The sequence below is a fragment of the Microcebus murinus genome, chromosome 5 (genome assembly GCF_040939455.1).
Source record: "Microcebus murinus isolate Inina chromosome 5, M.murinus_Inina_mat1.0, whole genome shotgun sequence".
In the NCBI taxonomy this organism is placed as follows: Eukaryota; Metazoa; Chordata; class Mammalia; order Primates; family Cheirogaleidae; genus Microcebus; species Microcebus murinus.
In genome coordinates, this window is record NC_134108.1 from 60,033,970 (window position 1) to 60,178,148 (window position 144,179).

The 144,179-nt window shown below is 35.5% G+C and overlaps 2 protein-coding genes across 4 annotated transcripts; both read right to left on the reverse strand.

Annotated features, from left to right (window-relative positions):
* Positions 1-16,663: 16,663 nt before the first annotated feature.
* FHL5 (four and a half LIM domains 5) lies at positions 16,664-49,103 on the reverse strand. Of its 2 annotated transcripts, XM_012769440.3 has the most exons (7): positions 48,956-49,103; positions 48,348-48,437; positions 28,207-28,377; positions 27,263-27,437; positions 26,098-26,267; positions 22,176-22,362; positions 16,664-16,897 (listed from the first exon to the last, which is right to left on the reverse strand). In XM_012769440.3, exons 3-7 carry the CDS (start codon positions 28,363-28,365, stop codon positions 16,734-16,736), a joined length of 855 nt encoding a protein of 284 aa, XP_012624894.1. In that variant the 5' UTR covers positions 28,366-28,377; positions 48,348-48,437; positions 48,956-49,103; the 3' UTR covers positions 16,664-16,733. The 2 variants fall into 2 exon arrangements, with proteins under 2 accessions (XP_012624894.1, XP_012624895.1); XM_012769441.3 differs by lacking the exon at positions 48,348-48,437.
* A 10,069-nt stretch (positions 49,104-59,172) lies between these two features.
* UFL1 (UFM1 specific ligase 1) lies at positions 59,173-90,761 on the reverse strand. Of its 2 annotated transcripts, none has more exons than XM_012769444.3 (19): positions 90,611-90,761; positions 89,291-89,436; positions 86,301-86,329; positions 85,507-85,604; positions 84,825-84,939; positions 82,694-82,824; positions 78,144-78,202; positions 75,734-75,880; positions 74,200-74,375; positions 72,609-72,788; positions 70,741-70,861; positions 68,424-68,546; positions 65,198-65,315; positions 63,741-63,904; positions 63,526-63,656; positions 61,779-61,859; positions 61,282-61,367; positions 60,516-60,696; positions 59,173-59,850 (listed from the first exon to the last, which is right to left on the reverse strand). In XM_012769444.3, the coding sequence occupies exons 1-19, from the start codon at positions 90,685-90,687 to the stop codon at positions 59,632-59,634; spliced, it is 2,382 nt and encodes a 793-aa protein (XP_012624898.1). In that variant the 5' UTR covers positions 90,688-90,761; the 3' UTR covers positions 59,173-59,631. The 2 variants fall into 2 exon arrangements, with proteins under 2 accessions (XP_012624898.1, XP_075859222.1); XM_076003107.1 differs by lacking the exon at positions 90,611-90,761 and adding an exon at positions 90,198-90,564.
* Positions 90,762-144,179: the final 53,418 nt, after the last annotated feature.

The window sequence follows — 144,179 nt, forward strand, 5'->3', positions numbered from 1 at the left end:
CTAAAAAAATTTAATTACTATATTCTCCCCTATTTTATACTTGTTACTTTTGTATTATATCAAACTTACAAGGAAGAGGCAAGAATAGTATACAGAACTTCTGTTCTATGTACTCTTACCCACATATACCAATTGCTCACATTTTGCTCCATTTACTCTATCTTTTGCTCCTATTTTTTCTAAATACATATTTGTATTTTTTTTCTGAAAAACTTAAGAGTAAATTTCAGACATAATGCCTATTTTTCCTAAAGACATCAGTGTCTATTTCCCAGTAAATAATATTTCTGTTTTCTCTGTTCAGACACCCTCTTGACCCAAAGGAAGAACCTGAGGGGTCAGGAGTGGATTAAAATATATGTTAATAATAAGTTGTTTCTAATTAGTAATTACTGATTCATTTTTTTCTATGTAGTTTAACTCAGCAGATATTATTCATCTGGGTTCTTCATAAGTGTTTTGTTTAGGATATCTTTTGGTATGGTCTGTCTCTCTTTGAAAACCTTATATTGTAGTATTTTTTAAATTGGATCTCATTTGCATACTGATAAACTTATGCCTCAAAGTGGAACTATGGCCATAAACTTAAGTGTGAACCAATTGATTACTATTGCTTCTCATATTGCCCTTAAACAAGGATGGCTTGGAAAGGTTTCATTGATATTATAGCCAGACAACTGTGTGTACCATTGTTTAGAGGCTGAATAAAAAGGATTTTAATAATTGTGGAACTTTCTAGGGAAAATTACCTGATCTAGAGAAAAATTAGAGTTTAGAGGACTTCAAATTTAGTTCATAAATATATAAAATATATATGAAGTACCTTTTTCACTAGGCCTCTTCTTGGACTTAAGAAAATAGGTTATTTGGATTCAAAAGAGTCTACTGGCATGAGGGTCATTGAAATAGGACTAAGTTATCCATTTATTGTGTTATTCAGGGCTTATGTTAGTTTTGTGGCTAGTCCAAGCAAAGTATTTTGTTGCTTGGGGAAGTATTTTCTCTAAAATACTCTAAGTTCTTATTTCTTTCTATGATATTTTTAGAAAACAGCCTTGATTATCAGAAGGAGGTTGAGTATACAAGTTGTTATTTTAAATGGTGAAAGCCATACTGATGTAGAACTTCATTATAAATGTGGTCTGAAGTAGCACCTAGTCTTACTAATATTTAGATATTTGTAATGGAAAGGAGTTTTTGTTTGCTTTAATTTTAGAGGAATGTTATTCACTTAGCAATAACTTCATTCAACTTATCTGAAATGTTATTGGTGCTGGAAACTTGACATTCTATAGTAAATTCACATTTGTTTGCCAGAATGGCTGATATGAAAGGTTAAATATCTCCACACTACCTATGATGTGGTAAGTAGAAAACAAATTCAGATGACCTCCATCTATCTCCAGATTCTATGGCTTTCATTCTTCCCACACTGATAAAAACAACCTGAAAAATAAATCAAATTGCAGCATTTGAAAGCTGCCACTCTGGTCTGTGGGTGCATAATGGCTTTCCAGTTCAGCCCTGCAAAGCTGGCTGGGGCTCAGCGATTACACATCAGCTCTGCAGCGGAGTTTTTCAATATAAAGATGCATTGCTCACTGTCATTTTGTTGATAAGGCCTATGTACTATTGCTGTCATCCTTTTTTTTTCTTTAGAAGAATACAAGTATTTAATCACAATTGTTTAGTGAGGAATAAAGCATCAGTCAGGAGGGACTGTTTTTATATTATAAACTATGAGTCAATTATTTCTTCATTTTTATGACCAATGAATAACTAGTTTCAAGTTGGAAGAAAATGTTGATTCACAATAATGCTTATTAGACCCTTGAAAATGCTAAATGCAGTATAAAACATATTAAAGCCATGCTTCCTGTCCTCTAACAACTCATAACCTAAGATGATAAGATAGTCATATATTCATTCGCTGCCTTACTTGCAAATTGGATCCAAAGGAGAGGAGCAATTAGGCTGTGAATGAAAGAGTGTCTTGCCTAGTCATTCTTAATTAAGTCAGCTTTTTGTTAAATAGACGATATTTGAGAATATTTTGGGGAGGGGAAATTTATTAGAAATAGGCCCAAGGGATATTTTTGGGTGATAGAAATGTCTATCATTTTTGGGGAGGGGAAATTTATTAGAAATAGGCCCAAGGGATATTTTTGGGTGATAGAAATGTCCTGTATGTTGATTGTGCTGGTGGCCACATGAGTAAACACATTTGTCAAAACACATGAAACTACATATTTTAAGTGAATGGATTTTAAATATATTTAAATTATACCTTATGTTTAATTTATAAAACAAGCCTAGAAATGAATGTAAAGCCAACTAACTGATAAAACTATTGTTTAAAGAATATGAGTGATCAATTCACAGAAAATACAAATGGCCATGAATAATATATTCTGATGCTAGATTTCTCTCAAAATAAAGAAAACACAAATTAAAGTAACATGAGATACTTTTTTCATCTACAAATTTGGGGAAAATAATTGATAACAAACACATTGTACAGGAAAACAGGCACTCTTCATACTTAACTTGTTGAACTATAAATTGTTATCATTCCTGTGGAGGGTAGTTTGGCACCAGTAACAAAATTGCAGATGCATACACCTTTTGGTCAAGTAATCCCACTTTTGGGGAACTTGTCCAGTGGATAGTCTGCATGTAGGCAAACTGACACATGCATAATGTTACCTGTAGAATTGTTAATAATTAAATATAATTGTTTAAATGTCAAAAAATAGGAGTCTGGCTAAGTGAATTATGGTACAACCATGTGATCGAATACTGTGCAGTTGTAAAAATGAGGCAGTCTCTATACACTGGCATAGATAGCTTTTAATATTTAAGTGAAAAGGACAGGGTATACTTTCTAGGAAGGTAAAGTAGATGTAATTTTCCCTATACCTCTCCCTAAGTACAAATAAAAATCCTGAATGCTATATATGTAAAAGACAAAAACAAACCAAAACAAAAAAAAGTAAGAAGACTTTGAAAAGTGGAGAGAAGGCGGTAGACCAGCGAGGAACATCAAGACCCAAGAAACACATGGTAGTGAGTGCCTTGGGTTTTCTTTCTGCCTTATATATCCCAGATTTGTTACTAAAAATGCTGGCAACTTGGAAATACCAATGAAAGCAGACAAAAATCACTCAGCAAAACCTGGCTCTCTTTGGCTAAAGGACCAAGAATTGGGCAGGTTAAGAAGAAAGAAAGCTTTTAGACAAAATACTCTAGCCAAACACCATAAAAAAAAACTATGGCCCTACTCCCAACCATATGAGCAAAGGCTGAGTAGGGAACTGGACTTCCAGGTCCCCACCCCCACCTCCCCCACACCTAGTGCCAGAGTGGTGTTAGAGAACTTACACTAGGTAAGAAGTCTGGACTTTGAGCCACATTGGGGGATAAATGGAACTTAGTCAAAATTTTAAAATTTACTTTTTGAAAGACCTTGTTAGAGGATGAAAAGAGAAGCTACAGACTGAAATAAAATGTTTGCAAACCATATATCCAACAAAAGACTAGTATCTGAAATACATAAAGAACTCTTAAAATTCAACTGTAAAATAAAACAAACAATCCAAGTGGAAAATGGGAAAAAGACATAGAGAAACATTTTATTATTGAGAATATACAGATGGATAATAAACACATGAAAATTTACTCAACATCATTAGCCATTAGAGAATTGCAAATAAAAGTCATAATAAGATGTCATTGCACACATGTCGAAATAAGAGGCCAAACTATCACTCTTTGCTGACAATATGATCTTATGTCAAGAAAACCCCAAAGATTCTGCCATGAGACTACTGGAATTGATAAACAAATTCAGCAAAGTCTCAGGTTACAAAATCAATGAATTTCTGCTGTTGAAAGTACACTCTAGGGACCAGAGCTATAACTAAGTTTCTAGTCCCACCCTAATTCTAAAATTAACCATTATGGCTTTTGGGGAATCTCAAAGATAGAACGTCTTCAATTTTAAATTGTCTCCTTTCCTTCCTGCACCCTTGCACTTGGTGAGGCCAAAATTTCTGCCTGGCTTTCCCAGATAGTTGCTGGGTGGCTGCTAGCCCTAGCTGGGACAATGGTTTAGAAAAAAACCCCTCTCTCATTGATTTCAGGCAGTCTGCATATACTGTAGAAGAAATACCCCTTGTTGCGGCTCATACCTCTGGGACTTCATGGACCAAGGGGCTGCACATAAAAAAATTCTGTCTAGAGGGACAGCCTCCGTGTTAAATCCAGTTATCTTCAAGAGGGAAAGTCTTCCCTTCCTCCAAAGTCAGTCTCCCTCCAGTGCATCGTCTAGTTGCAATGGAAGTTCCTACACAGGTTAAAAGTCACCACCCCATCTGTAGCCTACAGTTTACATACAGTAAACTTCTGCAGCTTGTTAAATCACCATATTCCAGTATTTCATACAGTATACAGTATATTCTACTGATATTTAATCAGAAGAAATAATTGCATTCTGAAAGTAAATTGTAACTAAGGAGATTACAACTATTTGACAAGAATAAAACATAGTTTAAAGTTTGGAAAAAGTGCTAGGAGAAAATAGGGTAAACTTTGGTGCAGTACTGAGACCCTTTGTACTCTATAGTCTTCTTGATTGACATTTGCCTGATAAGTTACTTTCTGGAAATAAAATTTAATTCCTCAATGCTAACCCATACTCCCCAGGGTCAGGGCATTCAATAATGAATGGGATCTGAGTAAAATGGGTTCTAAAAATGTACTTATTACTTTAAATATCATATAATGGTTATGTCTTCTTTAAAAGAGCCCTTTACTTTGCCAAAATATTTTTAGATGGAAATAATGTGATGCATAGGATTTGCTTAAAAATAATCCACATGTGTGTAGGAGGGAATAGATGAAGTTATAACTAAGAGATTGGCTGGGAGTTAATAATTATTGAATTTGAATGATGAGTACTTGAGTATTTATTATACCACTCACTCCACTTTTGAATATGTTTAAAATTTACCATCATAAAAAGTTTTAAAATAATATCACATGAGGGTCACCCTTAGAGCCAGTCAGTTCTTGTGACCATTATTACTCTCCTCAAAGACAGATCATACAAAACATTATACTTACTACTTACTTCTGCCCCCTAGGTCTTCCTTTAGTAAGCTATGTTGGCAAAAAGTATTAATGACTTTTCAAGGAGAAGCCACAGTGAATTCAGCTTGATAAGCTGAGTGTAGAAGTATCCCTACTACAGCCATTCTTGTTTCTGCAGAAACCCTTCCCATTGGATCAAAGATCTACATGTTCAGATGGCAGAAAAAAAAGTGAGGCTCTAAAAACAGGGGAGAGATTATGGACAGAATTCAGTTTTATTAGTCTCTATGAGTCTTGGAGTCAAATCTAGGTGAAAACATGTTCTTGAAAATTCTAGCAAGTACATTTCTAATGCTCTTCTGTTTTGCAAAATACCAGAGTTCGCTGAGTTCAAATAAAATTTCACCCAGAAAAACAATAGCATCCCAAATGAACTGACTTTTTAAAGAGTTGGTCTTTGCCACATCTCTGTTTCCAAATATGTTAAAGGCCAATTTTCCAAGCAGGTCAGCAGCTACACCTTAAATAAGAAGGTAGAGATCTTATGGTCATTGCCAATACAATTATAGATGTTGATAGAGAGATGGATATAGTTTATTAATCAGCTATTTATGAGGTAATTTGGGCATAGTGTTATATACTCAGGCTCTGCTGGGTAAAATTTCAATTTTCCCTCTTACTGGGTAGCCTTGGGTAAGTATGAAACCTTTCTGTGCCTCATTTTCCTCCTAGGTTTTTCATCATGTTGTGGATTAACTAAATTAATATTCATGAAGGATCTAGAACAGAAATAGCTCTTGCACTCATGAAGCTTATAGTAATAGATTTGCTGTTAGACATCAATCCTGAATGTTAGAACTAGAAAAAGACTAGAATTTATTTAGTTAGTCTAATTCTCTTATTTTATTGTAGAGGAAGCTTTAAAAAAATACCAATGTCCAGGTTGCATAGTCAGAAAATTGGGCCTGAGGTAGGGCCCCCAGGCAAGTCTGATTGCTAACAGGGATGAAAACTGTGACTTAAAAATTATAGAAAACTTGCTGGAGTTGTCTCAGCTTAACTCTAATATCTGGCATGTGGATAGATCATTCTCTGTGTGCTCTCCCAGCCCTTCTCCAACATGGCTGTGCATCTGTTCCTCTATGCTAAAGCAGCGCAACACATACATATAATTAGCAAGCTCATACCCAATATTTATAACTGTGAAAACCTCTGATTTTTCTTTCCCAGCTTAAAAAGTGGTTTGTTTTAAAATGCCACTTGTGAAAAGGCCAGCATTGCCTGGGGGAGAGGTGAAAGCAATTTGCATAACTTCTGAAGTTTAGAAAGGAGCCTGGACAAATCCAGTAATAGTGCTTTGGACAGTAACAATTTTCTGCCATCTAGTGGATAATTTAAAGAATAAACTATGCCTTTATTTTTTTAAAAATCTGTATTATCACAAAGCTATGACTTCTGAGCATCTTGCCACTGGAAGGAAATGTTTTTGTGTGAGTAAAACAACTATTTTTCCACAAACTGTGCCTCAAATTTATTCTTCCAATGATTTTATTGATTTATTCCTTTCATGTAAAAATATGTTATGTTCCCTTCTCTTAATGTTGCTAAAAATTGTGAAGACACAAAATAAAAACCCAATATCGCCAATTTCTAAATGTTTGCATACTAAGCAGCCTGTGATGTAGATAAATGTGTTTATATTTGGCTCTTTAAGGAGAAAAAAATTTCTTCTTTCCAATTTTGGAAATATTAATATCCAAGTTAAAGAATATGAGCCCTAAGCCCACCCTCCTTCTTAAAACTCTGGCTTTTTATTATATCAATTATGGGATCTTGGAGAAATTAACCTCTTTGTGATTCAATTTCCCTATCTGATAATGATAGTGCCAACCTCATAGGACTGGTAGAAGGATAAAATCCATGCAATGCAGTTAGTGTTCAGTTATTAATATTATTACCATGGTTGTTGTTGTTTACATGTGTATAACTATTTACAATTAGGAAGAAGAAATTCAGAAGTGCTTTGTATTACATTTAATTTTAAAAATCAACAAGCATTGGATGAATCGATATTGTTAAAATGTCTCTACTACCTAAAGCAATATATAGATTCAGTGCAATCCTCATCAAAATACCAATGACATTCTTGACAAGAATAGAAAAAACTAGTCTTATAATTTATATAGAATCACAAAAGACCCAGAATAGCCAAAGTTATCCTGAGCAAAAAGGACAAAACTGAAGGAATCACATTACCTGACTGCAAATTACACTGCAGAGCTGCAGTAACCAAAACAGCATGGTACTAGCATAAAAACAGATACATAGATCAATGGAACAGAACAGAGAACTCAGAAATAAACACACACATCTATGGTGAATTTCTCTTTGACAAAGATGTGAAGAACATACAGTGGAAGAAAAGATAGTCTGTTTAATAAGTGGTGCTGAGAAAACTGGATATCCACATGCAGAAGACTGAAAGTAGACCCTTATCTCTTACCATAAAATAATCAAACAAAAATGTATTAAAGACTTAAATCTAAGACCTGAAACTATGAAACTACTAAAATAAAACATTGGGGAAACATTTCAGGACTGGTCTGGGCAAGGATTTCTTGCACAAGCAACCAAAGCAAAATTGGACAAATGGGATCACATCAAGCTAAAAAGCTTCTGCACAGCAAAGGAAACAATCAGCAAAGTGAAGAGATAACCCACAGAATGGGTGAAAATATTTGCAAACTACCCATCTGACAAAAGATTAATTAATAACTGGAATATATAAGGAACTCTAACAACCTGATAGGAAAAAATCAAATGATCCAATTAAAAAATGGGCAAAGGATCTAAATAAACATTTCTGAAAAGAAGACATACAAATGGCCAACAGGTATATGAAAAAATGCTCAACATCACTAATCATCAGAGAAATGCAAATCAAAATCACAATGAGATATCCTCTCACCCCAGTTAAAATGACTTTTATCAAAAAGTTAATAATGAATGCTGGTAGGGATATGGAGAAAGGGAAACCATCATACGTTGTTAGTGAGAATGTAAATTAGTCCAACCCCTATGGAGAACAGTATGGAGGTTCCTCAAAAAGCAGAAAATAAAGCTATCAAATGACCCAGCAATCCCATTGTTGGGTTTATATCCAAAGGAAGGAAATTCAGTATATTGAAAAGATATCTGCACTCCCATATTTATTGGAGTACTATTCACAATAGCCAAGATATGAAATCAACCTAAGTGTCCATCAATGGATGAATGGATAAAGAAATTGTAGTACATATACACAATGGAATATTATTATGTTATTAAATATGAAATGTCCAATTTCAAATCAAAAGTGTAGATTATTATATCACAAACAAGAAGGAGTACAATTAAGCAGTGCCTAAACTATTGATACAGTTTTGCCATTTTGATAGTAGCTTGTTTACACTAGCAGCAAAGAAGCCTGAGAGTCCGTGGCGATGAAATTGCAAAAGGCATTTCCACACCTTGTTGAGAAAGCCTGGAACAAGTGGTAGTCAGTTGGTTCAAGATCTGGTGAACACGGTGGATGATAGACTTTCCAAGTCCAACCTCTGTAGTTTGAGCAGCCTTGTTTGTGCAGCAGGTGGTCAAGTGTTGTTTTGAAAGAGGTTTGGCCTGTCTCTATTCACCAGTCTTGGCTGCTTAATCACAAGCATTCTCATCATTTCATTCAATTGATTGCAGTAGACATCTGCTGTAATCAACTGACAGGGTTTCACGAAGCTGTAGCCCTCGACCACCAAACAGACACCATTAGCTTTTTTGATGAATATTTGGTTTTGGACTGTGTTCCAGCACTTCATCTTTACCCAACCATTGTGCCGAATGCTTGTGATTGTCAAAAAGAATCCATTTTTCATCGCATGTAACAATACAATGTAGAAATAGGTTGTCTTTATCTTGTGACAGCAAAGAAAGGCAAGCTTCGAGAAGAGTTCTCTTGTGATGCTTGTTTAATTCCTGCGGTACACATCTATCCAGTTTCTTTACCTTGCCAACTTGTTTCAAATGGTCCAATATTTTTGGAATAGTAACGTAAACCTTGCTGCTAATTCAATTCCACTACAGCTTTCATTTCATCATTATCTATGTTGGTCTCAGGTCGCCCATGTGGCTCATTTTCAAGATTAAAATCACCACAGTAGAACTCAAACCATCAACATAGTGTGCATTCATTAGCCATATCCTTCCCAGACACTTGGTTGGTATTTTGAGCTGTCTGTGCAGCATTGGTTCCATGACAAAACTCATATTCGAAAATAACATGAATGTTTGACTTATCCATGGTTTCACAAAAATTGTTCTAAAAAAACTTCGAAAGATAATCACAGGCCAAACCATGCGTTTGAAAGAATGTTCTTGTCCCTTCACAATAAAAATAAAAGTGTCAAAGTGAAATGTCAGAGATATCAACTGTCAAACTTAGCACTTAAGAAAATCAGACATTTCATACTTAAGAGCCTAATTATAGCCACAAAAGGGAATGAAATCTTGCCATTTTCAACAACCTGGATGGAGCTGGAGAACATTATGTTAAGTGAAATATGCCAAGCACAGAAAGACAAATCTTGCATGTTCTCACTTATATGTGGGAGTTAAATATTAAAAACAATTGATCTCATGGAGACAGAATAGAATTATAGTTATCAAAGGCTCATTTCAAGTATACAATTCAACAATTTTTAGTAATTTTACCAAGTGGTACAACCATCACCATAAATCAGTATCTGCCCCCTCAAAGATTCTTCATGTCCATTAACTGTTAATTGCCATTCGCACCTCCAGCCCCAGAAAACCACTATTTTCTCTGTAAATTTGCCGTTTCTGGGCATGTGTCATATACATGGAACCATACAATATGTGACATTTTTTGTCTGGTTTCCTTTACTTAGATAATATTTTCAAGGTTCATTTGTTTTATAGCATGTATTGATAGCATGTATTTCATTCCCTTTTATGACTGAATAATATTCCATGATATGGCTATACCATACTTTATTTATTAATAACAATTGAATACTTGGGTTGTTCTAGTTTCTGGCTATTATGAATAATACTATAAATATTTGTGTGGACGTACATTTTCATTTCTCTTGGGTAGATATCTGGAAGTGGAATTTCTGTGTTTATGGTAGTTTTATATTTAGCTTTTTGACAAATTGCCAAGCTAAATAGCTGGCAAAGTTGCCAAAGTTGCTGTACCATTTTGCATTTCTGTTTGCAATATATGAAGGTCCTATTTCTTTAAATTCTTAACAGTATTTGTTATTGTCTGCCTTACTTATTATAGCCATTCTAGCCTGTGTGAAATAGTATCTCATTCTGGTTTTAATTTACATTCCCCTAATGACTAATTTTCATGAGCCAAAGACTTGAATTCTAAGAGTTCTATTTGGACAATGTGTTAACTAATATGAGGAATATAGGAAGATAAGTGGATTTGTAGGAAAGATAATAAAATTATTGTTGGTTGTCTGCATAACACTGAGTTTGAGATGTTCAAAAGGCAGTTAAGAAACTTGGGTCTGGAACTCAGAAGAGCATTCAAGGCAGGAGATATATATTTGGGACTCAGCTACATAAAGCAGGCAGCTAAAATCAAGATTAGATGAGTCCACCAACAGAAAAAATAGAGCAAGAAGCTCAAGAATATTTAGGAATATTTATTTTTAAGAAATTGATAGAGAGTGGTGTACCAGTGAGGGAGGCAGAGATTTATGACACATAGGAGAAATTAGTGTCATGGATGTCATTGGAAGAAAGATTTTGAAGGAACAAGGGGAGGTCAACATTAGCAAATACCTCACAGCAGCATAGAAAGTGAAAAAATAAGAAGAGATCATTGCCTTTTGTGGCTACGTACCAGTTGTTGATGACTGATGGAGTAATGTCCATGGAGGGGTGGAGATACTAAATTGAATTTCTCAAGTCCAAAATTTTATCAAACTTTTTATTTGTTCATATATTTTGCTTCCTGTGAATACCGTGTAGTTTTGGAAATTTTTTATTATATATGGAAAGCAAAAATGTTTTAAATTCAATTTAAGTTTCTATTTGTTTTTTGGACATGGCATTTTTTTTTTTTTTAAATCACCAGTCTCTTTTTTCTCCATTTCTCCTCTATCCATACTTTATTCATTTTCTGTTTGAGAGTTTGAGTTGGAGATCTTAGATAAAGAGCCTTGTCAATAATGCTACAGAGACAAATAAGGGACAGGCTGTCATGTGTTTAAAGAAAGAGTAAGCCCTGGGGATACATCGTGTGGGCTTCCATAAATGTCAAATTTGATTTTTGTTTTTGTGTGTAGTGGGAATAGCATTTAATGTCACTATTTGAGTCATTGAATGATGTCTGTTGAGCTCATTAATGTTCCTCATTTAGAGAACCCTTTATGGACATCCACTCCATAAGTTTGTTACCATTCGTGGGAAAATATTTGACTCAAATACTCTTTGCTCCTCTGTGACATGGACCATAATTCTGTCACAGCGAGCTGTTTCCTTTCTCAACCACAGGGATATCCAATCATTCCAAATATATATAAACCCTGTTATTTCTTTTATAGACTTCAACTTGGAGCCTGAATCTCTTTTATGTCTTTTCCCTCTTTTTTGACTTCCAATTTTAGAAATAACTTCCTTTCCTCTATATTCAACAGAGCTTCTAGTCCTAAAGCTGACTAGCCAGAAAAATTCAGAATGATTATAATTCTGATAAAGAACTCCTTTCTCTCTGGATGATGCATTTTTGGGACCACTTAAGAACCCACATGGATGACTTGAGTGGGTGGACTCATTTCTGAATTTTCTTGACTTGGATGGTTCAAATGAAAACTCTTGATGTCCTCTTTTCCTTGGTATCCTTTTGTTATGTTAACATGATCTAGATTCAGTAATTTCTGAGAAGCGGTAAGGCCAAATCTATCCTGGTGTCATGTTTCTCTAAGTCCCCTCTACCTCTCCCTGAAAAGAGAAGCTTCAAAGTTCCTGTATACTTTTTTATGGTGACACCATCTAACTCTTGGAATGTGTCTGATAGGATAGTGAAGCTGTAAAGATTTTATGCTCCTGGGAGAAGAGGTTTAGGATAAAGGTAATATCATAGCAACTATAATTTCTAGTGACATTCTGACTCTTTCATTGAAGAAACATTACTCCAAGACATAAAGTTTATTTTTTGAGTGTCCACAAGAATTTCATTACCTTTCAAAATCATGTGATTTTAAAAAATGAACCAAAATGTTTGGTGAGAGATGTTCTTCCAAATATTTCTTTTTTTTATTTTTGATAAAAATAATTTTATCACTACGATTTATTTCTTTTTTTATTTCAGAATATTATGGGGGTATAAATGTTTAGGTTAAGTATATTGCCGTGGCCCCACCTGAGTCAGAGCTACAAGAATGTCCATCCCCCAGGTGCTTCTTTGTGGAACATGTTCTGACATTAAAGGAATTCAGTGCCTAAGGTAATTCTGGGGAGAAACAGACTGATGCTTACAGTGTGAATTAGCCAAAATTTCATGAAGGTTTGCATTATAGACACAAATTTTGGTTTAGATAGAGTAAACAATTTTAACAATTTTAACAATTCCTAGAGTACAGAAATAAGAAATTAGCAAAATACTATTTGAATCAAAGCAGAAACATCCAATTAAAGTGGGCTATTTCCCATAAATTATTTTCAGAATCACAGAAATAATTAGAAATAAAATAATTCTTTTTACAACATTTTAAAATTTAATAACTGTAATAAAGAGTACAGATATGGTTCTTCTAGTTTAACAGGAGAGGGATTCTCTTTGGGTCAGACAGAATTCAATTATTTTTTTTTCTATTAATGTTCCAAAATGATATCTGAATATACAGTTAATTTGGGTAGTATCAAAATAGATGGAACAAGAAGGTAAAAGTTATCGTGTTCCTTTATGTAATAGAAATAGAAACAGTACAAAATTTATTCCATACCTATTCTGTTTACTGTACACTTAATGTAAAAAATAAATCTCTAAAACAATTTGAGAACTATTAATATATACTATGTAAAATGCAAATTTGTCCACTATAAGAGACTTCTCAAAACCACACTTTGTAAAACAAGCAAAAAGCTGTATTATTGCAATAATAGACACTTATCTATAAGTATATTGGAGAACAATTCATGTGTTCAGATATATATAAAACATATTTTGACAATCATTGTCTTATTATAAAAGAACTATTATTAATATGCCAAGTAGATTAAAAGGTATTTTTTTCTCTTAAGATCAAAAATCATGTTACTAGCATCACACATGTTTTTGGACTAATATTTTGTTCATGGTATTAAATTTGCAGTGATTTTGAACCATCTGTGATTGGTATTATGCATATTTCACAAAGGTTGGTCAATATTTCACTACAATGTACAACATAATGTTTCTTTTATTAAAGTTATAGTAATTATGTAAGTTTTGAACCCATGATTGAAGAATGATCACATTTCACTTAACTGATGCAGCTAGTTTTGTCCTAATATAATATTTTTATGATTTTATTAAGTAAAAATTAAACCCTTGGGAATCATACCCATTATCATTGGAGCAGAAATCCTTTTTAAATTTTTTTTGCATGTTGTCAACACAACATAAAATATTTGTTAATGTGTATACTTACCTATATCAGCAAATATAATTTTTGGCCCGCATTGTCTTTTGCTGCTTCTTTCTTTCACTTCTGTAGCCGTTAACCAAACATATCTTTATTACTGTAGTAAGAAACCTAACCCTGCGAACCTTGCTTTCTTTGGTTCTATTCCACACAGAATCATTGGCATAATTTTCCTCAAGCACTGTCATAATTCTTTTTCTCCTTTATTTAAGAACAGTTGGTAACATTCTATGGCATGTTGTGTATATACCTTTATCTTAATAGTTAATATTCTTCCTTCCTCTGATCCTTTCCCTGTTAGCAGGCTTATTTCCTCCTGCTCATTGGCACAGTCTCTCAGCTACTTCCAAGCCATCTGGTTGTTACTCGCACATGCTATTTGCTTTTAACTACTTTCCTGCCTGTGCAGATGTCACCCTTGAATTACTGGGAGCCCACTGCTTCCTAAGGCAGCCTGTTCCATCTTTGGATAGGTTAGTTAAGAGAGCTTTTCTCTGTTATATAAATCAACTACATGATTTTTACATTTGTCTTTGTTTGTATGTCAGTCTAAGGAGGTCTTCTTTCTCAGCTGTTTTGCATATGTGTGGTTATGTCTACAGTGGTGTTTTAAGTTGTAGGGAAGGATCTCTGCACCTGGCACTTCTACATTTTCATGCCTGATACCCTCCCACCGCCCACTACAATGGTGTGAGCTGTAACTTTGGGCATAGCACATGCTTAATACATGTTTGATGTCTACACTGCCTTCTAAATACAGAACTATTTAGATGTGAAAGTATATATACTTAATTATATCTATCAAAAATAGTAAAATCTCTATCTAGGAAATAATGCTGTGAATTTTAATTGTAAAGATTGAATACAAGCCTGATCATGGGCACACTCACCCCCCAACAGCAAAATTCCAAAACATTACCAATTGTTTAACTAAGAAAACAAAACATGTTATAAGTATTTTTATCTATAATTGGTTAACAAAGAAAACTTTACATGTTATATATCTATCCAGACTTCAAATGGCTAAGCTTGATATATGTGTAATGCACTATTATTTTCTAGATCATAAAAAAATTGGTATATTTAGTTTTACTTGTGCAATTTTATATAATGCATGGAAAATATTGATAGCTTTGCTTGTATTTCACAATGTGAATATGAGAAAATATCTTGACATTGTTAATCCAAAAAATACAATTATAGTTTTCAAAAAGTCTATGTAGCCTGAACTTTCATTAGCATCTCTAAATTGTTAACATCCCTGAATACCTTTGCTTTAAAACTACTTCAAAAATTGTTTCCATAACAATTTTAATTGAATCTCCTCTGATGCTACTTTAGTTATTGCAATCAACCATAGCCTATAATTCAATTTAAATGGAAACCTTTAACACTTTGCAGTAATCTGAGAGCAGACATTTATAAATACGTTATATCTATGTGGGTTTCTTCTCCTGACCTTTCTCTACTCCACCCAAGAGACGCTATAACCAAGTGTGATAACTGACCATGGAGACCAGAGGTTGCTTTCCATTTGTTCCAAATTATGTGGAAGATATTGTCCAGCAGCATCTAGGCAGGGTCATCTCCAGTTGAAGTCTGGTCTAAATTAGATAAAGATAGGGTGATAGACTTTTCACTAAGGTTGTTATTTCCTTTGTGACCAATAAGCACTGACTGAGGGGTTGAATGGCTGTTGCAGCAAGTTGCAGCTGGGGGCATGGTTGGCCTGGGGTAAGGTGGGTGGCCCAGGTGTGGGGAGCAGTGGGGGAGGGCTCCTCTACAGCCCACATTACTCTGTTGTGCTGCTTTGCAGGTCCTGAATTATCAGCAGTGAATTATTCTTTTTCAGCTCTTATTATTACTGGATTTCTTTAAAGCCCACTTTTATGTCTGCCCATTAATCATCTATGTAATTTTACAAGGCAAAATGCATGAGGCACAGAGCTAATTATGCATTCTATTATGTCTTTGGATATCTGGATGAAAGTCATGTTCCAACACTCAATCCCTTCCCTAAAACTCATTTCCACAAGTGATGATTTAATGATCTATTTACTTTAAAGGTTTGCCTTTGGGGACAAGGATTATCCTGGTTAGCTCCACTTGAAAGAATAGACTTTCATTTCATGGAATCTGTAAGCATTTAGAAAAATCATTGTGGGCTTTGAAAATACATTTAATACAAAATGTGTTGAAACTCATGCTTTGGCTATCCATAGGTAGAAATGATCCCCTTATACTTATGCAGAGTATGAGAGCCATAGGGTCCACAATTTTTGAATTCCATTGATTAAACACAGGAATCAACCAGCTGTGGAAACAACTTGAATGTGGGCAAATTGCCGCTTTCTTTTTCAATTCTAAAGTCAGTATGTGTGAGCAACAAAAGAATGATTAAAAGGTGACACAATTCTTAAATGTGATGATTACTAATCACTCTTCTCTAATCAATTTACTTGTTCTACCATTTAGCCAATCTATTGCATTATATATAACTAGCTAGCTAAGAATGCAAACATTAGTCTCATGTATAACTCTCAATTTGATCTCCTAGTTTTTCTTTTACTTTGCAGGTTTGAAAAACATCATTTTCAGTAATTACATCCACGACTCCTAGGTATAAGTCATATGCTTGATTATGAAGAGATAATTTCCTATGTTTCTAACAGCAGTTAGAAACAGTGTGGTGTTTTGCAAGGAGAGGTGCGGTGTGGTGTTTTGCAAGGAGAGGTGCCCTTGTGATGTAGCATATGTTAATTTCTGTTGGACTGTGCTTTTTTGTGCCCTTAGCATACAGTTCTATGAGAATGTGTGCAAAACTCTTCCACTATAAACTTTGCATTAATGTTTTCTAAAATTTACGTCAAAAATACGACTTCAACCGGGTTCTAGATTTAGTGACAACAAAGGCCAAGTGGATTACAGGTGGAGAAACACCATCTCCTTCTAGACGTCAGTGTCCACCCCGGAGCCACATTTGCGGCAGAAGATTTCCTTGTTCTGGGTCAGGAAGCCTTCACCAACCAAAGAGACTGAGCACTTCCCACAGTTAAAGCATTCGCTGTGCCACTGGCGGTCCTGAAAGCAAATAAACTTGGCACCTCTCAGACCTGTAAAGAAATTGGAGAAAAAAAGTAATCTATCCTTTCAAAGAATAGATTGAACATTCTATCAGGTAATTCTCTAGAAACGGGAGATACAGCCACGAGCTAGACCACCTAGAGGCAAATAACCCCGCAAAGAATGCTGCCCCCATCACTGTGTCCAACTGGGAATGTCAGTCCTAGGCAAGTTCCACCTATGCCACCCAAGCAGATTCCCAGGCAAATGCTGCCATAATCTACAGAAGTAGTAGAATCTGGATATAAAAACCACATATTTTTTGGAAACAGATAAGGATTATCTAAGATGGATAAGGAAATAGAGTGTAGTGCAGTGGGAAGAGGTCACAGATTTTGAAGTCAGAGATATCTCAGTATGAATATTGTTACTTTTTCTCTCTGTGTGACCTTAAGTTTTCTTAGCTGAAAAATAAAGATAAGATGAAATAAATGTACACTTCCTAACCTGTTGTCTGATGTTTTAATGACTTTTAGTTCTCTTGTGTTCCTTCATTTTTCCATGCTTAATTTTACATAGAATAAGTCCTCTGGTCACATGAGTTGGAACATGATTGCCAGAAATCTCAAATAGAGGATTTCATCCAGACTATCATACAACCATCTTAATACAATGACATTGTTACCCTGCCCAGAGACAATTTCAGCTTAGGGTTGCAACGAAGATGTGTGAATCCAATCACTCTAGCCACTGAGGCCATGCTATCCTGTGATTAATTTCTAAGTACTTCATCTAAGTACCTTACTATTTTAACTTGGGCCTCACCTGAACTATACTGTTTCTGTAAAAAGTAGTAGAATTTGAATCTTCAGTGAGGCTCTGATCTCTGTCTCTCTGACTCCAGGGTGCAGTTCAAGAAACTGATTTTGAGAAGTTACAGAAATAGAGAAAAGGTATAGGATTTGGGAAGAGGTTGAAATGCCCTAGGCTTGGGTCTTTATTATTTGACATATTCTCCAAGTGATCTTAGTGCTATGGACTTCCTCTGATTTGCTTATAGTCCACAGAGTGAGGCTAAAATATTTCATGTGCTGATTAGCATATAATTTTCAAATATTCCATTTGAAACGGTGAAGCAAAAGGGTGAATAAGCATTCTATTTCAGATAAACCTTTCTTAAATATGATAATAACCTCTTATCCATCCTGAAAACCTTATTTGATATCTTTATATATAATTTAGTGGTTCATGGAGAAATTTGCATCAAATTCCTCTACTTTCCTTGATTAAATTTATAGCTTGCTTATCTATGATGCTATCATCATTACTTTCTAATAAGTGTAAATCAATTGTGTACCAATTAATTCCTTTAATGTTATTCAAAACATAAGCTGACTGCAAGAGTAATGTTCTCTCTATATATAAATCATGTCTGTTCATGAAACTAATTATTACACATCTAGCATTTTGATGCTCATGTTTTTTATTTTATTAGTAAGTCTTGTACAAGTGGCAAATGTAATTCTTCTAGAATTTTGCAAAGAAGAAAAAAAATAGAAGCATCTGGCAGCAAGACTTTAAGAAAGGACTGACCAAACACGTAAGATGTTTGTAAATTGTTCCAATTTTGGATATGTTTACTCTCTCAGGTCATGAGAGTTGTTTGCAGTAAGAAAGCTATACAGGAGACAGGTCCCTGATGTCTATTTTATCTGGTTTCATAGGTTTCTGATAAGTTAGTAGAGTAAGAGCTAGCATTTGTTGAGTTCTTGAATATGTGCCAGTCACTAGTCCAAACCCTGTGTATGTATTGCCTCATATTGCCCTCACCTTACCTTCATGGAGTAGATATTATCATCATCTCCCACTGTGCAGACAAAAACTGAGAAACAAAGAAGTTTAACCACTTGCCCAGTGTTACCCAGCTACTAAGTGGGAGATCTGGGATCCAAGCCCAGGCTGTCTGCCCTTTAGAGCCTCTGCTTTTAACCTCATAGAATTATGTTTGACTTTATGTTTTGTACAAAATATAATCAGGAACATTAGTATCTCTCTCTGAAGAAAGCATAACAATTGAAACTCCTTTTCCTCAAAATAAACAGAGATGGAAGAAATCTAATGTGTGATCCTGTTCAACTCCTCTTTTTGCAAATGAGGCAAATGAGGACCTCCAGAGGTGAGCTATGTACCCAGGGTCACATGGAAGTCAGGGGCAGAGGAAGACCCCAGTCTTTCACTCCTCCAGTCCAGAACACTTTTCACTAATCAACCTGCTTCATTAATGCCCAATAGTTTAAGAGCTTAATCCTATCTTAAAGGAGGAGAAAAAAATTGTAGTTATACCTGGAGGTTGTTCAAATAAAGCAAGTTCATTGTGATGGGTTTAAAGAAATTACGCTTGATGATTTATAGATAAATTTAGTTAATACAAAATAGTATTTTGAAAACGTTCTAACACAGATAGCTTCTTTTTAAAGTTCATTTTTAATTGGAAAATATATATATATAAGGTATACCTATAGCATAATGTTTTGATATATGTATAAATTGTGGAATGGCTACATCAAGCCAATTAATGTATTCATTACCTCACATGCTTATCATTTTTTTGTGGTGAGAACATTCAAAATCTACTCTCTTAGCAGTTTTCAAGTATTTATAATACATAGTAACTATTTAATAATTATAGTCATTATGTTGCAGGATAGATCTCTTGAACTTATTCCTCCTAACTGAAATTTTGTATCTAAGAATACAAAGCTTCAGCCGGGCGCTGTGGCTCACGCCTGTAATCCTAGCTCTTGGGAGGCCGAGGCGGGCGGATTGCTCAAGGTCAGGAGTTCAAAACCAGCCTGAGCAAGAGCGAGACCCCGTCTCTACTATAAATAGAAAGAAATTAATTGGCCAACTGATATATATATAAAAAAAAAAAATTAGCCGGGCATGGTGGCGCATGCCTATAGTCCCAGCTACTCGGGAGGCTGAGGCAAGAGGATCGCTTGAGCCCAGGAGTTTGAGGTTGCTGTGAGCTAGGCTGACGCCACGGCACTCACTCTAGCCTGGACAACAAAGTGAGACTCTGTCTCAAAAAAAAAAAAAAAAAAAAAAGAATACAAAGCTTCTTAAGGTGATGTAATGTTTGCATGAATGTTCATATACGGCAGTATCAGAGTTTCCTATGGTACATTAGCTCAAATAGCTCAATTTTAAAGAAGCACTACTGCATGGCCTATAGATATCTAACAATCAAATCAAGATATTTTAAAGTGAGTTGGAAGGTTTAGCAAGCATCATTTCAGTCTCTGGGGTTTCAATCACAAAGCCAAAAGAGGATTAAGAGAATTATGAGACATTCCCTTTAGACTGACTATTCTAAGTTAAAATGTAATACTGCAGTTAGGTTACTTTTGGGTCAGATCTTTTGTTCTTGATCATCCTCCTGTTTTTGGGCAGAACAAAGTTGTTTTTCTGTTTGAACTTTAAAAAGCTGAGCTCAGTGATTGAATCTGGAACAATCTATCAGACTATTAACTTAGACACATGAATCTGTGATGGATCAGAATTGAAACTCAAGTTCAGAGCTTGTGTAGGCTTTTTGAAGATTGCTATTAGTTACTTGGGTGCCCAGAGAACTTTGAAATCCATTTGAGTTGAGTTGTTTAATTTTCTCATTTTCTCATTGAAGCCCCCTTTTGTTCTGATCCAATTCAAGAAAAGTGTTGTCAAATAAATTGACTGTGATTGCAGATTTTACTAAGGTGATTCTGGAGCTCCAGGAATTGTTGCATATCTGGAAGTCACATTTTCTACCTAAATTCAGTGGAGATAGTGGCTTGTTCTCTTGGCTGTGGGAGTTGCCTAAGGCGTAGAAGGCAGGAGGCTGAGTGGTTTAGAGTATTGGTTCTAGAGCCCAGTGGGCTAGAAATCCTAATGCCAGTCCTTGCAAGACCTACCCCCACCAGGAGGTGACATTGCTGAGCAAAAGAGACAGGGTGTGAGGAACAGAGAGGACATACCCCATGCAATGGGGCAGCCACCCTGCACCAGATGACGGCAGTCCTGCTGGAGAATGTGGAAGCAGCCTGCTCACCCATGGCAGACTCTTCATTTACTTTTGGCTACAGAGATGGATTTTATAGTGTTTGTTTCCAAACTTGTGCAAGCCAAACATAACCCACCTGCTGGCCAGATGTAGCCATGGGCCAGTGTGAGATTCTGATAAACAATGGTGCTCCTGGATAGATAAACAGGACCATGCTATTTGTCCAGGTGACTCCCTCCCTCCCTTTGCAGGTCCGTGGAAGCCTGCCAAGTTGGAGTTTGCAGTGAAACTCTTTCCTTTGGTTGGAAGATGCATGAAGTTTCAGCTTTTATTTTCTTATATATTTCAAGATGAAGGAGGAGGAGAAAAGGGATAAAATAATCTTTAATTCTATGTTATATAAACTGAATTGGAAAATGAAATATAATTAAGAATACTAGGAATGGAGAGTAGAAATACGGTCCCTGCCACCTTAAGTGACTATAAACTGTCAAAAAGAATAGCTGCCGGGTTGCTCATGTGTCATGCTAGCTCCAGTTCCTTTATTATAGGATTAGCGTTTTAGAAGTGTCTCTAAGGAAAATATGTATTTTTTACCTTGAAAACCTATTTAACATGGATCAATTTATCATTGTGTTGTTTTCAAATCATGTCACATGTATTTTTCTTCAGTAAAATGCTATCTTGTTTTCTTTCATCTATTCATAAATGCACTTTGCAATTGCAAGTGAATAGAGGGAAAAGAGAATAATACATTTGTTAGAAGCATCTTAAAATGAAGTTTAATTAATTCCTGACCTATGCTACATTAATTACAGCTTCAGATGTTGTATACAATAGTTGCATTTAATTAAAACCTTTCTATCTTAAGGATGCTCAGCCCTATTTTGGAATTAAGGAATAATCTGATTTATTAGTAACCCTTCCTTCTCACTCAAATCCTTAATGAAGCTCAGAGCAGGTCTCCTTGTAAAGGTTTTCTCTGACCTCTCCACTCATTGTGTTCTTCCTTCTCAAACTGTTACTTTACTGAAGAGTCAGTACCATTAGGTTTAGAATGTAATTACCATTTGCAGAGTATAGCCACCCAAATTATACCCTGTACTTTCTTTGAGGGGGTCCATGTTATAGTTATACTTATATATGAGCACCCAGTTGTGTTTATCTCAAAAGAAAACATAAATGAAAGATTTCCATTTTTACTTGCATTTCCTAAATTATCTAGACAGCATTTTATGTAGTCCTAACTGTCTCATGGTATGATCATATTGAACTGAAGAACTTACCAGTGATAGATTTGGAACAGGCTGCACACTTTTTGGCAAAAAGATGGTGGTAGCAGTCCAAGCAGAATGGATAATCATCTCTGGACATAAACTCTTCTGCAGAGAGCTCTTTCCTACAGCCACTACACAGAAAACACTCTTTATGCCATAGCTGGTCATGAAATGTTATCCCACCTGAAGTTATCACCTAGGGAAGGATCACAAAAAGGGCAATGACCATGGGAGCCATTACAATTCAGATCATTTCATGATTCTCTTCTATGTCCACAGCTGACGTCTTGGGCTACTGTATCATCTTGTGTTAGGATGTTCTTTTCATTAAAAACTTCTGTTTTTTGAATCAATGGGAGAAGCCAAAGGCTGTAGAGATTACCTAGAACAGTGCTCACTTAGGCAGCACATATGCTAAACTTGGAAATAAATTACCTAGAACTGGCAAGAAATGAAAATTAGTCTCCTTTTTCTTCTAAGGTAGAGTGGAAAAAAGGTAGGACCATATTAGACGTAGGAAAAAAAAAAATCAAGTCGCTGATTCACTTCCTTGTACTTCCCTGACTTTTCTTATTTTGGTCTTCAAAGATCTGCCATTAGAGCTATTTCCCATATCTATATCTAACTTTCAAGGATGGTAAAAAATTCTATTTCTTCCTGAAAGTTTTACACTGGGTCTGAGAATATCCAGCAGTAGCCTCCTGGAATGGAATGGGTAAGCACCATCACTGGCTAATAATCACTCATTGTGCTAAGGGTTGACCTCTTCTGAATATTCTCAGCACCTCTTAACTGTAGAGAGTATAATCCTTCCCTCTGTACAGATGAGCAACTACTGAGGGTTAGAGTCATTAAGTTACTTGCCATGGCTACAGAGAGTTAGGATTCAAACCTGCACAGTCTGACTCCACAGTCTGTGTGCTTAACTATTGATATAATACTGAGTCAAGGTTACTTTGCACAGATAAGCAGTTGATAAGTCCTTATTGAATGGATTAATAAATACCAAAGGACAAAAAAATCTCTGGAAAGCAATTCCAATATTGCATCTAGCAACGGGGTGCTATTGGATTCAGGACTCGAAGTAAAGAACATTGGTTGTATACTGAGCCTTAAGGTATGGCGTGATAGGGTTTTGCCAGAGATAGCTATTAGTTTTCCATAAGATAATATATCTTTTTCTAAGTCAGTTTAATCAAAGGATTCTACTTTTTAAAAAGGTGAGAAATCTTTATTAAGATTTTTATGGAGATCTTTATTATTATTCAGATGGATAAATATTGGGCAAATCTTCTTGTGAAGCTATCTTGAAGTCATATTGTCTTTCAAATCCATGGCTATTGAGCTCCTGGAGTTGCTGTAGAACCTGGAATGTGTTCATATAAATGTCTTATAATTACTAAAGCAATGGGATATCTGAGATGGTTCCTGTAACATTTATATTCAAATTAACTAGTTAGTGAAAATGCAGAGCCTATTTTAAGCCATCTTATTGTTTACAAACTAAAAAATGTTGTGATACAGATGTTTGAAAACATTGTTGTAAAGATATTTTTAATCTTATAACAAATATATTAGAAATTAAAGATATTTGATAAAAAAGTTATTTTACCATATAGGAAAAAGCATTCTATTCTGAATAAGTGAATGCAAAGCATGTTGGTGTGTGTCAAGTAAAGCAATTTAAAATACCCCCTACTGACTTCAAATGCCTTTTAGCAGGCACAGCAGAATTCATGATTCCTTTGATTTGTTTGGTCTAATGATTAGCAGGCAATGCTTAAAAGATTTGAAACTTGAAAAACATATTCACAGCAAAATAAAACTTGATATATATGCCAAAAACTGTTTAATTAGGGAGAAGAAACTCTGGAACATTAAAAATAGTTGGCTTGTGATTATATTCCTTTTGAAGAGGTAGGAAGGTTAAGATGAAGTCTAATATCTAAGCTCGATTTTTGCCACTGATTGATCCCACGATTTAGAACAAGTTTCTTCCCTGACAAAGTGGAGGCAATAAGGACTTTGTGCTCAGATAGGTGACAAAGAATCAGAGAATAATAATATATTTAACTATTTTTTGAACCCTGAGGAGTTTGGATTGAAAGCACTTGTAGTTTGAGGTCACTTGTTTTTCAGTAGAAAATAAATTTTAGCGTAACAAAATCTATGGGAAAAGATTCTAAGGACCTGATTTTCAATTAGTTTTTGCTTTTTTATTTTTTAATGTTTGGTCTTTGGTTTAGGTTGAAAAAAAATTGTTTAGCTTGGATCATCTTGATCAAAACCATTTATATCCAGCTTTCCTTAAAAGACTTGTGGTTTTAAAAATGAAATAGAAAATAATCTGGCATGTCATGATCTGTCTACTACCCAATATAAATATTTCAAGAATTTTTGATGACTTCATAGGCTCCTATAACCTGGGAAACGCCAGAGCTTTGGCCCAGAGAGTGTTCAGCACTGATGTACTAGAGAAGTTCCTTTCTTAAACTTTTATAGCATTGAAAGAGACTTTATATTGTGTCCAATAAATGATTTTAAGATAATTCTCATAAGTCTCATTAATTTTAGCTTAAGTCTTTAAGAAAGGAAGCCTAAAATTGGCCAACTTAGTTGTTTCTCAAAACAGTGAGATGAAACTATTCATTTTATTTCCAGCATGTTTTTAGGTGCATGTCATTGACTCTAGTAATTCTTTTGGGCTCCATTTGTTACAGGGTCATGGACTTTGTCTGCTGCTTGTAAAGTCATTTTCTAAGTCAGTGTTTCTGGTAGAGTAATGGAGGTCTCTGAGTATAAGATGATTTCATCTCATGTTATTAGCAATGGTAATTCTCAGTCATCACTGTAGTGTAATTATAACTTAGGATAGTATACTGGCATTGTTAATGCATGTAGAAAACTACTGTACATGTGTGTATGTGTATTTTTATATGTACCTGTAGAGACCTGTAGAGACTTCCAGCTGTCCAGATGCAAATATACAAATGGTCTTAAGAGATATGCTAAAGTAGCACATGGATCAAAAATACTTAGAAACCACTATACTAATTCAGTATGTTTTCATGATTCAGCTCTCTCATCACAATTCGTAGTGTCATTTCAAACTTATGATGCCTCACAGGTCAAGAATTCCTTCCAGAACATCCATATATATTTTATGGAACACAGACAGACTTCATCAAAGTGATAGACATGAGCTACTTTTTCACATTAAAGCTTAGAAGATAAAAAAGAATTGGACAAAGTTTACTTCAAAAAATGACTCTTTATCATGACTATTAGAAAATGGATTTTGAATGGGAAATCAAGTTAGAAGGCCCTACATGATACTCTAGAACTGGAAGTGAAGGAACTTGCAGATCTTAGTCTTCTTTCTGTCTTTGTGTCCACTAAATTTTCCTCATGATCTTGGCACTCTCTTGAGCCTACCCATCTACTCTTGGAAATACTAAAGTGTCAAGACAAGGAGACATTTGCATTGCTGAGACATAATGTGAGGAGTTAAACACTCTGTTAAAATCAGTTGCCTTAGTCACTCTGTGAGGCAAATCCATATATCTCCAAAATAATTAATATTGAATGGATCAAAAATTATTTTCTAAGAAACATTCTGTATTTAAAATTCAAAGACAGATGTGTGCCCTCTCCTAAAATACGTGAAATCTTATATACGAGCAGTGAATCAAACTGGAATATCAAGTCACTTGAGCTGTTTAGAATATTAAATTCATGTGGGTGGAATTTTATGGCTGAAAAAAAAAAGATGGTCATCTTCACCTTGTGACAGCTAGTGGTTGTGGACATGTTGGAATTAAAAACTAACAGGAATATATAAATACAGATATAACATGGTAGTTATATATGGTGCAGCTAAAAAGCAATGAGCTGGAAGTTTCCACAGCCTTCATCCTCTTTAGATAATTACCTTCTTACAAAAGTTGCAGTACTGAGCAAACTCCTTCTCAAAACACAGCACACAATAATTGCCATTCTCTTTGGAGATCAAAGGCTTTGTTCCTATTGGTTGTCGGCAATGCTCGCACACAAAGCAGGTTTCATGCCAGTAGTTTCCCTTAAATTCCATTTTGCGGGAACCTGTATTCCAAAAGTAAGAACTTATTAGTACAAGTCAAACATAATTTTATTTCCTTTAAGCACACACAGATCAAATCACTTAAAAAAATAGCTTTTTTAAAGTTAAGGTGATAAACATATTGTTCTTTTAGAAAATGGTATTTAGTCAGTTTCAGAAACATCATCTGGGGAAATAGAGGTTAATAGAACTCAGCTATGATGGTGGCAAATCACCCTTTCACTGAAAGCGCTTTCGAGCCCAGCATAAGCTACACTTTGGAGATGTGAAAGTGCTTTAAGTAGAGACTTTAAACGGCTGCATGTGCTTTAGAGAAATTAAGCCTTAATAATCATTACAGGGATATTAGAAATGTCCAGGTCACAACTCCTGAGATTTATATTGTGCAGTTATGGCCTCCTAAAAATTCTTTGAATCCATAATAAGAAAATGAGAGACAGCAAGAGCGAGAGTGAGAGCCAGAGAGAGAGAGAGAGAATGAGTTATGTTCTTATGCAGCTGTCTGTAGGGATTGAGAAGAGAATCAAAATATAGAGAATTAGTGCTTGCTAAAAGTAGAATGGTTCCCATGGATCCTTGTCTTCTCTGAGAATAACAATGACTGACCCTGACACCATTTGCATTGAACTACAAAATGATAGTTGGCCCTGATGATGACTCATTCTTTCTGCTGTCATTGGTTATGCTTAGGGCAGGGTGTTTAATGTAGTGTTATTGGTATGACTTTTATCTTTATTCTATGCCTCAGGTTCTGGTTTGAAATGTTTCTACAAATTAGGTTTCATGAAAATGCACAGAACACTGCTATTTACCTATTCAAGAATAATGATGAACGATTCTTTTCATTTCTAAAGTACACTAAAGGAGATCAAGATAGAATACAAAGGAGGACTTTCTAGAAACCAGGGGGTTGTGAGCTGCTGCACGCCTCACGTGCTGGCACTTGCTGAACAGCCTCGCGCCTTCAGGGGAGGCGGGAGCAGCCTGGAGATCTTACCGGGCATGATGGTCCTCTTGCAGTGGAAGCACTTGGAGGAGCACTCGTTGGAGTAGCACTCCGTGCACAGCAGGCGCTCGTCCTTGGCGGCAAAGGGCTTTTCCACCAAAGAGCGGCTGCATTTGGTGCACTTGAAGCATCCTTCGTGCCAGTGCCGGTCTTTGTAACAGAGATCCTTCGGGACAGCAAATAAAAGTTAATTAAATGTGTTTGTGACAAAGCAGACCATTTTTATGACAAAATGAAACACTCCTGGGCCTCCAGGGCCAGTAGGTTATGCTAGTAGCTGGAGGGAAAGTTGTTATTGATACTGATACCCATAGAGAGGAGATTCTCTGGGGTAATTAAGAGCTAGAGCCTGGGGCTTTCTTGAAGGGTCACTAAAGGCAGCTGGAAAATAAATGAAAGTCTTTGCTATTTCTTCAAATTTTCCCTATGTTCCTTTTATAAACTATAAACAAACAAGAAATAACACCCCCCTACTAAAGTAAAGGCAAAAAAGAAATAAGAGGAAGAAAGAAAAAATAATGAGTATTGTAGGAGTAATGGGCACAATAGTGGTTAGTAGAAATGAGGCTGATTTTTAAGTCAGAAAACATAGATTTTGAATCCTTACATGTCTCATTATTTATGTATTTATTTATACTCTTGTCATTCTAGAAACGACTTAATATTTTATCTACCTAACTTTGGGCAAATAGCTTAACTTCTTTAATCTTTAGCATCCTAAAGTACCTCATAGGATCATGTGAGGATTAAAGCATTTGTTATATTTCATAGTGTTAAACATAGTGACTGGAACTTGATTAATGGTGACTTTCAAGATCCCTATATCCAGTAGCAAGGAAATAGTGTTAAAAGTCAACACTAAATGAAAGAAGGCATTCCAAAGCATTTATTTGCCGTTAATATGCAGGAATTCTGTGAACTGAGATGAGACCTACCTTGGAATCTGATTCAATTGGTTCTTTGCACTCCTCACAGTAGTTAGAAAAGATATGATCATAACACGAAACACAGTATGGATTGTCATCCTTCAGTACATACTTCTTCCCAAGAAGTGATGCTGTACAGTATTGGCAATCAAATTGAACAGTTGTCATTTTGGTTTGAACCTGTGAATAAGAAAATCATTCGTGTATGTAAAAACAGAATTTTGTTTATAAGATAAATGATAAATCCTCAATACAATGTGAGTGAAGCACTTGAATGAATTTATATTTTCTTAAGTAAAAATCCATAATTTCCAAATTTAGAAAAATAAGCTTGTAGCCATGGTGACACTTGGAGTGATTTAGGAAAGGTTACTCTCCCATCTTGGCAGTTCCTGTGTACTTTGCTAAAAAATAAAGTCATTGAACCAGCAACCAGATTGTGAAAAACATCTTGTGTTCATCATGAGCTAATGTAGAATTCAATGAGAATATGATATGTGTTGAAATAGAATGGTTTCACCTCAAAGACATAAATATGAACGGTTGCTAGGGCTTTTACTGTCATCACTTACTATTTTGCTGTAGAGTCTGGAGACAGAGTTTGATGGAAATAACAACAGTCTTTTTTACTCAAACTTAAATAGAAATTAATAATCAAGTACATTGTCATTTTCTAATTTATTGTTTTATTCCTCAAATCTTGGGTACCTAATAATGGCTCTGCACATTAATCCTAAAGTCTTCCTGAACCATACACAGTTTCCTGGGACATTCTTCATACCTGTGGCTTCAACCACCTCAAATATGTTAATGACTCCAAAATCTCTCTCTCTCTCTCTTTGTTTTTTTTTTTTTTTTTGCTTTTTTTAGTGTCCTGGACATCTCCATTAGTTTAAAAAAAATTTTATTATCTTTTTAGAGACATTGTCTTGCTCTGTTGCCCAGGCTGAAGTATAGTGGTATGATCATAGCTCCCCTGGACTCAAGTGATCCCTGCTTCAGCCTCCTGAGTAGTGGGGACTATAGGCACACGCCACCACACCTGGCTAATTTTTCTTATTTTTTGTACAGATGGAGTCTTGCTGTGTTGCCCTGCTGGTCTCATGAACTTCTGCCCTCAAGTGATATGCCTGCCTTGTTCTCACAAAGTGCTGGGACTACAGGCATGAAAAACAGTGCCTGGACAACATCTCCATTTAAATGTCCTACATGAAGTTGGCCAAATAAACTCCTCAGCAGGTAGGATTCCACCAAGTGCCAGGTCTTCGTGACTATTATAGAGCAATTGTCCAGATGTGGAAAGACAGATAAAATCATCAGTGGTAGAAAACAACATTAGGTGTCTTCATGCTCTAGAGCTAAAGTACCATGTATATGACACAAATAATAGCAGCAACTATTTCATTATAGCTATTAATAAAATAGCTAGAATTTATCTGCCAGATTAATTTCATTCTGTAAGATGAAAGAAAAGTTGGTATGAAACATAAAGCCAATGACAGGATAAAGATTCTATTATGTCATAAATTTAGGAAAACTATTAAGGAACAAAACATAGATTTCAAAAGATTTTAAGTAGGCATTGAATACAACTTTTTAATGGTTACCAAAATTAGTAGCACGGATTTTCCTTGGGAAATGAGATTTGCCATCTCTGGATTTATTAGAATGTATTAGGAGCTTTGAATATTTTCTAATTCTCTGTCTCCACATTTATTTTGATTTTAGGAAAATCATAAGATAAGTTAATTATTATGATGGTTTTTATAACATTTTTGATGCTAGTTTTTATTTACTACATTTGAACTGTTATGCTTACACATTTTTCCTTCTCTAATTTTAGCGATGAAGTTCCCGGCACAGTGCCTTGCTAAATACTCATTGCTCTTAATTCTGCATATAGCAATTTTGCTATATTGTTCTTCACTAATAAGTAGAGGAAAGACTGAGGATTTGGAACATGTGGGTCTTTTCCCAGGAAAAATGAAAATTCAGACTAGATAGTTCGTAATGGAACATGGCCAAAATTATCTGCAAGGAACATTGAATTCTCTGTTTGATTAATTCCACAGAAATGTCCCTTCCTAGTGAATACAAACACACTCAGAGAGTTACTAAGGGGCTTGGCAACAGCAGGAAAATAGATCTGATTCCCTTGAAAAGTTTAAAAATAAAAGTTTTGTTCACATTTACAGTGATGAAGTGTTTATCACTTAATAAGCCCACCATAGTGTAGTAGAGATTCCCAAAGGGCTATAGTCTTGGACTAAGGGTATACCAGAAGTAAACTAGTATTTCAGAGATAGCAGCTTGCTTTAAATGACTTGAGTTCCTAAAATTATATTAAAATAATCTTAGAATACGAGTGTTCCTAGTTGAACACCAGAGTAAATGAACATCCTGTTTGGAGCAAGTAAACATCATTGTAGGCCTCAATTATTTGTATGATTTTTCCTATGCAATGTCTAGCACTAAACAAAAATGACCATGTTCAGAATGAGACATAAACAAACAGTAGAAACATATACACAGGAGGCTATAGATTTTAAAGTTATAAGACAGGACATAAAACTATCTTTAATATGGTCAAGGGGGTAAATGAAACAGTCTGAATGCCCATCAAAGGGAAAATGGATAAACAAATAGATTTATGGTCATATAACATATGGTCATATGAAAATAAAAACAGATGATTTACAGTTACCTTTCTTCCTCAATCTAGAAGAACTTTACAATATTGAATAAACAGCAAGTTATAAAGAGTAAATACATCAAGATGCTATTTACATAAAGTTCAAAGGCAGCCAAAATTGATTATTAGGAATTATAAATATGTGCTGTTAAAGCTATCTTTTTAAAAGCAAAGTGTTTGTATCCCTATAATATTCTGAAATTAAAAAAATAATCTATGTGTGAACTTTATGTTTATACAATAGCTATCAAGTTGGAACATATGTTGGGACATAAATATAATAGACTTACAGCTTAAAACAAATCAATAATGTGATAAAATAAGTGCTAAATTTTGTATGCAACATGCTTTGCAAAGTTTAGAGGATTTTTAAAATAATAAATAACACCTCAATAAGGTTAAAAACAGCATGATGATGATTAACACAAAATTCAGGATGCAATTTGAGACCATTTAACTTCTAGAGTTAAAAAGAAGATTGAGAAGTTGCACAGAGGGTTTTGTTTTTGTTTTTGTTTTATAAACAGCTTTATTGAGGTATAATTGTTATTTAGGTTTTTATTTTTTCAGAATATTACAGGGGTACAAACATTTTGGTTAATAATTGCTTTCGTACAGTTTAAGTCAAAGTTGTGTGTCCATCATGCATATAGTTTGCATTGTACCCGTTAGGTGTGAATTTACCCATCCCCTACTCCCTGCTCCCACGTGCTTGATTTCCATTGAATTTTACTGCCATATGCGCACATAAGCGTTGATCTATAAGTTTCAATTTAGTAGTGAATACATGTGGTTTTTGTTTTTCCATTCTTGTGATACTTTAAAGGATGGTCTCCAGTTCTATACAGGTTGTTACAAAAGGTATTAGTTCACCATTTTTTATGGCTGAGTAGTACTCCATGGTATACATATACCACATTTTATTGATCCATGCATGTATTGATGAGCACTTGGGTTGTTTCCACATCTTGGCAATAGTGAATTGTGCTGCTACAAACATTCACGTGCAAGTGTCTTTTTAAATAAAATGTCTATTTTTTCCTCTGGGTAAATACCCAGTAGTGGGATTGCTGGATCAAGTGATAGTCTACATTTAGTTCTTTAAAATATCCCCATACTACTCTCCACAGAGGTTGTACCAGTTTGCATTCCCACCAACAGTATACCTACATATGTCTTATTATTTTCCTATCATAAATTACAAGTTTTTAAAGTAAAAGGGTCTTTATTTTCTTATGGTGGAATGGAAATGTACTAGGATATACATTTTGCATTCTGGTTTCCAATAATGGCTCTATGTTGATGTGTTTTTGAGGAATTTTACTTCTTTTTATTAATATTATAACTTGGGAGTTGAATTACCACATATTCTTATTCTAAATACCAATTATAAATTACCACATTGATTTGATTACAGCTTTTTGTTTTCCATGGAGATAGGTAATGCTATATAAAATAATCACACTGATTATATGTCTTAAAGTAGAGGATATACAGTAGATGGTATTTAAGGTTACTCTTATCTCTAATACATGATTTTTAAGTTTTACTAAATAGATGCAAATAATGTCATAAGCATTACTTTTGCATATATGTAAAAATGTACTGTTCTTTAGAGTCTGCTGGGCTTTCTGGCTTAACTTTCATCAAGTTATTCAAAGTAGCTCCACCTGTATAAATACATCTATGCTCATCTGGGACTGATGCACAACTATTTCAATTGCCTGTTCAGGTCTTTCATTGATTTTTTTAAAGTAGATTTGTTTCTGCTTTTCTTTAGGGAAGAACTTGGAAGAATTTAAATCTAAATGGTATAAAGAATATTAAAATGCTCTCGGGAAATGTTAATGCAAAATGTTGAAGTATTTGAAACTTGTATAAAACAAGTTTATACAAAACTTGGATATACAAAACTTGGACAGAGACAGAGACTGGATGAAGAATCTTAATTTGAATTATAATTAACTGGATTTACCAATGGTCATTTTCTCATTTAGGATCTGAATTTGAATTGTTGCTCTAAGGGCAGGACATGGCTGATGGGCAGTCAAGGGCATTTTTGAAGCCTCATTGAGCAAGGTATTCTGCTCTATACTCTATAGAGGGCTATCAAAATGTCTACAGTACATATTTATACAATATACCTAGTCTTCTAAGGCAAATGTTTCAATCATTTTTCCTCCCGGTACCCCATACACATGTTTGTGGGTTACCACATCCTATTGATTTCACCTTAGACATACTCTTTAAATCTTAGTTTAGGCCCTCTTCATATCTCTGATGGACTGTAGTGGTTTACATTGAACTGAAGATATTTTAAGGGTATTTTACTCTTTTGAATGGAACCAAGCACATTTCTATTACATAACTTTGTTGAGCTTCTCAAATGGCAAGTTCAATTTCCCTGGGAAGTTCCAGAACATTCTCCAGAAAAACCTTTCTCAGACTCATCTGATCATTTTCTTTCTCTGGTGAAAAAAACTTCCAACAGCTCTTCTTTGACTACAAAATAAAGTCTAAGCTCACTTACTTAGCATAGAGACCTTTTACTACCTTCTCGCCTCTACTTGTCTATCTCCAGCTCTTTCCCAGCCTTTTTTCCAACACACACATACTCCCCCTATGCTGTAGCCACTTCCAATGATCCCTGTTCTTCAAATACACTTTGTCATTTTATGCTTTTGAACTTCACACATGATTTTTCTTTTATCTCTGTACATTTCTCTTTGTTACTCATCTACCTTGCCCAATCTGATGATTATCCTCATCAATCAAGATCCAGGTAAAAATACTTCTCTTCATAGCATTCTCATATCTCCCAGGACAGAGTAGTTGCTGTAGCTGGTACTTATGTCTATCTTTCTTTTGCCACATTTTATAGGACAGTTGCTTCATCTTATGTGTGTCTCTCTCACTGCATTGTTAGCTCCTCGAGGTTAAGGACGTTGCTTACTTCATGTATCTCAGGAGGCATAGCAGGATCTCAATAAATGTTTTATGATGGAATAAATGAATGAATGGAAATTTACGGTTCTCTAAGAACCTGGAGTCCAAAACCAGTACTAAGAAAAACACATATGCAAAGGGGATCTTATCAATATCATAAGAGATAAAGAGTTAAGAATTTTCATGTTATATATTCGCTTGAATAGTGAATTAATTCTTACCGTATCTGTAGCAAATATGTCAAAGGACTGAGAATAAAGGTTAAGGAATAGAAGGTAAATCCCCAAGAGCCCACAATGGCAGGAAGAGTTCTTTTACTTTCTCTGCAAGACAGCTAATGTGCCCTTTGAATACCAGCTGAGGAAATATCAAAACAGCAGAAAAAGCAGGTAGATAATCTGTTGACATTATTAAAGGCTTTTTCTCTGAATTTGAGGCACCAAATAACTTCCACTGAACAGTTTTTAAACTGTTTGATTAGACACTTCAATTCTCTGTTGAGACCTTTCTGAGCCTATGCATACAACTTTGGAAACTACCGTGTCTACCAGGGTTGCAAGGTCATTGTCTGCTGACATCTACTAGGTTAGCTGAAATGTTTTTGGTGTAATGAGTGACTGAATTTGACAAAATTTAAGGGAGTTAAATGAGATATGTGAGAAAAATAAATCCTCCAAATTCATAATTAGTCTGTGTAAACTAGGTCAGATGGGATAAGTAGGTGTTCTACAGCAAAAAAGTTTAAAATTCACATATTTTAAAACTATGAAGCAATTAGAATAGCTAGTAAATGGTTCTACTTTTAGGTTTCTATTTCCTTTTTCCCCCTGGTTTTGAGGGTGAGGTTGAGCAGACCTGTGTGTACTTACTTATTTATTTTGTGCTTGAAAAAAAAGACATACATACTAAGAAAAGTATTGGGTTAAAAATCAGAAGCTGTAGGTTCTTATGCTAGTTGCTTTTGCACCAGCATATAATTTGTCCACTGTTATGGAAGCCATTTAACTTTTGTGTCCCTTCCTGTCTTTAACTCTGAAATGAAAAATATATTAGCTGCTTATTATCCCACTTAAGGATCAAATGAGATATAAGAATGGAAAAGTCATGGGTAAGTCGGCTATAGGTGTAGTTGGTTTGATGGACAATGTGCAATTGTAACTGTAGTTCACATTTTGAAGAAGGAGGCCATTTCCCTCTCCCTCAAATGTTACTTTTTAAAAACCCAACAAACAATCTTAAAAATAACTAAAGCCATAACTTCAGACCATCAATCAAAAATAACCTAAAACAAGCATCATAGAATTGTGGTGGAATGTTTGATATTAGTCTCTAGGGACATATTTGCAAGCCCAGTTTGTTGGAAGCTGAATGTCTTGTGTGGAGAGGTCAAACACAAATTCTCCTGAGAGCTGACGGACTACTCTCCCATGAAACAAAACAGCTGACTAGAGCTTTCCATCTGGTTAATTTGTTCTGTGGATATTAACAAAGAAAAGAAAAAAAGTGCTTCATATGATTTTCTTGGAGATTACATTCAGAATCATGTAACTATAGCAGGTATTACTGAAATATAGATAAAATACAGTTCATCATACTATGTAAGTATAACAATACTTTATCATTTTATTCTTTAAAAAATAAAAATACAGGATTCTTTAAAAACACATAGGTTTAATACCATCTTTGATTTTCCCTCCTCACTGAAATATAACAAAATTGTCAAGACAAAGAGTATTGCCTTTAAAAATGAAATTGAGTTATCTTTGTAGATCTCTGTCTACTCAGATCTCAACTTTATGCTTTTAAATCCATCTTTAGGCTTGTCCCTACAATTTTGCTCCAAAGAAACCACAACTATTTTAGTAGGTATAAGTCGAGTCTGCCCTTCTACTTCCTGAGAACTTTCTCTGTTATTCCTATAAAAGGTGCTCTGGAAGAGAAAATTCAGTTCCTAGGTTGCCTTCGGGTCTCCTCAAAGGATTGTTTGAGGATCTAATTTAGTGCAAAACTTTAGTATAGACAAAGACTGAACTAAAAGAGATAATTTACCTAAAAGTACATAGTATAGTCTCAGCACATGGTAGGGACAGGGTAAATATTTCTAGTACATAAATCCACAAATCAACCCTATTTCCTAGAGATGGAGGCTACGAATGGACACTACAGATTTAATATTAATATAAATCTACAAGTATTCCCCTCCTCCTCTCTATGCTTCTTGTAAAATTCAACAAGTACTCTGTAAAATTCCTTAAGAGTTTTAATTGTGTCAGATATTTTTCTCTTTTTCTATTTAGAGATCATCCCCTTCATCATGTAGCTGTTTTTAGCAGTGGGGAGGGAGCTCTACTGGTTCATCCACTTCATACTATTTCTACCTGCTTCGCCTTTGCATATGATGATATATCCAAGTTTATCTCACAAGAAGTATGATCTACCATTGTGGGAAGTCTATGAGGAAGGACTAAAACTGTAACCCAGGCTCCATCTGTAATACATACTAATCAGCTGAGTAGCTTCCACAGGACTAGGTATTTGGGGCCATAACATCAATAAAAAATTTGCCATGGCCTGGAGGAATGTGGTTTATTAGAGAGGAAGGACATGCCTCTTGCATCTTTCTTTTTCCATTATTGAGTTCAATATCATGATTTATAAAGACATTATGAATTGGTTACTATAAAAGCAAGAAGGTTATTTTATTTTTCTGGGTTCTTAAAAATAAACTTGAATGTCGTTTAATAATGAATAATGAGAAGAATCAATCCTTACTCAGTTAATTCACCTGAAATGGATGCCAAATATATTCAATTTAGAACAGTGGCTTCAGAGAAGGTTTGATTAGTAACCCTGGAACCAGGAACTTAGAGAAACTATGCAAAGTGCTCCAATCACCACACTCCAATCCATTTATCTCAACTCTATTAATCTTGAAAAACTAAAAATATATATTCTCCACAATGTGAGAGAATCAAATAAAATTATTTTCTATGATCTTTTTAAGACTAATGTTTTCATATATAAGAAATAAACAGTTTGTATTCTAGTAATACATTAGGTAGTATTGGAAACTGTCCAATGAAATGACAAATGTATTTTATTTGGAAGGTGGCCAATATAAAATGATAGATCAGGTTATATATGCTTTATCTAATAGAGCCTATAAAGCAGTTTTTTAAAATCTATGATTTACCTAAATGACAAGCCCAGTTAAACAAATTAGGAAGAGCTCTCAGCTATTCAGCTAAGAGTAATAAATAAGATTTCACAATCAATCACATCATTCTTTCCTGAGATTATGCCAAGTCTAACCATTTAATGTATTGGCTTTCATTTATCCTCATATTAATGTGTGTTACAGATTCTGCTGGTTTATGACCTCCTTAAAATTCATAAGCCATAATGGTAAAAAGAAGAGTTCATTTCTGGGCCTTCTAAAGAAGAGGAGCCTGTCAATATGTTCTGTGTCACTTTTGGCTTAGATCTTTTTCAATCTTAAAGTTTGTAAGGGCACGTTTATAAGATGTATTATTATGATATGCTTCATGAAAGCCCTTTGTGTTTCCCTTAGATTTTTCTCATATTCTACCTTGTATTATAAATGTTTTGAGGCTTATATCCCTTATAATTGAAATGTAAGCTCACTGAGAACAACCAGTATGTCTTACTCATTTCTGTACTCCACTTGCAGCCAAGCAGCACCCAACATGTACGGGGTGATGTTTGAAAATGTCTTGGATAAAACTGATGGTAATTTTTTAAGGATTTCAACTTAATTAAAAGCGACAATGGTTCAAAGCCAAGAAAATATGCTGTACCACTTCCAGTCTTGGGAGTGTTCTGTTGGGAGACATTGTTATGGTTCCATAGTGACTAAAAGAACTCTAGGTAAGAGTGTGGTAAGCATCCTTTTTTTGACTTCTTTCTGAGAAGTCTCTGGATACATTGTTTCTTTTCCCCTGACCTAGAAGGCCAATTCAAAGGATATAAGTATCCTATCTCTTTGCAAGTCTACCACGAGTTTTGCTGAATGGTGTAGGTGTGGAGTAAGGATCTACTGTCTCTTTAGACCTTTTTGTTGTGTTTTCAAAAATAGTGGTCAATGTAGTATTTAGACTCTTATTGAGTCTGCAGAGGGCTGGGAAGGGTAGGGCTGGACCTTTGATGGCAGGAGCTCTCCCTGGCTCTTCACAGAACTGGGGAGGCCCTGACTGCAGGCCTGAAGCCCAGAAGCGTGTCACTAAGGGCTGGCCATAGGGTACATGTGTCCCTTGTCATATGCATGAAGTTTCAAATCTACTTCCCAACTCTTAACTCTTAGTTGACAATTTCTATGATTTTGGGGGGATAGGTCACAGTAACATTTTATAAAACCACTCCATTATTTGCATCCTCTTAGTAATTTTTGACAATATCTAAATACATTTATGTAACATATAGGTTACATGTAAATACATCCACATGACATTTACAGTCTGCCTAGCAAGGTAGAACATTGGAAATTATATTCATAGATGGTGCTTTAGAGCAAATGAGATAATACATATTGAAATACCTTAAACTATTATGAGTTAGACAAATATAAACACTGCTGATAAAGCGTATAGGATGAAAAATGACAAAAATTTAATAGTATAATAATTTCTTATACCAATGATGCTGTAACATTTGGTACTGATCAAAACCAAACTTGGCTTCCCATCAATTGACATTTAATTTAAAAATACGTAGAGTCATTCTTGAAGAAAACACAAGAAAGGATGTGATTAAAAGACAGGGAAGTTAGCAAGGTTTACTTTTCATTGTATAGCCTCTTGTAACTATGGAATTTTGTAGCAAATGTATGAATTGTTTATTCAAGTATTAAACAAAATCATACACATAAAAAGAATGAACTCAATTTCCCTTGAATTGCTTTTTTTCTTTTTTTTTTAAATCATGGAACATAAGAACTAGAAGAGAGATCAGTTTCAAGTCCTCATTTTATAGATATGAAAACTAAGTTCCAAGGACAATATCTATACAGATAGTCTTTCTTTCCAGAAAAATAGAAAAAATGGAATATATCTTCCAAATCAAAATTTGCAAATAGTAGCAAATACCCACATTTCTAATAAACATGAATTTTAACAAGCTTCTTTTTAGACTAGATTACAAGTTTGCAACCAGTGACCTATTTAGGACCAAGTTGTTAAATAGAAGTGAAAGAAATTTTCTTTAAGATCAGACAAAATTAGATGCCAGTTTAGTACCTCATTTAAAGTCAACTTACATTTATCACCATTTTGGGCATTTTGCACAATTTGTTTCTCAGCTTTGTTCTTTGTGACTTTGTCTTCTCAAGAAGAAAGAAAGAATTAACTTCCAATTTGAAATAAATTAATTGTACAATCAACTAGTCTTTTCTGTAATGGTTTCCTAAAAATCAAATCTCAGTTGTTGGAACAAGGAGTAGGAGAAGAAGGAGAGGGAGGAAGGAGGGTGGGAGAGGGAAGACCGGAGAGAATTGCAGGGAAACTCAGAAAAAAGAAATCCCCCAAGGATATGGTGTAAGGTATTTAGAGATAAAGCCTCTTAGTGCTGCAGTCATTTTGTTATATTTCCTTCCTTATAAAAGCACACTTCTATCCAAGCCCATTTTTATAGAACCACTAAATCTAGGAGCTGGGAGAGATTTTAGAAATTTTCTAGTTGGTTTTTGTTATTCTCATCTAACAAATGAGAAAAACTGAGTTCAGAGAGGGAAATTGATTTTCTTTTCTTTCTTTCTTTCTTTCTTTTTTTTTTTTTAAAATGCTGACAAAGTAGTCAGCAAAAGAACTTCAACCAGAATTCAGGTTTCCAGTCTCCTAATAGAAGCTATTTGTTTTGTTTTGTTTTTCCATGTAGAAATGGGTAGAAAGCTTGTTTGAAATGATAGCTTTGGTTACTGCTGCAATTTTTGAAAAATAGAAAGGGATGAAAACCCTCCTTTGCATCTGTCCCTCTGGGTTTTAATTGCTGACCAGGTAACAGCCACATACACATAAATACAGAGGTTCAGCCCATGCCTGAAGTCAGGCTGCCTCTAGCTGTACAAAATGAAATCGTTATCTTCAAAAGGATGGGCAAATCCCCTCCAACATTCAAGGTGGCTCAATTTCTATCTGCTTTTGTTTATTATAGGTATTATTGGATTATCATGGAGGTTCAGAAGAAAAGCCCCAAACTACATTTGGGTTTATTTTCTGGACCCTCACCTAAAACAGTGGGGTAGTGATGTGTGTACAGGTGTGGTGTGTGTGTTTGTGTGTATGTGAATATTAGTGAGGATGTGTGCTGTGTGGTGTATGTGTAGGGGGTGTTAGGGTTAGGGTTGGTGAGTGGAGGTTGATGTTAACTAGTTTTTCAGATATTTATGCTTGAAGCAAAATAATCTACCTCCTACCAGAATGTCATTTTAAAAAGTACAAGGCAGAACTGTGCTTTGGTGATAGCACTCATCAATAATTACCAGCTACTTTTTTTTTTTTTTTTTTTTTTTGAGACAGAGTCTCGCTTTGTTGCCCAGGCTAGAGTGAGTGCCATGGCGTCAGCCTAGCTCACAGCAACCTCAAACTCCTGGGCTCGAGTGATCCTTCTGCCTCAGCCTCCCGGGTAGCTGGGACTACAGGCATGCGCCACCATGCCCGGCTAATTTTTTGATATATATATCAGTTGGCCAATTAATTTCTTTCTATTTATAGTAGAGACGGGGTCTCGCTCTTGCTCAGGCTGGTTTTGAACTCCTGACGTTGAGCAATCCGCCCGCCTCGGCCTCCCAAGAGCTAGGATTACAGGCGTGAGCCACAGCGCCCGGCCCACCAGCTACTTTTTTGACATTTTAAAATTTGTTGTTGTTGGTGGTGGGGTGATGATTTGGAATAAGCTTTAATTTAATGTAATTTTTATCTGTTCTTAGTCTCAGAGATTTAGGCCATGTCAGTTCTCAGCATTCATCAAAGGAAAATGATTGTAGCCAAAATACTTGCAGCCTTCACTCAGCAGTTGTGTGTTTACAGCTTTGGAAACACAACATGTTGATCTCAGGTTTTTATACTAATTCTGTATATAAGGAAGGGGGAGGGGGAATCTGTTATTATTCCTTTGGAAACCAAATGTTCACAGTATTAGTTGATAAACATTGGTTACAATTTAGTGTTATTTTAGGTTTTATCCTAAACATCGCATAATGTGTGAATTCTTATGACATTCCAACATGTCACACAGAGCAGAGATCTTTCCTGTCTTGTTTAGGGCCATGTCTTTGGCACCTAAAAGAGAGCCTGGCATAAATATGTGTCAAATGAATGTAGGGAGAAAGAAGTCAGATGTTTGGGCATAGAATCTTAAAGTTTTTTTAGCTAAACAGCCTTGTGTTTTATAAATAAAGAGGCCAACCCAGGGTCTTCAAATTATTTGTCTTTAAACCACGCTGCTTTCAGTGACCTTCATAGTCCAAGATCTTTAGCACAGCATTGAAAATCTTTCACAATCTGGCATCTGCCTCAGTCTGTCTCTTTCACTTTGAAACCCAAAGGTATGAAACAGCTCACTGAATTTATGTTTCATAGGTTTCAAAAAAAGTTCTTGAGCACCAACTGTGGGCCATCGGTGGTGTGTGGCAGTAAGTGTAAGACCAGATCTCTACCTATGAAAAGCTTATGTGGTGGCATGAGAGACAGACACTCAAATAATCTCTTTACTCCATCCCTCTTCTACCAGATGAGGATCCTGGCTGTATGTTCTCTTAGCTCTTGGTACTTTACCACACACAGTATGCATTATCTCTGGTTAATTGTCTTTCATGCTTGACTGAAAAGACAGGGCATACACTATACTCAAACACCAGACTCCTGGTGTCTATCATACTCATGACCAAAATAAGCTGAGAACTCAGTAAATATTCGTGGTTGGAAGGGAGTGAGAAGAAAGAGGAGAGGTTGTGTGGAAATGCTTGGAGGTATGGACAGGGTGCTCTGGGAATTTCAGGAAATTTCTAGAAAACTTCAAGTAAAGCTTCTTCTAGAGCTGTGCCTTGAAGATTGAATAAAAGGTAGTCTATAAAAAGAAGTGGGAGAAATTTCCTAAGCAGAAGACAGTCCACACAGTCGTGTAGGACTGAAGCATCATGGCCAGGGGTGTGGACTGCAAGCCCACCACTACTGTTATGAATATAGTTAGCCCACTGTTTTCTTCTTGGCCACGCTGAAGACTACACTGTAAAGGCAGATCTATAACATATTCAATTAACTAAAAACCCCTCTTGGCATTTAAAAATTTTTCGTTGAAGACTTAAATTTAAAACAGACCAAGAATGCTTTTTTGAGTTGATGACTTTTTGGCCTTTAAAGACATTTATCTTTTTTGAAAGTATTGAGGATAAAATGTCCTTTTGCTCATTCATTCTGCTCCATTAGAGGAGTGACTTAACTGATGAGTAATTAGGCAAAGGGGCACTTCACGTGGAGCCCATGTTCTCTCTCTTACTCCTTGGGTACTGCCCTCTGTGCAGTGAGCTCACTGCAACTGCCCAGTCCCAGCTCGTAGAGGAGTTTGCAGGACCCAAGGCCTACACTCCCACTGGGAATAAGCCCAGTTCAGGCTGGGAGGGGCAGGGCTTGGTCTCTCATGTAAGTTTTGTTTTCTACTCTAGCCGGAAAACAAAATTGATAATAAATAATAAAATGGATAATAAATTGATCCATATATAATAACTGTGTCTATTTCTTAATTGTTTTAGAGCTCTGAAAGGAGACATACATAATTTAGAACTTTCAAATCTACACATATGTCACAATGAAGGTGGTTTTACTCTTGTCTATCTGTGGTACTGTATGTGTATGTGTATGGGAGAGGGAGAGAAAAGAGTGATACATATATATATTAACTTTTATTAACCAGAATGCTAAAGTAGGCAGCATGACCTATTCTCCGATTATGCTAGTTATTGTAGTTTAAAAGCAACTAACAAGAATGTAATGAATGAATGAATGAATAGCATTATTTATAATCTCTTAACTCAATCAAAAAGCCAAAAACATAAATATTCCAATTACCTTGATTGGAAATAACCATTGATTCTTATTTTAAAGGTTTTTTTTTTTTTTTTAACTTATTACCTATTTTCTCTTTAAAGTACAGTTTATTAGATTTGGGATTTCAAGTATCAGTTTCCCAGATGGAATTCTGATGATGACACACATTTATTTTTATTAATCAATTTTTTTCAGATCATTTGGTGTCTAAGTGAATAATAAATGAAGTACAAATATGTATTTTAATAAGGATTTATGATTTACAAAGTAATTTTATGTATATTATCTAGAATAGTGATTCTCAATCATTTTTAGTTTAAGAATTCCTTTAGCATCTAATAAAAGGTATTTACCTCTTATTAAAAATATGGACATATGCATGTGCTCACAGAAGTTTCTAAAACTGTGGGAAGCCAGGCCTTTTGGAACAAGTCTCTAATGCAGAGGTTTGCAACTACATAGGACTCAAGGGCCAAATGTAGCCACCACCTGTTTTTGTGTGTCCTGAGACCTGAGCACAGCTTTCACACTTTTAAATGATTTAAAAAAATCAGTAATATTTTAGACACATGAAATTGTATGAAATTCAAATTTCAGTGTCTGTAAATGAAGTTTTATTAGAGCACAGCCACACATTCATTGGCAGGCTGTCTATAGCTGCTTTCCAGCTACAACAGTAGAGTTGAGTAGTTTTTTTTGAAGCCTAAAATATTTATCTCACTCTTTACAAAAGAAATTTGATGACCCCTGATTCTCACGTTTCAAAGTATATTTTGTGGTTTTAATTGTACTTTGCTGGACATTTGTTAAAGTATGCTTAAGTTTAATCAGAATTCGAAAAGGACTTTCTACATACTGCTTAAAAGAATATATAATTATTTACTAAATGACTTTTAAAAGAATATTTGAAGTCATTAACATGGTGTTTGGAAAAGTATTTAACAGCAAGGTAAAATAATGCTTATGATGTTGCTTTAAGTAAAAAAAAAGTATGAAATAGAATAATCAGTGTGATGTCAATTACATATTTTTAAAAAGTAGAAAACAAGCTTAAAAATATGCTTAAATGTTAAGCCTCTTATTAGAGGTTAAAGAGTGTTTAAAATGTTACTTTTCAGTATTTTTCAAATTGTACACTGTAATGCATCACTTTGATAATAAGAACAAGTAAGGAAAATATTGAACAAAAGAGAGTATAATTGCTCAATTTTTGAGAATGGTATAGATCAAAGATTAGAATCTTTTGTAATAGTATAACTATCACAATTTTCAAGAGAACAAATGAATAGATTGAATATAATTACAAAACTGAAAATCATTTTTATAAATGAAATCTTAATTTAGACAGCATGACAGTTTGGTGTCAGATGCTATTTTTTTCCAAATGCAAATTATACCCATGAATTTACTAAAGAAATGTTGATCTTTATGTGAAGAAAAAAATCTTACATAAAACTAGAAGCATTGTGTTTGTTCTATACTGAGAGGCATTTGGTCAAAATTGATGCCAGACAACTCCTTGTCCATAGGAGCCTCGTGGGTTGTCCATTTGCACAATGTAGAGTTTTGTGGTAGAAAGAAAATTGAACACCTTGACTGATTTTTCTGTAGATCTATAGTGGCTTGATCAATTGATGAATAAATGAATGAATGTATGAATGGATGATTAAATATATCTATGACTATTTGGCTCCATCAAAAAAAAAAAAAAGGTAGGTAGTTTGATACCTTGATCAGGAGAACAGTTAGTACTCTTTCAAAAGTATCCCTGGTCAGAGAGACATCAGCAAGGTGGCCAACTGGAAGCTCTAGTGCTTATCACCTCAACAAAGACAGCTTAGCTTCGTTTATTTATTTAATGAATTTAAAACTTCTTGTTGTTGGGATAGCCCAGTATCTTACGTGAACTAGTAGGGAGTTCTTATGGGTTTGGATTCACCTTATCCTCACCATATGTCTAAACGTTCACACAGACAAACAAATCCTGATTAGAACAAGAAATCTGCCTTAGACTCAGAGAATAGCCATTGAAGTGCCATACCCATTGATTTCAGTCTCTTTCACTAACCTAGTGTTAGCTAAATGAACAAATGATGATGTCTATGTTAGGTTAGAACAAATATGGAAATATATATGTATATATGTGCATACACATATATTTCCAGTGGGTTCACAATCCAACCTAGAGGCAATATTTGGAGAGAAGATCACCCTATTATAAACAGCATTTCCCTTTTCTCCAACCAGATAAAGGCTTTCTTTTCCCTATCGTCAATTCTCATTTTATATGTCTTTGGAAATGTGTCTATAAAATGCATTAATTTTTTACCTGCTACCTATAAAGGAATATGCAGGATGCTAGAAATTCAGTGGTAATTGCCAGAGTTCCTTGTTCTAATGGAGCATTTAGTCTTTAGGAGATACAGATAAATAAGTGAGATTATAATGTGTGCCCAACAGGGTTCATTGGTAGCTTAAGAAACACAAAAGAGGAACCAAATATAGACTTGGGAGGTGGATGGTTGGTCAGTACTTCCCAGGGAATGCAGCGCCGGAGCTGAGACCTGAAAGATGAAGGTGGTTGAGGTGAGTTAGGTCTATATGCAGAGTGCTTTGCAGAAAAGTGCCTAAGGAGGCCTGACAGACAGAGGCACTTGTCCTGTTCTTATTTGGTTGAAGATCATTCAGTGTGGCTGAGCAATAGTGTGTGTGTGTGCATGTGTGTATCAGTTGATTTGGAAAAGAATGCAGAGGCTAAATTATTCAGAGCCTTGACTTGCAATAATGTATCTAGCATTTAAATAGCACTCTGTGCCAGGCATTGCTGTAAGTAATTTTAATATACAACATATTTATTTCTCACATCAAACCTAAGAAAACGATGTCCCATTATGATCTTCATTTTATAGACAAAAGAAAATGAGACAGAGGCTGAATGACTTCTCTAAAATCACAGAATTAGTGAGCAGCATACTGGGATTTGAGCTCCAGCCAGTCTGGCATGAGAAAGCATATTCTGATCCTTGCTCCTCAGTGTGGTCCATGGACCAGCAGTATTAGCATCACCTGGGAGCTTGTTAGAGACATAAAAACTCTGGCACCAACCTGGACCTGCAGAACTAGAATCTACATTTTAACAAAAACCCCAAAATGGTTCTGAGCACCTTGAAGCTTGAGACTTGCTCTAATCCACTATACTCAACTGCTTCTCTGAAAGGAAATTCCCTGAGAAGAAATCTGGACATTATTGTAAGGTGAGTGGAGAGTCAGGGAAAGGTTTGAAGTAAGGGATGGGCAAAGTTAAATTTGTTTTTCAACCAACTGTTTCGGTCTAATCAGTCTTGCTTCGGTATGGAAAGTATAGTGGAATAAGACAATTCTTAGAGGCAGTGAGACCAGTTATAGGGTCACTGCCAACTGAGGGGAAGAAGATGGCACCATGAAATGGGGCAGTGGCAGTGACAAAGGAAGTGGGTGACCTTAAGAGGTAGCACTGGCAGAACTTGGAGATTGAGTATGTGAACTGAGAGAGGTGGAGGAGGTAGATCATCGCCAGTTTCCTGCTTGAGCAGCTGATTAGATGATGGTGCCATTTACTGTACAAGAGTACGCCTGGTGGAAGTAGGGTGGGGAACAGGAGAGGGAAACGATGAGGTTTGAGATGACTGTGGGACAGCCAAAGACAGCTGTTCAGCCAGGGCCAAAGTGACGGGGCAGAGAAACCATATAAATCACTTGGGTATCTAAAAAGAAGTTCCAGGGAAGATTCTATGTCAAAATTTTTTTTAATTGGCTTGCCTTTGACATTCTCCCCCTGCCCCATTGTATTCACTGGGGTTTTTAATTTTTTTGAGAAGAGGGCCTATTGATCCTATTAGCTTCTTAAGGAGATCTGTGTTGTCAAAAGTAGTGTGATGTAGACATAGATACATGCTCAAGCTGATTATTTTGCACTGATTTGGGCTGTTTTGATGAGAAGCAGTTCTCCTCCTCCTCCTCAACCTCGTTCTCCTCGCCCCAAGAGTTTCCAGGGTACCAAAAGGTAACCAAGAAAAATGATGACAATCAGAGAGGAAAAAGATACTTATAAGAACATGGAAATGCAAGCTTGTTTAATTGACATCTGATTCAAACTTCCCATGTGAATACAAGTATTCAGTTTTTATTTCCAAAGAGATCATGTTCCCTAGATTGAAAGCATAAAAACAGAAAAACAAATTAAAGCTTTTCTAAAATATCCAAAACACTTATTTTTAATATAGTAGAACAGTTTCTAGCCTTGCCTAATAAACCCAAATTAATCCAACTTTAGTCAAAATGTTGTTAGCAAGTATAACAAAATTAAAAGGCAAATTTGTCAGTGAGGTGATATGATGTTAAAACACAAATCTGCTACTCTTGTTTAGGTAGAACAGTCCCAGAACTGGCAACTAATGAATATGTGGGAATAAACAGAACAAGCATCGAAAACAGACATCAGAGTTTACCTTTCCACACAAAGCAATTTGGATTAGGGCTTTACACATATATCGTAACACATATGTTAAGAAATATTTTGTATGATACATATGTTTGCAACATTTGTGTGAAATTGTAATCCATATACTATGCTCACACTAGAATTTATACAACAGTATGGTGGCTATGAAATAATAGCTAAAATGGCTCAAGGATTTTCTTATATGTATAAGAGCTACACATTTTATTAATAATTCTGTTTAGTTCTCACATTTCTAAAGTTCCAAACGATAGTTAAGGACCTGCATTGGGTTTTCAAATGGATGACAGACACCAAAGAGTGTATGACTAAAAAGTGAGAGAGAAAGTATTTACACCTACGGTATGCATGCTTTTTGCCTAAGTAACAAGCAGTTACAAGAAGTAGTACTGTAGATTGATGTAGTATATTAGATATCTGTATGGGCTGGACATACAGACATTTTAATTCAATTTTAGGAAACCTAAGATTATGAATTGTTGTATATCTGTTTCTGAAAAGTACGCAGATTTTTCTTGAAAATAGCACGAATATCATTAACTCCTTTTACTTAAAATTTGTAAGTGACTTCAAAAGGTGCTCTGGAAATATAAATTCAGTCATAAAATATCCTTGATGACAATGTTATTCATTCAAATAAATTGAGCCAATCAAAATTCCAGAATCCCTCCCTTCTCCCCCTTTTTATAACAATGAAGCTATACCCCACATATTAAGACCATTAAGAAAACTCAGGAGCCAATTTCAAATAGTTATCTGGTTATGATGCCTCCATGCACATAATAACCATTGGCTCAAATGGCCAAGAATGTTTAAGGTATATACTATTGCCAAGCAAAAGTTTTCTCTTAAGCACTTACTGGAAAGTTTATAAAAACTCTCATCCTTAAAAAGAAAAATTAAGGAAGCCAAAATGCCACATAAATAAAACACAAAACATTAAGGGGAGAGAACTCACTTTTTCTTAAAGCTGCTTCTTCCTTTGATTTAAACAGTATGAAAGGAGAACATGTGATGATTAGTTTTCCTCGGATACATATGGTATCAACTGCAAAAGGAACAGAATGGGCCAGCAGTGTTATCTGAGGGTTCCTCCCAACTGCAGCTTTTTCAAATTTGTAGGAGAAAATAAGAGGGTCCCTGCGTTTCCTCCAAGTCTTGTGACCTGCACATAGCCGCCTCCTACTGGGCTGAGAAAGCAGTCCTTGTCAATTTTTACTTAAAATTATGAGTAACAAATTCTCTGCAGGACATCCTTAAAGGGAAATCCTACCAGAGTTAGTATTTGAAATATCTGGATAAGCTCCAAAAAGTTTAAAATACACAGCATTCATCTAGACATACACACTTGAGAAATTTCCACTGACTAGGCTACATTAAGGGCATATTTAGAAAAACAATTTACTAAAAGGATGATGTATTTTCCGCTTTCACGGTTAATCTGTTTTTGGTTTTGTTTGTTTCCTAGTGGTTTATCAGAACCCTCCTTTGAGGTTAGAAATAGCTGAACTGCTGAGCTTTTTTCTGTTGAACTATCTGGAAAGAGATGAAGCCCCATGTTCTCACCTGCAGAGTTCTTGGGTTGTGGCCTCTATCACGCCTTCTTGGGAAATTTGGGAACTTTGAGCCTCGGATTTGAATAGAATAACTCAAGGTAGTTCCCTGCTTTCTGCACCTGCAGTGTGGACTCAGCCTTTCCTGCTTTTGCCTACTTCTTTATGAGCTGGCAGCAATTGTTACATCACATCCAAGGTGGATGACTTCATTTAAGCACAGACTCACCAGGTCTTTTGAAATCTTCAATTCAAAACATGAAAATAGCTGGAGATGTCAAGAGTTGTATCTGAAGTAATGTTTGGGTATTGAACTAATCCACAGCAGGAATTCTCAGTGGGTCACTCTGATCCATAAAGCAAGTGACATTTTCTCCTAGAATCTCCATTTGAGGCCATTCCTTCAGTTTGGAAGGTGGGGTGAGAGAAGAGATATTCTGCCTTAACTCCATTTATTCCCAGAGCAACTTAAACTGTCCTTGCTGTAAGTGCCAAAGGAATAATAAGTTAATACTTTCTAAGGTCAAACTCAGGTATATATAATCAAAGAACTTGAGCTAGAGAAATGTAGTCAATTAACTCTATGCTTTTGTTATTCACCTAACTTGAATGATGAAGACATTATGAAAATGAAAACATGGTGATTAGGAAAAACAAATATTGATTCAGTGAAACGACACAAGTTTTTTTTTTTTTTTGAGACAGAGTCTCACTGTGTTGCCCAAGCTAGAGTGCCATGGTGTCAGCCTAGCTCACAGCAACCTCAAACTCCTGGGCTCAAGCCATCCTACTGTCTCAGCCTCCTGGGTAGCTGGGACTACAGGCATGTGCTACCATGCCTAGCTAATTTTTTCTATATATTTTTAGTTGGCCAATTAATTTCTTTCTATTTTTAGTAGAGACGGGGTCTCTCTCTTGCTCATGCTGGTCTCAGACTCCTGACCTTCTGCGATTCTCCCACTTCAGCCTCCCAGAGTGCTAGGATTACAGGCATGAGTGACTGCACCCGGCCTACAAGTACATTTCATTAGTAACAAATTTTAAACCTCATGACACCACTGCAAAATAGGCATTACATGTATTTTCTTCCTTTCATAGGCAAAAAGCAGCATCTTGGATGTGCGAGAATGTCTGAGTTCCCATCTAGTTATGGGTGTCACCCTCTTTGTCACACCCATGCTTCCCTAGAGGGTAATCTACACACAGGCATGATCTTCAAGCTCTGAGATTCTCTCCTGTGAGTGAACCATTCTATTTTTAAGGCTTTCCACTATGTTTTGGAGTTCCTTGAATGCCTCCTTCATTTCTAGGATTTCTGTTTGTTTTTTTTCATAATATTTCAATTTCTTTAGAGAATTTTTCATTCATTTTCCTGTATTGTTCTTATGGTTTCTTTGTGTTGGGTTTCTATTTTCTCTTCAATTCCATTGAGTTTCCTTACAATCCATATTTAGAATTCTTTCTCTGTCAATTTAATCATTTCATTTAAATTAGTATCCGATTTTGAGGATCTCATGATTTCTTTTGGGGGTGACTTTTCTCTTTGCTCTTTCATATTCCCTGTGTTCTTTCTCTGGTTCTTTTTCATAGGGGTAATTGATTGAGAACTGGGAGTGCTAGGACTGGTTTGTGCCCTTAACTTCAAGCCTCCAAGGGACATTCCTTAACAGTGGTTGGAGGAGGCAGCTGGTCTTGTATTGCCTCAGAGGTATTTTGGCAATTTGGATTACCTCTGACCTGCTGTCTTCACCTCTTGCCAGCGGATATTAGCGAGTTTGGTCCCCCAGCTTAAGCTCCCATGTGGTGAATCGCACTGTGTGTATCACCCCACTGTCCTCTTAGAGCTTGAGATGGAGGACACCGTGTTGAGCTGTGGGGTTACCCTCTCTATCATTGGTTGTATATTAAGTGGAGGAGCCAGTTATTGAGGTAATATGATGTCTCTGTGTTAGTTTCTGGTGCCCAGGTGAGGAATACTAGTGCCCCAATCTTTAGGAAGGATCTTGCCACTCCCAAGGGTTACTTGGACCCTGCTTCCCCTTAAAGTGGTGGTAGGAGCAAGGCAGATCACAGCTGCTGCCTACCAGCCTGGATGTGTGTGCTTCTATGATCGCTTGATCTGCCACTAGGGGGAGCCACTAATATGTTTTTCATTGTTTTTCCACCACACTTGGGAGGCTGCTCCTGATGGGAGGGGTTACTTGGTGCACCTGCTGTGGCCTCTGGCCAGGGTTTTCTCTTCCCTGACTCGAAACTCCACTGTTGGCAGCCACCCAGATGCGGAGATCAGGCCTCAGAGTTAAGATCCTACTGGATTACCTAAGCTGGTCTTACAGGCTGAGTCACTGGGCTGTCAACTATTGATCTGCACAAGGCCCCATAGATTCATGCCAGTCGCACAGGGAAAGTGGCTTTTCTTGCCTCTCCCTACCTCCAGGGGTGGAGCCCACCACTTTTGGCAGGAGAGTCGCTGCACTAGGGGAAGGGGTGACGCCCAAGTTCGCCCAGTGCCCCAGGGCCTGGGAATCCTGCAGGTGTTAGCCTCCCATGACTGGGAAAGCACTCAAAATTCACCCAACAAAACAGGCCTGGTTAGCTGACAATAGGTCATGGAAGTGCGAAGCCTGTTGTGAGAGTCCCTGAGCTGGAGGAAGGGAGTTGCCTGAAACCGTAGTGCCTCACAGCCTCTGGGTTGTGGACTCCCAAATTGGCGGCCACCCACCTGCAGAGCGCTGGCACTGGGGGCGACTGTTCAGGAGTTGGCGGATGCTGGATGGGGGAGCTGAGTCATCAGGATACCCGGTTGTCTCTTTTCTGCCTCTCTCCCACAATCTTGTGCCTGTCCAGCAGGAGGTCTTGCTCTTTCTGACCTGCCCTGAGCTGGCCTAATCACCCACAGTTTCCAGGACAGAGTCCCTTTTCAGTGTTCACCTCCGTTGTTCTGGTCCCGCTGATCACCTGAGGTGAGGAGCCTGTTTCCTAACTCTCTACAGTGGTGGCTCAGACCAGTCCCTTCCTGGTCCAGTGCAGTTTAGCACAGAGCTTCAGGGAGTTTAAGATGCTTCTTGCTATCGTCACTTCTCCACAGAGCCCAATGTCTTCTGCCAGGATTTTGCACCAACTTCAGGCAGCTTCTTGAGTGGGTGGGGAGGTCAGTGGGGAAACAGGACTTTCTCCTGTGGGTCTGATCCCACTGCACTTGCTGGCCAGGCAGGTGGGCACAGCCTTCCCAAGTTCTATTCTCTATTGTTTATCTCGCACTCTCCAGACTTTAAGATCCTATGTCCCATTCACCTTCTTTTCTTTCCTGTGTTGTGTGTCCCATGCTGTTTCCTGCAGTTTCACAATGCTGTTCTTGCAGGGGAATGATCCACTCGTGTGTAGCAGTCTGAGTTTTTCACTTCTTTCTCTGGGAGCAGGGAGCCAGGAGGTCACCTTTATGCTGCCATTTTTTCACAAAACCCGAGAGAGAGGGTGATCTACACACACAGAGTCAACTTCTGGACCTTCTTCTCCCTCCACAACTTATTGCAATCTTTCACTTGAACCATTCCTCCAAAAGAGCTTCATTAAGACCATAAAGAACTTCACTAGCAACCAAGAGCACTGCCTTTTAATCTTACCAAAAATTTCTCACCTGTGGCCATGTCTTATTTCTTTTGGAAATTCTCTTGTCTTAGGTTCACTAAGTCACCCTCTCCTGATTTTCCCTTTGCTCTTGGAATCCTCAGCCTCCTCTCCCTTCACTCACATCACTCTTCCATGAGACTCATCCTCTGTTCATTCTGCTTCTTTGTACACTCTCCGTCATGTTCCTTATCAAAACAATTAACAGTTACATACCATGACTCCCAAGTGTGTACTTTCATCTGACATCACTCTCCAAGCTTCTAGATCTGTATTCTGTTGTCTACTGGACGTCTTTCTCTAGAACTTTCCAGGCGTCTGAAACTCAAGAATCCCAAATAAATGTCTTCATCTTGTCCCCATTCCAAACCTGTTAGTTTGCTCTATTTCCTACCTCAGGGCATTGTACAACCGTCCACCTGTTATTTTAGACTCTTCTGTTTCCTCATTTGTTCTACATCATCCCTATCTTTATCCAACTTCTGTAAGTTCTACTTTGTTAAATGATCTCTCCCAAATTTGTCCTCATCCCTGCATTCCACGTCTCGTGCCTCTCGCTCAGATTATTTTATCAGTCATAAAACAATTGGCATCTGCCCCAGCCTTGTCCCTTTCTATCCTTTCTCTATGTAAATATAGAACAATATTATTTTTAAAATACCAGTTTGTTGAATTATAAAATACTTGCTTCCTGCAGAAAATCTGAAGAATTGGAATATATAAAGAAAATTTAAAATAACTTGCCATCTAAGAGTTAGCCACAACCCAAATCTTTGCAAACCTCTTTAGAATTTTATGTGTCATACATATGTTAGCTATATAAGGAAATATTTATGTTTGTGCAAATGTTTATATATACATACACACACAATTATATCTAATAGAAAAACTAATACCTCATTGTATATAGTTGTAGGGGATGAGAAATATTTTTCTTTCCTATCCATGGACTCATGGCTGAGGTCCCTATAACAAAAGACAAATTAACAAGAGAAAAGCATACAAATGTTTTTAAAGTAAGTTTTACATGATATGTGAGCCTTCAAAAATGAAGATGCAAAGAAACAGATAAACTTGTGTATTTTATGCTTAAGTTTGATGAAGAGTGGATAGTAATGGAGAAGTATGATTGGATGAAGTGAGTTAATCTAATGATAATAAACTGGGGGAACTTCACAAAGCCTGTTTGTTCAGATTTTTCTCTGTGTTCCTTTCCTCCAGGTATAGGGAGTTCACCTCTTGAACTAAGGTCTTTGGCCTGCTTGGGGGGGGGGGCGGGGAGGGCAAAGGGAAGCTGAGAGTGACCTTCCTGCTTCTGTGGTTTTTGCAAATGTCAAGGTGCCATATTTTGGTGTAGCATGTCCATTATACTTCTGTATCCTTTTTTACTTAATATATTGTGATTTTCCAAATAAATAAAATATATTTAAAGTGGTTGCAATATAATTAAAGTTATAATGGAATATTTTTCTCTCTCTTTCCTTCAACACCAAAAGGCACACTGAGCATTTATAACATATGAATCACAAGGACTGAGTTTAGTTTGGAAAAAGGGAAGGAGAAAAATCTAGAACACTCACTTTAAGTTACTTTACATTTATTAGGTACTAGTTAAACAACTGCATTTTCTGTGCTAATCATGTTTCATGCCTTCAAACACTTACCCAACCTTGTAGTCTATATAATAAAATTAGGACAAAGACTATATTCTAGATGAATAAAGATAGGCTCAGTAGAAAACCATTTGATAAAGCACTTTTATTCAATGTAAATTGAATAACAAGAAACCTAAGAGACAATCTCTGGGATTTTTGTCTTAGCTTGACTAGTCAGATAAAGAGTTTTTCTTTGGTGGACTAGTTTCTGAATATTACAGAGCCAAGAAGATTGTCTTATTCTTGTGCAAGACGTTGTCCATGTTCCTTTCTACTAGAGGCTGGAAAAAAGGACTTGTAAACATGTTTAGTTCACATTTTACTTCTCAGAAAAGGAAGGCATTAATTTCACAAATAATATGTACATTTTAAAGGATTTTTGTAAATTGTCAAATTGCTTTCTAGAATGAAAGTGATCTTTCTGAAAGACAAATCTATCAGTTTATTTCCCTGGTTAATTGAATCTTTTAGAGGCTGTTCGTGTTTTCAGGACCATTGTTGATTCTTGTCATTTTCTTGAAAGTAGGGCATATTTTAAAAATTTGCATTTGCATTCCTAGTACTTAGCTGTCAAACAAGATGCAGGAAATAATTGGGCCAACGCTGTAAATTCACCATTGTCCTCCCTTTCTTCCATCACACTATCAATGTAATTCTGTCCTTGCCCCTCAAAACAAACACCCAGGTTGTCTTACTATTTAATCACTTAAGAGACAGCAATTAGGGGCAAGTGTGGGGAAACAAATAATACAAAACTGGGAACCTACCAACATTTAATACATGTTTAAAGTAGTTATTTTTTCTTTTTTGTGATGTAAATAGAGTAACTTTTTCTGAAAGCCTGAAAGTTAGGGTTTCTTCCTTAGATGCTTCGGAAGAAGTCTCTTCTGACTTCTATTTAGTCTTTTGATTGGTTGGTGTGGTCCTCAAGGTAAATCAACCTGTGAATCTGTAGGTCATTTTAATAGCCACCTTAATAGTGCTCCCAGATTTATGTGGAAAATGTACATCCCAGGGTTTTATGTGTCTTTTATCTCATTTCCTATGTACACTGAGGTAAAGGCTTCATTGGGTCTTAGTGAAAGAAAGCAAACCTCCCATCCTCAAACTCCCACAAGTTACTTCTTGATAAAAAAAAATCCCATTTGGCCCTGGGTCAAGAGGCACTTCTAAGGCAGGAAGGAACTGTCCCTTCTCAATCTATAGGCTGTGCTATACTCCAGATTACTGCAGCACCATGACTGCATCCTTGGTGCTTTTTGGTCTGACTAAAACATATTCTCTAAAAAGTTCAGGATTGTAAAAGACCTCTACAGGGAGAACGATAAACACTGAAGAAGGAAATAGCAGAGGATGTAAACAGATGGAAGAATCTACCACGCTCCTGGGTTGGCAGAATCAACATTGTTAAAATGTCTATACTACCCAAAGTGACCTACAGAGTCAACGCAATCCCTATCAAAATACCATCATCATTTTTCACAGATATAGAAAAAATAATTTTACACTTCGTATGGAACCAGAGAAGACCCGGTATAGCAAAATCATTCAATTTTGTTTTTATTGCCCTAGGCAATAAAAACAAAATAGGAGGTATCAATTTACCAGACTTCAAACTATACTACAAGACTATAGTCATTAAAACAGCTTTTTACCAGCACAAGAACAGGGACATTGACCAGTGGAACAGAACAGAGAACCCAGATATAAAACCATCCTCATATAGCCAACTAATCTTCGACAAAGCAGACAAAAACATACACTGGGAAAAAGAATCCTTATTCAATAAGTGGTGCTGGGAAAACCGGATAGCCACATGTAGAAGACTGAAACAAGACTCACACCTTTCACCTCTCACAAAAATCAATTCATGCTGGGTAACAGACTTGAACCTTAAGTGTGAAACTATTATAATTCTAGAGGAAAATGTTGGAAATACCCTTCTAGACATTGGCCTAGGCAAAGAATTTATGAAGAAGACCCCAAAGGCAATCACAGCAGCAACAAAAATAAACAAATGGGACCTGATCAAATTAAAAAGCTTCTGCACAGCCAAAGAAACTGTCAAGAGAGCAGACAGACAACCCACAGAATGGGAGAAAATTTTTGCAAGCTACACATCTGATAAAGGGCTGATAACTAGAATCTATTTAGAATTCAGGAAAATCAGCAAGAAAAAATCAAACAACCCTATCAAAAAATGGGCAAAGGACATGAACAGAAACTTCTCAAAAGAAGACAGAATAATGGCTAACAAACATATGAAAAAAATGTTCAACATCTCTAATCATCAAGGAAATGCAAATCAAAACCACAATGAGATATCACTTAACTCCAGTGAGAATGGCCTTTATCAAAAAGTCACCAAACAATAAATGCTGGCATGGATGTGGAGAGAGAGGAACACTCCTACACTGCTGGTGGGACTGCAAACTAGTTCAACCTCTGTGGAAAGCAACATGGAGACACCTCAAAGCGATACGAGTAGGTCTACCATTTGATCCAGCAATTCCACTACTGGGCATCTACCCAAAAGATCAAAGGTCACTTTATGAAAAAGACACCTACACTCGTATGTTTATAGCAGCACAAATGCACAATTGCAAAGCTGTGGAAACAACCCAAGTGCCCATCAATTCATGAGTGGATTAATAAAATGTGGTATATGTATACCATGGAGTACTACTCAGCTTTAAGAAACAATGGTGATATAGCACCTCTTGTCTATTCCTGGATACAGCTGGAACCCATTCTACTAAGTGAAGTATCTCAAGAATGGAAAAACAATCACATGTACTCACCAGCAAATTGGTATTAATGGATCAACACCTAAGTGGACATACAGGAGTATTGTATCATTTATCGGGTGTCGGGAGGGTGGGAGGGGGTTGGAGGTGAGGGGTATATACAACTATGAGTAAGATGTGCAACATTTGGGGGATGGTCACGCTTGAAGCTCTTACTCGAGGGGGAAAGAGGGCATGGGCAATATATGTAACCTTAACACTTGTAACCCCATAATATGCTAAAAATAATATATATATATATACACACACATATATATACATATATATATATATATATAGAGAGAGAGAGAGAGAGAGAGAGAGAGTGTTCTAAATCTAAAACAAAAAAATAAAACGTTCAGGCTCAACATTCAGGTTAAGTAATTGCTACATTTATTGTTCTTAGCATTAAGGTCTTTTCTCAAAATATACTGACTTTGGTATTATGCCACTTTTCACTGGACCTTTCTAATGGCTAGAAGTGAATTTCCTTTGACTTTTTAAAAACATAAGGGTCTGGAAATGGAACACCTGAATGTGAATACCTGAGTATGTTTTCTAATATCTCTATTGTAACTGCAACAATAGGAATTAACAGATACAAAAATATAGCTACAAATTTGCTGAAATCTAGCTAATTGGGACATTATTAAGATGAAATGGCTCATAAATGGCAAACTTTCCAGGAATGAAAGACAATGAGAACTATTTTTGTGTAAAAAAAATATTTTAATAATGTTCAAAAGAATTCAAATATAAATACATTACATATAACATACACATCAATTAATTTTATTAATTAAAATAATGGAAGTTTCAAAGTAGCATAAAATTTAATAGGCAACTTTATTTTAAATAACATTTTTAACCCCGCTCATTAAGATTACAGTAAACATGTAACAATTTTTATTTTATTAATGAAATTAGACCTTTACATACAAAATCAGCTATGTAATTTTACTAACAAAAACAATAAAAACTCTATTTACTGTGGAAAAATCAGAATTGTTTTGGTAAATGAAAAAACCAATGTAAAGACAATGGTTTTCTTTTTTTTGCTTCATTGTCTCTTCTATTTATTTTCTATGATCTAGTTTGACACAAACAAGGGCTACTTTGGTATCTGCTGAAACACAAGTGATAAGGTTCTTAAACAAATGTTTAATAAAAAATATTAATAGATTGGGTGTTCAAAATTTTGGAAGCTGAATAAACAAGTAAAACTAAACTGGAGTATGTGATCATAGAAGATCTGTCATTTTTCTTCCTTTGCTCATATGAAAATATATAATAGAAAATTAGCTTAGGGAAAACATTTTTAAATTTAACCTTCTATTCCTCAACTTTAATAATAATGCTTAGTCTGCAATTATATTAATTAGGATTAATACTTTGCCTAGAATGGAGTAGAGGTAGACTGATCTTTGTATTCAAACACTTTAGAATATAAAGTTTTAAATGTCATGTAAGGAATTACATAAAATAGTATTTCTTAAATATCTGAGATTTCAATTACTATTATATTCAAAATAATTAAATTCCTTTTTGATAAATAATAAACTGTTGTTTAAAATTCATTTGATTGAAATGATTACCCCAAGGAACTATTTTAGTCATTTTTAACTAATCATTAGAAAACAAAAATACCTTATTTTTTTTTATAAGGGCTTCTATTTATAGAAAAAAAGGTTCCAATTATTTAAATGCACTTACAGACCCTTCTACTGGAAAAAGCAGCCTATTTGTCACATTGGTATTTACAGTATTAGATGATAGAGCTACTACTAACATAAAAAAATGAAATTTAGAAATTCAAACTGGGTCAAAGAAAAATCTTTGTATTAAATTTTTAGTTACTCCAATGTTAACTGTGACTTATACCTACTAGCAATAAATTGCATGTTTTCTCTCACTCTTGCTAGCAGCTGGTTTTAGAACAGAGCACAGCAATGCATGGGTTCCTCTAGTCTTCTTATGCCCCTATAAAGGAAGTCCTGTAGCCCCAACCACATAAAAGTTTATTCTGCCAGAAATAACAGCAAGGGTGTAATAATAAAATATATATATATATATTTTGAAAATGTCTGTATTTTAGTTTTGATACATTCTGTTTATTTAAAAATAAAATACATGATTTATTTTCATTTCTGACACCAGAGGTGTTTCTTTTTTCTTTTTTAAAAACATGACATTTCCAATTTCTGCCTAAATGTGTATAAATACAATAATGTCACTTGAAATCTAATAGCAAAACAAATGAGTCCTTTCCTAGAGGTGAAACATATCAGAAAATTTATTTTTCATTCAGCATCTGGAAAGAATATAAACCCGAAATGTATAGTGTTTATAATTACATGAAAATAATATTTATGTGAAAAATTTCACATAGAATTTATGTGAAATAATGTGAAAAAGAAAATTTCCATGAAGAACCCAATTTACAAAAATTCTCATCTTTATAAAATTTACATTTAATACAACACTACCATTTTAACTGAATTGTATGTGGGGGAGAGGGTTTTAGCAGGGAGTAGGACATAGTGAAGTGACTTTTTTTGTGACCACTCACCTATAACTTTTGGGGAAAGTGCTTATGGTATGACAAATGTAAATTAAGATCATTACTCTTCTGTCACAGATGATTTCCTGGATTTCAGAACGAGGTCTTTAATGGATGAAGAAAGTTCTTGAAGCTCTTTACGAGTAGTATTGGTGATATTTTCTTGTTCTTTGTCTAATTCATCACTCAAAAGATCACCTCCCTGCCCAGTCTTCTTATTTTGACTAACTAACTGCTTTACAACCAAACCTTGATACTTTACCAAAAGAGTATGCTGATCCTGTGAAAAGGGAAAGAAAAGTTAACAACATAATTTTCTGCGGAACAGATAAAGTAGAGTATGTTCAACCAGTACATATTGAAGGTTCTCAACTTTACAAAACACTGGTAATGTAAGTAGAAAGCCAAATCCAGCAGGATCCTTGCTCTTGAGGAGTTTACAGTTTAGGGGAGATAAAATATGGATGCAGTTCACTTTACTATAAGTTGACTTTGCTGGGGTCTATCGTGTGTGTGTGTGTATATGTATACACACATACATATATATTAAAAATGATAGGGAAGTTCAAAGAAGCCAAATTACTTTTAGCTGAGGAGCTTTTCAAGAGAAGTTATGCAGGACAAGACTTTTGAGCTGGTCCTTGAAGGATAAGTTAAACCTAGAGAAGTTGAAATGGCAGATTTGACATTCTTGTATCTTTTCTGAAAGCTTATTTCCAAATTCAGAATATTCTTTACTACATATCTTACAGGATCCTGAAAGATTCTTGAGCTATGCCAAATTTTTAAAATCAATCTCTTGATTCACTGTTCACATTCTTGGGAGTGGACAAATGATGTTAAAATGTTTTGTGCCAGAGTATTGACAACGATTCGTATCTATCCACTCAAAATATTAAGAATCTAAAATCCTGAAAGGTTTCAAGTGCATTCAAAATGTATTACCTCTGGTATTTTAGTATTAAGAAAAGCAATGATCTGCGGGACACATCTTCCAGGTGCATGCAGCATGCTGTGGGTTGTGAACTGAAACAGCAGCACTGATGTGAGGTGCAGAATAAGAGCAGGGTCTTCTGTGACTTTTAGCTGTTCAGCAAGTGCTTGTCGATGTTGAAACAGTATCTGCCTAAACAAAAATAAAATCACACAAATGCATTATCATAATTTAACAAGTTCTCACCAATTTCAATCCATTCCTCTGTATTCATTTTTAGCTTCCCTAGTTTAAATTATCTCATTCCATGAGTAAGATAACCTTTAAGTATTGGATATACACACATACAGCCCTAAATGGCATGGATAGACTAGTTTGCTAGAAAATTAAAGAAAAAGCTAAATAGCAGGGATACTCAAAGTATGCTTTTTGTTTTGAGTTGCTGGAGATCAAACAAAAGTACACTGATTTGGATGAGGTTTGCTATAAGGAAGGTCCCAAAGGTAATATAAAGTTCTTGGGCTTGATTAACTATGGTATAAGAAACTCTGCTACCTTACCAAGAGGGTCAGAAAGGAATATCTAACTATAATAAAGACTTTGAATATGCTTGAGATCTATAGCCATTTAGATACAGTTCTCTATAAGAGTAAGAGTCATGAGTCAAGTCAAGAGTAAGAGTAAGTCTCTGTAAGAGTCATGGAGTCAAATTCAAATTTCAGATATGGAAAGTCCCACATTTAAGAATATTAATAATATAGATTAATTTAATGTTACCTTTCCCTTTTTTTGTCTCCCCTTTTCACCATAATATCACAAGCTTCTGCTGCACAATCCAGGCAAGAAAGAAAATCTTCTATGCTCTGAAAAAGTATTTAGCACCATAATTTACTTTAATATACAGGTGTCTAAAGAAATATAGCCATTTGTCTACGGCCATCCACCCTGAAAGTACCTGATCTCAGAAGACAATCAGGGTCAGGACTGGTTAGTACTTGGATGGGAGAAATATAGCCATTTAATAGTTTTGTAATTTACACACAAAATACAATTTTTAAAAGGGTCTCTTTGTTATTAAATTAGAAATTGTGCTTTAGGACTAAAAAGGGTAAAATGCCCCCAGCATGGTTCCCCCTTTCACCTCCTAAAGAGGAAACTGAGCGCAAAATACTAGTTTAAGATTGGGTTTATAATCATTCTGATAAAAATCTACTCAAAGATCTTTATAACACAAACATAGTCCTGATATCTAAATAGAATCAAACTTTACTTACTTTTTCATTCAGAGAGTTATGGAGTTTTGTGAGAGCTAATTTGGTTTCTTCTGACAATTTACTTAAAATTTTTTTTCTTACCTATAAGGGGAAAATAAAAATTCTTTCAGCATTGTGTTTTTGACACGCAGCAGATCAAGTGAAAAAAAGGTATATTTATTATCGTAACAAATTGCTGAGTGAATTTTAGATCTTAAACTAGGGATAAAAATATGCTAAAAACATTCTAAAAATCAGATAGCTGGTCAAAAGTCAGTCAGCCAAAGAGGCTAGACAGATACAGCCTTAAACTTCCCACCTGCTCCAGCAATATAAGAGGAAGGCCAGAAAGAGAGACACTGACTCTCTCTTTGTGTGAAGTAGATTTCTTTGTGTGAAGTAGATTATTTGGGGTAAGAGGGTATTTGCTCTTTTTCATTGAAGTAGCAAGAGAGTGTTTTTTCTTCCTCAGTGCCAGCTGTGAAGGCCCCACTCATAAAGGTGAGGGATGGCTATAAGACGGGGGAACTCATAAAGGTGAAGGATGCCTATAAGTTGGGGGACTGAGATCTTGTTCCATGGCTGGATACTCGTTATGCTGTTTGGTGTGAGGAACCTTTTCTAACACCTCTCTCCAAAAATACGTGCCTAGTGAAGGTTGGTGGCATTCTTGATCAGAGTCTTTTAGTTTCTTCTAGTGTAAAATTTAGGAAGGAGGCTGGCTGGAATGAATAGACAGTAAGTTCTGAAGGGTACAGCCTATTTGGGAAGGCAGGGGCAACTTACAGCTTCTCTGCCCACCCCACCCCAATCCTTCTGTGTTCCTTGAAGGGCACAGAACAAGACCTCCTCTATTTCCCACAGCAGAGACTGGTACAAAAACAGAAGACATGGGATTATCCAGATGGATCTTTACTGCTTAAGCCAAAGAACGGAAGGGAGCCAAGATCTTGCTAGGGTAGGAGAGAGAAATAATAACTGTTCCTCTGTTTGGGTTTTTTCCTTACAATGAGACGAAGTCACATAAAACTAAACAACATTCCAAGAATACCACCCATGTCACCCATGTGGCAATGACCACCATGACCAGAGGGCATATCAGACTGATTTGGTTTGACCTAGATCAAAGTAGTGATACACAGTTAGTCACATGAAGACAATTTCACCTCCCTCATTTTTCCTAAATCTCCAATCTTAAGTGGACCTAGAAGGACAAGAAGAAGGAGGAGGAGGAAAGAATGGGGAGGAGGGTAAGGAGTTGTCATCATCATTACCTTAGGGACAGAGCACATCTTTCCTCCTCTAGGCAACTGGGAGCCACTGATCTATCTTACATGGTAAGAAGGGATGAGACAAGCTTTGAATTTAGAATTTTTAAAAACTGAACTGGAATTAGTCTGAATATTGAAAGAGATGATGTCATTAAATGAAAATTGACTTCAAAGTTATGAAAACTGGCCAGAAAGTTAAGGGACTTGCAAATCATCAAGAAAAAAGGATGTGATATAATAATTAGAAAAAAAAATAAAACTGTTTATTCTAAAGTAATTACGCATTGTTACTTTTAATAGACTGGTTTTATTACCAATCCAACTAGCAATTGTATATACATTGTACTAAACTTGAATGAAAAATCTTTTTTCCCCTCAACAACTCTCATTTTATTGTATTTTATTTTCCTTTTTAAACCATTCAAATAAAAGAAAATAAAATGCGCTCAGATTCAAAACAAAACACTTTAAGAGTGGCAAGAAAATCACTAACATACTTCACTTGTAATGGTTGCAGGATCATCTACTGCCATCATTAAATCCGTAGCTAAGAAGTTGAAAATGAGGTTAGTGATATCAGTACACACTGTCTTCAGCAAGTGCTTGGTAAGAGCAGCCTGTGTATCATCTGGAAAACAAAGGTGTTTATTAAACATAATTTCTGCCCCAACTTATGAGAATCAATTAAAAAAAAAAAAAGTAGGAAGTATACCTGCAAAAAACTTCATCCCTTTTTCAAATAATCTAATATTATTGTAGAGGTTTGAAACCTCTTCTTGCAAGTCCTTGATTGTGCGTTTTCTGCCAGTTCCAGAAGCAGAAGTTGAAGACATGAATACTGAACGGACCACCTCGAGATAAGTTTTATTAAGAGGTCTGTGGACAAGATAAATACATTTAGATTATTAACATGTACTGGGGATTTATGTAGATAAGAAATTTTTCTTCTATGGAAATCAGGCTTTAAAAAGATCTCTATTTTATAAACTAAATTAATTTAGAGAATAGTTCACTAAGAATTTGTCCCTCAATCCCAGAAATTATAACTTAAATCGATTATTTTTCTCAGTTTTAAAGTGCTCAAAGTTTTGCACTACGGACAAGAACAACAACAATAACAAACACTCCACAAATCTACATAGCTTTATAAAGTTAATCTGGAGAGCAGCAGACTCTAAGCCTGTTCTCCATCCTTAGGAATTACAACTTAAATTCTCAATTTCTAGAGTACTAAAAGGTAATGCATTAAAAAAAAACACTTTTTATGCTCAATTTAAAATAGATTATTTATAAAAGCAATGGTAAATGATTAGTAGTAACCATTTTTTACAGGTGAAAAATATGGTTCTATAATATATTTACAAAAAAATTTACTTATGTTTTTAAAAATTCTCACTAAAAAAGCTGTACTTTGATTTTATCACAGTTAGATGCACTGAACTCCTGGATTATATTTATGGAAGCTTACATAGTGGGGCTAACTTGAGGGATGGCTAGGTTAGCTAGTAATGGTCAAGTTGTTTTCTTTATTTTTATATAAAAATAAGTTTAGCCTGGCTTGGCTGGGTGCTGTGGCTCACGCCTATAATCCTAGCAATATGGGAGGCCAAGGCAGGAGGATCACTTGAGACCAGCCTGAGCAACAGCGAGACAGTCTCTACCAAAAAAAAAAAAAAAAAAAAAGAAAAAACAATTTGAACCTTGTTCCTTCAAAAGGTAGTAGTGTCTAAATTTATTCTTTTTGAGGTCAGTTTGTTACTTTATTTTCTTCCTAAAAGTAAACACTGTTTACTTTCTGTCAAATAAAAATAGAAAATGAACCCTTCTTCCTTTTGGATGTTATTTTTCATGCTATGAAAAAGACCAGCCAGTGATTAACGCTGGTGTTTTTCTCCCCAACTGAGACTTAAGACTGTAAGATCAGTGAATGAGGATACTTTTAAGTTCTCACCTTATATTTCCCATATGACCTTGCCCAAAGCACTTAACAGATATTTGTTTAATTAAACTGCCTCTATAGGCAAATAAAATCTAGAATTTGGTGGTTAAATTAAATTCTAAGCTTTGAAAAGAAAACACCTAAAATATATGTTTTCTATGATCTTGGTAAAAATTTTATTTAATAACCCACTGAATTTCTATCATAAAACAAAAAAGTCTTATACTTGCTTTATTAAGTATTCAGCAAGTTCAGAAATAAACTCTTCAGGGGCATCTTGTATGTGTTTTCTTAAAAAGTCTTCAATCTCATCCTGGAACATAAAAGTGATCTCTGGTTTCTTCTTTCCTATAGCAGACATGAACAATGGAAAAAAAAATACCAAAAACCAAACAAGCAATCAAATAGCAAATAAGGTTTCATGAACATACTTAATATGATAGCAATTCATTCACTGCCTACCATTTGAGACTCTGATATTAATTTCTATATCAATAAAATTATTAATGTCAAATAGCAATAACTAATTAAAACACTTTTAAAATTAGAATATACAGGGAAATTTCTTCTAAGTGATCATTTTCTAACTTAATTTACAAATAACTTTTCTGTAAGTCAATCAGAAAACAATAAAGATGATTTCTCCCTCATCAAAGTTGGATAATACAAATAGCTGGATATCAAAACAATCAAGTAGTTAAAAAAAATCTTTTAGGGAAGGATACTGGGCAGTATTTTATTTATTAAAAACTAAATCATCATTATAATTTACTTAAGATCTCTGGAAAGTCTTTATAATCCTGTGAACCACAGTTCAGAAGAACTGTTTTAAGCTAAAATTCGTCTTTTTGGAAAGGCATAGATGAAAAAATATCTCATAAATTTGTACCTATAATTTATTTCTGCTCTCACAAAAATAACTCTATACTAAGGACAATTTGTTTGCAGCTACTGTAATGGAAATAATTGCTAACAATAACAATTAAATAATTGTTAATAATAATTGTGGAAATGTCATGCCTACCCACTTAGAAAAAAAAGTATGGGTTGTAGACAAAGAAAGCTAACAATTAATTCCATTCCAAATTGTAAAGGTATAAAAATGATTATTTCTAGCTAAATTAGGTTATTGACTCTACAAGCAAAACTTTAGAAATAAAAATAAAATAGCTCAAAAAATCAATTTTCACTATGAATGAAGATCTAAAGAGTTGAGATCACAGATTCAGTTAGACTAGATAGACAAGTACTATTCTTCTTCTTCTCTGAGATCTGCAAACCATTCCTGATGTTCACACTAAATGGTCTGTGAGTTCCCTGTTTGCTTCCTGCATGCATTTGTTATTAAATTATATTTCCCTCTAATAATCTTTCATACTAAGTATGGTTCTACGTTTTAGCTGAGAACCTAATTTCATCCCTCACTTCAGAGATTATAACACAACTCTTTTTCAAAAACACTGAAATTACATTTTTTTAGGTAGAATGGTTTTACTACTTTTATAGTTCTTCTCAATAGTCTATGCACAAAAGTAATATTACATGCCTCATTTAACAATTATTTAAGATTACAGAAATTAGAAAAGTATTTTTTTAAAAATGCCTCTTTACTCTCATCTGTAGTACAACTGGGAAGTAGGGAAATTCATTTACCAGTGAAAAATTAAAATTCACTTAGGATAGTTTTAATACTATTAAATATTTAAAATAAGAACAGAGCTAATAGTTTCTACAAAGATACTTTTCCTTTAATATTGTTTTACACACATCAAGAACAGTAGCTATTTCTATCTATCTTAGAATAATTTAAAGATAGATTTTAAGTAACTGTGCTATTACAAACAGTAAGCTGCACTTTAAGAGCTAGAACCACATCATTTGACATTTGCATCTTCCAGCTGTAGCCAATATGTAATAAACTCCACGAAAGAGGGGAAATATAAATCTCAAATTATTATCATTTGAAGTTTGTTCTTCTATTTTCTTTTTGCTGAGGATAAGGAGGGAAATATCATGATTTTATTAACTATTTTTTTAAACAGAAAATAAAAAAAAATTATAATCTTATTTAGAAAAACAAAATAAGATGTCTCTTACAGAATTAATCTTGCCAAGCACTAACAAGTGTAGGAAAAGAAAGATGCACATAATTAATTCTTCCCCTTAGATATAAATAACTGAGTAGTTAGGTATTACTATAAAAATTAAACATAAAATTAATGTTTCCTACTTAAATTTGCAGAGGCCTACTCTTCATAAATATGCTAATACTTGTTTTGCATGGCAGTGGAGTCAATAAAAATGACCATGCAAGCTGAAACCCTACAACATGTTCTTAATAATCAATAGGATGAATCACAACTGTTCTGTGGTCTTTTAAAAACTTTTGTGAAAACACTGGCATAGGGAAATGAAAAATAAAATATTTATAATTCAGTAGGGTATAATTTAATACATTAGAAACACAGAAAATAAAAGTGTTTTATTTCTTTGTACAAAAACTTAACCCAAGAATAGTTTGAACAGTGCTTTCTTTCTTATCATCATACAACTTGCAGTGTGGAGCAAGCATCTTTACTATGCTTTAATTGTCACACCACTTTCTAACTCTGGATTAGCTTCCAACATTTTATTCTTTGTCCTTTCAATGTCTTGGAATAACTCCAAGAGTTCCTTTAATTTGAAGGTTTTTTGCCAACTTCACATCCTTTAAGATGTTTTCATCCTTTTTGTCACAGCTACGTTCCTCATTTATGTCAATAAGTGTGCCTTTACTAAGTCCTTCTGGCTGTGAGCTAGAGCCTCTTGAACAATGGCAGTGTCAACATTCCCACAGTCAGCCATTCCTTCTATAACTCCATCTATGCTTGATTCCAACTGTATTTCCAGTGTTATCACTTTTCATTTCTTTGCTGCACTTTTATTTTGTTGGCCAATTCCCCTTTGACTATCCATTTTTATAAAATGTCACTGAGTTTACCACTGGGAGACAATGAGGCAACACAGCTACATGCTTTGTTATTTGTGCATAAAAAAATAACAGATGTACAGTGATCAATCACTGGCAAACTAGAAAATAAGTGACACGATTGTTACAGATCATGAAACGCATCTATTATTTATGTACTGATGTGTAGACTGAAGAACCGGCAGTAAAGTCTGCACTTCATGCAATTACTTGGTTAATATACCAAGGTATCTTGGTAACTGATATTTAAACTGTGTTGTTGGTAGACTGATGTCATTTAACTAAACTGTGGTAACTGAAATTTGTGCAAAACAAAGATTTATAAGCATATGTGCCTAATTATATACATAGTACATATGTACATAATATACATATTACTTAGGTATACATATATACATAAGCACATATAAGCATATGTGCCTAATTATATACATCTTGAAAATGTTTAAAAAATCATGCATGCACAAAGGAAAAGCAAAGTCACATACCAGCATGAGATAACTGAGATTCATCATCACTATCATCGTCTTTTCTTCCTTTCTTCTTGGTTTTTTTAATTTTGTACTCTCTGGCATTGCTCCCACCTCCTCCCCTCACACTTCCACTGCCCTCTGGTGAGAAAATAACATTAGTTAGTATTATCTAACTCACTATTTTTAGAAATGATGACACTATGTTGTCATATTTAACTTTACAGCAGAAAAAGGCAAAATAAAGAAACTTTAAGACTCTTTTTAAGCTTGGAATTTCCTTATTAAAATAAAAGCCTAGTAAATCCAATCAATAAAAAAATCAAAAAAACAATAAAATAGGAAATCTCTTGATTTCCTACTTTGATGGCCTGGCTGCTCTAAATGCAGTCTCTTCCTCCTTCTCTAATATCATCACTTTTCTATAGCTCTGAATCTTTTCTTGGCCAAACCCATTCCTATACTTCCTCTTCTACCTTCCTCAGAAGAAATGTGCCCTCATTTATGCATCTCTGTTACCACAGCCTCATCAATAATCCTCTATTATAATACTTCACAAATTTAATTATACTTGGTTTTGCCTTCTTGGTTGAAAGATTATTATCCATGTTTAAAGGAGAAATTCTGACTCACCCACCACCCAATCAGATTACAGACATCTTGAGAGCAAGGAGCATGTCTCAATAATGTTTGTATTTTGGGGGTTACAGCAATGCTTGAAATTTAACAAAGGCTCAATAATGTTAACCATGAATATTAAATTGGTTAAGTAAAAAAAGTCATTATCAATCAACTATTGGCTAAATATAGACTAAAAAATACAAATTATGAACAAACTCAAATTGTAAATAAAAGTAAAAAATATAGAGGTATTTAAAATATTTATTCTACAAAATAGAACACTTATAATGGGTTTTAAACACTGAAAAATACTGCAACTATATTTCTTCATAAAAGACTATTTTTTCCCAATAAAGTAGTTTATATAAATTAAAGATCTTTTTCTAAATTCTAAGTAGATGACCCTTAGATTTCATCATATCCTAGAATTAAAGCTTCTATTAATTTCTTTTTCTCTTGATTTTATGATGGAAAAATACTATTTTAGAAAGCACAAGTCTAAAGTGAATGTCCTTCATACATCTGGTAGTAAGTTTTGTACAGGGAGGACATTCATGCTTGACATGATTCCACATACTGTAATCAAGCTATTTCAATAAAATAGCAGTTATCACTGAGAACAAAATATCAGAAGACCTTTAACTTTTAACAAGAAATAAAACAGACTACTTATACTGACATAAGAAACCAATTGATTAAGGCAAATTTATAATTATAGCTTCAAATAATATGATAAAATATGCATGGCTGTGACTATTACTCTGATTTACTGGAATAATTTACTATAGTTTTCCTAGAAGAATAGAAAACAGTTTCAAAATACCACTGATAGGTTTTTCAGAAAAAGATTTTAGAAGAGGAAAGAAACTATCTTAAACTATCTTAATAAAAGTAAATTCCCATAGCAAAAATTAAGTTTTTATATATATGTTCAATGTAGCTGTATTTATTAATGAAATATGGTGAATATATTAAATTTCTTTAACCCTGATAAAGCACTGATAACACTGTTCCTACTATAAAAAGTATTGGAAATAGATGCTTTTCCAATGCAAGTTATGAGTATACCAGTGATATTACAATAATTTCCAGTGAATTTACATAATAAAATAAATTAAAAAAATAATATCTTATTGGGAAATTCATTCAGTAAATATATATAGAACACCTAAAATACAACAAAAGTAGCATTCTAGGTAGGTACTAGGAGTACAATAAATGAGATGAACAAGGTTCTTCTACAATAAAATACATTACAATAATAAAGTAATGTAACAAAAAAACTGGCAAGATAAAATGATAGAGACTGGCTGTGGCTACTATTCCGAGGGGTTATAGAAATCTCTGTAAGGAAGTGACATTTGAAGGCGAGCTCAGAATCAAAAGAAGGAACCTGTGTAAAGGTTCTGGGGTAAACACAAACTAGGCAAGTTTGAGAATCTGTTAATAAAAAGACTACTGGACTGAGAAAAACAGGAGATGAGCATGATCATGAAATAGCATGAAATAAAAGTTAGTTTTCACAAAAGAAAACATAGAATAATTACCAATATTTCCATTTTCATAATTAAAATTTAATTCATTAGCAAAAGATTTGGTTGATAGTAGCAGTTAAAATTAAAGGAGAATCAATCAAATCAAAGACCTTTCAAAGGGCCTAATAAATGTAACAAATGCAAAACTCATCTTTAAACATTTCTTGTTAATTTGTTACCTGTTGCTTTCCTTCTTCGCTCATCTTTTTTATCCTTTTTACTTGTACTAATGCTTTCTAAAATGGAGACTTGTTTCAGATCTTCTTCAGTGATTAAATGCACAGGATTAGTTTTCATTTCCTGAAATAAAACATGCTTTTTCTGTTAGGAAAAATATATAGCATTTCAAAAAGCATACAATAAAAGTTGTTTATATACTAATTATTCCTGTTTGGTTTGATTGTTAAGGACTATAGAGCTTTGCCCCAGAGCGGCCACTCTAAGGATGTTTTTCCTTGTCAAAAATCATTTTCTTTGCTGTTCTTGGCTTTTCTCTAGGTAATGAGAAATCCTATCTGGTCACTGAATAACTTATCACACAGTATAAGATGCAATCCTCTTCAGCTGTTATTGACCAGTTTTATCACTGCTGAATGTTCTCTTTTTGAGATTTCCAAGTGCAATGCCACCTGGATACTTGAGGTTACTGGAAAGATAAAGAATCTTCATTGCTCACCCAAATGACCATATGTAAGTTGCATAAACAATTTTTTTTCCCTGGACCTATTCTTGATGATCTTTGTTTCTTAAAAGTTTATGTTAACAATAATGAACTACTTCTAAATTCAGTTATAGGTTCTTTCTCATGGGAAAGGGTCCTACTATCTCTAGTGATAAAAGTACATTTTTATGGTAAAAGTGCTATTTCCTTTTTGATTTTCTCAAGAAAAATGCTTAGAATGTTGGTAATTCAAGTAATAGAATCATCTTTTTCTGAACTTATTTTTGTGGTTAGAAGGTTACAGCCCAAGGAAAAAAGTAATGACTATGTTAAATTTTACTTTTGCAAAAGACCACTAATACAAATAGTCATTTAGTAACTAGTTAACGTGTACCAGACATTTTATATACATCCATTATTTGTTTATATTCATCTTTTCCAGAGTAGATATCATCATCCTTTCTTTTAAGATAAGGAAAATGGAGGTTTGTCTGTCTAAAGTGGCACAGAGAGTAAGCATGTTTAAACTCAGGTTTACTGGTATCAAACCTATATACTTTTTAATCTCCTCTGCAGCTTATCAGGCTAAATGCAGAAAATTATCTCATTTTTTCTGCTTCCCAGTTTCCCAAGTTCTAATTTTTAGACTACTGAAGAGCTTAAAAGGAGTATAGCTAAATACAAATTATTTACATATTTAATAAGCTCTCATGTATTTATTAATAGTTTAACTAAGAAAAACAGACTTATTTTACCTATTCGAGAGCAGGCTTTATAAGGAGATGGTACTACTAACTAGAAACATGAACAGAATAGTCATTAAAGCAGACCTAGTTTCACCTCTATTTCAAAATACTTCGATAGCAGTTTCTCTAAGGAACTAACTAATCAACTGTGAGGGGGAACACAATTTCCTTTCTCAGCAAGTTATCATGTTTGTGTACCCCAAAAAGGTAAAACTAGTGAGGCTCTGCTAGATTTAGTAAATATAATGTATTCCGATTGAAAAATAAACTGTGTATTTATTCATACCATACATGTATTCATATTATACATTCATACAATGATGTTTGTATACATTCTAATGTTTTACAGTTGGACCAATACCCTCAGGCACCTTGACTGTGAAGTGAATGATTTCATTTATGTGATTTCAATTTATAAAATCAGTTTCCCAAGTTCTAATTTATATGTTCTGATGGGAATAAGAGAAAAAACAAATCTGAGAGAGGAAACAAAAAAGGAATGATACATTAAAGGAAGATGATATGTGATACAAAATGTTCATTTTTGGGTAGACTGCTTACCCCATTTTCCAAAAGATATCAGATGATTCTAATGTGAGAATACTGCTAAAATTAGCAGACAAAAGGAAATCTGGCATACCTTTTCAGCTTTCTGGTGCATCAGTTCATTGAAGAGTTCTGTACAGTCATTTATAAATTTTTCACTGACTACAACAGTGTCACTAAAGACTACAGCTGAAGGCTGCTTGCTGAACGCTCTCATCACCTGCTGAAGCAATATGGTAGCATCTTCAACTGATAAACAACTGGGCAGCAAAGGCTAGAATTACAAACAAAATGAAAATGAAGTATAAATACAATGTAATACAGATAAATCATTTGTTGTGTACATATATGCTTTCCCTAAGTGATCTCATTCTGTCCAGTGGCTTTTGGAACCATATTTATGCTAACTTCCCAAATTGTATTTCTTTTTTTTTTTTTTATTTTTTTTTTGAGACAGAGTCTCGCTTTGTTGCCTAGGCTAGAGTGAGTGCCGTGGCGTCAGCCTAGCTCACAGCAACCTCAAACTCCTGGGCTCAAGGGATCCTCCTGCCTCAGCCTCCCGAGTAGCTGGGACTACAGGCATTCGCCACCATGCCCGGCTGATTTTTATATATATATATATTAGTTGGCCAATTAATTTCTTTCTATTTTTATGGTAGAGACGGGGTCTCGCTCAGGCTGGTTTTGAACTCCTGACCTTGAGCAATCCGCCCGCCTCAGCCTCCCAGAGTGCTAGGATTACAGGCGTGAGCCACCGCGCCCGGCCTGTATTTCTTATTTCATTACCACTCTGAGCTCTCAAATAATATATCCTGTTACCTACTTTCCCCACTTGTATGCCTAATAGCCATCTTTAACCTACAGGGCACACTCAATTCCTCTCTCTCACAAACCCTCAAACAATCCACCAGCATGCCCTGATAACTTTAGCTTCAAAATCTATTTTGTCTTAGCTCTTTCTAATCTGCAATTACCTTATTTTCACAATCTATCTCTCCACAGTGAAAGTGCCCTTCTTGAGTGCAGGAAACTTGTCTAGCTGCCACATTCCCCAGCAAGTAGAATGGTGCACAAAGAAAGTATTTAATAAAATTTGTAAATGAATTAAAAACACTTAAATCTGGAATCTTTGGGAACTTGGGGAATTTTCTGCTTTATAAAGAGCATTTGAGCCCTGACTAGAAAATAATGGATTGTCCTCTTGTTTATTTTTCTTTACCTACAATTTATCTCTTTGGCATAATGAAGGGCAGGTCAACACTGAACACTGAAGTAAAACACTATCAGTGCCAAAGCAGCTTGTGTTAATACATTAGCACAGATTAAAGGATAAGGGATAAAAACAAATGCTATCCAATGCCTGATGCCAGTACAGCTGTAAATACAAGACAGTGAGAAGTCTCATCAGTTTCTGTATCAGGATTGATATGGGTGTTATATTGTTTGCTTATTTGAGCTTTATAGAATTCTTGATGTTGACTATCCACATGTACAAGGTCACTGTACTTCAAAAGCCAGAAAGATTTTATGCATAAAATAAAGATTTTTATTATAACAATGACTGCTGGAATTTCTAAAGCAAACATTGCCTTTTCGTATCCTAATCGTTTAAATGGCCTTATATTAGTAATATATCAATGGTCGCTGGTTTAAAGAAAAGTTGAGAAGAAAATGATAAAACATACTGCAATATCAACCCATGTTCCAGAGCTGATGGCTTCCTCTACTGATGCTTCCACCTGATCTACAAGTCCTTGACCCACACAAGCTGCTTTCAAAAACAAGAGTTGTGTAGTCTTAAATCTCTTCTTTATGTAGCTTACAGCATCTGGGATTCCAAGTCTGGACAAAGAATCAAATTCTAGAAATACATCAAAAAGTTGGATTAGAATTGCCAATCATTCACACCTTTTAGAAATCTTAGAAAAACTTATGTTCTACCAAAACCTATTTGATTATAAACACACTGTACTGTAATATTTTTTAGGAATAAAGCATAGAAATGTATCCCAGCCTATTTCCTGGTTATCTTACCTTTCCAAATTTTTATTACTAAAGATATTTATAGAAAAATTGGTTCAAGTACTTCCTCAATATCAGTTGTGTCATTCCTTCTCCAATGGAAGGGCCAAAGGGAAAACATGAGGACTACAGAGTAATATAATCAGAAATGGGGATAAAGGAGAAGGTAATGGTTCAAGAAGCAAAACCTGGAATTTATTTTGATTATAGTTAATTAAAAGAATGAAATTTATTTTTTAAAATGTTTCATCAGACAACATAGAACAAAGTTATTCTCCAGTCTACTTTAAACTAGAAAAAGATTTTTAGAGTGTAAAGCAAAAGTAAAAAATAAAGACTTAAATTTATAGCCAATATAGTTATTGAAGAAATCTTCCTAACTCCCCTACCCCTATACCAAATAATTATACTTAAGAAAACTAGTTATAACAAATTTCTAATCCAAGCCTATGGTTGAAGAAACTGAAAAGTACATCATAGAAAGTCAAGAAAACAAAGCAAAACCCAATATCTTAGTATAGATTTAAATTATTTAACAATAATTTACAGGATTATTACTAAGTAATCTTTTAATGGTTTAACTTAGGTTATAAAATTACTCAAACTAAGTGAGCTATATACATATATATATATATATACACACACACATAACTGAGCTATATATATATATATGTTTGCTAATTGTTTTAATAACTGAATTCAGTCAATCTACTTTATTCAAAGGACAGTAGAAATTCACAATCAGAATTAAGAATAACTTCAACATTTCTGAAGTACTAGATAACTAATAGAAATAAACACTGTAAAGCTGATAGCAAACAAAATATTTCTAAGATGATGTATCTGAAAAACTCGGCAACCTCATAAAATACAAGATATAATAATAAATGCAATTACTTTTATAAATTAAAAATACTTGAAATGTAGTAGTATCATCTTAATATAACTGGAAGATTGGTAAAAATGACAGATTTTGGTCTTTCTACATTATAATTGTTCAGTAACTATGGAATTAAACTCAGTTCTAAGACCCACAAAAACCTGCAGTGTGATTACTTTTATACTCAAAGAGAACCATTATAATATTCTGATCAACAACAGGAAAGTACACATGGACTCCAGAGTTAGTACAATACTTTTTAAGACTGTGTTTAGTATTAGAAAGAAATTTTAGTTTCAAGAGAAAAAAATAGTTACCTAGGTAGCCATTCTGTCTGAAAAAGGAATCCACCCAAGTACTCTGTGTCCTGGAGTAGATTTCGGGGACAAACACTGCTTTATCCTGTCTCCCACCAACCACAGTGCCTCGTAAGCGTCCACTATTAACAAGTTCCTCAAGTACAGCTTAAAACAAACCCATACAAATACAAATAAATCAGAGCAGATACAAATCTTAAAAAGTAAAATACTTTATTATTTCATAATTTGCCTATTCTTATCTTGTTAAAAACCAATTTAAAGTTTAAAAAGGATAAATGGAGGTATATTTTATATACCACTTTCCTACCATTTATGAGAATACTCAGGACATAAATTCAGGGAAATTTGGCAACCAGCTGAAGGTGCTGAACTTGTATCTCAAACTAGTTAACATTAACAAACTGAATTTTTCAGTTTGGTAATTTTGGAAAAAAAAATCCAGCATGCCATTAATTTATCTTATGGTTTGTTTAAAAGTAGATGATAAAACACCTTGAGAATAGATAATATGCAATCAATAGTATTAACAAGTTCAATTTTCTAATATTTAGAAAAATCAAGACACCTGGACCATATTAGAATCAGTGGTGTGAAATAAAACTATTAACATTTTTATAAGTTATTGCATTTTCATTGTTTAAACTGAAGCAACTTATTTCAACCCTACCTACAAGAGAAGTAAAATGCCGTGGTTAAGAGGATGAATTTTGGAGCCAGACTGCTTAAGTTTAAATCTCAATTGGTACCTACTAGTTAGGAAACACTGGGCAAGTACATTTCCTTATCCCTTCATTTTCTTATCTGTGAAATGGGAATAATAACAATGCCTATCTCATAGGGTTGTTGGATTCAAGTAAAGTGCTTAGAAAAGTAACTGGCATATAATAAACACCCAACATATATTAACCAAATATTAATATCATGACTATCACCACCACTACCATCATCATCATCAGACTGATGCTAGTTTAAAAAGTGAATAGTGCTGCCATTAATATCAAATTTATGCTTTTTATTTAAATTATACAATTTAACTAAATTTTTATTGTTTTAAGAGGTAAGCACATTTAAAAGCTGCCTGGCACAAAGAAAGGTTAATAAAAATTAGTCTTTAGCAGAAATAAAAATTAGTTTATGTATGAATTTCAGAATTTCAATGCTGAGTAAATAAAAATACAACAGAAAAGTCCTTAACAGACTATAATACATGATTCTCAACTGAGTATGACTGTACTACACAAATCCTTCCTAAATTCCAGCCGAAGTTGTGAAGGTATCAATTATTACTTAAGGAACTTTACATTATAATCACACCCACCCCCAATTATGCAGATTCCAAAAAAACTCAGTTTAATTTTAAATCTGTCTTAAACAAAAATTTTAAGTTTAAAGTTGTTTTTTTAAAAATTCAGTGAATGAAAATTTTTGGTTCTATATTTAAATTTCTTTTCCATTCTTCATTTTAGTTCTTACATTTGCACAGAATATGTGAGTTGAAAGATTAAGTCATTGCTTTTGAAAAATTATTCTAGGAAAGCATAAAAAAACTCCTCAAAACCTCATAAGAGCTTCAGAAATACATAAAGAAAATAGACAATGAACCAAGGTTATTTTGGAGATAACATTATGTTGTTTGACTGCTAAGAATATATTTTTATGGCCGGGCGCGGTGGCTCACGCCTGTAATCCTAGCACTCTGGGAAGCCGAGGCGGGCGGATTGCTCAAGGTCAGGAGTTCAAAACCAGCCTGAGCGAGACCCCGTCTCTACCATAAAAATAGAAAGAAACTAATTGGCCAACTAATATATATAATATAAAAATCAGCCGGGCATGGTGGCTCGTGCCTGTAGTCCCAGCTACTCGGGAGGCTGAGGCAGGAGGATTGCTTGAGCCCAAGAGTTTGAGGTTGCTGTGAGCTAGGCTGACGCCATGGCACTCACTCTAGCCTAGGCAAGAAAGCGAGACTCTGTCTCAAAAAAAAAAAAAAAAAAAAGAATATATTTTTATCACTATAAACTTTGTAAAAATTTTGTTAGTGAAATACTATTTACTTTCAAATTAGAAAATAAAGCAAAAAAAACCGTAAAAATTATTCTTAATCCTACAATTTTAAATTTCTTTCTGTATGTATAACAGTATATACATGTGTGTATGTGTGTGTGTGTGTTTTCATTGTATATACATACTTTTTTTTCCCATTCTACTCCTCTAGGGCTAACCAATACTAAATATTTGCTGGGTGTAACAGATAGATACATATATGAAAATTGACATATAGAAACTTTTTCAAACAAGGAATATTTTAGTTATATTAAGTTTTAATATTAAAAGAGGAAAAAACATTAAGTTTTACATTATTAATCTATTCAGCAGCTAATTAAATGAATCTAATTTAAATCAAACTTACAATAAAGAAGCTGCTCCTGAAATCCATATTTTGAAATCAAAGAATTCACTGCTGTAGGCCTTTACAGAAAGTTAAAACAACAAAAATGAGAAAATTTTTGACTCATTAGTTACACAGATTTATGAATTAATAAAATAACTAGGATAGAGTTTATGAAAAATACCAGTTAATTTAAAAGAAAAAATGCCCAAAAGTATACCAAACTTAAATTCTTAATCAGAATTATGCTACTGAAATACCAGAGAAATCAATCTGTCTTCCCTTCCAGGATCACTTTACATTTCCATTCCACCAAATTTCACCTCAGATTTCTGTGATACTTGATTATTTATTTTCCTTGTCCTTTACTATATATTTGTTTCCTTCATTCTGTTATTTCTATCTGGGAGGGTCTTTCCTTAAGATGGGAATATTATATGATTCCATTTTTGAAGACAAATAAGATCCTATGTGCACTGAAAAGAATTTAGAATGATATACTCCTAGATTAGGGTGACTGATTGGGAGGGATCCATTTAAAATGCCCCCTTTGTTTTGCTTACCAGGTATTTTCTATAATGACTATGTATTTCTTTTAATTAGGCAGCTTTTAAAAAGATATAAATTATGTAACATGAAATCTACCCAACTGTAAGTATACAATTCAATGGTTTTAATGAATTTATAGAGTTGTACAATCATCACACTGTATAATTTAGAACATTTCCACTGCCCACAAAGTTCCTTGATAGCTATTTATAGCTAATTCCTGTTGCAACTCCTAGAAGATCAACAATCTGTTTTCTGCCTCTATAAATTTGCCTTCCTTGACATTTAATACACAGAATCAACATGTGGTCTCCTTTCTGTCTTCTTTCACTTAGAATGTTTTGTTTTTTTTTTTTTTTTTGAGACAGAGTCTCACTTTGTTGCCCAGGCTAGAGTGAGTGCCGTGGCGTCAGCCTAGCTCACAGCAACCTCAAACTCCTGGCTCAAGCAATCCTCCTGCCTCAGCCTCCCAAGTAGCTGGGACTACAGGCATTCGCCACCATGCCCGGCTAATTTTTTGTATATATATTAGCTGGCCAATTAATTTCTTTCTATTTATAGTAGAGACGGGGTTTCGCTCTTGCTCAGGCTGGTTTCGAACTCCTGACCTGGAGCAATCCGCCCGCCTCGGCCTCCCAGAGAGCTAGGATTACAGGCGTGAGCCACCGCGCCCGGCCACTTAGAATGTTTTTGAGGTTCATGCATGATGAAGAATGCATCAGTAGTTCATTCCTTCTTATTGCGTAATGGCATTCTATTGTATAGATATATCACATTTTATTTACACACTCATCAGCTGACATTTCTAATGTTTCCAATTTGGGGCTATTATGAATAACGCTCCTATGAATATTCATGTTCTTGTCTTTGTGTGAATATATGTTTCCATTTCTTTTGGGTAGATTCCTTTGGGTAGATATATAAGTGTATATTTCTTTTATAATAACTACCTATTTTTTAAAAAATGAAGGATAAAAGGATACAGACTTATTCTGACCACAATTTTTTTTCCTCTTCATTTTAAGCCAGTATGCCTGGTCTCTCTAGTTAAGGTTAGTCTGTTTTTACTTTTTATGAATACAATTAAAAGACTTTCAAGTAATTTCAACTTTTTAATCCTCTATTGTTGATTATTTAGGATGAGACAAATTCTTTCTACAACAAGTTTGGGAAAGCAGAAACAGTTGTCTAAAGTTGAAATGAGTATTTAAAACCCCTGTGTTTGGGGAATTTTGACTAAATTATTAGTTTTATCAAATTCTTATGTAGATCAATTTGTTTATTAAATTATTTTATCCAAAATTGTCAGCTAAATTATCTAGAACCTTGCCTTAGTCCTTTTAGTGCTGCTCTAACAATACCTGAGGCTGAGTAATTTATAAAGAAAAGAGGTTTATTTGGCTCATGATTCGGGTGGCTGGAAAGCTCAAGATTGGGCAGCTACATCTGGTGAGGGTCTCATGCTACTTCAACTCATGGCAGAAAGCAGAAAGGAAGTGGGCATATGCAAAGAGATCACATGGCAAGACAGGAAGCAAGGGGGGGAAACCAAGGAAGCCAGACTCTTTGTAATAATCTGCTTGCTTTTTCTCTTTCTCTCTCTGAGGAATTCATTTCCATTAGAGTGAGAACTCACTCTGGTAAGAAGGCATTAATCTATTACTGAGGGATCTGCCTCTATGACCCAAATACCTTCCACTAGGCCTGACTCCCCAAACATTGAGGATCAAATTTCATCATGAGTTTTGGTGGGTACAAATCACCTCTAAACCACAGCAAACCTTCAAACCAGTAAGATCCAGGTGCTCTGTGAATTTTGCTCTCCTCTGTTTACCTAATAATTATTACAATCTTCTCATGCTTTATTCTTTGTGTTTTCTGTTCCCTTCTACCTGAACACATCCTTACAAAAATATAGAGGACTCCTTTAAGGACTAAAATTTTAGGGTACATAACTTATTGTAGGTGCTCAATAAATGTTGAATTGAGTTGTACGAAATTTCTAGCTCTTTTTGGTATGATGATCTTTAGCTGGATTTTTATTTTAATTTGGAATACAAGGTAGTTCTTCTCACTAATTGCTTTTGCTCTTTGTTCTAGCAATGTCTAACAATAATAAATATAAACTTCTAAAATCAGAGATGCAGGTGATATTTTTGAAGTTAATCCAGAAAAGTGGGGTAGTTCCTTATTTTTAAGAGGCAAACATGAAGCGATGGTACATTAAATGGAACTGTCTGGAAGCCACATAGCTAGCAACATCTTCTCCTTTCATGGTTTGATAGTATTTCCCTATTGAGAAACTCAGGGCTACTAAGAATGAGAAAAACATTGTTAATTTTGATGAAAATTATAATCACCACAATAATTAGTCAAAGAAAATGGTAAATATTTGTTAGTAGGAAAATATATTTTTAGTTTACTTTATGACAAAGTAATAAATGCAAAGGGTACAAAAAAGTTGCAAAACTGAATCTTCCTCCATTTCTATCACTCAGCTACACAGTTCCTCTCCCCAGAAACCACCACCAGTTTCTTGTGTTAGGATGGTGACCGGGCACAGGCTGCCAGAGCCTATGTGGGGTAAGGAGAGTATCCATATGGGAAAAGAAGCTGCAGCAGCAATGGGAAACCAGTCACATTTACTTAATCAAATAAGTAACAAAACGAAACTTATGGTATTGGACTAGAATTGGAGGTATCAGTATAAACTCATGCTTTTTGATATACATAGTTAAAGATACAGAAATACAGATATATACAGGTGTATATACATGTGTGTATGTATATCTTCAGTATAAGGACATTCTTGTAAATAGCTCTGATGTCATTTTAACATCCAACAAATTAATAGTAATTTCCTAATGTCCTCAAGTACCAGTCATTTTAAATATATTGAATTTGAAGCACTTAGAAAACATTTCAATAGGGATGCTGTAGATGCTGTATAGGTAACATTGAGCCTGAAACAAAACTTTAAAGGCCAAGGAAAGGAGAAAGAGTCAGAAAAGGTGACTTAGAAGATGCAGCTAAAAGAGATAAAAAGAAATCAGTAAAGTATTATTTTTTTTAAAAAAGAGAATATTTTAAGAAGGAAGATGTAACTGGAGTCAAATGCTGCTACAAAGTCAAGTCAAATAAGGATAGAAAGTATCCATCATATTTAATGATATTGAGACATTAGTGCTATATATATATGTAATAGAAGCTGGATAGGTACGTTAAGAAGTGACAGAGGTAAGAAAATTGAGACAGTAAATATAAACATCAACTCTTGAGAAGGTTCACTTTAAAAAAAAGAACAAACAGGAGAGTAGATGGAGTGGAATATGGGGCTCAGAGATTTGTTTTGCAATGGGAGAAATCTGGACGTATTTAAAAGCTGGTGGGACACAAAGCTACTGAGATGTGATGACACTGTGATGACACAGGGGAGAGAAGATAATAGAGAATGTAGGTTTTTCTGAATTCTATACTGGAGTCACACAGACCAAAACATTTCAGAAATTCTTATTTTGAAAAGTTAATGATTTTGAAAGTAACACTGTTATTTACTGGAATTATAGATGCTATATGGTAAAAAGGATCCTAAAATCATCTAGCCCCTCTGAGGCCCAAAAAAGTTAGGTGACTGACTTATCTGCTCAAGGTCACGTGCTTACTATGTGATAAAGCTATGACTCACATTCTTCTTACTTTAAACTGAATCTTCTTTCTATGATTACAGTATGACTTCAATAAACTTATCTGGGCAGCAGTGTTTAAAGTGCATACGGCAGAAGTGTATCTGGGGTACTGAGGGTGGTAAAGACAGGGAGAGGAAGGAGATGTGGGTTGGAGAAAGGTAGGCTGCATTCTAGGACTCTGAAATCCCCACTCCTATTTCACATAAACTCCCCTTTTATCTGTTTAATACACTGGGATCCTAAATGAGATTTTGTTAAAATAATTCAGCTGCTAGGAAAAAAATGCAAATCATGATCAACATATTTACAAACATATATGCTTTAAAACATGCTTACCGGGTAATAGCACTGAACAGTCCACGAATGCGTGCTTTATGTCGAGCCACAAAAGCTTCAGTGAAAATCACTCCTCTGTTATCAAGATCAATATGTCCATTGATAATTCTACCAAGTCTATGAGTTAGTGCCTGGGGGTAAATTTTTATTAATTTGAAAGGGAAAAATAATATATATATTTGCATAGTCATATTGAAGTCATGCTGTATGCTGAGGTATCAATTATGTGATTCAGAAATTTCAACAAGACATATAAACTAAAGTGAAGATTCAGTACCTAGAAAACTTCATTATATCATAACAGAGCCAAGAAATCAGTCAAATTGTTGGTATGTTAAAAGGCTTAGCTATCATATTAGCCCTTGCTAATAAAAGCTATTTCTACTGTAAAATAAAAGTGATTAACCAATATTCTAGATATAGGCAGCTTCTAACACATGGATAACTAAGACATATACATGGATTTTGAAGAAGACCTTATCTGGAGCATCTAAGACTAACAGACAGGAACAAATGTTTTTTAAAGATTCTACAACCTAGTGAAACCTAAGACCTGAAAAGTTATCTTCTCTGATGCATATATTAATAAGTTATCTCTGTCCAGATGATCTAGAAAGGCAGATGATCTGGTTTCTTGGCAACCTGCTTTCAAACTTGAGAGTATTCCTCCATAGTTATACTATGACTGGGGACAGGCACATCTGAAATAAATCTGAACATATTTTACATCCCAAGATAAGTTAAATCTACTTAAGTCAGCTCAGCTGATACTTTTATGATCTAGAAATATGTTTTTCAAACAATTTAATGAACTTTTAGAATACTGCCTGTGATATTCAGAAAAACTAGAACTGAAAAATATTAAGAAACTATGTTTTCACAATGTATTCAGAAACATAGTTTTATAAGAAATCATTTGGATGTGAACCTGATACTTTTAAAAAGCATTTTTAAAAATATATTTTTGACCTGTGATTAGAAAGTATTTGTTCATATAAAATTGGCTCCGAAATTTCAGCTATATAAAACAAATCTATAACGATAAATGGTATTAAATTAATCTTCTTATATTATAAATTAATCTCCTACAATTACGGTTTGGTAAGTTTTGTAAGCTGGATTTTCTTAAAGTGATATATACCTTAAAAGAGATTTGGTTTTTCCCTTGTTTCAGTTAAATAAAAAACAAAACTGTCATTTATTGAGTGCCTCCATTATGTCAGACATTTCACGAGATATATCTCATTGAAGCCTATGGCAAAGACATACATTTTACAGATATGCAACTTGAAGCACAAAGAGATAAAATAATTTTCCTAATGTCAAATAAATAAGTTGTATAGACAGGATTTAGATCAAGGTCTGTTAAACTCTAAAACTTATGCCCTTTCCAGTGTACCAAACGGATCTCTATGATTCTAAAATGTCAAACTGCTTAAAAAAAATAATAAAACAAGAAAATAGCCTCTATTTTCAGGCAGCATTGTTATTACACAGTAAATCGAGATATTTGAGTATTGACACAAGTATCTAAAGTTAATAGAATATGTGAGATTCCTTGGCTCTTCTCCCTATCATATTAATAGTTTAAAGATGGGAAAAAAGATTCCATCAAAAGATGTTGGCATTACTAACATTTTGGGCAAGAAAATTCGTTGTTGAAGGGGATGTCCTGTGCATTGAGGATATTTAACAGCATCCCTGACCTTTACCCACAAGAAGACAGCAGTATTCCTTCTAAATTATAATTTTCATCAGTTATTTCTTAAAATATAACTGAGCAATCAGAACTGTAGATATCCAGGTTAGTTTCTATACAACTAAAATAAAAAGCATTAAATAAATTAATGTATAAACTATGGTATAGTTGCTATTGCATCAAGACAACCCTAGAGCTTAGTCTGTTAATTGGTTTTAGAATGTCTCTCAGTTCAGGAAAATAATCATTTTTGAACAGTCTCCTCAGAACCAGAACCATCAGTATACAGGAAGTACCCCAAAATATAATGCTACAACATATATCAAGTCAGACACCTGCAATAAATCAATTGATGGTTAAAAAGTCTAGTTTTTTTTCTTCTTTTAAAATTCCTTGTTAAAAAGACAAATGATACTATTAAGAAAAAAATACCTGTGTCAGAAAGTTTCCAGGAAGGTCATAGGTTTTACACAGTTCTGATATGGTTACCTGACCACTTTCTTGCAATTTATCATTTACTTCTTCTGCTAACCGATCCAAATAGTTCCTAATAGTGAAAAAAAGAAAAGAATGAAAAAAAACATCAGGAATAATGTTTTTTCTCCATCTTTTATGCTTAATTACTGTTGAAATAAGGTCTGCCCTAAAAGTAATAAATAGCGTATGTGTAAGTAAACACCATTACTCATATTCTAAAAATTATTTTTTTCTCACCAATGTAGTTAAGTTAAAGGTTAATCAAATGATAAATATTGGGATTTTTTTTAAACATCCCAATGAAAATGCTGTATTAATTTTTCATTAATATTTTTGGAACAAATGTGCTTGCAGAATTAAGATCATATAGAAAAGTTAATGTTTTCTATTGCTTTAATAGGGAAAAAATTCAAAGTTTATATTTTTTCCAAGTATTCCACACAATTAAGCACTTTCTTTTTAAGTAGAATAATCCTTATAATGAAAATAAGCACTGTAAGAGTTCTAAAAATTAAAAAAAATAAACAAGAAAAATAGAAAACAATTTATAAATGAAATGCCTAACTGGACATATTAGCTTAAATTTCAATACTATTAAAAAAAAAACCAACAAAGTGCTCCCAAATTTTGTACTTACTCATCTATCAGTTGTCCCAGCACTAACTGAACATGCTTTTCTGATTTAACAATGTCACCAATTCTATTTTCAATATGAGTCAGGTCCACATTAATTACCTGGAAAATACATACAAATTCGATTAGCAATAGATTTGTATTGTTTCTTAAGCTTGAAATTATACATTTAAAACTATATTATTTAAGAAATTACTTATTCTTAAATTTTGAATTGATTGGAAATATTATAAAAAGCCTTGGTCAAATAAAAAATTAGAGGCTTATTGCTTATTTACTTTTAGTTCTGAAGAATTATACTTTCACTTGCTAGGAAACTTTATATTAAGCAATAAATTACATATTCATATAATGAACACCATTTCACAAAAAACTTGCCAGCTTCTTGTATACAGTGTACCTTGGCAATGACATGCAGTTATGTTTTTTGAAAATATCTTCTACTCTTTTTTATATTTCTCTGTTCCACATACTAAAAACATGTGAACATGAAACTCTAATGATTTTTCTTTCCAAATTATAAAAACCACATAATTATATAAAATAACTATGTGTTTATTTGGAAAGGAATAAAGAATAAGCAAGTCAACTGAGAAAGAAGAACTTACTAAATCATTTAAATATATTGGAGCTTATTAAATTGATTTAATGTATCAGTGAGGATACAACTATTTTTTCCCAAACATCATATAAAATATGATACCAGTATTAGTAAATACTTTTTAAGGCACTGAACAAATTTATAGTATCAAAAAAATCAAGAAATCAAAACAAAAGTTTTATAAATTTAAAATTTACCTGTTGCAGATCAACAATGTTTACTCGACCTTTAAAGAAAAGATATTCATTTATTTTAAATAACCTGTGCATGCACAACAACCCAAAACTGTAAATTCTAACAGATTTAAATTTTGGACAAAGTCCTTGTGCAAAGAACATAGAGCCACAATAATTAAAGTCTTCAAATACAAACCATTAACTGAGTAAGTCTTCATGGCTGAAGCCATAGGCAACAATTTATTTTCAAAGTTCTCCCCCAAATCCCCACATCAGGCTTATTATGAGCATCAAGTGACACATAAGTTGGCTAGATCTATGAAGGGTATTCATTTCCCTTCACAACTCAGAATTTATCCATTGTGACCACAGATACTGACAACAAAATTAAGATGAACTTTTTTCAATTATTTGAAATTGAAAGGTAAGTTTCTACCTATCAGCAAAAGAAAATCTGTTATGCATTTCAAAGTATAGCTCATACTTTATTAGTACTATGCAGGAAGATAAAAAAATAAGACAAACACCAAAGTTATACTCTGATAACATCTAATTAAGAGTTGCTTTCATAGTTGCTTCTATTCAATTAAGTGTTCAAATTTGTTCAAATTTTAAAAAGGCAAAGGAAAACAACTTTTTTGTTTGTTTGTAATAGTATTTCGTAAAATACAATGGATGTAACACCATACTGAATTGAGTTACCTAATTTGCAAATATTTAAAAGAAGTACTTTTTTTTTTTTTTTTTTTTTGAGACAGAGTCTCACTTTGTTGCCCAGGCTAGAGTGAATGCCGTGGCGTCAGCCTGGCTCACAGCAACCTCAATCTCCTGGGCTCAGCGATCCTACTGCCTCAGCCTCCCGAGTAGCTAGGACTACAGGCATGCGCCACCATGCCCGGCTAATTTTTTGTATATATATTTTTAGTTGGTCAATTAATTTCTTTCTATTTTTGGTAGAGACGGGGTATCGCTCAGGCTGGTTTCGAACTCCTGACCTTGAGCGATCCGCCCGCCTCGGCCTCCCAAAGTGCTAGGATTACAGGCGTGAGCCACCGCGCCCGGCCTAAAAGAAGTACTTTTTAAAAAGCATGGTTTCACAGATATAGAAAAGATAATTTTACGCTTCGTATGGAACCAGAGAAGACCCCGTATAGCAAACTCAATCCTAGGCAATAAAAACAAAATAGGAGGTATCAATTTACCAGACTTCAAACTATACTACAAGACTATAGTCATTAAAACAGCTTTTTACTGGCACAAGAACAGGGACATTGACCAGTGGAACAGAACAGAGAACCCAGATATAAAACCATCCTCATATAGCCAACTAATCTTTGACAAAGCAGACAAAAACATACACTGGGAAAAAGAATCCTTATTCAATAAGTGGTGCTGGAAAAACTGGATAGCCACATGCAGAAGACTGAAACAAGACCCACACCTTTCACCTCTCACAAAAATCAACTCATGTTAGGTAACGGACTTGAACCTTAGGTGTGAAACTATTAGAATTCTAGAGGAAAATGTTGGAAATACCCTTCTAGACATTGGCCTAGGCAAAGAATTTATGAAGAAGACCCCAAAGGCAATCACAGCAGCAACAAAAATAAACAAATGGGACCTGATCAAATTAAAAAGCTTCTGCACAGCCAAAGAAACTGTCAAGAGAGCAGACAGACAACCCACAGAATGGGAGAAAATTTTTGCAAGCTATACATTTGATAAAGGGCTGATAACTAGAATCTATTTAGAACTCAGGAAAATTAGCAAGAAAAAAATCAAACAACCCTATCAAAGAATGGGCAAAGGACATGAACAGAAACTTCTCAAAAGAAGACAGAATAATGGCCAACAAACATATGAAAAAATGCTGAACATCTCTAATCATCAGGGAAATGCAAATCAAAACCACAATGAGATATCACTTAACTCCAGTGAGAATGGCCTTTATCAAAAAGTCCCTAAACAACAAATGCTGGCGTGGATGTGGAGAGAGAGGAACACTCCTACACTGCTGGTGGGACTGCAAACTAGTTCAACCTCTGTGGAAAGCAATATGGAGACACCACAAAATGATACAAATAGATCTACCATTTGATCCAGCAATTCCACTACTGGGCATCTACCCAAAAGATCAAAAGTCACTTTATGAAAAAGACACCTGCAGCACAGGCGCTGCAAAGCTGTGGAAACTGCACAAATTCACAACTGCAAGGCTGTGGAAACAACCCAAGTGCCCATCAATTCATGAGTGGATTAATAAAATGTGGTATATGTATACTATGGAATACTACTCAGCTTTAAGAAACAATGGTGATATAGCACCTCTCATCTATTCCTGGATACAGCTGGAATCCATTCTACTAAGTGAAGTATCTCAAGAATGGAAAAACAAGCACCACATTTACTCACCAGCAAATTGGTATTAACGGATCAACATATAAGTGGACATATAGGAGTAACATTTATCGGGTGTCAGGAGGGTGGAGGGGGGAGGAAGGGAGGGATATATACAACCTCAATGAGTAAAATGTGCAACATTTGGGGGATGGACATGCTTGAAGCTCTTACTCAAGGGGGGAGGGGGACATAGGCAATATATGTAACCTTAACACTTGTACCCCTATAATACACTAAAATTAAAAAAAAAAATCTATAATCCTTTAAAATCTGTCTTCCCTATCCACAACTGCTACCTGTTTATAGGCAGTGGAGTGCCCTTCACTGAGTCATGTGATAAATTAATGAACTGGGAAAACAATTAATTCACATTTAGTACACATAACTCAAAATGATAAAAAATGCTATTTTGTAAAGTGATATTTGAGTTCATTTAATTATATGATCATGTTTACATAAGCCTAGTAAAGGTATTAATGCTGATTATCAAATTAACAATTGAAAAGGATGTCTTATAACCTGCAAATAATTTATTAGTTATGGTTTTAAGGTATTATTATTTCTTTTCTCCTTCCAAAAATCCGATAGAAAAACACTAAAGCATCACCTACCACCTCGGACATGTAGCTCATCTCTCATTTCTTTACTAATTTGGGCTGGAGTAATATATTCCTTTCCATCAAGTGTGTGAACTACTTCTAGCTGTTTCTGAGTAATCAATTTATTCACAATCTCAATGCAGTTCCGCTCTGACAACCTGAGGGAAAGAAGAAGAGTTAAGTTTAAAACTGTACTTGACACACCAGTGCTCAATAAAATTGACACAACTTATGAAAACAGACTTTTAAAAAGTTTAAGAGTCACTAATTTCTACCTTACAAAATCTTTATTTTTCATTAGTATAACAATATTAAGTTAAAAATCTCTTGAGTAAGCAGGTTTGCATACACTTAAATCATTTACTTAATTGATATATATCACTCTATTACAAATATCAAGTTTGGTGTCTCCTCTAGGCCTGTTCCCAATCTGAATAGAAAATTAAGGACATATTATTTAGGTAGGGAAAAAAAAAAAACCTGCCTTACTTTTACTTCAATTTCCAGTTTAATCAGAATTTTCTTTTAAATTAAGTACATAATTGCCTCACTCATACACTTAGTCTGGAAGCAGGCAGGGGATCTGGCCTAGTAAAATCAGAACAGCTACTGTTAGTTACCCACGCACTTACTGTGCCCTAGTTTGCCATCAGTGCTACAAAATACAGTTCAAGGGACTGCTGTTTTCAGCCCAAAAGGAATAAAACAGGTAAGGAATAGTTAACGGATAAAAAGGCTTCTATTAATATTATATATATGTTCTGTAATATTAAAAAGTCGAGTTAGGGTCCTCCAGACACACCCCCGCCTAAGGTTAATGGGTTTGTAAAAAATGTCAGTGACCCAAAGGCCTAAAAATGACAGATGGGGTTCTGTTATGGTAGACAAAAAGGCAAAAAATTTTAAAGGGTCAACATACTATTTGCAAAGTACTGTATTTCGGGGTTAGTTTCTCCTTTCAAGCTCATTCTAGGTCAGGAAGTGTATAACAGACAAAATGCCACAGTGATTTCGTGGCCGGTGGACGAGGAAGGATCACAGGAACACTCAATACACTCAACAAAGACAGCCTGGAGTCACCAGCACCGCCATGGTCCGGGTGGGGAGCGCCAGCACCAAGCTGGGGCTGGGATGGGGGCTCTGGGGGGGTCACAGGATGCGGGCTTCCCCGCCAAGACCTGGACTCGGAACTGCGATCCAGGTTCGGGGCAGAGGGAGGATGTGGGAACGGTGACAGGGACTGAGAAGGGCCAGGGATCTAAGGTCCCGGATCCCGGCGTCTCCGCCCAAGGCCTAATCTGGGCTCCGCAAAGGGAGGGTCGGGTCGGGCACCTCTGAGTGGCCTCGGCGAACTGAGCCCGCTGGAAATCGGCAGCCAACCGCCTGATCTCTTCCCAGGCGTCCGCCATCTCGGCCCGACTCGCGGAGACGCGGAGGAACTGCAGACACGTCAGCCCAAAGGCGGCGGGAGGGGAGGAGAGGCTGGACGGGCAGCGCAGAGGGACAAGAGACTCCGCCCCCGACGCAGATACCAAACGCGCGGTTAAGTGCCGCAGCCCCGCCCACCCGCGCAGCAGCCCATTCCCTAGTGAGGCTAGCGGGGTGGGGGTGCCTAAGAGGGCGGTTCCGGGGCTCCTGAGGGGCTGCAGGCGGGATGAAGGAGAGGAAGTGCCGACTGAGTAAAGTCTTACTTCAGATCGTTGTTTGCATTATGCCTTATGTTTCCCCGGGGTAATAATCAAATTAACCACTTTTCTATTCTCCAGTTATTTTGGGGACGGGGGCGGAGACAAGATACACCTGTGCCTGCAACTAGCATCCTTTCTTCTCTAGCTATTATTAACTTTGAGTAGTCCCCTTTCTATAGGGAATCGTGCTAAATTTTACATGGGCCCAGAACGATGTTCTTTTTGGGAGACTCGTGGGGAACACTACTGAAGGTAATTACTACCTCCCCCCTTTTTTACAAAATGACTAAATTCGGGAATTATAAAGGCTGTGGAATTCCTTTCACGTGTTCTAGAGCCTTTCCTATTTTTCTTACGGGGAAGATTACCTCCATGAAATAATGAAATATAAACACAAGGTAATAAGCGTACATGGCTACAAATGACATGGGGAAAGCAAAGGGAACATTATTCTTCCCCACATTGAGATCAGTGAAGAGTAGATATTTACTCTGGAGTACCTTTTTTCTTTCCCATTTACTTTTATACTTAACTCATTTTTGAAAAAATATTTCTTCTAATCATATACCATATTGATAGTGTTGGTAAAGGGGGGTTATTTCATTTCATTTCCCATCTAATTATATTAATATTATTCTAGGTAACTCAAATGTGTTTGCCTATTAAAGTTCTCAGTTTTATTTAAGATGCAGAAAACTTAGTCATAAAACCTGTCACTAAGACTGCCACCCAAGAGCAACCTAAAAGCTAACACTAGACCAAGAGGTGAAACACCAGAAAGTCAGAGCTAACTTGAAAGATGACTCCGTGTCTTTTCTGTAATGCCTGTCTACTTCCTTGCTTCCCTTTCCCTCCCTATTATTTTGCAACTTATTCTTTCATGGTGTGCCATGAAATGAATAGAAGTATTCAATACACCTTTTTAACTCCTACAGTTATTGTATATGCTGTGTTCCCACAATTTTTTATTCAGATGACCCTAATAGCAAGTAAAATTATATTGTAATTTATTTAGTTATTTATTGCATCTCTCAATAATCTCTGAGCTCCTACAGGAACTCCTAAAAGCTCCTCAGCATTTAGCATGACAACTGGTACATAGTACCTGCTATATTTTATGAATGTTTGTTATATGAATAAGTCAGTGTAAATGTTTTGGTGGAGCATTATACTTTGGTATGATAGCACCATGCTAATGTTATTAACATTTACATTTATTCCTAACAAGGAAACCATAAGAATAATTCATGGTTATATTTTCTAGAGAATAGACCTGCTCTGTTCAGTATTGTAGTCATTAGCCATATGAACCTAAGTTTAAATTAATTAAGATTAAATAAAATTGAAAATTTATTCCATCAGCTGCACTAGGTACGTTTCAAGTGCTCAACAGTCACATGTGGCTTGGGGCTATCATATGGGACAGTATCGAAAAGCATTTGCATCTTTGCAGAAAATCTTACTGTACAGCTCCGGTCTAGACCTTTGATAAAGATGCACATTGTTCAGACTCTGAGGTCATGTGACTTGAACTAACTATCTCCACCTAGCAACCACATACTGCAACTGCGCTTTCAGTTATTTTGAATGACTAATAAGCATCTGAGTGGGAGATATTCCCGTGGCGGCCAATATCTGACATAGTAGAGGAACTTTAAGCAATATAGTATGTGACTAGTATAATGGTATTAATAAAAAACCCAAGTGGCTATTTAATAATAATTGGGAGATTCCTTTGAAGAATAAGCTTTGTGTAGACTTGGGAACTAGAGCTTCCATTCTCTACAAAATGTCCTAAAAGCTGCAGTTGTGCCTACAAAGTTAAGTTGAATTTTGATATATAGATGATGTGAAAAGGACCGATGGTGTCTTCAGCTATACTACGGCATGATTTGTGACACAATTCTCAGACTCATTTTTAAATATGAAGGGTAATAAAATATTTAAACATCTGCAATGTGTATTTATGGCTTCACTGATATGATATCAAATGTGATCCTCTAAAGTTCCTCCAAGATAAGCTTTTTAAAAAATAAAATTTGCAGCATTTCTTCTTGTTCACTAGGAAAATAAACCAGTAGAATTTGAAGTAATTTCCTCAGCTTAACCAGGAAAATATGAAACAACTGCAAATGGGTATTATCAAACAAATCAGTATTTACTATTTGTTATATAGGGAAATTACAAAGGCATAGTGTTAATTACATCACTGATATTATCCTATTGTAGTTAAAGATTTAGAATTCCTCTAATCTCATCATCAAAAATGGTAGTGAAAACCTATATTTAGAAGGTATCAATGCCTTAGGAAAATATGATGATTCATGGGGTGGAAAGGCCATTGAAAAGGATAAAAGTAATCAGAGAAGCAAGAGAGTATAAAAGAAGAAATATTTAACATTATTTCTACAGAGTAACGAGAATGAAATAAATGCAGGACCACTAGCTATTATAGCAGAGAGATTGTGAATTTTAAGATGGGATTTTTTCCCTGTCATTGTTGCCATAGAAGTCAGATTGTAGGAATGTAAAGAAGACATATTAATCAGGATTCTCTAGAGAAACAGAACAGGAGATTTTATATGCACATACACACACATATATACACACACATATACATAGAGAGATAGAAAGGGAGAGTGCTTATTTATAGTAATTGGCTCATGTGATTATGGAGGCTAAGAAGTCCCATGATCTGTAAGCTGGAGAATCATAGAAGCTGGTGGTAGAATTTAGTCTGAGTTTGAATGTCTGAGAACCAAGGGAGCTGATGGTGTAAATCTCAGTCCAAGTCCGAAGGCCCGAGAACCAAGAATGCTGATGTCCCAGGGCAGAGGATGGATGTCCAAGCTCAAGCAGAAGTAAATTCAACCTTCCTCTTGCTCTTTGTTCCATTGAGGCATTAAGAGGTTGGATGATGTCCACCTGCATTGGGGAGGGCATCTTTTTTACTCAGTCTACCAATTCAAATGCTAATCTCTTCTGGAAACACCTTCACAAACATAACCAGAAATAATATTTTACCAGCTATTTGGGTATCCTTTATCTCAGGCTAACTGACACATAAAATTAACATTGCAGAAGGACTAGCTCATGAACAACTAAGAATAATGGAAGCTTAGAACAAAGGTAGACCTAATCAGGTATTAAGTTGGAAGAAGATAAATTAATGAAAAGAAAGATTATGATAGTGTTGAAGAGGAAGGCAGCAAGATCCTCAGGGATCATAGAATCATAGAGTCATAAAATATTAGGCCAGGAAAGGCTCTTCAAATTATCTATGCTAATGTCTTACCTAACACAGGAATAATTTCTCTGAAGATTATTTAGTTTTTGCTTGAACCCTTAAAGTGATGAAGTGTTTTTTTTCTTTGCAAGGTAGATGAATCTGTTTTTGGACAGATCTAACTGTTAAAAATCCCTTCCTTACACTACTATAGCAAGATCTGTTTCCCTGTAGCTTCCTTATGTTTTCTTGGGTGGTAAACAGAATGACTCTAATATATCTTTCCCATGACAGCTCTCCAAATATCAGAAGCATGTCCTTCCTGTTTTCTTTTTCCAAAATAAACATCCAGATACTTCAATTCTCATGGCAAGATTTCGGGATCTTTTAATATTCTGGCTACCCAATCAGAATGAAGTTGTTGAACTCTAGTTTGCCAATCTCAGTTTTAGAAAGTGATGCTCAGAAGAAATTTAGTATTTTACACATAATCTGACTGGAGCATATGACAGTGAGATTAATTTTACTAGATATTTATCTGTTAGTTGGACTCTTGGTTTAAATTGAGCCAGTAATGAACTGTATCTGGCTTGTATTTGTCTAAATTGCTATGAAATTAGGTTTAGTCTCTTTTGTACCTGAACAAATTAATTTTATTTGATAAATTTCACCTCATTAATTTTGAACCATCATTTCATTTTATTCATTCATTCTTTCAACAAATACTTTTTGAGGTCTGCCATGTGGCATTCTTTTTGCTATGCCCTGGGGTTACCATAAAGAACAAGTTCTTCTAGCTAGTTGAGATTATTTCAAAAATTAAATCTGACATTCAACATTGTTATTTCTGTATCATCTGTCATCTGTAACTTTGATTAATATGATTATATCTTTATTCAAGTTAATAACAAGGTTGATTAAGAGAAAATCGAGGACATATTCCTGTGATAACCTGGGGACCCAGATTTATTAGGATCCTAGATTTTAAAAACGTTGGAGCTACAAGACATCTAATAGTCTGATTCGTTTGATTGTCTTAAGTACCATAGTTCTCCTTTTGTTCAACGGGAAGATCACAGAATGGCACCTTGTTTGTGGAATTACAGAATTCAAATTTATCAGTCTTATAAGTAGTAAATTTTTCAAGACTTACTCTTAAGAAACTCATACTCATTCCTAATAATCACTGTTTTCTTACTCTAAACCCTACAAAGCCATTCATGAAATATATATGAAAAGCCTATACTTTATAAGGCATTTACATGAATTTGACTCCATAGCTCAGACTACAAAAAGAGTATGTACAAATGATAAAATGACATAAACCTGAAATGATGCTATTTGTTATTTACTGATGCAGGTAAAGGTCACAATAAGCTGAATCTTGTTCCCCTTCCTCCCCAAAAATCTAAAAATATCAAAAGAGACTTTTATTATTCTTTATTACTATTACTTGGGAATATATTGTCAGAATTTCATTTTATTTATTTATTTATATTATTATTATTTTGAGACAGAGTCTAACTTTGTTGCCCAGGCTAGAGTGAGTGCTGTGGTGTGAGTGCTGTGAGCCTAGCTCATAGCAACCTCAATCTCCTGGGCTCAAGCAATCCTCCTGCCTCAGCCTCCCGGGTAGCTGGGACTACAGGCATGCGCCACCATGCCCGGCTAATTTTTTTTGTGTATATATTTTTAGTTGGTCAATTAATTTCTTTCTATTTTAAGTAGAGACAGGGTCTCACTCAGGCTTGTTTCGAACTCCTGACCTCAAGCAATCCGCCTGCCTCGGCCTCCCAGAGTGTTAGGATTACAGGTGTGAGCCACTGCGCCCAGCCCAGAATTTCATTTTAGAGTCACATTTTGTGAAAATTGTGCTGCAAATGTATTTATTTATTTTTTCCAAAAGCACCAAGTATTCTTTTGTTTCCAAGGGAACAAACTCTATATTAGTCTTTTCTGGTTCTGTTTTCTTCAATTCCTTCACAATGCTGTATTTAGTGCCAGATTTATCAGCTCTAGGCATTACTTGCTTTCCTGTGTATACTTCTTTACAGCATAACTCTCAGGCAAAATGACAAAAAGGCAAATTCGCAAAGGAACGAGTTAGTGCTCTTGTCAGTTCTTGGGTCTCATTCTCAGAGGAGCTGAAAATTCTTCTATTTCATCAACAAAATGTGATTTAAAGGAATATATCACCAGCTTGTACTGCTAAGGCAGTGGTGTGTCACGGTAGAGAGACTAGTCACTGAAACACATTCTAAAGAAATATATAGTTATATCTATGCTTCTTGCCAAGCAAGGAAAAACTCAGACTGGCTCAAATCTCCAGGAACAGCTTGTGCTCTCCTTCTTTATCTCTTAACCTCTTAATTCTTTCTCTGTTCTCTCTCCACCTTCTGCTCTTTCCATCTCCTCCTCCTCCCTTTCCTCCTCCTCCTACTCTTCCTCCTTCTCTTTCACTGTCTTTTCCCTCTCCATCTTCTCCTGTTCTTCCTGCATGCATTAATAATTAATTATGCCCACAAGATGATACGTTGTGAAGAAGCGGAGTACTTGTAGCAGATGCCACACTACAGCAGCAGCAGTGACAACATCCAGAAGCTGTCCAGAGCCACAATTGGCATCCCTAAAATTCACCTTCCTAGGTTCCATTCTGAGAAGATTGTTTCTGAAAGAAAGTTCTGGCCAAGCTTCTAAAAATGAAAAAATTAGTTGGCGTCCTACTTCATGTAAAAGTTAAAGTGTCTTCAGATATACAGATACACAGACTATGTTATTAAAGCTTTCAAGGCAATGGCTTTTATGCATTTATTTGTTTCTTTGCATCACAAAATGTATGCTTATATTTCAAGCAGATCAAGTTTGGTTATAAGGGAGATATTGCTGATACTTGTTATTATACATCAAAGTAGTTAAATTTCTGTGTAATTTTTACATGGACTAGGCATTTATTGTCTTGCTCTACATCTGTTTGACCACAGCGATTCCAACGGATTTCACTGGGTCAGCAAATACACAGCACGTAAACTAACGTTCTTCCTCCCAATATCCAGGGTAGATCCTTAATCAAGTATGCATTTGTCTTGCTAAGCCAGGAAACAGCTTCAGGATCCTTCTTAAACAATATTCCACCTAGCCACTAACAATATATCAGAGTTGGCACTTGCTATGAAATATATTTGCCATTCCAGAGCAAGGCCACACCTCTTGGAAATGGCCTTGTGTAAAGAGATCTCTGGGCGGTAGCATCAGAAATATAACAGTCACTGATGGAACATGTCAGGAATCACTCTGAAAGGGGAATAGTTCCAGGGAAGTCAGACAGAGTAGAAAGATCCTAATTTCTCAGGAGCCAAGAATTGAGAGAGGATAACTCTGGTTGGACCTGGAGTAGATGTAGGATGAAAGTCAAAAAACGAAAACATACTTTGGGGCTATGTCCATAGACACATAGATTGTCTATATGGATAGCCTTTACTCAGATTCCTCTCATTCTATTGAGTGTTTTTTTGTGTTCCAAGGTGGTGCCTAATTGTGATGTCATGGATGTTTCCTATAATTGGTGATCCAATTGAGTAGTGAAAAGCAAAGTATTTGGTTTTGTTTTCCTACAGCACAGAGGAAGGAGCTCTTTCTTTTAATTCATTTGTTCTTACTTTTTGGTCTTGGGAAATTTGTGGTCTTAAACATCCTGAGGACCCTCCACAGAACTTTTGTTTATATGGTTATATATATCAATCAAAATTTATTATGTTAAAATTAAAATCAAAAAAATTTAAAATAGCTATTGAAAATGACAATAGTAAATGCCTGTTAACATAACTAATATTTGCTCTCATAGACCCCCTGAAAGATTTTGAGGATACCAGGGGTTCCTGATTGACACTTTGAAAACTGTTACTTTGAGCCATTCTGTGATGACTGCAGACTGGATATAAGATGGAATGCCAAAAAGTCTCTTGTTAGGACTGTCCCTGGCATTGTATCATTCGCAAAGTTTCAGAAACGCTTTTTATCAACTGAGAAATTTCATTCAATTAAATATTTATTAAAGATATTTTCAGAACTTTTTTCAATGTATAAATTAATAATTTAGAGAAAATACACCCCAAAATTATTGATATGGAAATAATTATTCCATCAAGGACAAATAGAAAATAATTAGGTGCAGAAAAATACAAGTAAGAAAAGAAAATCAAGATTTAGGAAAAATCAGATGCAGATATTTAGGCCATATAGCCCCACAAAGTTGGTGCATTCATTTTTTAATAAGTATTTTTTGAGCACCTGTTCTAGACCTAGGAAATGCATGAATGACTAAGATAGCCCCAGTTGTTAACTTCATTGAGGTTACATTATACTGTGGTTGTAAAACTTGTATCCCAAATATGGCTTTAGGAAAAAAAAATGAAGCCAAAAACCATTCAAACAATATATCAATTACAAGATTATCATTGACCAAAGGTTAAAAGGAGTCCTTAGGGGAAGAAAAAATTTTTGAAGATATACTTTTCTTACAGTAAATGTCATAATTGACTTTGTAAAGTTGTTTCTTATAGTTTCCATTGATGAAAGTTGGGGACATGAGAACAAAATGCTGCTGAGAATATCATATAAACTGCTTTTTTGTGAAAAGAAAAAGTATAATCAATTTGTTGCCAATATTATGAGAATATGATTCTGAAATGAGATTACTTTCCTTTTTTTATATCCAAAATTTCATAGTACAAGCTCCTACTGGTCCATTAGAAAGGTAGTATTGCCTACTCAAAGTTAGTTCTGAGGCTCCAACTTGTAGCAAGAGAGCTGAGAAATGTGGGGGAGCACAGGACATTAGATGAGAAGCAAATGTCTGATATAGCTGGTACTTTGAAGTAGTAGTTCTTTAGATGAAGTGTGTGTGTGTGTGTGTGTGTCTGTGTGTGTGTGTTTTCCAGAATAAGTAAGAATTATATGTATCATAGGCTTAATTCTGTCTTTCCAAAATTTATATGTTGAAACCCTAACCTTCTGTACCTCAGAATGTGACCCTGGGAGACAGGATCTTTAAAGAGGTAGTTAAGTTAAAATGAGGTCATTAGGGTGGACCATAATCTAATATGCCTGGAGTCCTTATAAAAAGAGAAGACTAGGACACAGGCACCTACAGAAGGAAGACCATGCGAAGACACAGGGAGAAGATGGCTATCTATAAGCCAAGGAGAGAGACCTCAGAAGAAACTAAGCATGCTGATACCTGGATCTCAGACTTCTAGTCCCCAGAATTATGAGAAAATACATTTTTGTTCTTTAAGCCAACCAGTCTGTGGAACTTTGTTATGGCAACCCTAGCAAATGCATGCAGTGTGAGTCTGAGATGCAGGGAAAGAACTGTTGAAGGGGAACAATCCAAGATGCAAAGGAAAGGGAGAAGGAGGCAGGGGAGGGGTAGAAAGCAGAATGAAAAAATGTCAGAGGTGCCAGAAAAGTATGGGGTGAAATCACAGAGAGTTGGTGTGGTAGGTCAAAAAGTAGTACCAAAGACGTCCATGTCAAATTGGAACCTGTGACTCTGACATTATACAAAAAAAGATACGATAAAGTTAAGGCTCTTCAGAGGAAAAGTTTATCCTGTATTATCTGGGTGGGCCCTAAAAACAATCATGGGCATCCTTATACAAGAGAGGTAGAGTTTTTTTAGACAGACACACAGAGGAGAGACACACAGAAGAGGAGGAGCTGATGTGATGTGGCCTCAAGCCAAGGACACTTGGAGCCACCAGAAGCTGGAGGAGGTAAGGAGAGAATAAATTTTTGTTGTTTTAAGCCATCACATTTGTGGTAGTTTGTTACAGCAGCCACAGAGAACTAATGCAGATGGGATAAACTTAGATCAGAAGGGGAATTTCTTCCTTTCAGATATGAGGCACAAAGCTAAGAATGTTCACACATTGATTAATTTGAAGGTGGTGGTAATGCAGTTGTTAAAGTAAGTAGAGACTATTTGTTTTGTGAATAACAAAGAACTTTTCTGACTTTTTATTTGGTGGAGAACTCAGAGTTCAGATCAAATCCTAAATATAATAGAAAACTTTGAGTTTTAAAAAAAATTTTGGCCATTTACAACAACAAATAATAAATCTTCTTATTTACATTTTAAGTGTTTAGTTATAAATAACGAATCATATAGTAAACAAAGGGTCAGTAATGATATATTGAGTTTCTCAATCATTATATTGAATATAATGATATATTCATCATGCTTTATAAGTTAGAAATTTCTAATTACTTTTCTTGAGATCAAAGCAACTTTCATTATAAGATTGCTTCTTTGAAATACTGTAACAGTAAAATATTCTAGATTGTGATATGCTGCAATATATTAATGTCTAATGGAGTTTCCTTATAAAAATCTGTAATATTTCTTCACAACTTGGTAAATACACTGTTTTTCTAAAATCTTGTATTTATCATTGTACTTATTCTGGCAGGTGGGGGAGACATTTGGGTGATGTTTGTTGTTAACAGAAGGACGAATTAGTTTTGCAGCATGAATTGGTGTTCCATAAAATTCATTCACAAAATAATTGCTTACTGGAGTTTTTCATCATTATAGCTGAGAAAGAGAGGCACATCTGTGCTCCTTGCAATATGAGACAATCATTTTTCAAGCAAATGATCCACACGCTAGAATAGATAGGAATATGGGAGAAAAAAAATATTTGGTGGTTCTATTTAAGCCTGTGATTCCAACTCTAGAGGGAGGATTGAGATCAAAGTCTGTAACTATACCAGGAAATGTCTTAATAACCATATTGGGGCTTGACATATTTTTACTTCTGTTTAAAATAGCTTTCTCTTGGGTAATTTGGCAGGAAAAAACAGTATGAAATAAAAATACATGTTTAGAAGTCCTTAAACTATTACTAATTATTTATGGTTTTCAGAAGCAGCATGACATCTTAAACAAAAAAGGAATAACCTCAACAAGCAGTATTAAATGATGTTCTAAACCTAAAACTATTTTTTTCTCCCCGATGATATTTGTTCAACAGTATATATGCCAAAAGTGGAAAGGGACATTGTGCGTGTGTGTGTGTGTGTGTGTGTGTGTGTGTGTGTGTGTGTTGGGGAGGGGCTAAGTAATACAAAACAAACTACCAGGGGCATCTTCTAGCACTTCTTGAACCCCAAAGATTCTTTGCCTCTACCATTTTGACACTTTTCACTGCGTCTCTCTTCTCTCTACCACCACCAGCAACTTGCCTTCTATGTTACCTGGGTTTAGGGACAATGTTGCTAATTTTTATATTTACAGATATACAGAGCAAAGTACCTTAAAATGAAATATTAAATTGCCATTTTATACAATGATTGTTGCAATAGTTATTGAAGTGTTTTGCTGATTCCAGTTTACATTTGTGTAAGAATTCATATTAAAAACACAATTGTAGTAAAAGCATAATTCAAGTGATGCCAGTTGTGCTTTTAAAACCATTTAAAGTGTTTTGTGTGTTTTCAAATGTTAATGGCTCTTCACTGGTCAAAGAAACAAAAGTGCAGACTCCTAAAAATCTGAAATAGTCCAACACAATTTATCCCCAAATTACTGCCCCAGCTGCAGCCTAACCTTCCTCAGCACCCTTGTGAAGGCTGGGATTCAGCCAAATGCCACATTGTCACATCTTTGCCCCTTTAGAGAAGTTCCAGATTGCTTCAGGGTTCTGCTTATTTGCACAGAATGGTCGATGTTTCTGCAATACACTTTCCCTCTATTTCACCTCTGGCAAAGTAAGTTTCTCCCTCCTCTTTTTTCTAATAGCTTTAATTTCTCTCCTCTTGAACAATGTAAGAACTTTAGAAAACTTTAACTTTTCCACTTATGTGAGTGGAAACTTTATTAAAGTTTTTTTAAACTTTATTAAAGTTTTTTTAAACTTTATTAAACTTTATTCTGCTATATTTATTCCTCAAATTGGTCATAACTTTATCAAAGATATAACATATTTTTTTCCTTTTCATCTTTTATCCATGATATCTTGGTCTGTTTTTTTTTATTATAAGGTGAACTTGTTAGTAATTCCTTTTGCAAAAGGCTATTGGTAGTAAAACTATTACAGTATTTGTCCACCATTAAATCCACTAGAATGGCTAAAATTAAGAAGACTGACAGTACCAAGTATTGATGAATATGTGAAATACTACTAGTGAAAGTATAAGCAGGCACAATAATTTAGAAACATACGATATTATCAACTAACGCTGAACATAATGAGATCTTATACCCCAGTAGTTTCATTACAAAGTAAAATCTAACAGAAACACATACATATTGTGGCAGACTGAATAATTGTTCCCCAAAGATGCCCATGTCTCAATCCTCAGAATCTGTGAATTTTACCTTATATGACAAAAAAAAAAATTTTTGCAGATGTGATTAAGTTAACAATATTTAGATGGGGAAATTATCCTTGGCTATCTGAAAGGATTATTTAAAGGGATGCAGGAGGAGTAAGTCAAAGAGAAAGCAAGCAGAGTGTGAAGTGATGTGGCCGCAGGCACAATGAACGCCAACAGCCTCTAAAAGTGGGAAGAGTCAAGGAACAAATTGCCCCTAGAGACTCCAGAAGAAACCAGCACTGCTGACACCCTTATTTTAGCCTCCTGAGCTTTTTTTTTTTTTTTTTTTCGGCATATTATGGGGGTACAGATTTTAAAGTTTCAATAAATGCCCTTCCCCCCTCCCCCCACAAGTCTAAGTCTCCAGCATGACCATCCCCCAGATGGTGCGCCTATCACTCGTTATGTATGTATATACCCGCCCCCCTCCCCAATACTCTATTACTCTAAGAAACAATGGTGATATAGCACATCTTATATTTTCCTGGTTAGAGCTGGAACCCATATTACTAAGTGAAGTATCCCAAGAATGGAAAAACAAGCCTCCTGAGCTTTATTTCAGACTCTGACCTCTAGAACTGTGAGTGGGGACTTTATTTACTTTCATTAATAGTATATCCATACGTCTAGACAATGTAAGTTCTCAATAACAATTGTTGAACAACAGAATGTGTGAATGAATGAATGAATGAATGAATGCAAATTTATTTCACTCTTATTTTGATGAGTGAATTGGCATGGCATGTAATTCTAGATTGACAGCCATTTTCTTTCAGCACTTTAGAGAGGCTTCTGGCTTCTCTCTTATCAGTATTTTCTCTGCCATTATCTTGGACTACTGTGCCTCCTCCATTTTCTCAATTCTCTCCTTTTGTAACTGTTCCTGGAATTTCTAGCCTATCTGTCCCTAACCCTCTTATTCATTGTATCCATCTCTGTATTTCCTTATGTTGCTCTCTGAACAGTTTGCTCAGATTATAACCAGTTCATTAATTCTCTTTTTTAAACAAATACAGGCAAATGCACAAGTCACAAGGGTAAATCTTGACAAATTATTACAAAGGAAATACACCCTGTAATCACTACCTAGGTCAATAAATAAAATTTTGCTGGCACTCAGAAGCTCCACTTCATGCTCTCTCCCACTTACTACGACTTTGTACCTACATAGAGGTAATCATTATTTGTTTAATATTTTCATTAGTGGAATATACTAACAATGTCTGGGTCTTCTGACAACAGATTATCTTGTATGGGTCTGCAAATATCCTAATTTGACTTTAGTGCTCAAAGACATTTTCACTGATTACAGAATTTTAGGTTGGCAGTTATTCTGATACTGTGAAAATACAGCTCAGTGTTTTCTGGTTTATTGTTTTAATTGAAAAGGCAACAATGACTCTTATTATGATTCCTATCAAGCTACTCTCTCTTCCTTCCTTATAAATGATTTGATGATTTTCTTTTTGCTTGTTTGATTTTCATGATTTCACTATAATATGCCTATGTGTGGCTTTCTTTACATTTATCTTTTTTGTGATTCCTAAGGCTACCTGAATCTGTGGCTGAATCTCTTTTGCCAGTTTTGGAAAATTTGTTGTCATACTCTCTTCAACTATTTTTCTGCCTCATTTTTCTCTCTTCTTCTTGGACTCTAATTACACATTTGTTGGAATTTGTCTCTGTATCCCCTGTGTGTCTCTTATGTAATTTTATCCATTTTTTCCTTCCTTTTGTCACTCTATATTTCATTCTGGATATTTTCTTCTGACTTATATACCAGGTGACTTACTCTTTTTTCATCTGTGATTAGTTTTTTATAAACGTATATATTGAGTTATTGATTTCAATTATTGCATTGTTTGTTATCTAGAATTTTCATTTGATACTTCTTTACAAATTAGCTGACAATATTTTAAATTATCTTTTGTTTCCTTAAACATATTAAAATCTATTTCTAATAACTCTATGATTTAGATTTCCTGATGCCTATTTCTATTCTTTTTTTCTCTTGGTTGTGATCATATTGTCCGTCCTTGTTATTTTGCTTATTTTTTAATGTATACAACACATTTTAAAGTATAGAGATGATTTAGGTGTATGATATTATCTTCCACTAGAGAGGCTTTATATTTTCTTCTGATAGGTGGCTAGAAATTCCAGATCACTTTGATTCAATCAAGTCTTGAGTTCAGTTCTTATAAAAACCCATAGTTTTAATGATAGATCCTCATTCCTTGGGTGTATTTCTTTGTGGTCTCAAATAAATGCCCAAGGTGTTTGCCATGACCACACCTGTGCTGGACAGGCAGTGAACTCCAATTTTTGTTCTCTTGACACATGCATCTGTTCAGAGTTCTACTAGGCTCCTGATTCTCTCAGGTGCCTCTTCTGGTATGAGCACAGACATCGAAGAAAAATGACACCAAGTGCAGAGCTCTTTTTTCTCATTTTGTCCCCAAGATTTTGGTCTTTTCATTCACTCTTGTCTCTTCAATCCTCAAATAGCATCAAACAGGTTTAAAAAGATATTTTACCAGCTTTAATAGTTACTCTTAGTATGAAGGTTGATCTGATTTACTTTATTTGCAATTACTACAAATGGAAATCAGGAGCAACTGCAAGATTTTTTATTGCTATTAAGTTCTATTCTATTCTTTTTAAAATTTGCATAGCCTTCTGTACAGTCTTTTTTTTTATTATGTCTTGGATCCTTTCGTATGTCTTCTATTTTTATTCTCGAGATAGTTATTTCATAGTGTCTACTCAGTAGTTATATTATTAAAAGTTCTTGGAAGATATAATCCTGTTGTTTATTGTGGGTTTTAGAAAAGGGAGCCTTAGGTGGTACATGCTAGATTTATCCCTAATTATTATGTAGGCAATTTGTTTATATTTTAAAGGCTTAATTTCTCTTATCTTTTTGAAATAGAAATTGTGTTAAATATAATTTTTATAGTTAACTGTGTAACATAGTGGTTTTTTTTTTACTTGTTCTTTTAATATAAATGGTAGAGAACCTTGGATTAATTTTTTTCTACCAGAAAATGAGTCATAATATAAATGTCTTGTTTTGTAGTTACAGGAATCTTGGTATTTGGAGCTCTTTGTGATCACAGTGATTCATTCTGACATTACCTCAACAGACAGGACTGTGATCTTCACTGATAGAGGAACATGGAGATTTCTGTTTCCAGCAAGATGGAGGGCTAGCTCACCTACTACAAAATGTGCATGTATATGAAGGTATTTTCTGATACTATGAGACTTGTGTTTTTGTAGCTCAACAATACCTTGTGCCTATGCAAGGTGGTTTATTTAGTCAGTTCCTTCAAAGAAATATCTTCTCAGTGAAAAGACAAATTAGGAAAAAATATAGCCTCCTTACCGGCAAAGATACATGACAATGCCCTGGCTCTAGGTAGGACAAAAATAATATATTCCTTAAGAACACCTAACTATAACCGTGACCTCTTGTGGAATTGGTATTTGGATTTGTATACTACCAAACCTAAAAATTAATTGAATGTGGACATAGGTATCTGACGGAAGCAAATAAAATTACTCTTTAGAAAAATCCATATTTATCTCAGACCTCCTCATAATTTCCATAGATTTAGATTAACTGAACTCAAAATTCACAATTAGAAAACAATCCAATGGGAATCAGCAAGAACAAACAGTAGAATTAAAAATACTGCACTGCATCATTGTTTATTTTATTGTGTTTTTTTTTTTTTTGCAATGGAATAGACTTAAGCATGTTTATAGGTGAAGAGGAAAAACAGATTTAAGAAGGAAGAGTTGGGGGAATAGTTGATGGGAGTCCTGGGGCAGACCAGAAGAGAGAGGAAGATCAGGATCAGAGATTGAGGGAGAAGGCCCATTCATCCCCTGAGGAAGGGAAGCTGATGTTGAGATGTTAAATTAAGAATGGACAAGAACTTGAAAGACTCAATGGCTCAATTTTCTCAATGTAAGAGGAAGTGTGAAGAAAGTAAGAATAGGTAGTTGGATTGGAAGCTTGAGAACATGGGAAAAAGCTTAGATTCTGTGTGGAGAATTTAAGGAAGATAAACAAGAAAAAGTAGGATGACTGATCAATGTTGAAAGCCCAAGTATGCACCCAAGAATTTGAACAATGTTTATTCTGTGAGGTTGTGGCATTGTCTGCCAGCCATGGAAAGATAGAGAAGCTGTAAAATCCGCAATTACAGCTGAAGGCACATTTAGAACAAGAGCAAGTAAGTAACTGAAATTCTTGCATTAAGAAAAAGGTGGAATTTTATTCAATATTCAGAGTTTAAGAAAGAATGGAATTGTGTAAAAGAATTTTGGAAGCTTTTGTTGAAGTTGAAATGATTAGAAATTTTAAAGTTTTCATATCAGAAAGAGTAAACGTTCACTATCCAGAAAATCCATTTACATTGATAAACACAGAGCAAATGAACTCTTACTGAATTTCTTACTTTTTACCTGATTAAATTGGTTGCCAAAAAGTTTGTGCCATTTTTTTCTCTTCTGTAAATCTATGCAGCAAAATAAGGGACAGCAACATCAAAAGAATAACTTTAAACAAAATATTCAAAAACTGGTTAGATATTATGCAACTTTGAAATCTGGACAACCAAAGAACAAGTGCTGGTATGAATTTTAAATGGTTTCTTACATCATCATTTCAATGCCACTGGAATCACTCACTGTATTAGGAGTTCTAATCATTTATTGATTTTCCGGTAACTAGCATGGCAGTTGCAGCAAAAGCCTTACCATGTTTCTGTCCAAAATCACTGGTGCACCACAGCCCCTGCTGTGAAGAAAATCAAGTATGGATGAGAGATCCTTGTTGATTTCACTCCCAGCAGGTTCCGCATGAAGAAGAAAATGCTGTGGCTCAGGAGATCTTGAAATAAGAGAGAAAATAAGGAGAAATGATGAGTATCTGAAATAATAAAAAGTTAAATGAGTTGAAAAAGTGAACAACATAAGAAAAAGTTCTTAAAAATTGTAAAATTCAGAGACTATAAGAAGAAAGAGAATCTCCCAAAAATGGTTTGGTGAGGGAGTTAGACTTGAGAGGAGCCCAGAGTCAAAGGAAGTGGGAATTTATCTGGTTCCAGTGCTCTTGGCATCTCACAAAGTACTTTGGCAAGCAACACTCCTCTGGAGGCTGCTAACTGCTTAGTACCCCTCGGAGGGAGTTTATAAACAAAAGAAAACATTAGATAATATAGAGGCTTGTTTAACTTAGTTGCAGCATTTAGTTTTGGTACTGAGGATTTCACAGGTTGGCAATATTTTCTTTCTGTTATTTTATCATCTTGGTGTTTGTTTAGAAAGACAGAATTAGAATGAGGCATATTTTAGGCCTGATTAAAATGTTGTCAGGGATAAGAGATTTGGTGAGATTTTTCTTACCAAAAATCTCTTAGACTCATTAGCAAAACTCAACCTTAGGAATCTCAAGGAAGCTACTATATCCAAACTACTCAGTTGCTAATCCCTTGATAGCAGGCTGCTTCAGCATGCTTAGGTTTCTGCCTTAGGAAAGGTATCACCTAATGCAGGGCAACCGATCAACAGAAACACACTCACTGAAAATATGGTTAAAAGAAGGTTTTTCTAATTATAAATGTGGCAAGAGTTATTGTTTATTACAAAATGATAGTGGCATTAAATAAAAATGGGGAATCTGAAGAGAAAGGAAAATAAGCATGCCAGTGTTTAAGTTTCCCATCATTAATCCTATGGGTTTCATTTTATGGGAAAGCCCCTCAAGTCCTCATCCAGAGGCTACTTACTGTATTTTATATAACACTTCTACGTGCCTGATTATCTACTTACCCAGCTTACAGATCATATATGGAATAGGTATATCTAGATAATCCTGAGAAATCTACTTGTCTGCAAACTGTATGAGAGCAAATACCGAATTTATTGTGTTCAATTTTGGATTTTCAGCGCTCAGCACATGCCTGCTATATAGTAGCTGCATGAGAAATATTTTTATTTCAACAAATATGTGAATGAAAATTAATGAGGGGTGATCAGGAAATCTAGATTTGCCTTAATGAACCAGATGTGTGATATATCCTCTGAAGGCTGAAAAATCTCAGTCATAATGCTAACAGTATTTCCTTTTAGGAATAATAGACATGGAAACTATTTTTTTTCCCCTGAGATCTGTCAGCTCTGTCTTGAATGACCTAACCTGTGAAATTTATAACTGAGAATATTGGTAACTACTTAAATCAAAACCACACTCAGCAGTATTCAGAATAGTAACCTTTAAGTAGAAGATTGATATCAATCTTAATAATAAGCCTCTTAAACCAGGCTTATTTTAATCCGCCCTACATGCTTAAAACACAATCCTCATCAAACTTAAGTCTAATTTATGATGCATCTGAAACTAAATATTGTCTTAACCAAAAAAGTTTGATTGAAGTAACAATCTACTTATTGGCTTAATTTGACATAAGGGGGCTGGTGTTTCTGAACTCTGGAGGTTAATTTCATGATAGCAATAATCTTTCAGTAGTGTATATTCCTTTTGCTTCTATTTTTGAAGAAAGGTAATGAATATAAAAGCAGCTGAAGCAATAAGATCTATTTTATTAAAATATGGTTTAAAATGAGGTTAAAACATGCCAGAATATTGTTATTAATAATTGTTATAATCAGAGATATCTAAGGAATAATTAAATCATCTAGAATGAGAGAACTAACCATAAAATCCATTGGTTAAGAGCACAGGCTCTAAAGTCAGACTAAGGAGCTTAAAGCCAAGGTATGCCAGTTATCAGCTATGTGACCTTGGTACTACTTAACCTGGGGTTCAGATTTCTTATCTGTGAAATGGTGGTAATAACATTACCTGTTTTAAAGGTTGTTCTGAAGTCAAATGAGTTAGTATGAAGTTCATGGAAAGTCCTGGGATATAATAAGTGAAAGATAGAATTTGGTCTTCCATCCTTTCTCACAAAGTAACATACAACTATAATCATTCTTCTGAGAAACTTATGTGACAAGAAAGAGCAGTATGTAATCATATCAATATTAATTCCATAAATACCTTGTCTGCATTCTCTGTGAAATTAGGCAATCATTGTACTACTGGTCCTGTCCCAAGATGACTTCACTTCATTAGCGGTGAGCCTGGAAGGGGTTTAATGCTGATTTCTCCTCCTTCATTAGCAGTTTAGTGGCTATTTTAGAGACCAAACCCCTTGGTGTGGCTCTTTCGGCTTAGACTAATATACTCTATTCAACTAGTCACATCCTCGTTACCCCTGGATGCTACTGTATCTCTTTCTTACCACCACCAAAGCAGCCTGCCAGCTTGCACCTGACTCCCCAAGGTCCTGGGCAGGCATCAGACACAGGTTCACTGGGTCCTCCTATGTCTGTGGCACATTTCAAGCAATCTGGGTGCTTACATTGAAGACCTTCTTTTTCTTTGCCCCTTGGCTCACAGCATCCCAGCAACTTTCCCCAAAGAAATCCTCCTCCCAAATCCTTTCTCCAATATCACTGTTAACCCATTACTACTTTCTTGTGGAAGTTTTAGGATTGTCTAACTAGTTCTCAATCATACCACTTTGAAAATGTTTAAGTTCTTCTAGGTGTTGCCCTTAATTCATTTTAATATTTAACATTCATCATATCTTGGTGTTTAAGTTAAAATGTCCTATTATATCCTGTTATAGAAGCAATGGCTTAGTTCTATGATGATATTAATGATGGATTTTTAAAAAAGGTTTTTATCCAGAATTTCTCTTTCCTGCAAGTTCATTTTTGCTATGTGTGTTGCTCTCTGCCCTTCATTCTTCATCTGCACCCTGTCCTCAATAGTCTGGTGGTTCTTAACTATCTGTTTACTGTTTAGAGTGAGGCACTGAAAGCTGACTGAAAGCTCTCTCTCTGCATGTGTAGGTGGACTGTCCACTGGCAGACTTCTCTGTAGGGTGATTCAGCTGGGCAGTGTCACTGTGGAACACTAGTGAAAAGAGATTTGTTAGGGCTTTCATCTAGGGATGCTTATCCAAAGAGAGAAATCCTCCAATCTCCTGCTTTTGAGGTGTGGTGGATGGGATCTAGGTTGCCAGTTTTCTCATAGCCAAGGACAAGGGGACTAAGGTTTCACTATTTATAATGTAGACTTTTGCTGATTCTCCTGCTTCAAGTACAGCCACTTGTCCTGCCCTCAGCTGTGTTGTTATCCCCAAATCTAAAGCCTCCCTGGCTCAGACACTTTGGACTCTCCTGATTCTCCCTGTCTTCTACAGCATTCGGTGAATCTGTGTGTAAGGGTCCATGGGGAGGGGGTAATTCTTCTTGCATAGATTTTCATCCAGTTTTCCTATGAATAACTTCATCTATACCTTCACTAAAAGAGATACTTGGCCCTCCCACTCCTAAACCTTTTGGCAAGTCTGCAAACATTGTTTGCCAACAAAGGTTGCTGTTTTTCCATTTTCTCAGGTCTGTTAAATTATTTTCTACTAATCCATAAGCTTTTCACATTCCAAAATTTTATGGTCATCTTCTTTTCTCCCTTTATTTTCTTTATGAATTCATAAAACTTTATCCATTTATTGTCTCTTTAGTGGGGTTTCAGATAAAATATCTCTGTAAGAACATGGAAGTGCCTTATTTACTCTTCAACATTTTATAAATATAATTTTCTCTTGTAATGAATCTGTTCTCACAAAGAGTAATGGCTTCTTTTTTGTGAAGTCTACTGGAGTCTTACTAAATTTATATATATATATATATATATATATATATATATATATATATATATACACTTGACTACAGCACTTAACTGACATATGCTATTGAATCAGATTTGCTGTCTTTGTGGAAGTGACATTTGGGTTAAAACCTGAAGGTTAAGAGAGGTGCTCCATATTGGGAACAGAAGAGGTGGTGGTCTAGTAAGGGGAAAGCATGTATGTAGACCCTGAACAGGCATGTTGGTTGCTAAGTTCAAGAATTTTGTGTGACTATAGCTTCATGGGCAAATAAAAGAGCAGATAAGATGAAGTGGAAGAGAAAGAGGAGGGCAGATTATGCAAATGTAACAAGGCTTTGCAAGTTTAACAAGCTGTATTAAGAATTCTGGATATGATTCTAGGTGTAATGAGAAGCCATACAAAGGTTTTAAGGAGTGAGGCATGATTAAAATTGAGTTTTCAATAAAATAACTCTGGATGCCGTCAGGAGAATATATTTGAACAGGGCAAAACTGTGAGTCAAAAAAGAGTTAAAGGCTCTCGGGAACTAGTTAGAGGCTCTTGCCTAGTTCAGTAATGACTTGAAAATGAATTCTGAGAATGAAATTGCAGAGAAGTGGACTGACCCTTTCACAGATAACAGTTATAACACATACATACATGTATGTGTGTTGGTGTATGAGTCTGTTTTAGTGTGTGTATTTGTATGTGTATAATACATACACATAAGTGTTTGCATGTGCAGGTGTGTGTGTGTATAATAAATTAATGTGTGTGTATTTTTGTATGTGTATTTATGTGTCGAATATGTTCTTGTGCTTGTACATACACAATACATACACACGTGTGTGGTGTATTGTGTGGGTATATAATACATGTGTATGTGTGCACAATACACATACATATGTGTTTATTTGGGTGTATATGTGTGTTTGTATGTGTATAACACATTCATGTGTATATGTTTGTTTGTGTGTGTGCATATATAATTTGAAGGCACTGGAAACTGGCCACTAGCAAGCAGAAGCTGAAGGAGATTTCACCCTTTAAAAGAAAATACCCATAATCATTGACAGTCTGAGTGTCACATTTTACATGGATTTTCAAAAATACTGAGTCACATTTTCATGGATTTTAAAAAAATACAAGCCACTCTGCCATCTGCATGGCATAGAACATCTAGACTTACACAGAAAGCCAAAATCATAATGGTTTGAGAAATCAGAGGATAGAATTCAAGGATGCCAGAGTGACTGAAAATTAAGAAGGACATCTATAAAGGAGAAATCTACAGAGAGAGCCCTCAAATATGAGGATGAACTCCCCTCAAATCCTTTGCTGACCACTGAACTATGCATGCATGGGAAATACTCTACAAACCCATTAGAAAGTAATGGATATGAAATGATAGAAAAACTAAATAGAGATTTTAGATTCTTCTCAAGGTAGGGAAGACAAAGTTTGGGGTTGGAGTACTCTCAAATTAGGGAGGTTGATAAATCCCATGGGCTTTTCACCCATCCACCCTAGCAAAACATAACACAAAGACTCCACAAGTTTTAAGTGATCAGCTAGTAATTTGGCACCCCATCTGAACAAAAATCAATACTTTTCTGGGAAAAATAATAGATTCCAACATTTTTACAGTGAAAAACAATGTTTTACAATGAGATACAACATTTTTATATAGGCAGAGAAGCAGAAAAATGTAATTCAAAATTAAGAGAATAAAAGCAGATGAATCAGATGTGAGAACAAGAACAGTATATATACTTGCTTTTATAAATTTGTTAAAGTACCTAAGAGAAATAATGGTTATAAAAGCTAACAGATGAGAAGACTCGGTAAAGAAATGAAATTTATTAAGTACTAGAAAATTCAGAACTGAAAAGTACAATTCCTGAAATCAGAAATTCACCGGATGGGCTTAACAGTATATTGGATGAGCAGAAGAGAGTCAGTAAACTAGAAGATAGGTCAATAAAAAGTATCCAAACTGAAGAAGAGAGGAAAAAAATCACAGATTCAGTGGCTTATGAGATGATATTAAGTGATCTAACACATGTCTAATTCGAATTCTGGAAAGAGAAAACACAAAGAATGAGGAAGAAAAATATTTGAAGAAATAATGACCCATATCATATTTTGATAATTCTCTTGGTATTTTAAACTTCTTCATTTTTATTATATCTGTTATGCTGATCTGTGGTCAGTGATCTTTCACGTTACTATTGTAACTGTTTTGGGGCACCACAAACCACACCCATATAAGACATCACACTTATATGTTCTGACTGCTCCACAGACTGGCCATTCTCCCATAATTTTCCCCCTCCCTGGGCCTCCTATTCCCTGAGACACAACAATATTGAAATCAGACCAGTTAATAATTGTAAAAATGGCCCCTAAGTGTTCAAGGAACCCTCTTCGTTTTTCTTTACCTTTGTTGGCTTAAAGACAATTTTGTCTGATATATGAATGGCTGTACCTGCCCTCTTTTGATTTCCATTTGCACGGAATACTTTTTTCCATCCTTTGCTGTTGAGTCTGTGTGCATCTTTGTAGTTTAGATGTATTTCCTGGATACAGCAGATACTTCAGTTGTGTTTTTTCATCCATTCATCCAGCCTATGTCTTTTAAGAGCAGCATTCAGTCTGTTAACATTAATTGATAGCATTACTATGTGGGATGCTGATCTGTTCATCTTGTTGGGTAGTCCCTTATCACTTTGTTTTACTTCTTGTTCTATTGTTTTATAAGAGTTGTGAGTTTGGGGGTTTTTCTAAGTGATTTTACACTGGTAGGTACAAGATGTGCTGATTTCTGTATTTCGTGCAGGGCAGGTTTGGTCATAGCAAATTCCCTCAGTGTTTGCTTGTCTGGAAAAGACTTAATTTTTCTGTCAATTGTGAAACTTAGTTTGCAGGATACAAAATTCTAGGCTAGAAGTTGTTCTATTTTTTGATTGAAGATGGGCCCCCACTCCCTTCTGGCTTATAAGGTTTCCACTGAGAAGTCTGCAGTTGGCCCCACAGGTTTTCCTTTGTAGTTTATTTGATGCTTTTATCTCTCTGCTCGCAAAATTTTCTCCTTCATATTGACTTTGGCCAGGTTGATTACTATGTGTCTTGGAGGTAGAGGTTTGTCTCAGTGGTCCGGGGTCCGTGTAAGCAGGCCAAGCTGCTGGTCAGCCAAGGTTCTCCTGCAACACCTAAGACCCACTGAGGCAGTCACTCCGGGCTTCCCAAGTGGTGCCTATGGCATCTGGGGCTCCTCTTCTGTTCATCCTCACATGCTGGGGAGAAAGTGTGCCAGGCCTCCAGTTATAGGGCATGACGCAGGGAAACGTCTGTTCCCTACCTGGCCAGGCAGGGGTGATGCAAATGCTACTGGTGGAAGGCTGGGTCCTGAGCAGACCTGGCTCCGTGTTCCAGAGTGATCAGGTTGGTGTTGGTTGGAGAAACTTGGGATTGGTAGGTACCAGGTCTCCGCTGCTCCTGCTCTCCAGTAGGATGTCTCTGCACAGACTCTGAGCAGCTCCCTAATCAGCCCACAGGTCTGCAGTGGAAGGAGATCCATCGCAAATTGAGCTACCTATAACTTTTATTTCTCTCCTAAAAAGCAATGTCCCCCTTGGGTTGCTTCTGTCCTGCTGTCTTCACCTCTTCCCAGCAGTGCGAATTGTATTGGGACCCCAGCTTGATCTCTGAGATGATTGGCGATACTTGTGTGTAAGAATCAGCCTGGGGCTACAGAATCTGGCCTGCATGTCTGACCTGCAAGCATGGGTCTCCAGGAAATGCCGGTGGACAGGGAGCTCCCAGATCAGGTACTCGAGGGGAAGGGCAAGGCCCCCATTCTCTGTGGAAACCTCAGTCTAAAGGATGCGCCAGTTTGAAAGAGGTGGCCACTCACAGAATTATTGACTCAAACTGCTCTCTCAGTTGCAGTGGGTTGGGGAGGGGTGGGAAAGGATGAGTCTAAATGGAAGAAAGCTGGCTCTCCAGCTTCTTGGGTCACTCTCCTTATAGGGGAACTCCTCACAGAACGTCCTAGCTCTGGGATCACGTAAGTTCTCCCCACAATTCTGTGGTTGCTATAGTACTTGGACTCATGGGGCTGGAAAAATAACTTGGTAGCCCACTAATCAATGAGAGTGTGGGAAGGGTATACTGATCCCCCTTTATCCCTTTTTTGGGCTCTGAACTTATTTAGGTTTGATCATCACTGATATCTTTTTTTCCTTTTTCCTCTTCCTTCTCTGCTTTGCAATTTTCCTCTGTGAGGTCCCCAGCAGGCTCTGGTACTTCTTTCTTTGACTTCCACCTGAGCTGTGTATTTTCTCCCCTCTCCTTTATCTGAAACCCTTCCTTCTCTCCAGGAAGGTCTGGTAAGTGATGTCTCTAGTCACCCATCTTGCCTCCTTCTTTCTTAATTAATATTTTGAGATTTAAAAAATTTCTTTTATGGAGAGCAATGAAAGTCATTTCTTGAGATGACATCTACTCATGGTGAAGATGCTGTGAATGTTGTTGAAATGACAGCAAAGGATTTAGAATATTCTATAAACTTAGTTATAAAGCAGCATTAAGGTTTGGGAAGATTGACTCCAATTTTGAAAGACATTCTATTGTATGTCAAATTCTATCAAGTTGCATCTCATATGACAGACAAAACTCTTGTGAAAGGAAAAGTCCATGCAGCAAACTTCACTGATGGTTCATTTTAAGAAATTGCAAAAACCACCCCAAATTGAGCCACCATCACCCTGAACAATTAGCAGCTATCAACATCAAGGCAAGACCCTCCACCAGCAAAAATATTATGACTTGCTGAATACTCAGTTGCTGAACGCTCAATTTTTAGCAATAAAGCATTTTTAAAATTAAGTATGTACATTTTTAGGTACAATGCTATTACACATAATAGATTACAGTGCAATGTAAATATAACTTTTATATGCATTGGGAAACAAAAAAAATTGCGTTGTTTGCTTAATTGAAATATTTGCTTTATTGTGGTGATCTTGAACTGAACTCACAATATCTTCATGGTATGCCTGTATTGCATATTTTAGACCTTTATAAGTATATCAGGCCTAATTTAGAACCACAAATAAAACTCGGTATTCTTAATTGTTTACTTCCTTTACTGCATTTGGTGGAGACTAAAGCATCCATTCAGGTCCTAAATTATTTCTTTCTTTTGGAAGTTTACAGTCTGGAAGGCATTGAAATAGCTAGAGAATAATGAAACGTAGAACTGGGGCCAACAAACCCACGGTTGTTTCTTTCCTGTCTTATTACTTTCTTTTATAGCATCCAACACAAAATCATGTATATCTATTTTTAATGACACCTAGGGGCTATGATTCCTCTTGGCAACTTGAAGCAATGCTTAGTAGGTTTCTCTAGAAGAGGATATTTTTACACAAAGCATGAATTCCTTGTGTTGCTCTTTGAGTTCATGTGAATAAATTCAGAATTTGTTGGGCACCTGCTATGTGAAGCATACCAGGCAAAGGCTATTAGTGGTGAACCAATACTTTAAAATTGGGTTTTTGATAATGGCATTATTAAATTTAAATTTAAATCATTATTAAATTTAAACATGTGTGGAAGGAAATATATATTCACATAAATATTAAAAAAAATTTAAAAGTAGGCAAAAGACACAGCAGAAGCTTTTCCAAAGAAGACAAATGGCCAATAAAACAAAACATATTAAAAAATGCTCAACATGACTAATCATCAGGGAAGTGTAAATCAAAACTACAATGAGATATCACCTCAGTCCAGTGAGAATGGCTTTTATCAAAAAGTCCCCAAACAATAGATGCTGGCATAGATGCATAGAGAAAAGAACACTTATACACTGTTGGTGGGACTGCAAACTAGTACAACCTCTTTGGAATACAGTATGGAGATTCCTCAAAGAACTAATAGTAGAACTACCATTTGATCCAATAATCCCATTACTAGGTAGTTACCCAAAGGAAAAGAAGTCATTTTATCAAAAAGCACTTGCATTCAAATGTTTATAGCAGTACAATTCACAATCACAAAGAATGTGGAATCAACCCAAGTACCCATCAATTCATAAATGAATTAATAAAATATGATATATGTATACCATGAAGTACTACTTAGCTATAAAATATGAATTAATACCTTTTGTAACTATCTGGATGGAACTGGAGACCATTCTCCTAACTGAAGTATTGCAAGAATAGATAAACAAACACCACATGTACTTACTATTAAAATGGAACTAACTGAATATCACTCATGTGCACAATAGGAAGTAAAACTCAACAGAAATCAAACAGGTGGGAGGGGAGAAGAGAGGGAGGGGTGAAATCACACTTAACACATACAATATACACTACTTGGAAAGTGGGCACCTTTATAACTTTATCTTAAGCAATTCAAAAGCAATCCATGGAACCAAAACATTTATACCCCTGTAATATTCTAAAATTAAAAAAAAACTGAAAAAAAGTGTAGACAACAAAAACAAAATTAGACAAATGGGACTTAATTAAACTAAAAAGCTTCTGCACAGGAAAAGAAATAATCAACAGAGTAAAGAGACTAACTATTGAATGGGATAAAATATTTACAAACTATTCATTTGACAGGGGACTAATATCCAGAATATATAAGACATGCAAACAACTCAATAGAAAACAAATGTCATTAAAAATGAGCAAAGGACATGAATGGACATTTCTCAAAAGAAGACATACAAATGGCTAGCAGGTTTATGAAAAAATACCCAACATTGCTAACCATCAGAGAAATACAAATGAAAAGCACAATAATATATCATCTTACCCCAGTCAGAATGGCTATTATTAAAAAGTCAAAAAATAACAGATGTTGGTGAGGTTACAGAGAAAAGGGAACTCTTATACACTATTGGTGGGAATGTAAACTAGTACAACAACTATGGAAAACAGTATGGCAATTGCCAAAAACTAAAATTAGAATTATCATTTGATGCAACAATCCCACTACTGGGTATCTATCCAATGGGAAAAAAATCAATATATTCAAGGGATATAGGGATAAATATACACTTGCATATTTATTGCAGCACTGTTCAAAATAGCAAAGATATGGAATCAAGCTAGGTGTTTGTCAGTGGAGGAATAAAGAAAATGTGATATACAAGACTGGAAAGTACCCAAGCATTGTTAATATAATGAGAATGGTTACTTTCTGGACAGTTCTCATATTTATTCAATAGAATAGTACTTGGCCATAAAAAATAAAATCATGTCATTTACAGAAACATGGATGGAATTGAAGGTCATTATGTTACGTGAAATAAGGCCAGTAGATAAAGACAAATATCGCATGTTCTGTCTCATATGTTGGAGCTAAAAAGTTTGATTTCATGGAGGTAAAGAGTGGCAAGATAACTAACAGACATTGGGAAAAGTAAGTATAGGAGAGGGGGTAGGATGAACAGAACTGGGTTAAAGGGCACAAACATACAGTTTATATAGAAGGGATAAATTCAATGTTTGATAGCAGAACAGAGTGACTATAAATAAGGATGTATTTTACTCAGGTAATGGATACCCTAAATACCCTGACTTGATCACCATAAATTATATACATTTAACAACATGTTACATGTACCCTATAAATTTGTATAAATTTTAAAAAAGTAAAAACAAAAGAAAATTAATCTGATTTAAATTGTTGCTTGGGTTGGAGGGAAGAATTCATTTTGTCTTTAGTATAGTCACAGAAGGATTTGGATAAATCAGTTAGATAAGAATAAAAGACTAAATACATTTACTGTAGTCCACTTTTATAAATCAGATAAGGTGATCCTTATACTATTAATCATAGAGCTGTTTCAATGAGACAATTATAGATTATCTGTGAATATTTAAGGAAATTTATGTAACCTTACTTATGATCTTTTTGTCATATGGGTTATATCTTCTAATAGCCCAGTAGTCAATTTGGAATGAACTACACTGGGTCCCCAGGAGAAACCACACAGAATTTAAGATTCTGTCATTGACAACTCTATTAGCTCTTCTTTGTTCATGGGATATTGAAGCTTTCTATAAAAATCTAATTTCTTTATTATTAAAAAATTAATTAATAATGCCTCAGTAGAGGGTTTAGTTCTGCATTTCATTTTGGCTTTGGGCTCATTTCAATCTTCTTCATGACAAAGCAGAAGAACATCTTTACTTAATTCCTTTGAAAGATTTATATAACTCAGGTACCAAAATATCTAGAACACCTGCAGGAATCTGGAAACTTTATAGTGTTAATTGGCAATATGCTACACCACCAGATAAACACGTCAGATGGAACTCTTAAAAAGAATTATCAAAAGTTCCTTCCTTCTACTTTTCTTGAAAACAGCTTTTTAAAAAATGAAATGCTGGGGATTGAGATGTGGGATGAATTGGGAGGAAATGGAGGAAACGTTTTAATGTGGAAAAAACGCTTTAGAGAAAAATTTATTCTTTTGAGCTTTTCTTGTGATATTGTACATACAATCTGTTCCCATGATGCTAGTGGGCATCATAATCAATGAAATTTCCTATGAATGCTACTCTGTATTGCCTATGCATCCTGGTATATCAAGGCAGCTGTATCTATCAAAGGAGTTTCTGGGAGCAATATGAAATAGGACTTTTCAATCTGATGACAAAACAGCATTACATTTTAGAAAATTTCTGGAGAAAATTTGATAAGATAATTTAAACTGGGTATGGTTTATTGTACTATTGTGGATGACAATGCTAGGAATTCATTGAATTATTATTTAAATTCACTTTTCATATTTGTATAGTGTATTAGGGTTCTGCTGAATAAAGAGATAATTTAATATTATCCAGAATTCTGCAAACCCAATATAATTTGAATATGCTGTAAATGTTCAGAATTGCTGACTATTAAATAAATGAGTCACTGAAGGCTACAAAGTAATTTTATACACAGAATAAAGTCCAGCAATTCTTAAGGTATAACTTTTGTATTATTTTCCTGCTCTTATATAGCACATACTTTTAGAAGACCCACAAAATACAATGAGGGAAAATTCCCTTGCAAAAATTATCCCACTTATTAGAATCTGGACAAATCCTTGACCAGGCCATTTCTACCACAAATGAATTCTAGGATAATTATTCTAGACTCAACTTTAAGGAGTGTGGCGAGGGTAGCAATTCAGAGATGGAATAGGTTCTATGCAATCCTCTCCCCTTGTTCTGAGGTTTCACATGAATCAAATTTTTAATTTCCATGAAATGAAATCTTCCTACTTATATATGTGATGAAAGTAATATATATATATATGTGCAACTATTTACATGTTGACTTTTGTCTGCATCTTTTAGTGGTTTAGAGATATTTTACTTTGGCAAGACTCTATCATTAGTTTCACTTGTATAATATGTGTGTATGTGTTATGTGTGGAGACTGGGTTTCTAATCTCAGAAATGCCTTGCTGTGCTGCCTTATTTTTTCCCATTTTGCAATCTCACATGGATTATGAATCCTTTTCCTACATGTTTTCTTTATGTGTTTGAAGTAGAATATCAACAAAAGGCATTCAAAATCATTACCAGTAAAAGATAGTATAAAATAGCTTTAAATATTCAATTTGGTATGGCGTTTGCAAAGAAATGAGAACCTGATTTCTATTGTCTTTATAAAAATGGAATATTCTCCAGTTTGACTCTGGCAAGAAAAATCCATGATAAGATAGTGAGAAAAAAATTAGAGAAATTTTTTATCACTTTCATTTTTCCTATATGTGATCCACATTTCCAAAACAAATATGACACAATATTGTCTTATTGGTGATGCTTGTTCCTAATTGAAATCTATAATTGTATGATGGTTGCATTTAAACTCTTAGAGTTATCAAATTCTACCATGTTGTGAACATAGAGATCCAAGTTTATATCTCATCTCTAAATGCATTACATCAGAGTCCAGCTGCTAAATAGGGGGATTATAATACACATGACATTTTTTGGAGGATAATTGGGAAATTGAGTTGCCAGTTGGCCCAGGGTGTTGTAATGAAAGGCATGCTGAATTTTATTCCCCAAAGTCTTACAGGTTTTCAAGTGTTTGTTGGACTGTAGCTATAACATTACTTGGGAATAAAATCATTCATAGTTATTCCTAAATGTGACATTTTATATCAAATGACCTAAATATTTCTAATATCTCTATAAATATTTTATTCCATTCTCATTGTAGACTGAATCAATGTAGGTGGCTGTGGAATGATTGTGCATCTGTGTCAGTAGATGAATGAAAATTGGACCAGCGGAAAAGGAGGAACTAATTAGTGAAAACATTCAAAAACAAAGATTAAGATTGCTTAACAAGAATCAAAGGCAGTAATAATTTTTAAAAGCCACATTTCAGCAAAAGAGACTTAAAAGCTAGAAAGGATGTGCTAGTCATATAGTAATGGAAAATGTGGAAAACTTCTAAATTTTATGGTTGGATTTTTCTTTTTGAATAATGGGTAGTGATAGCAAAGCATTCTTTCTTGGAAAATGGAAATAACAATTTTCTTCAATTTTTCGTCCAATTCTCATGAAATTTCTAATTGTAGCCAAAGAACTTAACTAGATATTTATGCCTCAAACTTCACCATGTAATTTTAACCCCTGACACAAAAAATGGTTTCCCCAAAAATGTGCGCACAGAGAGACACTCATACAGAGATACAGAAAGCCTGTAGATTAGTCTCTGGGAAATAACCCATGCATACGCCATCTGTTCTCTATTCTCCTGGAGATATGTGTGTGGTTTATCAGGACTCAGCAGGTGGGACCTCACCACCTAGGTGTGAGTGGTGAGCCAGAAGTCAAGTTGTTCTCCACTCCATAAATTCCCATTCTGTTCTGAGTGAGGATTTATTTCACATTAAAACCACAGTAGTGCACAGCTTGTGATTAGATCATTGGCTTAAAAACATTAATTATGATTAGTAGTGTTTATTTCTACTCTAAATTACTTTCACTTTTTCTGCTTGATAGTATTCATTTTATATAAAATAGGTAATCAATTTATATTATAGAATTTTGAGGCTGGGTGTGCTGCTTCACTCCTGTAATTCCAGTACTTTGGGAGGCTGAGGTAGGATAATCACTTAAGCCCAGGAGTTTGAGGCCAGCCTGGGAAACATAGCAAGACCCCATCTCTACCAAAAATTAAAAAAAAAACTTTAGCTAGGCGTGGTGGTATGCACCTGTAGTCCTAGATACTCAGGAGGTTGAGGCAGGAGGATAACTTAAGCCCAGGAGTTTGAGGTTATAACGAGCTATGATCGCACCACTGCACTCCGGCCTGGGTGGCAGAGAGAGACCTTGTCTCAAACAAAACAAAAATATATTATAGAATTTGACATTTAAGAATGCATATTCAAGTTCTATTTTAGTGGTCTTTTCATGATCGCTGCTGTGGTTATTTTCATGAAATTGTAGTCTCTAGGTGGCAGCATTTCAAGCTTTTAAAAATACATAGTTTAAAATATACACAATGAGGTGTTCCTTAATGTGGCTAGTGAAGATTCGGGGGAAGCTTGGTCAGACTTCCTAATTTGCTGAGAAAAATCAAAGACTCATTACATTTTCAGGACATATTTTTCATTCATAGAAACAAAATTGGCAGGAAGAAAACTGCCCACAAAATATAATAATTAAGGACTGTGTTTTTGTTCACAGCTGGTCTTTCCACAGATCATAAGTGTGAATCTCCATACAGCACATTCTCTAGAGCACTGGTAGAAAGAACACCCTCTCCAGCCACTTTTTTCCAAGGTGTATGAGTGCAAAGCTCCCTGCTGCTGCTGTCCTTATGGCTCCCTAAACAGTCTAGCGAAGGGACTTGGCCCTGGGCTGCATGCCCAGGACAATACTGGATTGGACGCCTATCATTATAAGAAACATTTATTGACTGCTTATTTTATGCCAGTTTCAATCTATTTACTTCATATAAATTTACGGATTTATTCCTCACAATAACCCTAACCCTGCTATTCTCCATTTTGCAGAGGAAGTACTGAGGCATGGTGACTGCATAAGGTAACACAGCTAGTAAGTGGCAGAACTGGGATTTGAACTCAGCCAGTCTTGCTCATATGTACCATGCTAGACTGGATAGTCCTAGCCAGAGAAAAGGCCCGGAGAGAGAGAGAAAAGTACAGCAGCAGGTATAATGTGGCTCTCTTCGGCTTAGAGGAAAAACAGCTTTATGTTCAAAGCTTGACAGAGTATTATTCTGAAGGGTTTTTTTTTTGTTTGTTTGTTTTTGAGACAAAGTTTCACTTTGCTGCTCAGGCTAGGGTGAGTGCCATGGCATCAGCCTAGCTCACAGCAACCTCAAACTGCCTGGACTCAAGCAATCCTACTGCCTCAGCCTCCCGAGTAGCTGGGACGACAGGCATGTGCCACCACGCCCAGCTAATTTTTTCTATATATATTAGTTGGCCAATTAATTTCTTTGTATTTATAGTAGAGATGGGGTCTCACTCTTGCTCAGGCTGGTTTTGAACTCCTGACCTCCAGCAATCCGCCCGCCTCGGCCTCCAAGAGAGCTTGGATTACAGGTGTGAGCCACCGCGCCCGCCTATTCTGAAGGTTTGAGACTACTTTCTGACCTGGGACTTCAATTCAGTTCAGCACACATTCATCGAGTGCCTCTCATGATCTAGGAATCGTGCAAAGTGTGAGGCTCAGAAAGACAGGTAAGGTACAGATAAGACGCTACACTAAATCTTATAAAAGAAAGATGTTCTTTATTTTATAAATGTCCTCAGATAGCAATTCTTTGCCAATGTCCTTGAAGTAGCAGACTGACAGTGAAAATGCAAAGTTCCAAATGCATGCTTGTTCTGTACTAGAGGTCAGCTTCCCTTTTTGCTCCCTCTCAAGTCATTCAGTGAATTACAGCAGATGTCAATATCAGATGAGTCTGATTCATAGAGTCTTCTCTGGCTATCTGCAGCAGGACATCATTGCTAAAAGCTGCTTATTAAGCTGCTGGCTTACTGATGAGCTTCTCAGACCACAAACATGCAATGACTTTAACAGAAGAAAAACAGTAAACTTTCTTCTTCTATCCCTGTATTTTAGATTATTTTTGACTCCTTAGTTCTTTAAAATAGCAAATAATCATATAGAAAAAGACATCATCTGATAAATAGTCATGCAAAAAAAATGATATAGCAAAGCTGCCTCCTTAACAATGAAGACATCCCCTGAAATAATATTTACTATCAAATTCCACAAATTACAAAGAATAAATGAATGGAAATCTAATACTTTAACTGTTTAGCAGGAACTGCAACTCTTGATTCTATGATTATTTTCTATAAGTGACTTAGAGCAATTAGGAAGCTCCGAAAGTAGAAAAGTGAAAAGAGGATACTTGCACTTCTTAAATAATTTGTTTACAAGATGGACTTCAAAAGGGTTATTACTTCCGTGTTTCTAAACCCTATAGTTAAGTGCCATCCTTATTGGTAGAGATTTTGGAGGACCATGCTATTGGTGGCAACCCAAATATTTCATGGTAATAATAATAATAATAGCAACATTAATTGAATCAGTCCCTATACTAAATGTTTAACATGCATCATGTCATTTAATCCTCCCAAACATCCATTTTACATACAAAGAAACTGAGGCTCAGAGAGATTACCTGTCCAAGGTTACATAGCTAGCTGTGGTAGAGTAGGGCTACACCCCCTGGGAGCCTTGTATAACAAGCCCATTCCCATACCTACCTTCTTATACTCTCTGACAAAGTCATTTTCCATTTACTCATTGACCATAGTTACCCATTCAGCATACTGCAGCTGTAAGCCTTTCTTGATTCTCTACATTTTTGTGGATTTATTGTGAGAAATAAATTCATTTTCCAATTATATACTCTCACTGTTCCAAATACCATTTCATTTTAAAACTTGTTATAGTTGTCATTTTACAATCATTTGTGTGGCGATTTCATTAGTGTCAGTTTTAGTTATCTATTGGTGTAGCAAATTACTCTGAAATTTTGTGACTTAAGGCAATAATAATCACTTATTCTCTCTCATGGTGTCTGTGGGTTGGGAATTCAGACATAGTGAAGCAAGGATGCCTTGTTTCTATTCCATGATACTTGAATTGTCAGCTGGGGCTGGAATCATCTGAGGGTGTCTGGAAGGTGATGCTGGCTGTTAGCTGAGTGCCTAGAAGGGGCTTTGGTTGAAATAGCTATATGTAGCCTCACCATCAGTCCTGGGCTTTCTCACAACATGATGCCTTGTTACAAGGGCAGATATCTGAGTCAGAGAGAGAGAGAGAGAGAGAGAGAGAACACCCATGCAGAATCTGCATTACCTTTTATAGGGGGATGGGACAGTTTCATTGAGGCCTAATTTATGTATTGCATACTTCACTCATTGTAAGTGTAATGTACAGTTCAAGCTTTTTAATAAATGTATACAGTTGTGTGACTTTCACCACAGTCTAGTTTTAGAATTCTTGCATCAACCCAAATAGTTCTGTGATGCTCATTCGTAGTTAATACAGCTTTAGGTGACCACTGATGAGCTCTATTTTTTTTTCCTTTTCTAAAAATTTTATATATGGAGTGTACAATGTACAGTCTTTGGTGAATAACTTCTTTCACTAAGATAATGTTTCTTATGTTCATCTCTGTTGTTAATTTTCTCAGTAGTTGTTTTTTATTGCTGAATAGTATTTCATTGTATAGATTTATCACATTTGGTCTATCCACCTACCAGTTGATGGACATTTGTATTTGATAGACATTTTTCAAGTTTCTGGCTGGTATGAATAATGCTGCTATGAATATTCATATATAAATATTTGAGTAGATATATATTTTAAAATTTCTCTTGTAGAGATACTTGGGAGTAGAACCCCAATTTGATATGCCCAATATCTTTTAGTTGGAAATTTTCTTTGAGTTTATTAGAAATAAGGATGTAAGTAGATGATTTAGTATTATATTTTAATTTATTAGACAATTGCTGTGAAACTAGTATTTGAGTTCTCACTTGTGCCAGATGTGGTTTTATCCATGTAATGTTGGTAAGCTGGTACATGTGTTCTTTGCAGTTATTTTCTTTCCTATTGAAATCTGCTGTTGACCTATCTGTAGATTTCCCATTGTGTGGTTGTCACATTTTTTCATCTTTCATTTGTGAATGCTGACTCTTAACTCTCTGTCTTGTCTTAGCACAGAGTTGCTACATTTCCTTTGCTTTTGGGTACTTGCTTTTATCTATGGCCATGTGTTGGCCTTGGCTTTGGAGTACTTTCCTGTTCGTAATACCTGCTCCACATTGAAGCTATTGCTCTGATTCATCTCTGGGTTCTGTTCACTTTTGGGCATAGCACATTCCTTTCCTTGGTTGATACCCTACAATCTAGCCTATCTTTGTCTCTTTCACTCTTTGATTTCATTCCTGCCTCCTTTATAGCTCAAGCTCCTAGCTTTTGTTATTAAGGACAATAAAAAGGGGCATGTATATAGGAACATAAAAGCATTAATATTTTTCAAGTCTATATCATTGGCATTAATGTGAAGGGATATATAAATAAATAAAATAGCTACTCATAAACAGGAATAGGATAGTTAGGAATAATGATAAAGTGAAGATAATTAGATGTTCTTGAGGTGTTCCATAATCTATTTTGACATCTCTGATGATGGTGCCTTATTTGAAAATGGTATCCTTGTTTGGAGAAAAAGCATTTGGGGTTCCTGGGCACCACCCCCTACACACACATACTCTGTATGTTTCTCAGGAATTTTCTTTACACATGTGACTAATCCAAAAGTAGACATATAAAATAACTGATAAATGTGGCTTTTGTTGTGGTAGAGCAAGGAGTTCTGTCGACACTATTGAACAGCTGCTCTACTTCCATTTCATTGTAAACAAAACTCTGATTTTTTTCACGTATGTAACTGAAATGTTAGCAGAGAATAAACTTATATCCCCTAGCTTCAGGAAATAAACCAAAAGGGAAGCCCACACTCTTCCTTCATTCCTTGGGAGATGTGGTATGAGGACAAGAAGCTTGGACGTGCTGCAGCTATTTTGTGACCATGAGGGGAGAGCCAACAAAGTAACAGGGAAGCCAACCTAGAGTCCTGATATTTTTGAACAGCTAAAGTAACCAATTCTGATACTTCTGCTTCAAGGAAACTGATAAGTGACATACTAAAATGTTCTGAATGTTCAAGCCACTTTAATTTACGTATTTTATTATTAGAAGCGGAAGTTTTCCTACATGACATAATTCCTGTCTGTGAAAAGAACGAATCATATTTATTCCTGTTGGCAACAGGATAAAAGTATACAACTACTTGCTGTCATTAACAGTCTTGCTAACTGTGAATTATTCCTAAGGTTATTATAATTTATAATTTTTCTTTTGGAAAGTCAGTAACAGTGTTTGCAACTTCTGTGCACCTGAGGCCATAATGACTGTGTGTTAAAGAAATATTAAATTAAGACTATAACTAAAAATAGTTTACCCACGTTTTGAAATTTATGCTTTTAGATATTAGAGAAGATAGAAAGCTCTGAAGATCTGAGTAGGAGATTTAGGAAATAGAAAAGCTGGGAATTGGAAATTACAAAATACCTCTGTGAGAGAAACATGAACTGCTGGGCCAGGGACCATTTGGTGCCGCTGAACTGTGTGCGAGACTCCCAGTGGAGTCAATCAGAGTCATACGCAAAGATCGATGGTAGATCCTGCCCTGAAACTGTAAACGAGGGAAGCTGAAAAACCTGAACTATTTTTTGATAAATGTCTGGGAGTGCAGCAGCCTTTGGGGAGGCCAAATGCTTGATGGAAACAAATGTGCTTGAGACGTTAATATTGCTGGATAAATTAACAAGAAAGTGAGAATCCCTTTCACTGTCTTTCTTTAAACTTGAAATGATTTGTTATTTTTTTAAAAAGCCCTTCAGCAGTTCTCCAACTATTATTTTTTTCCAGATGGTTGAGTATTTTAATGAATAATACTCACTCTTTGAACAAATAGTATGAAATGAGGCTTTTTTCAATAGTCTTAGAAAAAAATTCCTTTCCTTTCAGGCCTGAACTGAACCTGTAGGCCAGAGGGTAAATTCTGTGCACACTCCTGTCTGGAACAGGAGGCATTAGATGAACATGCACTGAACAGTCACTTTATGAGGATTCCCCTTGCCCACCAGAAAGGAGGTGAGGAACGGAGGATGGAACTGTCAAAAATCCATTTTCAAAGTATTTTGTCATGAGGGTTCAAGGGAATAATTAAAAATCTTCTTCTAAGTCCTGATAGGATTCTATAATCTAAGCAGAAGTTGTGATTTATTACAAAGAATAACTCTTTAATTGACTAGGCATCTGAAGATCCAATAAACAGAATCTTGCTTAAAGTCAGTGTTGATTACGAGCCTTTCTTACCAGTTGCACTTGGAGGAGGAATTTTTAAACATCTTGATTTTTACTCTTTAGTATGAAAATTTTCATAAGCTTTACCAGACCAGTTCTGTAATTTATAATCTCATCATTCATGGGAGTCAGTGGTTACTGCATTTTTGTCTCTTTCTTGTGGGACACTTTCCATCATTTTTATTAGAATTGTATCACTCTTTAGCATATATTAAGTTGGTATCAGAGATTTACATTATGCATCATTTTAGGGTCCTCAGTATGAGATCTAAGGCAATTTTGATAAAAAGTATTGAAAATAATATAAAGGTTTTTGTTCATGTGATAATTCTCAGAGATGCTTAATGGACAAGACCAAAGGCATAGATAGTTTAATATTTGTAGATGGAGCTGTCAAGAGATTTGTAGAACGTGTGATTTCTACAGTATTGTGTAGAATTTTGGACTTTGGAGATCATGTACTCAACTCTCTCTCTTACATTGGAGGGACTGAAGGAGCCCTGAAGAGGTCCATTATCTTGTCTAGGGCTATACATCGGGTGAATAAAATAAGAAGAGTTGCCACATCTTTTGACCCCTGTCCAGCCTTCTTTAGACTATATCATAATGTCAATCTCAAATAGCACTAAATTTTCTTAATGGTCAATTGAGGGTTCATTCTTTTATAGTTTGGCTATTGAAGGCCTTGTTTTTTGAGGACATTTGCAGGATTTACAGATTCAATTAAATTAACACATCAGTACACAACATTTGCATTCATTATTTTTGTCCTAGAATAATCTCTTTAAAATTTCAAGTTTACTTTTGGTTCCAATGTTTTGGGATTTTGTAAATGATTGTGCAATATACTTACACTCTTTATAATATAGCTTCTCTGGGTTTCAATGGGCTCATCACAAAATGAAGGTGTTGCTGTAATTGATCTCTAAGGTCCAAAAATCTGTATACAATTTCCACTTATTCTTTGGATGAACTCTCCCTGGTATTAGTATTTTATTGTGTTTCTTTCATTGGGAATACACGCCTTCTTTGCATATGCTAAAAATAATTCTAGACATGTTATGGTTAGAAATATTTCTTGGCTAGCATCTGCTTCATCCCTGAATTAAATAGAGGTTTCAGACTGACCCTGAGGGTAAAACCTCTATAAGTCTTTTAGAATGCTGAGAAGTCTGGATTAGAAGTAAGGTCCTTGGGCTAGCCTTTGTCTTCCATGCTCTTTAAAGCAAGTTTTTCTTTTTTTTAATCTCTCAGTCCATAGACTCTCAAGTGCCAGAGATGCAGAGTCATTTCTCATACTACCCTGCCCCCCCCCCAGTACTTACTGAACTAATACCCTGGGGCAGGTAAGCTATGTTTCTTCTACAAAGTTCCTAGAGCCTTAAAGTCCTTTGTTGCCCCAAGCTCTTAGATGCTTCAGGGGTGGTACAGGCACATACTAGTTATTCAAAGACTTCTCAGACTGTGGTGATGGGCTTGCACTGTTGGAATATGAACATAAATAATAGCAACTCTCAGGTGTGAGGTGTGGGTCAGTGGTTCAGGAACTGCAGGCCCTGGTTTTCCTAATGTGTCAGTGACAGTGTGAGGGTGATTGTACTCATGATGGTGAAGAGAACAAATAGTAAATGCCTTGAGGAAAACTTGAAATCTGTGCTGATAATAGGTACAAGGTAAGAAGAGGAAGTTAAAAAATTTAATTTGCCTATAAAGAATACTAATTACAGTGCTTTTGTGACCTATTTTTAATTTAGGATTATTTATTGAGCAGAAAAATAACAACTATGCATATACCTACATATATCACATGAATTCTAAGTTTTATTGATTCAAATATTCACTTTTTCTCTTATATTCTCAGTGTTCATATAGTCTAGTGCCATACCCATACAATGGAATTATTGTTTCAGATCTTAAAAAAAATTAGATTGCATCCTGACTATGTTAATTTTGACCTTAAAGGATTTGTGTGAATGTTAATGAACTATGGGGTACACATAGGCCAACTACCTTGAGAAGCACTTTGGAACAGAGTGACTTATATCAAACATTTATTCTTTAAGCAAATGTTTAAAAATTACATTTCTTGTTTGTTCCTACATGTTCATTGATAAATTAATGGAAATGAAGAAAAATTTAATATATGAAATAATTATGCATAATTACACTACAGGATGATATATAGTAACATATTTGTTTAAACTTTATGATTTTTTACATACACACTTGTTTTTATATGCAAAATTCCTCTCAACAGTCTATTTTTTTGTTTCTACTTTGAAATATTAACTTTTCTGGTTTTCAGTACATTCATCAAAAAATGAATGTATTGCCATAATTGATCTCCCAGTTCCAGCTCTCCACCCCCAATTCTATGAGTTCTTATTAAATTTTCACTTTTCCTTTGGATAAAACTCTTACATATTAATATAAAAATTCTTTCTCATTCACCATTTCATACCTAACAATGTTTTGTGAAAATTTCCATGTCATTACATATTACTCAATAGTATGATTTTAATGGCTTTGCATTATTCTATTACATGATATTACATATCATAATGTTTTTACCAATTTTTTAAATATTAAGGGTTATTTTTTCTAACTTTTCACTATTATATTTTATGCAGTTATATTCCTTGTACATAAATGTTTATATATATCAGATGCTTTGTATATAATAAATTCCTAAGTGTGTAATTGATAGGTCAAATAATTCCCCCAATTTAAATGTTTTATAAATATAGTGGAAAATTTATATACTCCTGAGTTTTAGCTCAATATATGATAGCACAATCTTTTTGTTTGTTTGTTTGTTTTCTGTTTTTTTTTTTTTTTATTTCGGCATATTATGGGGGTATAGATTTTAAGGTTTCAATAAATGCCCATTTCCCCCCCTCCCCCCAAAAGTCTGAGTCTCCATCATGACCATCCCCTAGATGGTGCACATCTCACTCATTATGTATGTATATACCCGCCCCCCTCCCCCCTCCCACCTGCCCAATACCCTATTACTGTAGTACCTATGTGTCCACTTAGGTGCTACTCAGTTAATACCAGTTTGCTGGAGAATATATCTGGGATAGCACAATCTTTTAATTTGCATTCCTTTATTTACTACTTTTTTCATATATTTATTGATTGCATGTATTGTTTTACACATTTTTATGATTATTCATCTACTTTATTGATTCCTTCACATATTAACCTTTTATTGTAAGTATTACAAATTTATTTTCCTTAGTTTGTCCCTTGACAAACTAGCTGTAAGATCTTGGGCAAGATGTTTATCTTGCTGTGCCTCAGTATCTTCAAAGTAGGACTCGCTAATCTGATCCATCTCTTGAGTTAATGTGTTCTGAATCTGAACACTGGCTCAGATTTGGGGACTGAGTGTGATTGTGACTTTTTATTGGGGTGACCACCCTCAGCTTCCTGCTCTTCCATTGTTACTTTTTATCTGGTTGTAGATATTAAACAGTGTCGTTATTGGTCACACATCTTTTTCTCCGTGACCAAGGTACCAAGCCCTCTTAACAACCTCCTGCAGGTCAAATCGTCTGGGTACCCTTCTGACCTTGCCAGTTGTTAAGGTAATTTGTCCTCCTGGCTTCCAGCTAAGTATCACCACCTGAAGTCTCATCTCTTATTTCAGGGTCCTCTCATCCTCACGGACATGAAAGAACCTAGCTGTATGGCCACCTCTCCCACAGTCAGCTCTAGCCTGCAAAGGCGGCCACCACGGAACTTCTTAATGGGGCGGGTGCCCCTCTAACCAGTGCGTTCTTGAGGGACCTGCTGAATGGTGTGCTACTTAGTGTCCCATTTTTCCAGTGAAACACAATCCTCTGATCAGTATTCTAATCTTATATGGTATGTCCAGTTTAGCATGCCCACTTCTTTCACTCCCTTTTTGCTTTCCTCAATCACCTGTCAGGCAACTCCAGCATTTCTACCTCACTCAGCACGGGCCATCATCACTTTCCTCAGACTTCCAAGAGCCACTCTGGCAACAAGTAGAACCTACTCCCTAAGGTTTCTGCCAGGTTGTCAAATCTCATGCCCTGAGAAAGTGACCCAAGTCAATAGCTCCCTGTTTATTTAGTTTTACATGCCAGCCCCTCTTGATCAAGCCCTCTTTGAATCCAATATCAGAGGTTCTCTTCTGGTTCTTGCTCACATAAGACAGATAATTCTTGTAGTTTTTTGGTATGCTGTATTTCCTTCTTTATCAGGCTCAACATGTGCCCATGCAGGTTATGCTGAGATTTAACCCAAGTTTTCAGGCTGCCAGCCAGGAGAGAAAGTGAGGACAGCTCCCAAGAGGTGTACCTATTGCTTTGTGTGGGTAAGGCCTCTGCAGTGTCTCTAGTTTCATTATCATATGGTTTTCTACCCAAGGCCTTAACCCTAGGGCAGCAGACATTCCTTGACTGAGTATTTAATAATCTGTGGAGCTCTGTGATTTAACTTTCATATCTTCAATCTATTGCCCACCAGTGTCTTCTCTTTCATTTTGTAAGCTATTAGATAGGCTGCCAGCTCTCACACCTAGCCTGTAACTGCTTAGCAGCCCTCAGTTTCTTGTTATTCCTTTGTAGTTGCCAATGCGATTTAGCAGGAACTACTAACTCTGCTGTCTTTGCAGGTATTGCTGCCTTTTATCTTCCAAATGCCTTCCCAAGTCACCACTGATGATCTGTAGCAATTACGCTGCTTGGTGCCAGAGACTGTCCTGCCCCATATACCACTCAGGAGGGCATCTTCTTAACTAGGTCGCAAGTGAACTAGTCCCCACACCCCATCTTACTGCTTCTTTTCCTGGACCACAAATGACACAGTTTGTGTTAGTTTAGGTTCTCAAGAAGCAGGCACCAAGACAGAATTAGACTGTGTATTTGTTTCCTATGGTTGTTCCAACAAAGTACCATGAATTTAGTAATTTCAAACCACATATTTGTTCTGTCTCAGTTCTGGAAACCAGAAGTTCTGAAATCAGTTTCACTGGCTGAAATAAAGGTGTCAGAAGCCAAGCACTCCCTTCGAAAGCTCTGGGAGAGAATCTGCTCCTTGCCTCCTCCAGCTTCTAGTGGCTGCTACTGGCATTCCTTTGTATCACCAGCATCTTCAACTCTCTCTCTCCCCCCATCACTTTCTCCCTTCTAGTCTTCACATTGACTTCTCCATTTGTATTCATGTCAAATCTCCCTCTGTCACTTTCTCACAAGGGTGCATATGATAGCATTTAAGGCCCAGCTAGATAATCCTGGATAATCTCATTTCAAGATCCTTAACTGATCACATATATAAAGATCCTTTTCCCAGATAAGGTATATTTATAGATTCCAGGGATTATGACCTGATATCTTTGGAGGCCTTATTTTAGACTACCACAACATACAAGAGAATTTATTGAGGGAAATAGCTCTGAAAAAAGGGGAGGGAACTAGAGAAGATAGGGAAAGCCTTCCATGCAGTTCTGTGATCTCTAAAACAGAGTAAGAACGAAGGGGAAATGAGTATAAAGAGTTTCAGACTGAAATGCAATTCCAGAAAAGTTTTGCAAGCTGATGGAGAGTCCTTGAGCTAAAGTACTCCATTTAAAAAGTCCTGTGTCTGCAGAAATGGGTCTGCATCAGTAAGCCTACTGTGTACAGTCATTGGCTCAGTGCAGACCATAGGAAGTGTGGCCTGAACAGGATGTGGTGGTGGATTCACAGGGGCAAGAACTTGAGCTGTTAGTCATTTGTGCTTCCCACAGCAGGAAAGTCGAGCAATGCATCTTCGTGGCCATTGCATCCATCAAGGTACCTCTCCCTCAGATCTTGTTGCTACCAATCTTCACATCTCTAAAGGTCTCTGACCAGTTGTCTAACCCATTAGCCATTAACCAATAATTACTTTAGATTTGTACCTTTCTTACCCTTCCTTTTACAAAAGACGGAGCCTAGATTAATGCCTGAAGTTCTGCTCAGTGGATATCCCTTCACTACTGTCTTTCATGGACACCCCTAAGAGGGACTATGATAAAACAATATTCTACTGTTGGTGGTGACTGAATTCCCTGCAGATTTATCTGTAAGCAAGGCTTGTGATATTTCCTCCTCTATCAATCTGTTATAAGAAACTGTCTATGAGTCCATAGGTGTTGGTAAGGGAGAGATGTCAATGCAGTTGGGGTAGGTCCCATGGAGTCTGATTCACTGGCTCACATGATTTACTTATGTTATCTAGACTCTCTTGAGCCTGGTCCTGAGTTTACTGTCTCAATTTAAGTGTGGAATGCTGCTGCTTATGTTCAACTTTATAATATGGCATATTAAATAAGGCCTAGTTCCTGATGGGCAGCCCTGGTTGTATAGTCACATGGTGTCTTATGCCTCTACAAGACCCAGTTCCAAGCTGAGGATTGCTTTCCAAATGCAGGATAGTAATTGGAAGAAGATAGCATTTCCTTTCCTCCAAATCCTAGCAGTCTTTGTTGTGAATCTTCTGTTAAACCTTCTGTCTACCAAATGCACTTCAGGTATCATTCCATCTGCTTGACCATAAAGCCTAAATTGCAAGGCACCTCACACCACAGTTTATGCTCAACCTTGAGCCTTCTCTTATACTGGAAGTTACTCGAAATTCACTGTTTTACATATTACCTGGTGCATGGGTTGGGATACTACACCAAATATGGTATATATTTTCTCTAAAACCTAAAAGGGTCTACCAAGCACTGTTTCTATTTCTTCATGGTAGGAATGTACAGTGCAGCCAATTCTGCTCTCACTTTAAGAGGGGCTATTCTGAACTGCCACAGACCACAACTCTGCTAGAAACTACATCTATGTGCAGGTCTCCGAACTTTCATGGAGTTTATCTCACCTCCCTCTGGCATACATGTGCCTTTCAAAAGCATCTATTTTTGCTACTTCCTGATCACCAGGTCCAATTAGCATATTGCCATCAATGTAATGAACCAGCATGATGCTCTGTGGAATATCAAGGCAATCAAGGTCCCTCTAGGATATATTAAAAGACTAAAAGTCAGAGAGCTGACATAGCTCTGAGTTAAAAGAGTGAAGGTGAATCAGTTCTAATTTTCTCAATTACCTGGTGTAGAAAAGAAAATGTTTGCTGGGTCAATGACTGTATAAAAGGTGCCAAGGGCTATGATGATTTGCTCCAGTGATGATACCACATTTGGAATAGCAGCTGCAGTTGGTGTCACAACCTAAGTTTTTGATAATGCATAGGCATCCCTGAACATACATCTAGCTTTTGCACCAACTAAATAGAGGAGTAAAAAGAGGATGTGATAGAAATAATCACTTCTGCCTCTTTCATGTCTTTGATGGTGGCATTAATCTCTGGAAGGCCCAGGGATGGATGTAGTATTGCTTTCAATGAGGCGAGGGTCGGAGGTGGACGAAGGGGCAGAGAGGGATAAATGGGGCATCTTACCAGAGTAGCCCCTACACCATGGGTTACAGAACCAATGTGCAGACACCCCTGGTTTCTGAGGGAAATAACCACAGTAAGTGTCTGCAGTTCCAGTGGATCTACTATAAGATGGACTAGAACCAAAACTTCATCTATCACCTGGCCTCTACAAGCCTCTCTTTGCTGTTGACCAGGTAGCATCTCTGGTCTCTGTGGATCAGCATCAGTTCAGAGTAGTATCTCTATTTCCCTTTCCTCAGTGCGCACTTTGGTACATAAACATGTGTTCCTCTAGGGAAGGCTTGGAGGAAGAGTGTTAGTAAACATTTGTGGCCATGTGCAGGGCCTTCCCCAAGTTCTCCAGTTCAGCAAGTCTGGGTCTGAAAACTGGCTTATGTTTGGGAACTGGATATATTGTCTTGCATCTCCATTCCAGTGACTCATATCAAGTTTCTGCCACTAGGCTTAGAATTTCTTTCATGTACACATGTCAAGCAGTATTTTAATAGCTGCCCATTTATTTTATTCTTAGGGATCTTCATACTCAATTAGCCACCACCAGAGATCCCTTTAGGTTAAAATACTTTGATGACTGCTCCACCCCATTGGCTTATTATGGTAATTGTACACAGCTTGCTCTGATGATTAAACACTGCCACCTGGTCTTTATCCATCTGGAAATGAAACCAGGGAGCAGAATTTTATGATGGCATCTGTAACCATCAACTCTAGCCTATAGAGAACAACCACCATAAAGCTTTTTAAAGATGTTGGTCTTCATCACACTAGTGCACTTCCTAGTATCTTGGTGAAGGAGCTCTCCTGTGGGCTACCAAGAGGAATGGTTAGAAGTGGCTAAGCAGATTGCACATAGTAGTTTCCTTCCAACAGTACCTCCCTACACTTTCATACTCTTTCTATAGTATGCCAGGGTTAGCATTTATGTTCATTGTCTTTTAGCCTTTATTGAGCCTATACTTTAAATTTTATCCAGCATTTCTAGGTTTTTTGTACTTGAAAATTTTCCTAGTTATGTAATCTGCCAGATTAGAAAAAAAGTGTTATTCTTATGGTTTAGAATTAATTATTTTGAATGGCATCTTCAGCTCATTATTTTATAATATATTCCTCCTGACTAAAACAAGGATCTTGTTATGCTTTAATTATCTGTTAACTATTCCTTACCATATATTAATATTGTTGAAAGTTTTTCAGTATAACCTCTTATTATCTATCAACTCACAAATAAGATTTCATTTTAGTTTTTCATGTTTTTATAAACCTCTTTTATTCTGCTCTGTATTCTAGTGAATTTCTCAATACTGTCATCTTACTTATTGATTCTCATTTTATATGTGTATACTCTTTTATCCCCCATTGCATTTTTCACTCTATATTGCTATATTTTCACTCTATATTGCTATATTTTATATTTCTAATATCTCAAAAATTGACATGCCCTTATTTTGTTTCTGTTTACCACTCCTCAATATTTTTTTCTTTGTCATTTAATTAAAGTGATGCCTTCATTTATCTCATTGAATATTTGCAATATATTTTAAAATCTTTGTTAGTTTTTTTATGGGATAAATGTCATCTGGAGTGAATTCCTATACCAATTATTAATTTTGTTGGTTACCTTTTCTAGCATTGGCATTTATATTAGTTTTTATTCCTATATAACAAATCACCATAAATGTAGGGGATTCCAACAATACCTATTTATTATCTTACACATTTCGTGATTCAGAAGTCCAGGTACATCTTAGATGAGGGTCTAATAGGCTGCAATTAAGGTGTCCACCAGGGCTGAAGCTTCATCTAAGACTTGGAGTTCTCTTCCAAGATTAAGTGGTTGTTGGCAAAACTTATTTTCTTGAAGCCTTAAACTAATGGTGGCTTGCTTCTCCAATGCCAACAAACGAAACCGTCTTTGACTTCTTCTAAAGAGCTCACCTGATTAAATTAGGCCCATCAAAAGTAATCTCTCTTGATCCAGAAATCCCATTACTGGGCATCTACCCAAAAGAACAAAAGACATTCCATAAAAGAGACATCTGCACTCAAATGTTTATAGCAGTACAATTCTCGTTCGATTATCTCAAACTCAATTGCTTAGGGACCTTAATAACATCTGAAAGATTCCTTTACTTTTGCCATATAAAGTAACTTAATCACCAGAGTGCCATGTGTGATATTCACAAGTTCTGCCTATACTCCAGGGGAGAGAATTATACAGTATGTATAAACCCGAGATGGAAATTTTGAGGGTCATCTTAGAATTCTGCCTATCACAGATGTATTGTGGACTATTTTGGGAGACAGGGTGAAAGTATTGTTAATGGGAGGTTTTTATCTCTTATTTGCTTTTTTTTTTACCTGTCTCTAAGAAGTTGTTTTGCTGCTTATTTCACTCAGCCTCTTGGTCCCTAATCCAAAACCAGGTCTTGTAAATTTATTTATTTATTATTACTTTTTTTTACTTTTTAATTTTTTTATTTCAGGATATTATAGGGGTACAAATGTTTAGCTTACATATATTGCCTTTGCCCTGGCCAAGTCAGAGCTTCAAGCATGTCCATCCCCCACATGGTGCGCACTGCACCCATTAGGTGTAAATATACTCATCCCCTTTTCTTGCCTCCCACCTGCCTGACACCTGATGAATGTTACTACTATATGTGCACATAAGTGTTGATCAGTTAATACCAATTTGATGGTGAGTATATGTGGTGCTTGTTTTCACATTCTTGTGATATTTAGTAGAATGGGCTTCTGCTGTATCTAGGATAATAGAAGAGGTACTAGATCACCATTGTTATTTTTTTTGTGTGTGGCTAAGTAGAACTCTGTGGTATACATATACTACATTTTATTAATCCAGTCATGAATTGGTGGGCACTTGGGTTGTTTTCACATCTTCACAATTGCGGATTGTGCTGTCATAAATATTCAAGTGCAGATGTCTTTTTTATAAAATATATTTTTTTTCCTTTGGGTAGATGCCTAGTAATAGGATTGCTGGATCAATGGTAGTTCTACTTGTATCTCTTTGAGGTATCTCCATATTGCTTTCAACAGAGGTTGCACTAGTTTGCAGTCCCACCAGAAGTATATGAGTGTTCCTATCTCTCTGCATTCATGCCAACATTTATTGTTTTGGAACTTTTTGATAAAAGCCATTCCAACTGGACTTAACTGATGTCATTGTGGTTTTGATTTGCATTTCCCTAATGATTAGAGATGTTGAGTATTTTTTCATATGTTTGTTGGCCAGTCTGTCTTCTTTTGAAAAGTTTCTGTTCATGCCCTTTGTCTACTTTTTAATAAAATTGTTTGATTTTTTCTTGCTGATTGTCCTGAGTTCTGTATAGATTCTAGTTATCAACCCTTTATTGAATGTGTAGCATGTAGATATTTTCTCCCATTCTGTAGGTTGTCTATTCACTTTAATGATAGTTTTCTTGGCTGTGCAAAAGCTTTTAATTTGATCCAGTCCCATTTATTTATTTTTGTTGTTGCTGTGAATGAATTGGGGGTCTTCTTAATAAATTCTTTGCCTAGGCCAATATCTCTAAGGGTTTTTCCAACATTTTCTTCTAGAATTATTACAGTTTCATGCCTTAGATTTAAGTATGTTATTCATCATGAGTTGATTTTTGTGAGAGGTGAGAGGTGCAGATCCTATTTCAGTCCTCTACATGTGGCTATCCAATTTTTCCAGTACTATTTACTGAATAAGGATTCTTTTCTCCAGTGTATGTTTTTGCTTTGTCAAAGATTAGATGGCATATGAGGATAGTTTTATATCTATGTTCTCAGTTCTGTTCCATTAGTCTATGGCTCTGTTCTTGTGCTAGTATCATGCAGTTTTAGCTACTATAGTCTTGTAGTAGAGCTTGAAATCTGGTAAATTGATGACTCCAAATTTGTTCTTTTTGCTTAAGATTGCTTTTGCTATCTGGGGTCTTCTCTGGCTCCATACAAAGTGTAGAATTATTTTTTCTAGATTTGTGAAAAATGATGTTGGTATTTTAATAGGGATTGCATTGAATCTGTAGATCATTTTGGGCAGTATAGACATTTTAACAATGTTGATTCTGCAGACCCATGAGCTTGGTATGGTTTTCTACCTGTTTACATTCTTTGCTATTTCCTTTCTCAGTGTTTCTTAGTTCTCCTTGTAGAGGTCTTTAACCTCCTTAGTTAAATATATTCCTCGGTATTTTATTTTCTTTGTTGCTAATGTGAAAGGTATTAAGTCTTTGATTTGGTTCTCAGTTTAAGTGTTTCTGGTGTATAAAAATGCTACCGATTTCTGTACATTGATTATTTATTTATTTTTTGGAGACAGAGTCTTGCTTTGTTGCCCAGGCTAGAGTGAGTGCCGTGGCATCAGTCTAGCTCACAGCAACCTCAAACTCCTGGGCTCAAGCGATCCTCCTGCTTCAGCCTCCCAAGTAGCTGGGACTACAAGCATGCGCCACCATGCCCGGCTAATTTTTTCTCTATATATTAGTTGGCCAATTAATTTTTTTCTATTTATAGTAGAGACGGGGTCTCACTCTTGCTCAGGCTGGTTTCGAACTCCTGACCTCGAGCAATCGGCCCGCCTCAGCCTCCCAGAGTGCTGGGATTACAGACAGGCGTGAGCCACCGTGCCCAGCCTGTACATTGATTTTGTGACCTGAGACTTTGCTGAATTTATTTATCAATTTCAGTAGTCTCATGGAAGAAATCTTTGGAGTTTTCTAGATATAAGATCATATAACCAGCAAAAAGTGACAGTTTGGCTTCTTCTGCCCCCAAAGTCAGGGGCTGAGGAAGAAGTTTTCTTGCCTTAGGTGCTAGTCAAATGCAATTCTAACTCTTTTCCATCCCTAAATAGGACTATAACACTGGGTAGCACTTTACTGGAGTTTTTATTCATTATTATAATGATTAATTTTTAAGTTTTCCTTCAAGAATTGTTGTGGCCAAACTCAGACCTTGGCTTCAAAAAATGTGACCCTGGACCTAGTTTTATGTGTAGCTGTTTTAATTTCTTTTGTTTCCAATGTCAACTTCTGGATTCTGTGGATTCAACATTCTGTGGATTCAGTCCCATCTGATCATTTTGCTTTTCTGTCCAATACTAGGCCACCATGGAGTTTAACTGTTAAATTGTTTAATTTTCTCCTTTTGTATAATTTCTTCTGTCAATTTTCTATCTTCGGAACACAGACAGCTTTTAAAGTATGAACTCATTATGCCGTTTTCATCCAGAAGTCTCACAGTGTGTATTTTGTTCTTGTGAAATGTATTTGGTTGTATTATTTTGGATTCTAATTAAGCATCTTTGTGATTTAAAGAGGAAATTTAATCTATGTATATATATTGCAAAACAAATAGATTTGGTCTTTGTGTTATATTAGCAATGCCTAAGAGTTTTGTTAGTGGGCATGAGATGGCAGTGAGAAATCTTAGTTCACCGTGTCTGATAACTAGGTTCCATTCCTCTGAATTATTGTACTTATTTTGCCCCTTAAGAATTTTTCAACATTAAAAAAATTGTCTCAGTCTCCATTACTAGAAGAAAGTTGATTTATTAAATAAAACAATAAAATGCATGAGATTTAAGTGCAGATTAAATCTTGATCTTCCTCTGAAGAGCCTTCCTGGAGAGCTGCTGGCTGCTATCTTTTCTCCAAAGACTTTGGTGTGGATGAGGCAATGACTTATTTTAGCTACTTTCTCCAATTGCTACAAATGGCTCCAATTGCCTATTTCTCAGACTTATGAATTAAGAGATTTAAAAAAACTTTCAATTTGGAATAATTTTAGATTTGTAGGAAAATTAAATACAAAGACAATACATAGAGTTCCTATACATCCCTTACCCTGTTTCCCCTAAAGTTAACACCTTATTATTACCATAATATGTTCATCCAAAAAATAATGGTACTTTACCTTAATTAATTCTTAACTTCATTCAGATTTCACTGATTTTCCCACTAATGTCCTTTTTCTGTTTCAAGATCTAATCCAGAATACCAGATTACATTTAGAAGAGATTTTAAAAACTAAATCACATAGATTCAAATACATTTGATTTGATAATTCTAAATCAAACTATAGCTATGTCTAGGATATGTGAGTTTAAAGCTGTGATTCATAGGGATACTGCTTTCCATGGAAAGGTGTATTATTAGGGCCATAGACGACAGCATGACACTTAAGGAAGTATTTTCTATTGTTTTCCCTGACACTTTGAAGGGCACTGAAAGTGGAGGAAAGATAAAAACATCAAGGCATTGGTGTTATGTTTAGCTATGCCTTCTGATGTGTAAGGATTTGTTACTAACACACAAAAGAAGTATCAGGAATTCAGGGCAGGTCAAGCTGACCCAAATAAGAGTCTCAAGATGGATAGCAGACCATTTAACACCCTAGAGGGCTGGGCTCTCTAAACTGGTTTCCCTGACTACATACAGGAAGACTCCCACTCAGTGGAGCCAAATGACCAACTGTGCAACATTTGAATAACTGGTCAGGGAATGTTCTATATCTTAATAATGTCATGTATAGTCACTAAGGAGGCAAACTCTGTCCAAAGGCTTATAGGTAATTTGAAGAAGATATTCTTGCAAAGATAAGCCTGATTTGCCAGCAAAATCTTGCCTTTGTGTAATTTTGAGACTTTTATTACTAGGAGGGGTGGAACTTTTCAAAACTAAATGCCCTTATGTGAAGCTGAGCAAGTCCTCACAGGAGTCAGAGGTTGCATGTAGTCGTACTTCAGTCTGGAGTCTGACATTCCATCATACAGAGTCCAGTGGGATTGAGAACTTAGGGGTGGCTTCTCCACCCTAATCCTGTTATGCCTCCAGGTCTTTTGGCTCAGCTCTTGAGCTGCCTTATGAGGCTTTGCCTCACTTAGTCACCAGGAAATTCAAAACTCCTTCTTTTCACTTTCTCTGCTTTTTCTTTCATACCTCCCAACTACCAGTGGCCTTGGTGTTCTCCTTAGCCTCAGGGGAATTAGTATTTAGTTTTATCTGTTTCTATTTCAGATATGGTTGGGATTATGTAGGAGTGGTTGCAGTTTGGATTCTGTGGGAGGGGAAGCTGCAAAGCAATCAGACATATTACACAGAAATATTACAGTGCATATGTCTTATGCACTGTTATGTCATAAGAGTGCCTTTGGTTTTCTCCAGAGTTAGTTGCAATACCAAATGCCTACTTTTCTTCTTTTTGCTTAAATATGTAACAGGAACCAGGAAGGGGTTTGACATTTTCTAGGAATGGAAGGTTGGGTAGTGGGATGAGGATGAGGAAAAGACTTTGTTCTGTTTTATTTGTCATATGATTTTGTTTCTTCAAACTTGCTAGTTTCTCCTTCTTTCTTTCCTATATTGCCATTTGGACTCTGTGTGTTGGCTTGTTTTCCTCCTCTGGTGAATTGGAAAGTCTACATTCTATTTTTATAGTATGAATGGTTATTTTTGATGTATTTGAAGCTCTTTCTCTCCACTGATCAAAGTTAAATATGAGAGAATGCTTATTGCAGAGCTGAAATTCAAAGCTAAGCAGTTTCATTCTCGTACTGTTGCTCTTAATTATTAAGTTCTTAAATGTACATAATGCTGTTTCAACCACTTTTTAAATTTAGCCTTTAATTTTAGCATTATTTTCTAACCTTTTAACAAAAATAATTTAGAACAAGATTTGTTGAACTGGGGTTACATACTCTTGGAGTCTAATTTGTTTAAGTTTACTTTAGATATTAAAGGATGGCTTGTTTTACTGGCGTATCTTTATTTGAAGACTTGGGAAAGTGTTGACTCTTTGTTGAGATACACACACACACACACATACACTTGCACACATGTATATAGAAATCATTAGAATTCTCATTTTCTATGTTAGTCCATCTAGTTTTTTGTGTCTGTCTGTAACTGTGTACATTTTGTGTGTGTGTGTGAG

Excerpts from the sequence above, each read along its gene's own strand:
- FHL5 (XM_012769441.3), bottom strand. The coding sequence starts at position 28,365 with ATGACAACTGTTCAATTTGATTGCCAATACTGTACAGCATCACTTCTT. Across the intron at positions 26,268-27,262 it reads CAAGAGGACCATCATGCCCG|GTTCCCGCAAAATGGAATTT; the intron begins GTAAGATCTCCA and ends TTTGGAATACAG. Across the intron at positions 22,363-26,097 it reads ACTGCAACTTTTGTAAGAAG|GTGATAACTTCAGGTGGGAT; the intron begins GTAATTATCTAA and ends ATCCTTCCCTAG.
- UFL1 (XM_012769444.3), bottom strand. The coding sequence starts at position 90,687 with ATGGCGGACGCCTGGGAAGAGATCAGGCGGTTGGCTGCCGATTTCCAG. Across the intron at positions 61,368-61,778 it reads ATAACTCTCTGAATGAAAAA|AGCATAGAAGATTTTCTTTC; the intron begins GTAAGTAAAGTT and ends ATACTTTTTCAG. Across the intron at positions 60,697-61,281 it reads GGAGACAAAAAAAGGGAAAG|GCAGATACTGTTTCAACATC; the intron begins GTAACATTAAAT and ends ATTTTTGTTTAG.